Genomic DNA, 112,219 nt, shown 5'->3' on the forward strand with positions numbered 1-112,219 from the left:
CGTCGCCTGAAGCGCTGGACCGGGGACCGTCGCCTGAAGCGCTGGACCGGGGACCGTCGCCTGAAGAGCTGGACCGGGGACCGTCGCCTGAAGAGCTGGACCGGGGACCGTCAGCTGAAGAGCTGGACCGGGGACCGTCCCCTGAAGCGCTGGACCGGGGACCGTCGCCTGAAGCTCTGGACCGGGACAGTCGCCTGAAGCTCTGGACCGTGGACCGTCGGCTGAAATGCTGGACCTGGGACCGTCGCCTGAAGCGCTGGACCGGGGACCTTCGCCTGAAGCGCTGGACCGGGGACCGTTTGCTGAATGAAATAACGGACCAAGGCGCAGCGTACGTAGAGTTCCACATGTTTAATCAAATTAAACTCACAAAAACAATAAACAGCAAACGAAACGTGAAGCTCAAGCAGTGCTCACAGGCAACTACACAGAAACAAGATCCCACAAAACACAGCGGGGAAATGGCTGCCTTAATATTATCCCCAATCAGAGACAACGAGACAACGATAAACAGCTGCCTCTGATTGGGAACCATACCAGGCCAACATACAAATAAATGCACTAGATCACCCACCCTAGTCACACCCGACCTAATCAAAATAGAGAATAAAAAGGCTCTCTATGGTCAGGGCATGACACTGGGAGCCTCTCAGCCTATCAAACTATTCCTCATCCACATGCCCAGTGAATTAGAAAATACATCTACAATCTAAGATCCTTACCATGCCTGAATACTAAACTCAATCTTCCATGGTTGAGTCATTATGAGGTAAATACTTAAATGATTATATAACTGTTATGCAACACCATTTAAGTATCATCAAGTAACTGTGAGATTGAAAATGTAATAAGCAGCATGCATTTTCCTCCTCCATTAAAAACCATAGATATTGGATCTGATAGAATTGTGATTTACCGTGTCCTGCCAATAGCCTTCCTGCATGCCCTCTAACCAAACTCTAAGCTCAAAAGTATGAATTATCCACAAGGCTGAGATTGATGGTCACATCCCTCTGCAGCTGCCTCTGGCTCTGCTAACACAGGTTCCTTCCAAACAATGGCAGGGACAAACAGTCAGCATTTCAATGCTTTCTTCCTCCCTCACTACCACCCTCTTCCATGTCTTCACCTGCTGCAACCTTGTGCACAGAACTGTTGTTTGTGGGAGCCAACCCTTCAAAGAAGATCTATGTTTCCATGCAGCTGCACATTCAAAATTGGCCCCCTCATCCCTGCTGATAATGCATTCAAATTGGAGCATCCTTAAAAAACCTATTACTTGCTTGTGTATACCTCTCTATTTTCCTGCTAGCAGCTGACAGAATCATCCTAAATGACAGTGAGATGTAAAGGCCATGGTAATTGTCCCAAATTGAGTGACATCAATTATCTAGGCCATAGTGGGACAACCCAAACTGTGAAAATCATTCGAACAGGCCAGCTGACACAGAAATTAACCAACTATCCCTTTGTCACACACGCTCTGTTTTCCAATTTCACAACACATGAGAAACTCTATCATCTGCTTAAAGCATGTCAGGACTCCCTTCTGTACCCCTCCTCCTCCCCTGACAATGCTTTGTTAATGAAAACCAAGAGGCAGGGTCAGGGCAGAGAATTAAAGTAGCAATTAAGCCCCCCCCCCTATTCCTAAAATCAATATCAACAGACAAATCAGGTTGGAGGCAGTATGCTACAGACTGCACTCTCTCACCACCATGCCAATACCCAAGCCAGCTATAGAGGAGGGGAGACAGGATTTTTACCTCCCTGTGGTGATTTCTGACAGTGAGCAGCCCTTCAGTGTCCCTGCAACCCTGCTCAGCACCCCAGGCACAGGAAGACTTTCCTGGCTGGAGGGGAGGGGAAGATAGGGGTCTTTGACTGGGGCTGATGGAGGGAGGGGGGGGTGTTATGTTAAACCTAATACTATTGCTCAGTGTGATATATACAGAATATAAAATACTAAAGTAATTTAGAATAAAATATATTTGAAAGCATCTTATCTGAAAATCAAATTTTACAAAAGAGATTATTTTAGACGAAATAACCATAGGGTGATTTTTGTTATTTTGATCAATTTATGTTTTTTCTTCCCATAGCTGTGCGCACCATAGAGCAAATCAACTGACATGTTTGTGTACGACACTATAGATAGAAGTTGGCAGAAGAGGCTGTACCGGCTTACAGTACCAGTCAAAGGTTTGGACAAACCTACTAATTCCAGGGTTTTTCTTTATTTCTACTATTTTATACATGGTAGAATAATAGTTGAGACATCAAAACTATGAAATAACACATATGGAGTCATGTAGTAACCAAAAAAGTGTAAAACAAATCAAAATATATTTGAGATTTGAGATTCTTCAAAGTAGCCAGCCTTTGTCTTGATGAAAGCTTTGCACACTCTTCACATTCTCTCAAATATAAGTCTATGGGTATCTACTAGCATGCTAGCAGATACCCATAGACTTCCAGTCATTGTGCTAATGCTAGTTAGCAATTGCACTAGCTAGCAACTTCCTTCAAACAGTATCCACGAGTTAATCTGCGGAAGTACATAAAAGGCCCAATTGTCAAAATCCCAAAGTATCCTTTTAACGATGAAAAAAAACAGCATTCCTCCTGACTTCACAGTAGTACAGTTGTGGAAAAAGTACCTAACTGTCATACCTGAGTAAAAGTAAAGATACCTTAATAGAAAATGACTCAAGTAAAAGTAAAAGTCACCCAGTAAAATTCTACTTGAGTAAAAGTTTTAAAGTATTTGGTTTAAAATATACTTAAGTATCAAAAGTAAAAGTATAAATCGTTTCAAATTAGGCAAACCAGATGACAGAATTTTCTTGTTTTTTCAATTTACAGAAAGCCAGGGGCACATCATTTACAAACAAAGCATTTGTGTTTAGTGAGTCCGACCAGATCAGAGGCTGTAGGGATGACCAGGGATGTTCGGTTGATAAGTGCATGAATGGACCATTTTCTTGTCCTACTAAAGCATTCAAAATGTAACACGTACTTTTGGGTGTCAAGGTAAATGTATGGAGTAAAAAGTACAATATTTTATTAAGAAATGTTGTGAAGTAAAAGTAAAAGTAGTCAAAACTCTAAAACTCTAAATAGTAAAGTAAAGTACAGATACCCCCAAAAACTATTTAAGTAGTACTTTAAAGTATTTTTACTTAAGTACTTTACACCACTGCAGTAGTATCATTAAACAGAGTCCTTGGTAATCATATCACAAGTAAAAAGGAATAACCGCAAATACACACAAATCCAGTCCATTGTTGGTTCAAAGCCATGGCAAGAGATGTTTATAATGATCTATTATCAATCTGGAGGCGAAAGAAATGCACACCTGGTTAGGCGAGGTGCTGGCTAGCAGAGTAGAACACCTGGTTAGGCGAGGTGCTGGCTAGCGGAGTAGAACACCTGGTTAGGCGAGGTGCTGGCTAGCGGAGTAGAACACCTGGTTAGGCGAGGTGCTGGCTAGCGGAGTAGAACACCTGGTTAGGCGAGGTGCTGGCTAGCGGAGTAGAACACCTGGTTAGGCGAGGTGCTGGCTAGCGGAGTAGAACACCTGGTTAGGCGAGGTGCTGGCTAGCGGAGTAGACCACCTGGTTAGGCGAGGTGCTGGCTAGCGGAGTAGAACACCTGGTTAGGCGAGGTGCTGGCTAGCGGAGTAGAACACCTGGTTAGGCGAGGTGCTGGCTAGCGGAGTAGAACACCTGGTTAGGCGAGGTGCTGGCTAGCGGAGTAGAACACCTGGTTAGGCGAGGTGCTGGCTAGCGGAGTAGAACACCTGGTTAGGCGAGGTGCTGGCTAGCGGAGTAGACCACCTGGTTAGGCGAGGTGCTGGCTAGCGGAGTAGAACACCTGGTTAGGCGAGGTGCTGGCTAGCGGAGTAGAACACCTGGTTAGGCGAGGTGCTGGCTAGCAGAGTAGAACACCTGGTTAGGCGAGGTGCTGGCTAGCAGAGTAGAACACCTGGTTAGGCGAGGTGCTGGCTAGCAGAGTAGAACACCTGGTTAGGCGAGGTGCTGGCTAGCAGAGTAGAACACCTGGTTAGGCGAGGTGCTGGCTAGCAGAGTAGAACACCTGGTTAGGCGAGGTGCTGGCTAGCAGAGTAGAACACCTGGTTAGGCGAGGTGCTGGCTAGCAGAGTAGAACACCTGGTTAGGCGAGGTGCTGGCTAGCAGAGTAGACCACCTGGTTAGGCGAGGTGCTGGCTAGCAGAGTAGACCACCTGGTTAGGCGAGGTGCTGGCTAGCAGAGTAGAACACCTGGTTAGGCGAGGTGCTGGCTAGCAGAGTAGACCATCTGGTTAGGCGAGGTGCTGGCTAGCAGAGTAGAACACCTGGTTAGGCGAGGTGCTGGCTAGCAGAGTAGAACACCTGGTTAGGCGAGGTGCTGGCTAGCAGAGTAGAACACCTGGTTAGGCGAGGTGCTGGCTAGCAGAGTAGACCACCTGGTTAGGCGAGGTGCTGGCTAGCGGAGTAGAACACCTGGTTAGGCGAGGTGCTGGCTAGCAGAGTAGAACACCTGGTTAGGCGAGGTGCTGGCTAGCGGAGTAGAACACCTGGTTAGGCGAGGTGCTGGCTAGCGGAGTAGAACACCTGGTTAGGCGAGGTGCTGGCTAGCGGAGTAGAACACCTGGTTAGGCGAGGTGCTGGCTAGCGGAGTAGAACACCTGGTTAGGCGAGGTGCTGGCTAGCGGAGTAGAACACCTGGTTAGGCGAGGTGCTGGCTAGCGGAGTAGAACACCTGGTTAGGCGAGGTGCTGGCTAGCGGAGTAGAACACCTGGTTAGGCGAGGTGCTGGCTAGCGGAGTAGAACACCTGGTTAGGCGAGGTGCTGGCTAGCGGAGTAGACCACCTGGTTAGGCGAGGTGCTGGCTAGTGGAGTAGAACACCTGGTTAGGCGAGGTGCTGGCTAGCAGAGTAGAACACCTGGTTAGGCGAGGTGCTGGCTAGCAGAGTAGAACACCTGGTTAGGCGAGGTGCTGGCTAGCGGAGTAGACCACCTGGTTAGGCGAGGTGCTGGCTAGCGGAGTAGAACACCTGGTTAGGCGAGGTGCTGGCTAGCGGAGTAGAACACCTGGTTAGGCGAGGTGCTGGCTAGCGGAGTAGAACACCTGGTTAGGCGAGGTGCTGGCTAGCGGAGTAGAACACCTGGTTAGGCGAGGTGCTGGCTAGCGGAGTAGACCACCTGGTTAGGCGAGGTGCTGGCTAGCGGAGTAGAACACCTGGTTAGGCGAGGTGCTGGCTAGCGGAGTAGAACACCTGGTTAGGCGAGGTGCTGGCTAGCGGAGTAGACCACCTGGTTAGGCGAGGTGCTGGCTAGCGGAGTAGAACACCTGGTTAGGCGAGGTGCTGGCTAGCGGAGTAGACCACCTGGTTAGGCGAGGTGCTGGCTAGCGGAGTAGAACACCTGGTTAGGCGAGGTGCTGGCTAGCGGAGTAGAACACCTGGTTAGGCGAGGTGCTGGCTAGCGGAGTAGACCACCTGGTTAGGCGAGGTGCTGGCTAGCGGAGTAGAACACCTGGTTAGGCGAGGTGCTGGCTAGCGGAGTAGAACACCTGGTTAGGCGAGGTGCTGGCTAACGGAGTAGAACACCTGGTTAGGCGAGGTGCTGGCTAGCGGAGTAGAACACCTGGTTAGGCGAGGTGCTGGCTAGCGGAGTAGAACACCTGGTTAGGCGAGGTGCTGGCTAGCGGAGTAGACCACCTGGTTAGGCGAGGTGCTGGCTAGCGGAGTAGAACACCTGGTTAGGCGAGGTGCTGGCTAGCGGAGTAGAACACCTGGTTAGGCGAGGTGCTGGCTAGCGGAGTAGAACACCTGGTTAGGCGAGGTGCTGGCTAGCGGAGCAGAACACCTGGTTAGGCGAGGTGCTGGCTAGCGGAGTAGAACACCTGGTTAGGCGAGGTGCTGGCTAGCGGAGTAGAACACTTGAAAAAGAAAAGGAGAGCCGCACACTCTAGGAGCTCAGAATCAAAAATGTAATACCAACGTTTCAACAGCCAAGCTGTCTTCATCAGTATATACCCTTATGAAGGTAGCTTAGCTGTCGAAACGTTGGTTTTAAATGATTGCATCTGAGCTTCTAGAGTGTGCGGCTCTCCTTTTCTTTTATAATAATCTATTAAACACTTCAATCATTGATTTGCTTAATTCATGTTGACAAATGTTTCTCTACCCACTGTAATTGCTCATGAGAAAGAACTTATAAAAACGTTCCCTCTGTGATTTCATTGAAGATGAAAGTCACACTGCAACCATGTTCCATGGTGAAGCTAGCCTTAAATCAGTGAATAGAAGTTAGAATAAATAATAGAAAGATGTTTCACAGTCTGTCTATTTCACAGACTCATTCGTGTACAGTATATACTCTCCAGTTAGAATTAAACCCATACATCTCCTGCCACAGGTAATGGTCCTAACACGTGTTAGCTTGCTAGCTTAGAGAGGAGGCATGTTGTACTTACTCCCATTCCTTGCGCAGGGCTTGTGGGGTGCTCTGGATCTTGTGAGCCTGGTGGGCCTTAACGATGTCCCGCTGCTCGATGAGGCCCCCCCGGCGGCGCTTAATGACGATGGGACTGACGGGCCGGTCGGGGTCCATCCCCAGCACTCCCTCGACCCCGTTGTAGGAGCTGTCCACATCCAGGGATAGGCCTCGGGGGGCATGGGCATTGTGGGGGAGGTAGAGAGTGTCGATGATAGCTGTGTGGGAGAGCAGGCTGTCTGACAGGCTCTGGGGTTCCATTAGGGAGCAGGAGTGGGAGCCGGTGGCCAGGCCAAGACGGTCCTTGTGCCAGTTCTCTGACTCGGGGTGGAGAATGTAGCGGTGTGGGGTGCTGCTCCCTGACACCCCCACCCTGGCCAGCTGGGGCACCCCAAGAGCATTGTGGTCCGCCAGGGTCTGAGCGCTGACTGAACAGGAGCCAAATTCCAACATTGTGGGGCCAGGCTCTCAGCATAATGCTGTGGAGAGAGGGTGAGAAAGACAGGTAACACGTCACACTGGGGAAGATGGTGGGGTTTATACAGGAACTCCCAGTGGAAAGGCAGAGGTCTATTCTCACATACACACACTAATTGCTTGAGATCAACAGACCCCCATTCCAATTTTGTACAATTTAAAATAGTTTACGGTACACACAGTAAGTGTTGTCATTTTCAATAATAGAACTGTGTACACTGAGATATCTTGCTTCTGCAATGCATAATTGATTTACATTGAGGAATGGAGCATTCAGTCGTGGAATTTGGTGGATGAATGAATCAACAGGGCCTGTGAATGAATGCAGATTTAGAAGTGTTAATTTGTTCAGCAATGCCGCATATGCAATTTGCCAATAAAATACTCTCAACATTTTAAAATGACAATGGCGATAACAGGCTCCCCAGCTTCTTAGCGTATGAACCAATTAAACTGGCTGTAAACAAATGTGGCCATTTAATATCTCCAGTGATATGCTTCATCATAATCATAGCCTCCAAGGAGCAACAGCAGCAAGACTCATTAAACCTGCTCATCCACAAGGTCCTTTAATTCTCTCATCATCTTTGGCCTGAATTACCATCCAGATTTTTCTGTAATACTTAAAAACTTCAGCCAAATTCTGAACAAGGAGGGAAACAGTGCCATCAGATATTATTCACACCCTTTGACTTTTTCCACATTTTGTTGTGTTACAAAGTGGAATTCAAATTAATTTGTCAACAAAGGGCACAAAATACTCTGTCATGTCAAACTGGAAGAAAAATAAAACACTAATATATATATATTGATTAAATAAGTATTCAACCCCTGAGTCAATACACGGCAGTGATTACAGAGTCTTTTTGGGTAAATCTCTAAATTTTCCACACCTGGATTGTGCAATATTTGCCCATTATTCTTTTAAAAATGTATCAAGCTCTGTCAAGTTGATTGTTGATCATTGCTAGACGGCCATTTTCAAGTCTTGCCATAGATTTTCAAGCCGATTTACGTCAAAACTGTAACTAGGCCACTCAGGAACATTCAGTGTCGTCTTGGTAAGCATATATTTGGCCGTGTGTTTTAGGTTATTGTCTTGCTGAAAGGTGAATTTGTCTCCCAGTGTCTATTGGAAAGGAGACTGAACCAGGTTTTCTTCTAGGATTGTGCCTATATTCCGTTTATTTTTATCCTAAAAAAACGTCCTAGTCCTTTCCGTCCTTGCCAATAACATAATGCAGCCACCACCGTGCATGAAAATATGAAGAGTGAGGCCTCCTGAGTGGTCTAAGCCACTGCAGGGTAGTGCAAGCTGTGCCACTAGTTTCAAGCCCAGGCTCTTTCCCAGCCGGCTGTGACCGGGAGACCCATGGGGGCGGTGCACAATTTGTAGTTACAGACTCGTCCCATCACTGCCATTCCCAATTGGACTCAGAAGAGGCTAAGTTTGAGAGCCATGCATACACATGGCCAAATCTATGCTTGCCAACATGACACAACAGTAGTAGGCTTGATTACAAACAATGATTAGACAGCCTACAGGGAGGAGGTGTGGGCACTCAGCAAAACAAAGGAGATTATTGTGGACTTCAGGAAATAGCAGAGGGAGCACCTCCACATCGACGGGACAGCAGTGGAGAAGTTGGAAAGTTTTAAGTTCCTCTGCATACACATCACGGACAAACAGAAATGCGAACCACTGCTTTTAATCAGGGCAAGGTGTCTGGCAACATGACTGAATACAAACAGTGCAGCTATTCCCTCCGCAAGGCTATTAAACAAGCTAAGCGTCAGTACAGAGACAAAGTGGAATCTCAATTCAATGGCTCAGACACAAGAGGCATGTGGCAGGGTCTACAGTCAATCACGGACTACAAGATGAAATCCAGCCCAGTCACGGACCAGGATGTCTTGCTCCCAGGCAGACTAAATAACTTTTTTGCCCGCTTTGAGGACAATACAGTGCCACTGACACGGCCTGCAACGGAAACATGCGGTCTCTCCTTCACTGCAGCCGAGGTGAGTAAGACATTTAAACGTGTTAACCCTCGCAAGGCTGCAGGCCCAGACGGCATCCCCAGCCGCGCCCTCAGAGCATGCGCAGACCAGCTGGCCGGTGTGTTTACGGACATATTCAATCAATCCCTATACCAGTCTGCTGTTCCCACATGCTTCAAGAGGGCCACCATTGTTCCTGTTCCCAAGAAAGCTAAGGTAACTGAGCTAAACGACTACCGCCCCGTAGCACTCACTTCCGTCATCATGAAGTGCTTTGAGAGACTAGTCAAGGACCATATCACCTCCACCCTACCTGACACCCTAGACCCACTCCAATTTGCTTACCGCCCAAATAGGTCCACAGACGATGCAATCTCAACCACACTGCACACTGCCCTAACCCACCTGAACAAGAGGAATACCTATGTGAGAATGCTGTTCATCGACTACAGCTCGGCATTCAACACCATAGTACCCTCCAAGCTCGTCATCAAGCCTCGGGTCTCGACCCCGCCCTGTGCAACTGGGTACTGGACTTCCTGACGGGCCGCCCCCAGGTGGTGAGGGTAGGCAACAACATCTCCTCCCCGCTGATCCTCAACACGGGGGCCCCACAAGGGTGCGTTCTGAGCTCTCTCCTGTACTCCCTGTTCACCCACGACTGCGTGGCCACGCACGCCTCCAACTCAATCATCAAGTTTGCGGACGACACAACAGTGGTAGGCTTGATTACCAACAACGACGAGACGGCCTACAGGGAGGAGGTGAGGGCCCTCGGAGTGTGGTGTCAGGAAAATAACCTCACACTCAACGTCAACAAAACTAAGGAGATGATTGTGGACTTCAGGAAACAGCAGAGGGAACACCCCCTATCCACATCGATGGAACAGTAGTGGAGAGGGTAGCTAGTTTTAAGTTCCTCGGCATACACATCACAGACAAACTGAATTGGTCCACTCACACTGACAGCGTCGTGAAGAAGGCGCAGCAGCGCCTATTCAACCTCAGGAGGCTGAAGAAATTCGGCTTGTCACCAAAAGCACTCACAAACTTCTACAGATGCACAATCGAGAGCATCCTGGCGGGCTGTATCACCGCCTGGTACGGCAACTGCTCCGCCCTCAACCGTAAGGCTCTCCAGAGGGTAGTGAGGACTGCACAACGCATCACCGGGGGCAAACTACCTGCCCTCTAGGACACCTACACCACCCGTTGTTACAGGAAGGCCATAAAGATCATCAAGGACATCAACCACCCGAACCACTGCCTGTTCACCCCGCTATCATCCAGAAGGCGAGGTCAGTACAGGTGCATCAAAGCTGGGACCGAGAGACTGAAAAACAGCTTCTATCTCAAGGCCATCAGACTGTTAAACAGCCACCACTAACATTGAGTGGCTGCTGCCAACACACTGTCATTGACACTGACCCAACTCCAGCCATTTTAATAATGGGAATTGATGGGAAATGATGTAAATATATCACTAGCCACTTTAAACAATGCTACCTTATATAATGTTACTTACCCTACATTATTCATCTCATATGCATATGTATATACTGTACTCTACATCATCGACTGCATCCTTATGTAACACATGTATCACTAGCCACTTTAACTATGCCACTTTGTTTACTTTGTCTACACACTCATCTCATATGTATATACTGTACTCGATACCATCTACTGTATGCTGCTCTGTACCATCACTCATTCATATATCCTTATGTACATGTTCCTTATCCCCTTACACTGTGTATAAGACAGTAGTTTTGGAATTGTTAGTTAGATTACTTGTTGGTTATCACTGCATTGTCGGAACTAGAAGCACAAGCATTTCGCTACACTCGCATTTAACATCTGCTAACCATGTGTATGTGACAAATAAAATTGGATTTGATTTGATTTGAAACAGAAATGGTCCACCCACACAGACCTCTGGAGGCTGAAGAAATGTGGCCAGTCACCTAAAACCCTCACAAACTTTTAAAGATGTACAATTGAGAGCATCCTGTCTGGCTGTATCACCGCCTGGTATGGTAACTGCACTGCCCACAACTGCAAGGCTCTCCAGAGGGTGGTGCGGTCTGCACAATGCATGCCCTCCAGGACACCTACAGCACCCGATATCACAGGAAGGCCAAAAAGATCATTAAGGACAACAACCACCGGAACCACTGCCTGTTCACCCAGCTACTATCCAGAAGGTGAGGTCAGTACAGGTCCATCAAAGCAGGGATCGAGAGACTGAAAAACATCTTCTATCTCAAGGCCATCAGACTGTTAAACAGCCATCACTAACACAGAGAGGATGCTGCCTACATACAGACTTGAAATCATTGACCACTTTAATAAATAGATCACTAGTCATTTTAATAATGCCCCTTTAATGTTTACATAATCTTGCATTACTCATCTCATATGTACAGTGGGGCAAAAAAGTATTTAGTCAGCCACCAATTGTGCAAGTTCTCCCACTTAAAAAGAGGCCTGTAATTTTCATCATAGGTACACTTCAACTATGACAGACAAAATGAGAAGGAAAAAAATCAATGATCAATGATCAAAATCAAAAATTTTATGAATTTATTTGCACCTCTAACACTGCGATGCGCCACTCGGGAGGCTTGGAATATTTTTTAAAATGTTTATTCTGTACAGGCTTCGTTCTTTTCTGTCATTCATGTTCGTATTGTGGATTTATGTTAGTATTGTTGATCCATCCTCAATTATCTCCTATCACAGCCATTAAACTCTGTCTTTGTTTTAAAATCATCATTGGCCTCATGGTGAAATCCCTGAGTGGTTTCCTTCCTCTCCAGCAACTGATTTAGGAAGGGCGCCTGTATCTCTCTAGTGACTGGGTATATTGATACACCATCCAAAGCGTAAAATGAATAACTAAACCATGCTCAAAGAGATGTACTTTTTTTACCCACCTACCAAATGGTGCCCTTCTTTGCGAACCATAGGAAAACCTCCCTGGTCTTTGTGGTTGAATCTTTGCTTGAAATTCAGTGAGGGACATTACAGATAATTGCATGTGTGGGGTACAAGATGAGGTAGTCATTTAAAAATCATGTTAAACACTATTATTGCACACAGAGTCCATGCAACTTAGTATTTGACTTGTCAAGCTAATTTTTACTTGTCAAGCTAACTTTAATTAGACTTGCCATATCAAAAGGGTTGAATAGTTATTAACTCAAGACATTTCAGCTTTGATATTTTTACTAACTTGTAAACATAATTCCAAATTACATTATGGGGTATTGTGTGTAGATCAGTGGCACATCTCAATGTAATCCATTTTGAATTCAGGCTGTAACATAACGTTTTGAAAAAGTCAAGGGTTTGAATACTTTCTGAAGGCAGCTTACCTTCAGACATCCACAAGAGTGGAAATAATCATTACCATCTGTGCTACCTTAATGAGAATAACACAGAAACTTCCATCAACCAGGCTGGGAAAAAGCACCAGTCAATTGCTCTGACCCACTTGAACTAAGGATGGTGTCACGCCATGATTTGTTTCACCTGTTCCTGTGATTGTCTCTACCCCATCCAGGTGTCACTTATTTTCCCCAGTGAATTTATCCCCGTGTTTCCTGTCTCTCTGTGCCAGTTCGTCTTGTATGTTTAAGTCATGTCAACCAGCGTGTTTTTACTATACTCCTTTTGCTATTCTCCTTTTCTAGATCTCCCAGTTTTGACCCTTGCCTATTTTCTGGACTTTTTACCCTCCTGCCTGACCATCCACGACAATTCTCTTGCCTACCCCTTTGGATTAATACACATTTTAAGACTCAAACCATCTGCTTCCTGTGTTTGCATCTGGGTCTCGCCTTGTGTCATGATAGGATGGTATTGTCATTTTGATTTCTACACAGTAATTTGATCAACCGAAGGGACAGTTCTAATAACATAGGCTTGTCAGGAGAATACTGTTCACTTTGTCTAATTTCTCACTGTATCAGAACAATCCATGGATAACTGTGACATTTTGGACAAGTTGATTTATTTTATTCCATGAGGAGGGTTCATTTAAGTAAATGTTGTCAGTATAATTTTTTTGAAAACTGTTAACAGAATGAAGCACACACTGACACTACATAAATTATGAAGATTAAGCAAATCCATCACACTGATTCACAATGCAGCTAGCATTGCAGCTCATTAAAACAACTGAAAGTGGGACAGTGGGTGACAGTGCTAGTATGGTGTTTTGCTTCACGTTCCTATAATTACCATGGCCTAGATCTCCTAGAGTCTTTCTAGTACAAACCGAGAACAGGTAGATAGGCAAAATGCCTGAGCCCCTGTGGCAAAAAAAGTATTCTGAACAACCAACAATTCCATCCAGCTAAAAATGATGAAAACCAAATACTGTATGACATGGCATCCTATTTGGAAACCTGTCAAATGGAGAGATACACAATGTTTACCCTGTCAGTCACACATCAGCAACCATTATTTCACCTACTTGATAGCTGTATAAAGGGACTCCAAGCAGTGAAAGGAGTCCTATTCTATCTGGTCCTATTCTATCTGGTCCTACTCTATCTGGTCCTACTCTATCTGGTCCTATTCTATCTGGTCCTACTCTATCTGGTCCTACTCTATATGGTCCTATTCTATCTGGTCCTATTCTATCTGGTCCTACTCTATCTGGTCCTATTCTATCTGGTCCTGCTCTATCTGGTCCTACTCTATCTGGTCCTACTCTATCTGGTCCTATTCTATCTGGTCCTATTCTATCTGGTCCTACTCTATCTTGTCCTACTCTATCTAGTCCTACTCTATCTGGTCCTACTCTATCTGGTCCTGTTCTATCTGGTCCTATTCTATCTGGTCCTACTCTATCTGGTCCTACTCTATCTGGTCCTACTCTATCTGGTCCTACTCTATCTGGTCCTATTCTATCTGGTCCTATTCTATCTGGTTCTATTCTATCTGGTCCTACTCTATCTGGTCCTATTATATCTGGTTCTATTCTATCTGGTCCTACTCTATCTGGTCCTACTCTATCTGGTCCTATTCTATCTGGTTCTATTCTATCTGGTCCTACTCTATCTGGTCCTATTATATCTGGTTCTATTCTATCTGGTCCTATTCTATCTGGTTCTATTATATCTGGTTCTATTCTATCTGGTCCTACTCTATCTGGTCCTATTATATCTGGTTCTATTCTATCTGGTCCTATTCTATCTGGTCCTATTATATCTGGTTCTATTCTATCTGGTCCTATTCTATCTGGTTCTATTATATCTGGTTCTATTCTATCTGGTCCTACTCTATCTGGTCCTACTCTATCTGGTCCTATTATATCTGGTTCTATTCTATCTGGTCCTATTCTATCTGGTCCTATTATATCTGGTTCTATTCTATCTGGTCCTACTCTATCTGGTCCTACTCTATCTGGTCCTATTATATCTGGTTCTATTCTATCTGGTCCTATTCTATCTGGTTCTATTCTATCTGGTCCTACTCTATCTGGTCCTACTCTATCTGGTCCTATTCTATCTGGTTCTATTCTATCTGGTCCTACTCTATCTGGTCCTACTCTATATGGTCCTATTCTATCTGGTCCTACTCTATCTGGTTCTATTCTATCTGGTCCTACTCTATCTGGTCCTACTCTATCTGGTCCTATTCTATCGGGTCCTACTCTATCTGGTCCTATTCTATCTGGTCCTATTCTATCTGGTTCTATTCTATCTGGTCCTATTCTATCTGGTTCTATTCTATCTGGTTCTACTCTATCTGGTCCTACTCTATATGGTCCTATTCTATCTGGTCCTACTCTATCTGGTTCTATTCTATCTGGTCCTACTCTATCTGGTCCTACTCTATCTGGTCCTATTCTATCGGGTCCTACTCTATCTGGTCCTATTCTATCTGGTCCTATTCTATCTGGTTCTATTCTATCTGGTCCTACTCTATCTGGTCCTACTCTATCTGGTCCTATTCTATCGGGTCCTACTCTATCTGGTCCTATTCTATCTGGTTCTATTCTATCTGGTCCTACTCTATCTGGTCCTACTCTATATGGTTCTATTCTATCTGGTCCTACTCTATCTGGTCCTACTCTATATGGTCCTATTCTATCTGGTCCTATTCTATCTGGTCCTATTATATCTGGTTCTATTCTATCTGGTCCTATTCTATCGGGTCCTACTCTATCTGGTCCTATTCTATCTGGTCCTACTCTATCTGGTCCTACTCTATATTGTCCTATTCTATCTGGTCCTATTCTATCTGGTCCTACTCTATCTGGTCCTATTCTATCTGGTCCTGCTCTATCTGGTCCTACTCTATCTGGTCCTACTCTATCTGGTCCTATTCTATCTGGTCCTATTCTATCTGGTCCTACTCTATCTTGTCCTACTCTATCTAGTCCTACTCTATCTGGTCCTACTCTATCTGGTCCTGTTCTATCTGGTCCTATTCTATCTGGTCCTACTCTATCTGGTCCTACTCTATCTGGTCCTACTCTATCTGGTCCTATTCTATCGGGTCCTACTCTATCTGGTCCTATTCTATCTGGTTCTATTCTATCTGGTCCTACTCTATCTGGTCCTATTATATCTGGTTCTATTCTATCTGGTCCTACTCTATCTGGTCCTACTCTATCTGGTCCTATTCTATCTGGTTCTATTCTATCTGGTCCTACTCTATCTGGTCCTATTATATCTGGTTCTATTCTATCTGGTCCTATTCTATCTGGTTCTATTCTATCTGGTCCTACTCTATCTGGTCCTACTCTATCTGGTCCTATTATATCTGGTTCTATTCTATCTGGTCCTATTCTATCTGGTCCTATTATATCTGGTTCTATTCTATCTGGTCCTATTCTATCGGGTCCTACTCTATCTGGTCCTATTCTATCTGGTTCTATTCTATCTGGTCCTACTCTATCTGGTCCTACTCTATATGGTCCTATTCTATCTGGTCCTACTCTATCTGGTTCTATTCTATCTGGTCCTACTCTATCTGGTCCTACTCTATCTGGTCCTACTCTATCTGGTCCTATTCTATCTGGTCCTATTCTATCTGGTTCTATTCTATCTGGTCCTATTCTATCTGGTTCTATTCTATCTGGTCCTACTCTATCTGGTCCTACTCTATATGGTCCTATTCTATCTGGTCCTACTCTATCTGGTCCTACTCTATCTGGTTCTATTCTATCTGGTCCTACTCTATCTGGTCCTACTCTATCTGGTCCTATTCTATCGGGTCCTGGTCCTGGTCCTATTCTATCTGGTCCTATTCTATCTGGTTCTATTCTATCTGGTCCTACTCTATCTGGTCCTACTCTATCTGGTCCTATTCTATCGGGTCCTACTCTATCGGGTCCTATTCTATCTGGTTCTATTCTATCTGGTCCTACTCTATCTGGTCCTACTCTATATGGTTCTATTCTATCTGGTCCTACTCTATCTGGTCCTACTCTATATGGTCCTATTCTATCTGGTCCTATTCTATCTGGTCCTATTATATCTGGTTCTATTCTATCTGGTCCTATTCTATCGGGTCCTACTCTATCTGGTCCTATTCTATCTGGTTCTATTCTATCTGGTCCTACTCTATCTGGTCCTACTCTATCTGGTCCTACTCTATCTGGTCCTACTCTATCTGGTCCTACTCTATCTGGTCCTACTCTATATGGTTCTATTCTATCTGGTCCTATTCTATCTGGTCCTACTCTATCTGGTCCTATTATATCTGGTTCTATTCTATCTGGTCCTACTCTATCTGGTCCTACTCTATCTGGTCCTACTCTATCTGGTCCTATTCTATCTGGTCCTATTCTATCTGGTCCTATTATATCTGGTCCTACTCTATCTGGTCCTACTCTATCTGGTCCTATTCTATCTGGTCCTATTATATCTGGTTCTATTCTATCTGGTCCTATTCTATCTGGTTCTATTATATCTGGTTCTATTCTATCGGGTCCTATTCTATCTGGTCCTACTCTATCTGGTCCTATTCTATCTGGTCCTATTATATCTGGTTCTATTCTATCTGGTCCTACTCTATCTGGTTCTATTCTATCTGGTCCTATTCTATCGGGTCCTATTCTATCTGGTCCTACTCTATCTGGTTCTATTCTATCTGGTCCTACTCTATCTGGTCCTACTGTATTTTGCTCCCACCCACTGGGAGATATTGACAGGCCGATTGGTGACGCTAGCTCCAGATTTCAAGGGATGCGAAATCAGCCAGGTTATTTGCAGTGGCAAAGTAATGAATGGGCTTCCAACAGAGTCAGAAAACTGCACACCTGCTGCTGCCAAGTCTCCTCCCAGGGGTCTAATTAGACTCAATAGCTGCACTGGTGTTTGGCTCGAACAGAATGAAGAAAACCCTAGTAAAATAAATATGAATTTGTTCAAACAATGGAGCTATTCAGGTTTCTGGCACAGGGGCTCTGTCTAAAAGGGCAGAGTCGTACATTGATCTCAGGCGTAATGAATACATTTGCAAATTATGTTTCAAAGTGGCCTTGAGAAAGCTCGCTCAACTGGCAGAAAGAAATAGCTGTGCAAATTCAATCTCTTGACTTGATAGATCCGAGCCAATACAGTTTACTGATGATATGAACATTCCCCCCCCCCCTGAGAAACAACACAGAAAGAATTATGATAAATTGTCAGCAGAAGAAGGGAAAATGTGTGGCGATCAATACGGTGTAACAGGTCACTGCAATAACATAGTTATTACCAACAAATAACTGTATTTGAAAATAGAAATCTGACTGCGGTCCACAGGTATGTAATGCATATTATAAAGACAAGCAGGTTGAGAACACAAATCACCAGACCAGACTCAATCCATTCAAGCCTTATCTGTGAACACTGTTTGTATTTCCTTCACTCAGGGCTCTAGATCACTGGTTAACAACCACCAGATATGTTTACTGAAATATCTCACTTTATTTAGGAGGCTGTGTATATAATCCAGTCCAATTTATTTGAGTCGCTGTGTGAAACATATTATCCATGGATCATATAATCTTAGGTTTGTAAAGCTGGATGTGAATGGGTGAACGGACCATCAGACAGACAGAGGGGAAGAGGTGTGTGTGTGTGTGTGTGTGTGTGTGTGTGTGTGTGTGTGTGTGTGTGTGTGTGTGTGTGTGTGTGTGTGTGTGTGTGTGTGTGTGTGTGTGTGTGTGTGTGTGTGTGTGTGTGTGTGTGTGTGTGTGTGTGTGTGTGTGTGTGTGTGTGTGTGTGTGTGTCATAGCTTAGAAAGCTGTGTAACAACCACCTCTCACTACCCTCTGCTCATGACCATGGTCATTACTATGAAACCCCACAGCCCTTAGCCCTAGTCTCACACCAGTCACTTTGCTTTCCAAACCAACAACCCACTGACAACATCCAACTGGGTGAGATCTGAAACATTCAAAAGGAAATATTAACTCTCAGAGATAAAATCATGTTTTATGCTCATCAGAAGATTTTAAATTAAAGCCTAGAGTGACTGATTATTAGGAGTGAAAAGAAAAGATCTGAGGAGAGTAACCTCTTGAAACACCTGCTGCCTACGACAGAGCCTGATTAGCCATGGTGTCCGTCTCATCTCTTCCTCTCCACTGTTGATTCACCTCACGACGATGTGGCCAAAGGCTGTCCGGAAATGTTAGCCAAGTCAACACACTGAGAGGAAACGCTCGACGTGATCAAATACGTGAACTTCTTTTGGCATTTCAACATCAGGGAAGAAACGGAAGGAAAAGAAATGCAATGAGCAAGTCTTTGTGAATATACGTATAAACACGTATAAAATTGCAAATTCTTACTTATATTGCAATATCGCCGTGCTTCGGATATACATGTTCTCTTCTGGGTCCCTCCATTGCCACACTGACAGAATTCCTCAACATATTACAGTTGTTTACAATCGGTGACGGGGAGCTTGACCTGAGGCCAACATCTATAGTTTAAATATACAACGTTCTATTGTTTTCTCTGCATCTCAGTGGGCACCAGTGTTGTGTTAGAGACCACCTAAAGCGAGACCGATTTGAGACCAAGGCCCGGAGCAAATCGAGACCGAGTCAAGACCAAGACCGGAGGGGGGAAAGGACAGAGTCACGACTGAGACAGAGAGGGGGACAAGGGGTCCAAGATCGAGTCAAGACCGAGACCAGAAAAATTCAAGACCAATTCAAAACCATGATTGTAAATCACCACCATAATAAGAGTTCGAAATGTGCAGTATTTCAGAACAACATATGGATTCTGCCTTTTTGAAGGTCAAAAGGTCACTGCGCAAATCGAGCAGCAGTTTTCCCACGGTCTAGCTAGCTAGTTTTTGTTGTTGGCTAGTTTGCAGCAGCTGCAGCAGGTTTTATCAAAGTGGATGTTGCAAATGTGTTAGCTTCTCCCTTTTCAGGAATAAGGGAGAAGGTGAGTGGAACTGTGATTTTTATTGCAGCGCGCTTCCTGTTGTTTGCCATCTCTTTGGGGGGCAGGTAGCCAACTGCGTAGAGCATTGGGCCAGTAACCGAAAGGCTGCTAGATCAAATCCCACGAGCTGACAAGGTAAAACCTGTTTATATACACCCCCAGGAAAAATATGACACTTAAAAAAACAAAATCTCACAAGTGACTCCTTAAATATGGTCATTTTCATAAATTCTTAGAATGTTTGGGAAAATTCTATAGCAATATAGAGCAGGAAAGCGCAGGAAAGGATTTTCTGTTTGTTTCATATATGCAAAGTAGTTAAAACATTGTCAGTTCCACTTTAAACTTTACTTTGTGTGCTAAATGTAAACTGTTTTTTTTGCAATGGGAAGTAATGGGTGTTCATTTCGATTGGGAAATGCTTAACGGTTGTGTTTTTGTATTCTTATAATTGGGACCTACAGGCTTATTATGTCCGAGTTTATGGACTGCTTATCCTTTAACATCTTGCTGTGTGTGACAGCTGCTTTTTATATAGATTTGTCAGATTTTCACTCTCAAAATCCCACTTTTTCTATAGAAGAAATATAAACATGTGATGGTGTAAGTCCACAACAATGCTTAAACCACATCAATCTAACTGGGTGGGCTGTCAGGGCATGGCTCCACAGTGGGTGGGCTGTCAGGGCATGGCTCCCCAGTGGGTGGGCCTCTGACCACCCAGGCCCATCCATGTTTACGCCACTGATGCGAACAGCACATGATGACAATTGTGCCTCACAAATTGAGTACTAACCAACACTTCAGACTAAACCTTTACAATATCTGGTTTGCATAACCATTGTTACCTTAGTTAGCATTTACTGGTATATATCATACATTTAAAAGTTTATGTAATTTCCAGAAAAGGCACCCGAGGGGAAATATTTGAGTGCTATTGACATCCCCTTTTGAAGATTAAAAGCAGGTGCTGTATACAAAACATTAAGAACACCTACTCTTTCAATGACATAGACTGACCAGGTGTATCCAGGGTAAAGCTATGATCCCTTATTGATGTCACTTGATAAATCCACTTTAGTCAGTGTAGATGAAGGGGTGGAGGCAGGTTAAAGAAGTATTTTTAAGCCTTGAAATAATTAAGACATGGATTGTGTATGTGTGACAAAAATGAAAGTGCCTTTAAATAGGGTATGGTAGTAGAGGCCAGGCAGTTTCTGTCAAGAACTGCAACACCACTGGGTTTTTCATGCTCAACAGTCTCCAGCCAACTTGACACAACTCTGGGAAGCATTGTCGTCAACATGCACCAGCATCTCTGTGGAATACTTTCGACACCTTCTAGAGTCCATGCCCCCGGGTGTTCCTAATATTATTTGATTTTTGATTTCACCTTTATTTTAACCAGGTAGGCTAGTTGAGAACAAGTTCTCATTTGCAAGTGCGACCTGGCCAAGATAAAGCAAAGCAGTTCGACACATACAACAACACAGAGTTACACGTGGAATAAACAAACATACAATCAATAATACAGTAGAAAAAGTCTATGTACAGCATGTGCAAATGAGGTAGGAAAAGGGCGGTAAGGCAACAAATAGTAAATAATAAATCATGTTTGGTATACTAAGTGTACTCAGAGATTCATTGAGCTGACAATTATTATTGGTCTGCTGTGTGGGTCGTCCAACTGAACTACATTTTGTGGATGCTCTTCTTGCAAAGCACAATTTTGCACTTGGCACCCAGTCCCTGTCCTTGTGCCACCACAAATCCTCAGCATTACGTTGCAATGAACAAACAGCATGTGCAATTTGATTCAGAGTAGAATATACCTACTGAGGGACTTGCCACACACATGACTCACATCTTGTTTCAGGATGAAAACACATTAAGTAAATAGATCAAATTTTTTAAAAGTTGGTCGCATACACATATTTAGCAGATGTTATTGTGGGTGTGGCAAAATGCTTGTGTTCCAAGCTCCGACAGTGCAGTAATATCTAACAATTCACAACAATACACACATTTCAAAGTAAAATAATGGAATTAAGAAATATATCAATATTAGGACGAGCAATGTCGGAGTTCGGAGTACAAATATATATAATATATGTGAGGGGATGTATAGACATTATGGACAGTATGTGGATAGAATATTTAGTATATCTGGAGAATACGTAGGGTAGAATAGTAGCTAAATACAGCAATATTTGAATAGGATGGCATTTACTAGAATACAGTATTTACATATGAAATGAGTAAAACTGTATGTAAAAATTAAAGTGACCCGTGTTCCATTATAAAACTGACCAGTGATGTCTATGTACATAGGGCAGCAGCCTCTAAGGTGTAGGGTAGCCGGTTAGAGACAGTGATTTAACTTCAGGGCAGGGTCCTGGGTGGAGGCGAGCTAGTGATGGCTATTTAACAGTCTGATGGACATAAAAGCAGTTTTTAAGTCTCTCGGTCCCAGCTTTGATGCACCTGTACTGACCTCAACATCTGGATGATAGCGGGGTGAACAGGCCGTGGCTCGGGTGGTTGATGTCCTTGATGATTTTTTTTTTGGCCTTCCTATGACATCCGGTGCTTTAGGTGTCCTGGAGGGCAGGCAGTGTGCCACTGGTGAAGCGTTGAGCAGACCTCACCACAATCTGGAGAGCACAGTGGTTGCGGGCAGTGCAGTTGCCGTACCAGGCGGTGATACAGCCCAACACGATACTCTCAATGGTGCATCTGTAAAGGTGTGTGAGGGTCTTTGGGGACAAGCCAAATTTCTTCAGCCTCCTGAGGTTGAAGAGGCGCTGTTGCGCCTTCTTCACCACACTGTCTGTGTGGGTGGACCATTTCAGATTGTCAGTGATGTCTACGCAGAGGAACTTGAAGCTTTCCACCTTCTCCATTGCAGCCCTGTCGATGTGGATGGGGGCATACTCCCTCTGCTGTCTCCTGAAGTCCACGATCAGCTCCTTTGTTTTGTTGACGTTGAGGGAGAGGTTTTTTTCCTGGCACCACTCCACCAGGGCCCTCACCTCCCTGTGGGCTGTCTCGTCATTGTTGGTAATCAGGCCTACTACTGTTGTGTCGTCTGCAAACTTGATAATTGAGTTGGAGGCGTGCGTGGCCACACAGTCATGAGTGAACAGGGAGTACAGGAGGGGGCTGAGCATGCACCCTTGCGGGGCCCCTGTGTTGAGGATCAGCATAGTGGAGGGGATGTTTCCTATCTTCACCACCGTTAGGAAGTCCAGGACCCAGTTGCACAGGGCGGGGTTCAGACCCAGGGCCCTGAACTTAATGATGAGCTTGGAAGGTACTATGGTGTTGAAGGCTGAGCTGTAGTCAATGAACAGCATTCTTACATAGATATTCCTCTTGTCCAAATGGGATAGGGCAGTGGGCAGTGCGATGGCGATTGCATCGTCTGTGGATCTATTGGGGCAGTATGAAAATTTAAGTGGGAATAGGGGGTCTGGTAAGTTGGAGGTGATATGAACCTTATCTAGCTTCTCACTTCATGATGACAGAAGTGAGTGCTACGGGGCGATTTAGTTCAGTTACCTTTGCTTTCTTGTGGGTACAGCAGACTGGGATAGGGAGAGATTGAATATGCCCTTAAACACTCCAGCCAGCTGGACTGCGCATGCTCTGAGGATGCGGCGAGGGATGCTGTCTGGGCCGGCAGCCTTGCGAGAGTTAACACTCTTAAATGTCTTACTCACGTCAGCCACGGAGAACGAGAGCCCACAATCCTTGGGAGCGGCCTCCGTCGGTGGCACCGTGTTATCCTCAAAGCGGGCGAAGAAGGTGTTTAGCTTGTCCAGTAGCAAGATGTCAGTGTCCGCGACGTGATAAGTTTTCACTTTGTAGTCACTGATTGTCTGGATCCCTGCCACATATGTCTCGTGTCTGAGCCGTTGAATTGCGACTCCACTTCTGTACTGACGTTTTGCCTGTTTGATTGCCTTATGGAGGGCATAATTGCACTGTTTGTATTCAACCATATTCCCAGTCACCTTGCCGTGGTTAAATGCAGTGGTTCACGCTTTTAGCTTTGCGCAAATACTGCCCATCTACCCATATTTTTGGTTGGAGTAGGTTTTAATAGTCACAGTGGGAACAATACTCCCTGATGAACTCAGTCAGATTATTGCATTGCCCCTGATATACACAGTGAATTGACTGCAAATGTATCTTTCCGCTCCCTAGATGTATTGTGCTCAAAGGTGAACAAGGTTCAGCTATATCACCAATGTGGTTTAGTTACTTTACAACCAGACTCAGAAGGTTAACTCTCTTACAGTGAAAGGTCTCATTGTAAAAAAAAATAGATCATTTTTTAAATAAAATGTTTCTGTCAGTCTTTCTGCAGAGGATGAACAGAAAAGGTCTGTGCTCCCACTCGGATACTGCTGTTTGTTTGACAGCATGGCATATAACACGATGACCTGTAGACATTAAAACCCACAGAAAAACGATAATGATTAGGTCCAAATAATTATAGGAAGTGTCAAGAGCATCAGGTTAGTGAATGTACATGTTATAGCAACATTATCTACACAACATATACTGTGGATTCACAAAAAGCATCATACCACCATAACTCTCATCATAGAACACACTGGAACGTAAGGTTGTATGTGGTATTGTGAGATGCGGATACTGAACTTCTCATTGACTACCTTCAATTTTAGCTGACTTTAAAACTATCACATCCAGACACTAAGTGGACATACAGTGCATTCAGAAAGTATTCAGGCCCTTTGACTTTTTCCACATTATGTTACCTTACGCCGTATTCCAAAATGTATTAAGTTGTTTTTTTCACCATCAATCAACACACAATACCCCATAATGTCAAAGCAAAAACAGTTTTTTTAGGAGATTTATCAAATAAAAAATATCACATTTACATAAGTATTCAGAAGTATTCAGACCGAGTCAAGACCAAGACCGGAGGGGGGAAAGGACAGAGTCACGACTGAGACAGAGAGGGGGACAAGGGGTCCAAGATCGAGTCAAGACCGAGACCAGAAAAATTCAAGACCAATTCAAAACCATGATTGTAAATCACCACCATAATAAGAGTTCGAAATGTGCAGTATTTCAGAACAACATATGGATTCTGCCTTTTTGAAGGTCAAAAGGTCACTGCGCAAATCGAGCAGCAGTTTTCCCACGGTCTAGCTAGCTAGCTTTTGTTGTTGGCTAGTTTGCAGCAGCTGCAGCAGGTTTTATCAAAGTGGATGTTGCAAATTTGTTAGCTTCTCCCTTTTCAGGAATAAGGGAGAAGGTGAGTGGAACTGTGATTTTTATTGCAGCGCGCTTCCTGTTGTTTGCCATCTCTTTGGGGGGCAGGTAGCCAACTGGGTAGAGCATTGGGCCAGTAACCGAAAGGCTGCTAGATCAAATCCCCGAGCTGACAAGGTAAAACCTGTTTATATACACCCCCAGGAAAAATATGACACTTAAAAAAACAAAATCTCACAAGTGACTCCTTAAATATGGTCATTTTCATATATTCTTAGAATGTTTGGGAAAATTCTATAGCAATATAGAGCAGGAAAGCGCAGGAAAGGATTTTCTGTTTGTTTCATATATGCAAAGTAGTTAAAACATTGTCAGTTCCACTTTAAACTTTACTTTGTGTGCTAAATGTAAACTGTTTTTTTTGCAATGGGAAGTAATGGGTGTTCATTTCGATTGGGAAATGCTTAACGGTTGTGTTTTTGTATTCTTATAATTGGGACCTACAGGCTTATTATGTCCGAGTTTATGGACTGCTTATCCTTTAACATCTTGCTGTGTGTGACAGCTGCTTTTTATATAGATTTGTCAGATTTTCACTCTCAAAATCCCACTTTTTCTATAGAAGAAATATAAACATGTGATGGTGTAAGTCCACAACAATGCTTAAACCACATCAATCTAACTGGGTGGGCTGTCAGGGCATGGCTCCCCAGTGGGTGGGCTGTCAGGGCATGGCTCCCCAGTGGGTGGGCTGTCAGGGCATGGCTCCCCAGTGGGTGGGCTGTCAGGGCATGGCTCCCCAGTGGGTGGGCTGTCAGGGCATGGCTCCCCAGTGGGTGGGCCTCTGACCACCCAGGCCCACCCATGTTTACGCCACTGATGCGAACAGCACATGATGACAATTGTGCCTCACAAATTGAGTACTAACCAACACTTCAGACTAAACCTTTACAATATCTGGTTTGCATACCCATTGTTACCTTAGTTAGCATTTACTGGTATATATCATACATTTAAAAGTTTATGTAATTTCCAGAAAAGGCACCCGAGGGGAAATATTTGAGTGCTATTGACATCCCCTTTTGAAGATTAAAAGCAGGTGCTGTATACAAAACATTAAGAACACCTACTCTTTCAATGACATAGACTGACCAGGTGTATCCAGGGTAAAGCTATGATCCCTTATTGATGTCACTTGATAAATCCACTTTAGTCAGTGTAGATGAAGGGGTGGAGGCAGGTTAAAGAAGTATTTTTAAGCCTTGAAATAATTAAGACATGGATTGTGTATGTGTGACAAAAATGAAAGTGCCTTTAAATAGGGTATGGTAGTAGAGGCCAGGCAGTTTCTGTCAAGAACTGCAACACCACTGGGTTTTTCATGCTCAACAGTCTCCAGCCAACTTGACACAACTCTGGGAAGCATTGTCGTCAACATGCACCAGCATCTCTGTGGAATACTTTCGACACCTTCTAGAGTCCATGCCCCCGGGTGTTCCTAATATTATTTGATTTTTGATTTCACCTTTATTTTAACCAGGTAGGCTAGTTGAGAACAAGTTCTCATTTGCAAGCGCGGCCCACGCTTGGATTGCGTCCTACCTGACAGGTCGCTCCTACCAGGTGGCGTGGCGAGAATCTGTCTCCTCACCACGCGCTCTCACCACTGGTGTCCCCCAGGGCTCTGTTCTTGGCCCTCTCCTATTCTCGCTATACACCAAGTCACTTGGCTCTGTCATAACCTCACATGGTCTCTCTTATCATTGCTATGCAGACGACACACAATTAATCTTCTCCTTTCCCCCTTCTGATGACCAGGTGGCGAATCGCATCTCTGCATGTCTGGCAGACATATCAGTGTGGATGACGGATCACCACCTCAAGCTGAACCTCGGCAAGACGGAGCTGCTCTTCCTCCCGGGGAAGGACTGCCCGTTCCATGATCTCACCATCACGGTTGACAACTCCATTGTGTCCTCCTCCCAGAGCGCCAAGAACCTTGGCGTGATCCTGGACAACACCCTGTCGTTCTCAACCAACATCAAGGCGGTGGCCCGTTCCTGTAGGTTCATGCTCTACAACATCCGCAGAGTACGACCCTGCCTCACACAGGAAGCGGCGCAGGTCCTAATCCAGGCACTTGTCATCTCCCGTCTGGATTACTGCAACTCGCTGTTGGCTGGGCTCCCTGCCTGTGCCATTAAACCCCTTCAACTCATCCAGAACGCCGCAGCCCGTCTGGTGTTCAACCTTCCCAAGTTCTCTCACGTCACCCCGCTCCTCCGTTCTCTCCACTGGCTTCCAGTTGAAGCTCGCATCCGCTACAAGACCATGGTGCTTGCCTACGGAGCTGTGAGGGGAACGGCACCTCAGTACCTCCAGGCTCTGATCAGGCCCTACACCCAAACAAGGGCACTGCGTTCATCCACCTCTGGCCTGCTCGCCTCCCTACCACTGAGGAAGTACAGCTCCCGCTCAGCCCAGTCAAAACTGTTCGCTGCCCTGGCCCCCCAATGGTGGAACAAACTCCCTCACGACGCCAGGACAGCGGAGTCAATCACCACCTTCCGGAGACACCTGAAACCCCACCTCTTTAAGGAATACCTAGGATAGGATAAGTAATCCCTCTCACCCCCCCCCTAAGTTTTAGATGCACTATTGTTAAGTGACTGTCCCACTGGATGTCATAAGGTGAATGCACCAATTTGTAAGTCGCTCTGGATAAGAGCGTCTGCTAAATGACTTAAATGTAAATGTAATAAAGCAAAGCAGTTCGACACATACAACAACACAGAGTTACACGTGGAATAAACAAACATACAATCAATAATACAGTAGAAAAAGTCTATGTACAGCATGTGCAAATGAGGTAGGAAAAGGGCGGTAAGGCAACAAATAGTAAATAATAAATCATGTTTGGTATACTAAGTGTACTCAGAGATTCATTGAGCTGACAATTATTATTGGTCTGCTGTGTGGGTCGTCCAACTGAACTACATTTTGTGGATGCTCTTCTTGCAAAGCACAATTTTGCACTTGGCACCCAGTCCCTGTCCTTGTGCCACCACAAATCCTCAGCATTACGTTGCAATGAACAAACAGCATGTGCAATTTGATTCAGAGTAGAATATACCTACTGAGGGACTTGCCACACACATGACTCACATCTTGTTTCAGGATGAAAACACATTAAGTAAATAGATCAAAATTTTTTAAAGTTGGTCGCATACACATATTTAGCAGATGTTATTGTGGGTGTGGCAAAATGCTTGTGTTCCAAGCTCCGACAGTGCAGTAATATCTAACAATTCACAACAATACACACATTTCAAAGTAAAATAATGGAATTAAGAAATATATCAATATTAGGACGAGCAATGTCGGAGTTCGGAGTACAAATATATATAATATATGTGAGGGGATGTATAGACATTATGGACAGTATGTGGATAGAATATTTAGTATATCTGGAGAATACGTAGGGTAGAATAGTAGCTAAATACAGCAATATTTGAATAGGATGGCATTTACTAGAATACAGTATTTACATATGAAATGAGTAAAACTGTATGTAAAAATTAAAGTGACCCGTGTTCCATTATAAAACTGACCAGTGATGTCTATATACATAGGGCAGCAGCCTCTAAGGTGTAGGGTAGCCGGTTAGAGACAGTGATTTAACTTCAGGGCAGGGTCCTGGGTGGAGGCGAGCTAGTGATGGCTATTTAACAGTCTGATGGACATAAAAGCAGTTTTTAAGTCTCTCGGTCCCAGCTTTGATGCACCTGTACTGACCTCAACATCTGGATGATAGCGGGGTGAACAGGCCGTGGCTCGGGTGGTTGATGTCCTTGATGATTTTTTTTGGCCTTCCTATGACATCCGGTGCTTTAGGTGTCCTGGAGGGCAGGCAGTGTGCCACTGGTGAAGCGTTGAGCAGACCTCACCACAATCTGGAGAGCACAGTGGTTGCGGGCAGTGCAGTTGCCGTACCAGGCGGTGATACAGCCCAACACGATACTCTCAATGGTGCATCTGTAAAGGTGTGTGAGGGTCTTTGGGGACAAGCCAAATTTCTTCAGCCTCCTGAGGTTGAAGAGGCGCTGTTGCGCCTTCTTCACCACACTGTCTGTGTGGGTGGACCATTTCAGATTGTCAGTGATGTCTACGCAGAGGAACTTGAAGCTTTCCACCTTCTCCATTGCAGCCCTGTCGATGTGGATGGGGGCATACTCCCTCTGCTGTCTCCTGAAGTCCACGATCAGCTCCTTTGTTTTGTTGACGTTGAGGGAGAGGTTTTTTTCCTGGCACCACTCCACCAGGGCCCTCACCTCCCTGTGGGCTGTCTCGTCATTGTTGGTAATCAGGCCTACTACTGTTGTGTCGTCTGCAAACTTGATAATTGAGTTGGAGGCGTGCGTGGCCACACAGTCATGAGTGAACAGGGAGTACAGGAGGGGGCTGAGCATGCACCCTTGCGGGGCCCCTGTGTTGAGGATCAGCATAGTGGAGGGGATGTTTCCTATCTTCACCACCGTTAGGAAGTCCAGGACCCAGTTGCACAGGGCGGGGTTCAGACCCAGGGCCCTGAACTTAATGATGAGCTTGGAAGGTACTATGGTGTTGAAGGCTGAGCTGTAGTCAATGAACAGCATTCTTACATAGATATTCCTCTTGTCCAAATGGGATAGGGCAGTGGGCAGTGCGATGGCGATTGCATCGTCTGTGGATCTATTGGGGCAGTATGAAAATTTAAGTGGGAATAGGGGTCTGGTAAGTTGGAGGTGATATGAACCTTATCTAGCTTCTCACTTCATGATGACAGAAGTGAGTGCTACGGGGCGATTTAGTTCAGTTACCTTTGCTTTCTTGTGGGTACAGCAGACTGGGATAGGGAGAGATTGAATATGCCCTTAAACACTCCAGCCAGCTGGACTGCGCATGCTCTGAGGATGCGGCGAGGGATGCTGTCTGGGCCGGCAGCCTTGCGAGAGTTAACACTCTTAAATGTCTTACTCACGTCAGCCACGGAGAACGAGAGCCCACAATCCTTGGGAGCGGCCTCCGTCGGTGGCACCGTGTTATCCTCAAAGCGGGCGAAGAAGGTGTTTAGCTTGTCCAGTAGCAAGATGTCAGTGTCCGCGACGTGATAAGTTTTCACTTTGTAGTCACTGATTGTCTGGATCCCTGCCACATATGTCTCGTGTCTGAGCCGTTGAATTGCGACTCCACTTCTGTACTGACGTTTTGCCTGTTTGATTGCCTTATGGAGGGCATAATTGCACTGTTTGTATTCAACCATATTCCCAGTCACCTTGCCGTGGTTAAATGCAGTGGTTCACGCTTTTAGCTTTGTGCAAATACTGCCCATCTACCCATATTTTTGGTTGGAGTAGGTTTTAATAGTCACAGTGGGAACAATACTCCCTGATGAACTCAGTCAGATTATTGCATTGCCCCTGATATACACAGTGAATTGACTGCAAATGTATCTTTCAGCTCCCTAGATGTATTGTGCTCAAAGGTGAACAAGGTTCAGCTATATCACCAATGTGGTTTAGTTACTTTACAACCAGACTCAGAAGGTTAACTCTCTTACAGTGAAAGGTCTCATTGTAAAAAAAAATAGATCATTTTTTAAATAAAATGTTTCTGTCAGTCTTTCTGCAGAGGATGAACAGAAAAGGTCTGTGCTCCCACTCGGATACTGCTGTTTGTTTGACAGCATGGCACATAACACGATGACCTGTAGACATTAAAACCCACAGAAAAACGATAATGATTAGGTCCAAATAATTATAGGAAGTGTCAAGAGCATCAGGTTAGTGAATGTACATGTTATAGCAACATTATCTACACAACATATACTGTGGATTCACAAAAAGCATCATACCACCATAACTCTCATCATAGAACACACTGGAACGTAAGGTTGTATGTGGTATTGTGAGATGCGGATACTGAACTTCTCATTGACTACCTTCAATTTTAGCTGACTTTAAAACTATCACATCCAGACACTAAGTGGACATACAGTGCATTCAGAAAGTATTCAGGCCCTTTGACTTTTTCCACATTATGTTACCTTACGCCGTATTCCAAAATGTATTAAGTTGTTTTTTTCACCATCAATCAACACACAATACCCCATAATGTCAAAGCAAAAACAGTTTTTTTAGGAGATTTATCAAATAAAAAATATCACATTTACATAAGTATTCAGAACCCTTACTCAGTGCTTTGTTGAAGCATCTTTGGTAGTGATTACAGTCTTGATTCTGCTTGGGTTTGTGGCTGCAAGCTTGGCACACCTGTATCTGGGGAGTTTCTCCCATTCTTCTCTGCAGATCCTCTCAAGGTCTGTCAGGTTGAATGGGGAGCATCACTGCACAGCTATTTTCAGGTCTCTCCAGAGATGTTGGATTAGGTTCAAATCCGGGCTCTGGCTGGGCCACTCAAGGATATTCAGAGACTTGTTCCTAAGACACGCCTGCATTGTCTTGGCTGTGTGCTTAGGGTCGTTGTCTTGTTGAAAGGTAACCGTTGCCCCAGTCTGAGGTCCTGAGAGCTCTGGAACAGGTTTTCATCAAGGATCTCTCTGTACTTTGCTCTGGTCACCTTTCATTCGATCCTGAATTGTCTCCCAGTCCCTGCCGCTTAAAAACATCCCCACAGCATGATGCTGCCACCACCATACTTAACCGTAGGGATCGTACCAGGTTTCCTCCAGACGTGATGCTTGGCATTCAGGCCAAAGTGTTCAATCTTGGTTTCATCAGACCAGAGAGTCTTGTTTCTCATGGTCTGAGTCCTTTAGGTACCTTTTGGCAAACTGCAAGCGGGCGTTCATGTGCCTTTTACTGAGAATTGGCTTCCGTCTGGCCACTCTACCATAAAGGCCGTATTGGTGGAGTGCTGCAGAGATGGTTGTGATTCTGGAAGGTTCTCCCATCTTCACAGAGGAACTCTGGAGCTCTGTCAGATGGACAATCAGGTTCTTGGTCACCTCCCTGACCAAGGCCCTTCTTCCATGATTGCTCAGTTTGGCTGGCCAGTCAGCTCTAGGAAGAGTCTTGGTGGTTCTGATGGGGACCTTTAATGGTGCGCTGCAGAAATGTTTTGGGAGCCTTCCCCAGATCTGTGCCTTGACACAATCTTGTCTGGGAGCTCTACGGACAATTCCTTCAACCTCATGGCTTGGTTTTTGCTCTGACATGCACTGTCAACTGTGGGACCTTATATGGACAGGTTGTTATGCACGTGAGTGAGGACCCAAAAGCGGTTTAACAAATACAGAGTCCTTTAATGTCAAAACACAGGGAAGACATAGATCCTCTTCAGATAATGGCAAAATAGACAACCCGCAGAGAGGGCGACAAATGAATCATAAAGTCCTTCTGATATTTTCAGAAGAGTCCCCTTCTCAGCAGCAGAGGAGAATAGCTGGGTTAGCGGCGACAGACTGCTGGTCTCTCTGGGTAGGCGTGGGTCGTAGAGGACAGAGGTACCTGATCACACGTAGCATCAGATGAACAGGCAGATTCCGACAGGACGGGACAAGGAACGGGACAAGGGTGAAGCAAACGAGAAGATAGTTTGGTTCTGGCATGAGAAACTCAAACGAGAATCTGACAAAGACAGAAGCAGGAACAGAGAGAGAAATAGAGACCTAATCAGAGGGAAAAAGGGAACAGGTGGGAAAAGGGTGAACGAGGTAGTTAGAGAAGATGAGGAACAGCTGGGGGAAGGAGAGGAAGAGAAGGTAACCCAATACGACCAGCAGAGGGAGACGGAGTGAAGAGAAAGAACAGGAAAAAGACATAATATGACAATACATGCCTTTCCAAATCATGTCCATTCAATTGAATTTACCACATGTGGACTCCAATCAAGTTGTAGAAACATTGCAAGGATTATCAATGGAAACAGGATGCATCTGAACTAAATTTCAAGTTTCATAGCAAAGGGTCTGAATACTTATGTAAATAAGGTATTTCTGTTTTGAAATTTGGAAACATTTCTAAAAACCTGTTTTCACTGTGTCATTATGGGATATTGTATGTAGATTGATTAGCAAAAAATTGAATTGAATACATTTTGGAATAAGCCCGTAACATAACAAAATGTGGAAGAAGGCAATGGGTCTGAATAATTTCAGAATGCACTGTATACACACCTAGTTTCTTCTAACACCATGACAAATCACATTACAGGACCAATAGGTCCTGATGCAATCAAACCTTCAATAAAACACAAGCTCTTTCTGTCCAGGAGTTCTCACACTAAGGTCAGATGTCTTGCTTTACTGCTCTAAAGCTAAAAATAGTCAAATTAATAAGTACTCAATTGGATTTCTGACTTATGTTTTACACCCCTAATCCCACACCTGTCAGGGTTCACACATATGTATGGCGACACATCATGAACATGTCAGTTAGCTTAGCCATGGGGAGTGGTGAAGGGAGGAGGCATGGAGAGGCTCTTATATAAAAATGGCAACTGTGAACTGGCTACGCTACAGAATCAGGCAAACACGAGCCAAAAGCAGCATGCTGTGCTTGTAAAATAAGTCATTTTTCAGTATTGCTTCGGGGGTAGAAGAGAGAAGAACTGTATCAATGAAATACCGTCTGTAAACAGATCTGTTTGTCAAATGTCTTTCACTAAGAAATGCATAGGTCACATTTTGAAGAAATGGCCTATTAAAGTACTCTCTTGAATAAAATCAGTCTAATCTAATAAAGTGGAATGCTATAACTTGAATGAAAGAGGGCAACTGTTAATACATTTTGAGTCAGGACTCTGTTTTACTGGAGACTGTGCTTAGGTTTGTCCTTGGATTGAAGGGACCATGGAAATGGCCTCTGAGAAATCCATCTGTCTGATCTCACAAACTTGGTTTAGCAACATAACCGGTAGAGTGAAAACACATTGCTCAACTTCCGGATGTCTTCTCTCATCAGAAGTGACTTTCATTTGCACATTTAGAGATTCTGATTGTCACCAGGACAAACATAATAATCAAATCCAATAATCACAAAGTGCGATATTGTCATTGATGTCAATGTGAAGACATTGGTATTCTGTTCTCCTTCCTAAATGAATTAATAATTAAGTTGTGTTTACACTTGACTCTTACATGCGACTTCTGCAATCACGATACAAAGATCGCATTGAAAAGTTTCTTTCTGGTCTGATTGTGTTCAGATCTGGCTGACCAATTCAGGAGGTGGTCAGGGATGCATTGTGTGTGAGAGTATTTCTCCTCAGTCTGGACTCAATCAGGCTACCGAAAGTACATACAATGGGCAATGTCATCAGTACTCTAGAAAACTTGTGTTTTGGGACCGACATGCAACTTTTCATTAAAACGTTGGAGGAAATACGTTCCTAAGCATGTGAGGAATGTGTTTGCTGGCCTCATAAATGCTAGCCAGCTAGCTAATATTTTGAAAAACTATTATTTGTTTGGCTAGAGTTATGCTAACCAGTTTTCGATCCCTTTAGCATTGCTTGCTAGCTTGATGGCTAGCTACAGAGGTTAGCTGGCTAGTTAGCTACTGCGCTCGTTGTTGTGTTATCATATTTAGCCTATTCCACCGTTTGTAGAATGCATACTGGCATTTGAATATAGCGAGGAAAAGGGAATCAGGACACACTGTGGATATGGTAGACTCGTGACACGTTCGTCATTCCCATGATCAGAACTTGGATACTAAAGCTGCATGAACTGTCAAATCTAGACATGGCCTTAAACACCTAAGAGCAGTCTATTTTATTTAATCTTGCAACAATCAAGAGAATTGGAAGTTTTGACCCCAGGTTCAGGGCTGTGCAGTGATGTTATTGGGTTATTACTCAATAAGCACACTGAGCCTAAAGGACTGTCATCTTTCATCCAAACACAAATTATTCTAGCTGCTGCTTCGCTGTCAACCTCAGCAGACTTCAAAGTAAACATGCTATAGCTAAAATGAATGTAATTACCACATCACTACACACATATCATGAGTTGGTAAACAACTGATACTATCATGATGCTACAAATGTACTTATGCATATTTTGAAACGGATAATGCAAAGTCTGAATAATGTCTACGACAGTGACTCCAAAAAATAATAATTTGGCATGCACTATATTGGATTTTCAGTGCTTTAGATGGGACTCTATGAAGTTATTAGATTGAGTTATTAGAAGTCCTAGCTCATTTCATTGTATTGTCTTTAAATTATTTATCCTCCTCTGTCTAGCTGTGGTAATCATTGCTTTTACCCACCTCTCTTATTGTGTTGGAATGGTTCTCTTCCCATGATCTAGTCTGTGCCTCCTTCGTTATGAAGACTATTGAATTCATGTCGGTAAAGCCTGGGTTAATGCACTCATCATGAAACACTCCACTCAATGAAACACGAAGACCTTTGAAAAGCACGACCAAAACAAAGTACCTTTAAAAACACAGACAGTTACGTAAGCACTTGGCCATGTTTGGAACCTTACTAAAGTAGGCTGTACTTTCGAGAGCACCCAAGCTGGACTGGACAGTGGAGCTAGTACAAGGCCATTTCTACATAATGACTTCAGAACTTGAAGCACTGGGTGCAAAGTGAAGTGAATGGAAGCAGGTGACTCACTGCTCATTGGATTCGACAGGATTCTTAGACTACTCCACTGTCCAATCTTATCTCAACTACCGTCCATTCTCTCCCTTGCCTAAAATACAAGCAAACCGATCTGTAATGATGCGTAACTTCAAACTTTAAAAATAGGGATATAGAGTGGTTATGTTGATTTTTGTCTCCTCCTATACTGTGGTCATTCCATGTTTCATGAGCTAAAATAAAAAGATCCCAGAAATGTTCCATATATGCACAAAAAACGTTATTTAAGGTTATTTCTCTCAAATTGCCTGATCATTACACAGGTGCAACTTGTGCTGGGGACAATAAAAGACCACTTTAAAATGTGCAGTTTTGTCACACAACACAATTCTACAGATGTCTCATGTTTTGAGGGAGCGTGCAATTGGCATGCTGCTGGCAGGAATGTCCACCAGAGCTGTTGCCAGAGAGTTGAATGTTAATTTCCCAAACATAAACCATCTCCAACATAATTTTAGAGAATTTGGCAGGATGTCCAACTGGTCTCACAACCACAGACCGTGTGTATAGTGTCAAGGGGAAACGGTTTGCTGATGTCAACGTTGTGAACAGAGGGCCCTATTGTGGCGGTGGGTTATGGTATGGGCAGGAATAAGCTACGAACAACGAACACAATTGCATTTTATCGATGGCGATTTGAATGCACAGATATAACGTGACGAGATCCTGAGGCCCAATGTTGTGCATTCATCTGTCGTCATCACCTCATGTTTCAGCATGATAATGTGTCGCAAGGATCTGTACACAATTCCTGGAGGCTGAAAATGTCCCAGTTCTTCCATGGTCTACATACTCACTAGACATGTCACCCACTGAGCATGTTTGGGATGCTCTGGATCAACGTGTACGACAGCGCATTCCAGTTCCCAACAATATCCAGCAACTTCACACAGATATTGAAGAGGAGTAGGACAACATTCCACAGGACACAATCAACAACCTCCTCAACTCTATGCGAAGGAGATGTGTTGTGTTGTATGAGGCAAATGGTGGTCACACTGACACAGACTGGTTTTCTGATACACTAGACACTGACTGGTTTTCTGATCCACACCCAAATTTTTTTTTAAGGTATCTGTGACCAACAGATGCACATCTCTATTCCCAGTCATATGAAATCCATAGATTAGGGCCTACTGTGTTTATTTCAATAGACTAATTTTCTTAAATGAACTGTAACTCAGTAAAATCTTTGAAATTGTTGGGTTTATATTTTGGTTCAGTTCATGATCAGGTCATGTGCAGCTGCAATCCAAATTGATGATTACTTGTGTGCAGCCAGCTGTGGGCACACATCCTTAATTTATGTTGTGTTGCAATCACAACCACAAGTCTCACAAAATATCCTATTTACAATTTGTAGTAAATATTGACAGTATAATAAATGTTCCTGACTGATATCGATGCTGTTTTCTAAACGAGAAGATGGTTTTTAGGGGCAATTTCTGTTTAACATACCGTTTACACTTCATGTGAGGTATTAGTTGAGTTTAGTGTGGGCGGACTGTACCTCCGACTACACTTAATTGATACTTGTTATTAAAATGTCCATTCTTTAATGATTTCCTTGTACCTATGTTTGTCCTGTGTAACTGCGAGATTTTATTTAGGTGCGGTACATTCTTCTGGGCTCATCGCGCTATGACACATATGACAGGGATCTAAACTAAAGCTTGTGAGATGACGTCCATGAAGGGAATGGGAGTCAACAATGCCAAATGGGAGGGTAGGGTAGCCAACAATTTGTCAGATCCATTGAGGTATAGCCCAGATGTTTATATTGCGCTTGCCGCCAATACGTCATCAGGCGCAGTTATTTACTGGATGCATCGCATGACATGTAGTTTGTCCAATCCAAAAATGTCCCAACATTCCCCGGCATAGACTTACAATTGCAAACCTCATACAATGTTATTAGAATGTTTAGTGGCTGTCAACCAAAAGCATTACACGAATCCCTCTGGCAACACATCAAGTCCTGAAACCTCACCGAAGTCATACAGCCAGGGCTATTCAATTTTGATTGTAAACTAAGAAATTAAATATGAATCCATGAAAAACGTGCCTGGACTCATCCTTGTAGCCGACTGTCGACGCAACGCAAAAGTTGTCTGTTTAGACTCTCCATTACAAAAACGTATATATCCTATGCTTTCAAATGGGGAAAAATGCACAAAGCTAAAAATATGTTATGACTTCCGAAAACAGCTGTGAAATTGGCAGTCGATAGAGCTACAAGTACAACATTCGAACAGGTTATTTGCCTTCCCATTCATTCTAACTGAAAATACAGTTTTGAAAGAAACAATTATAATACAATTTTACCTAAAGATAATGTCTGTCTCTCCATTTTTCCTTCGATTCCTTAAAAAACAAAGTGTTCTTTGGTAACGTTCATGTTCATCGAATAATTTCCTTGTTGTGATTGAGAGGAGGTGGAAAGACAGAGCCGGGCGGATATACTGTATGAGAGATTGACTGTCTGCTGAGTTTCACGGAGTCATTCAGGTTTGTTCACCACAAGGGGACCGCGAGAGTCAGTGTATTTGGCAATTTAAGAATATGAATAATTTACTGCCAACACATTGTTCATATAACCAAAGGTAATAGGCATACAATAGTGCCCATGGACAAGTTATTAATTATTGTATTTAAACATGATTTGTAATTCAATATAATTCACTTTTTGTAATTGTCCTGTGTGCATTAGACCTTCCCTATGTAGCCTATAGAAAATGCAGGTAAAAACATAAGCTTCCCACTGGGCACAGACGTCAGTTCAACGTCTAGTTTTGATTTACATTTGGTTGCATTAACAATTAACGTGAATTCAAAGTGAAATCATAAAAAAATGTCACCATGTCATTGTATTTAGGTAAAAATAGAAATAAAACTATTAAATGCCCTTATGGCGATGGCTTTTTGCATTTCCAATCAGTGTTCCATGTTGATTCAACGTCATCATATAGATTTTTTTTTTTGTTGGTTGAAATGACGTGACCAACTGTGATTCAAACTGTTTTTGCCCAGTTGTTTCTGGTTTTAAAAGGAGCTCATAATTCTTAGTCATTAGCTAATATGTTCAATTCATGACTCCCCTGTGAGCAATCTCTCTCACGTTTTAAACAATTTCTTATATTTTCTCAGTCTGCACTCCAATGCCATAGGGACCAAATAGTGAAATTAACACATGCCACATAATACCAAACATTTAGCAGTAGGCTATACTGGTATGGAAAGACGTTTTAACATATATTCATTGAATTTGGTAAATAAATAATTGTATTTTGTATATCAATTATAGAAACATGTATATCAATCATTTGAATTGCTGATATACATTTTTATTATCGATATCAATATTTAGAATTTTGATATGATCATTTAATTTTTGATATAAAAAAATGTATGATAATGACCTTCATGGGGACGGGATTGCATTTGCATGCTCCTTCATACAGTTACTAGCGAAAGTTCAAACACCCTTTTAATTACAGTCTTCGCATTTTGCTGTCTTAAAATTATTTAAAAAAGGAACAAAATAAGTTTTTTTCCTATAGATCTACACAACTTCCTCCTCTTTTTTAAAAAGAAAGAAAAATTATAGAAATGTGTTTAAATTAATAAGAAATGTAAATGTATTCATTGCTTATGTCTTCACACCCCAGAGTTAATACTTGGTGGAAGCACCTCTGGCAGCCATTACAGCTGTAAATCATTTTGAATAAGAATATATTAACCTTGCACAACTCTTAGGGCAACATATCCATTGTTTTGTCAAAATTACTCAAGCTCAATAATTTTGTTTGGGAGTCATTGATGGACTACAGGATTCAATGCTTGTCACTGATTTTCAAGCAGATTTAGGTCAGGACTGAGACTATTAGACCATTCAGGAACACTCAAAAGCTCTTGGAAAGCCACTTTGGCTTTACAATTTGTGTAATTGTTCCATTGAAAAATAAAACTATTGCAGAGCTAGGTTTTCAGAATACTTTTAACTTGACCTTTGCTCCTTTCATATTTAGTTTGATCCTATAACATTTTCCCCAGTCCCTGCCGGTAACAGTCATATCTATAACATGAGGCTGCCACCACAATACTCATCTTATTCAAAATTCACACCTGTAATGGCTGCCAATGCTGCTTCCACCTAGTTCCCCTATCCTCCTCATGTTGTATACAAATGACTGCATCGGCAGGCACCCCAACAACTACGTGATTAGGTTCTCGGACAACATCGCTGTCCTCTGGCTCTTAAACAAAGGCTCTGACACTAACAGTTACAAGGCAGAGATTGAAGGATTCGTCAGATGGTGTGATGAACTGTATAAACTGTATAAACATTAACATTTACCCCTGTCAATAAAACTGCTTAACATCAGGGCAGACATAGCGACGGCAATAATGGACTGGAGCCTGGCCTGTGGGGGTTCATCATGTGGAACTGCCACCTAGTCACAGCCTTGCCTGAAATGTTTACATTTTAGGAGACACTTTTATCTAGAGAGACTTACAGGAGCAATTAGGGTTAAGTGCCTTGCTCAAGGCCTTGCTCAAGTGTCCCGTTGGAAGGTGAACCTTCGACTCAGTCTGAGGTCCTAAGTGCTCTGGAGCAGGTTTTCATCAAAGATCTCTCTGTACTTTTCTCCGTTCATCTTTCCCTCGATCCTGACTAGTCTCCCAGTCTCTGGTGCTGATGCTGCCACCACCATGCTTCACAGTAGGGATGGTGCCAGGTTTCCTCCAGACGTGACGCTTGGCATTCAGGCCAAAGAGTTCAATCTTGGTTTCATCAGACCAGAGAATCTTTTTTCTCATGGTCTGAGAGTCCTTTAATTGCCTTTTGGCAAACTCCAAGCGGACTATCATGTGTCTTTTACTGAGGTGGTGCTTCCGTCTGACCACTCTACCATAAAGACCTAATTGGTGAAGTGCTGCAGAGATGGTTCTCTGTCTGGAAGGTTCTCCCATCTCCACATCGGGTTCTTGGTCACCTCCCTGACCAAGGCCCTTCCCCGATTGCTCAGTTTGGCCAGGTGGCCAGCTCTAGGAGGAGTCTTGCAGGTTCCAAACTTCTTACATTTAAGAATGATGGAGGCCACTGTGTTCTTGGGGTCCTTCAATGCTGCAGAAATGTTTTGGGAGTCTTCCCCAGATCTGTGCCTCGACACAATCCTGTCTCGGAGCTCTAAGTACAATTCATTCAATTGTGCCTCGACACAATCCTGTCTCGGGGCTCTACGTACAATTCATTCAACCTCATTGCTTGGTTTTTGCTCTGACATGCACTGTCAACTATGGGACCTTATATGGACAGGTGTGTGCTTTTCATGTCCAATCAATTGAATTTACCACAGGTGGACTCCAATGAAGTTGTAGAAACTTCAAGGATGATCAATGTAAAAAGGATGCACCTGAGTTCAATTCCAAGTCTCATAGCTAAATACTTATGTAAATAAGGTATCTGTCAACTGTGGGACCTTATATAGACAGGTGTCTATATAAGGACTTGGCCACTCAGGAAAATGTTTGGTAAGCAACTCCAGTGTAGATTTGGCCTTGTTTAAGTCCATTGTCCTGCTGAAAGGTGAATTCATCTCCCAGAGTATGGTGGAAAGCAGACTGAACCAGGTTTTCATCTAGAATTTTGCCTGTGCTTAGCTCCATTCCGTTTCCTTTTTATCCTGAAAAACTCCCCAGTCCTTAACAATTACAAGCATACCCATGACATGATGCAGCCACCACTATGCTTGAAGATATGGAGAGTGTTACTCAGTAATGTGTTGCATTGGATTTGCCCCAAACATAACATTTTGTATTCAGGACATTTACTGAATTGCTTTGTCACATTTTTTGCAGTATTACTTTAGTGCCTTGTTGTAAACAGGATGCATGTTTTGGAATATTTGTAATCTGTACAGGCTTCCTTCTTTTCCCTCTGTCAATTAGGTTAGTATTATGGAGTAACTACAATGTTTTTATCCATCCTCAGTTTTCTCCTATCGCAGCCATTAAACTCTGTAAAAGTTTTAAAGTCACCATTGGCATCATGGTGAAACCCCTGAGCGGTTTCCTTCCTCTCTGGCAAAAGAGTTGGTAACAATGCCTGTATCTTTGTTGTGACTGGGTGTATTTATACACCATCCAAAGTGTAATTAATAACTTCCCCATGCTCAAAGGGATATTCAATGTCTGTTTATTTTTAAAAAATCATCTACCAATAGGAGCCCTGCTTTGTGAGGCATTGGAAAACCTCCCTGGTCTTTGTGGTTGAATACAATTTTCTTTCTGAGGTCTTGCTGATTTCTTTTGATTTTCCCATGATGTCAAGCAAAGAGGCACTGGGTTTGAAGGTAGGCCTTGAATTACATCCACAGGTACACCTCCAATTGTCTCAAATGATGTCAATTAGCGTATCAGAAGCTTCTAAAGCCATGACATCATTTTCTGGAATTTTCCAAGCTGTTTAATGACACAGTCAACTTAGTGTATGTAAACTTCTGACCCACTGGAATTGTGACACAGTGAATTATAAGTGAAATAATCTGTCTGTAAACAATTGTTGGAACAATTACTTGTGTCATGCACAAAGTAGATGTCCCAACCGACTTGTCAAAACTATAGTTTGTTTACAAGAAATTTGTGGTGGTTGAAAAACGAGTTTCAATGACTCCAACCTAAGCGTATGTAAACTTCCGACTTCAACTGTACATATCAGTCATTGCATGCACTAATTTCAATCTGATTTGGTTCTTTTTAAATGACATTGGTCTAGACTCACCCAACAATATGTTAACATTCAATCAGGAGATTAAGAGTTGAATCCCTTGGAGAGTTGCGCTCAGCTCTCTCTCTTTCTTTTCCCTGTATCAACACACAGTTTAGTTTTTCAAGACCAATTAATCCGGGTCACGGCACCAAGTGTTAGCAGTTGATGTTACTCTTAAATAACACAGACCCCAGGGCAAATAAGGGGGAGGTAAATAGGTGTATTCAAAGAGGACAAATCATGGATGTAATGCTGAAAGGTAGATGGTCCATCTCCCCTGTCTTCAGTGATTCTCTCCTCGGTGATTCTCTCCACAGAACAAAGAACAGGATGTAGTTTTATAACCCAACCCTAGCCTGTGGTTGACCAATTACTTCCGACTTCAACTGTAGCTATGAGTCCCGGACTGAACACCTGCAGTGGACTGAACACCTGCAGTGGACTGAACACCTGAAGTTGACTGAACACCTGCAGTGGACTGAACATCTGCAGTGGACTGAACACCTGCAGTGGACTGAACACCTGCACTGACTCTCCGGACCTTAGCGCACATGCACTCACTCACTCGCACACCCACACAGACATTCACTCATCCACACACACACACACATCACAACTGCTGCTACCAGACTCTTATTATTATTGCTAAATACTGCAATTTTTTTTGCTGATCTGGCATAAGGTTCTACCTATACAACATGAATCATTTCCTTGTTGGAAGAAAGGAAAGGTGGGTGGGATGATGGATGTTCGAGGAGACCATCCAGCAGAGGGTACTAAAACTCTTTCTTTAAAATTGGCGAGCTATTATAGTTGGACATTTTTCAAATGAAATCTTAGTATATACAAAGATGATCTAAATATAGATAATATTTAGCCTTTTCCTCTCTGATATATGTCAGTACCTAACCACTGTATCTAACCATTCTGCCGTTTGTGTGTCTGTTCTAAATGTGTGCTGTTTCCCTTATTTTCTCAGAGTGACCGGAGATTGGAGATTGCAGAGGCACAGCCTTGTAGATATGTCTCCGGGCCAGAGCCCTCATCTATGTACTTAGTTTGAGGAGTTAGCAAGGTAACTTTGGTTGGCTCTGAGATAGTGGCATTGGCGGAAATCTTTTGATGGCAGGGCCAGCTAAAATGTAGGTGGGCCAAAATTGTTCTATCTGTGATACTACTCTAGAAATGAGAAAATTCATAACACTCTGCGCTTGGGATTCTTGACCAATCATGTTCACATTGTCATGCTGCATCACACAGTTGGTATGGTGGCTGTTTGCAATATCACACACACATCAAACCACACCCCCAAAACAGCTCTCAGTCATTGCTTCTTTGCATTTCTTAATGAGCAAGCTATAAAGCCAGTCCAAATCAGTGAGTTCTTTAAAGTAGTCAACTGGGTGGGGATTTCTATAAGTTGGGGGCGATCAGCCAATAATCAGAGCATTGTCTTCTTCTTCAAGCATTTCACTGAACTTGAGCATGTGACAAATAAAACTTGAAATAGGGTGCTATGGTTTGTAAATGGCTATAAGCTATATCACCACTGTCTTGTGGCTACAATAAATTAATGACACACAATATTTGGTTCAGGATTCCAGCACTGCAGGTGGTATAGAGGTCCTGGATGGTATGAAGCTCAGCCCAGTACATACGCACTATATTCTGTAGCGCCTTGTAGTTGGATGCCAAGCAGTTCCATACCAAACGGGGATGCAGCCAGTCAAGATGCTTTTGATGGTGCAGCTGAATAACGTTTTTAGGATCTGATGGCCCATGCCAAATCTTTTCAGCCTCCAAGGTTGGCAGGGCGTCCAACCGGCCTCACAAGCGCAGACCACGTGTAACCACGCCAGCCCAGGGCTTCCACATCCGGGACAGCTGAGGAAACGAAGGAGTATTTCTGTCTGTAATAAAGCCCATTTATGGGGAAACATTTGTTCTGATTTGCTAGGCCTCCTCCCTAGTGGGTGGGAATGGCTCACCAAATGGGTGGGTCTATGCCGTTCCATGTTCACAGGCCCACCTATGGCTGCGCCCCTTCCCAGTCATGTGAAATCCATAGATTAGGGCCTTCATTAGGACCTAATGAATTCATTTTAATTGACTGATTTCCTGATATGAATTGTAACTCAGTAAAATGTTAGAAGTTGTTGTGTTTACATTTTTGCTAAGTATAAATTAAACCACTGATGGAAGTGATCACCTCCTGCACTGTAATTGTTCTCCACCGCCTAGCTCATGCAGCAGCACTGCTCAATGAACAAAGGAATGTTTGTTGAGGGAAAGAGGGTCCAAGCACCGAGAGTTATGCTAATTATCACCATCTACATGGGAGCTGTGAATTGCAGGTTATTATCATGTGTTCAGGTAGAAGCCATTAGCCTAGCCATTAACCCAAACAAAGTAAACCATGTTGCAAAGTTGATGCCGCATTTATGTCATGTAGGAGTGATTGGAGGAATTGCTTGTCTACATCGGACGAAAGACTTGGAGTGTTCACATGCTCGGGGCTCGGAAGAAATGCAAGAATCATTCTCACCATTAACAGCCGAAATCGCAGCATTGTTTTTTGCCCTTTACAGTGATGCGTGACGCCAGAGTTCCGCATGTGGGAAAGATCGGGGTCCAGAGATCATACCCGAGTTTCCTAGTTGTATTTACGAGTTGGAGGGGCATTCACATGCATTTTTCCCAATAGGAAGGTCATACTTGATGTGAACATGGTCTGAACTTGGACGATGCCTGTGCATTTTGTATACTTATGTGGATGAGTCAACTTATTTGAATTACATTTTCATATGATTTAATACATGTTTTTGTGCGCTCCATTTGAGGTAGAAATCGAAAGTAAGCGTTATTACAAGGAAAAAAACTTTCAGGCCTAATCATTTTGAGACTACAGGAAAAAGGTTGACTGTTATGTTAATTAAAAAACTGCAGTCATGGCTGCTTGGATTGTCAACAGCCTTGTGGCTATTGTAGTCTTTTGACTGTGGGCCGGTTAAGGAGTTTTAGTGTCTCTGATGGGTCTTTGGCCTGGTTTGCTAACTACCTCTCTCAAAGAGTGCAGTGTATAAAGTCAGAACATCTGCTGTCAAAGCCACTGCCTGTCACCAAGGATGTACACCAAGGCTCGATGCTAGGCCCCACGCTCTTCTCAATTTACATAAACAACATAGCCCAGGCAATTGGAAGCTCTCTCTTCCATTTATATGCAGATGATACAGTCTTATACTCAGCTGGCCCCTCCCTGGATTTTGTGTTAAACACTCTACAACGAAGCTTTCTTAGTGTCCAACAAGCTTTCTCTACCCTTAACCTGGTTCTGAACACCTCCAAAACAAAGGTCATGTGGTAAGAAGAATGCCCCTCTCCACACAGTTGTGATTACTACCTCTGAGGGTTTAGAGCTTGAGGTAGTCAAGTACTTTGGTGTATGGCTAGACGGTACACTGTCCTTCTCACAGCACATATCAAAGCTACAGGCTAAAGTTAAATATAGACTTGGTTTCCTCTATCATAATCATTCCTCTTTCACCCCAGCTGCCAAACTATACCCTGATTCAGATGACCATCCTACCCATGCTAGATTATGGAGACATAATTTATAGATCAGCAGGTAAGAGTGCTCTCGAGTGGCTAGATGTTCTTTACCATTCAGCCATCAGATTTGACACCAATGCTCCTTATAGAACACATCACTGCACTCTATACTCCTCGGTAAACTGGTCATCTCTGTATACCCGTCTCAAGACCCACTAGTTGATGCTTATTCATAAAAACCCTCTTAGGCCTCACTCCCCCCTATCTGAGATATCTACTGCAGCCCTCATCCTCCACACACAACACCTGTTCTGCCAGTCACATTCTGTTAAAAGTCCCCAAAGCACACACATCCCTGGGTCACTCGTCTTTTCAGTTCGCTGCAGCTAGAGACCGGAACGAGCTGCAACAAACACTCAAACTGGACAGTTTTATCTCAATCTCTTAATTCAAATACTTGATCATGGACACTCTTACTGACAGTTGTGGCTGCTTTGCGTGATGTATTGTTGTCTCTACCTTCTTTCCCTCTGTGCTGTTGTCTGTGACCAACAATGTTTGTACCATGTTTTTTTCTGCTACCATGTTGTGTTGCTGCCATGTTATTGTCATGTTGTGTTGCTGCCATGCTATGTTGTCCTCTCAGGTCTCTCTTTATGTAGTGTTGTGCTGTCTCTCTTGTCATAATGTGTGTTTTGTCCTATATTTTTATTAAATGTATTTTTTAATCCCAGCCCTCATCCTCGCAGGAGTTATTTTGCCTTTTGGTGGGCCGTCATTGTAAATAATAATTGGTTCTTAAACTGACTTGCCTAGTTAAATAAAGGTTGAATAAAAACAATACAAAATAAAACAATAAAAACGGGGACCATTTCTGAAGTTTCCAGACTGGGAATGCAAAGGAACTCGGCCATTAATCGTCACTAGTTATCACAGCCACACGTTCATAAATGGTTCAACTCTGTAACACCTAAAGATTTTGCAATTGTTTTAGATGCTATTCCCTCAGGTGTTGCTAAGTTATTCAGGAACGTGTCAAGACCTGACCCTCAGAGCCTACCTTCTATTGACCCTGTTGACTCATCAGTAGGAAAGATTTGTTTCTCTTTTGGTCCATTCAAAAACAGAGTGATACGATCCTTGTTTCAGCAGGATGTTGTATCTATACCTTATGTCATGCCTTATTGGAATGGATTTATTGATAATATCTGTTGGGAAAAAGTTTGGATGTTGCCACACACATACCTACTTGTAAACAAAATTAAGGAAGTTTCCTTTAAAATTATTCATAAATATTATCCTGCCAACCACTATATGAAGAAGTGTAAGGAAAACATCAACTCAAATGGCTCCTTTTGTAATGACCACCCAGAAACAGTTTTGCATCTTTTTTTTGCATTGTATGCATGTAAGAAAACTGTGGCAAGACATCAGTAGGTTTATAATTGAACACATTTATGAAGATTTTACACAATTGTGGAGAGATGTACTGTTTGGATTCTTTACATACAATAGAAATAAGCGGAAACATTTTTATGTAATTAATTTCATTATTCTTTTGGCCAAATTTCATATACACAAATGTAAATTTACAAACAGAAAACCACATTTTCGTACCCTACAAAAAGAAATTGAACTGTATTTTAAGACGGTTAAGTGCTCTACTAACAAAAAAGCTGTTAGAATTGTAAGTATATGCATGTCCCTTAAGGTCCTTGTAAATAATAAAATAAATAAATAATATGCCATTTTAGCAGACGCTTTTATCCAAAGCGACTTACAGTCATGTGTGCATACATTCTACGTATGGGTGGTCCCGGGAATCGAACCCACTACCCTGGCGTTACAAGCGCCATGCTCTACCAACTGAGCTACAGAAGGACCTTGTGTAATTGTAATGTGATATTGTACCCCCTAGCTCGATTGTCCATTGTTTGTAATCTATGTATGCTTGTGTTCCCTCATGTGCTTTATGTATTGATTTGTTGTTAATAAAAAAATAAAAAATAAAAATAAATTTTAAAAAAGACGGCTCCAGCAAGGATTTGAATTACTTAACCTGTGGCTCCAGTCTTGTTTTGTGAAGTCACGTTTCCACCTCCCGCGAGTTTACACGTCACCAGTTTCCTGTTGTTATTTTGTCAATGGTGGACAGTCTAACTCATAAATGTCGGGGAATATCAACACTGTAACCAGGAAAAGACGGGAAGGTGGTTAGCTATTTATTGATAGAAGCTAAAACCAAACTCTCCAAGCCTGTGGCATTAACAAGAGGCGGCAGCTAATTAGTTTAATAGCTGGCAAAAATCTGACAGTAGGCTAGCTACTGTAGCAGTAGCAGCGGCCTTGGTCGGTTTTGGAAAAGTTGCCTGATTTTATGTCCATCATCAAGAAATTACCATCATCACGAGCTATGGACATCTAGTTTGGAGCGTCACCCGGACCGGTATGTAGCCACGATTGGCATATTTTAGAAGTTGTGCAAAATTATATCTAAACGAAGCCCCAAACTATCGTTAGCGTTCTAACTACAAAGTTAACTAATATTACGCCACTTGTTAGCGAACATTGCGTTAGTAAAGTTTCATAGCTAGCTAACTGTGGTAGCCTGCTGTCACTTTCAGCTAGAAACAGGGGATGTTTGCTTGCTAATGTTATCAAGCCCACAGCACAAGCATCCCCATAGTTACCGAAGAGTTATGATTAAATATAAAATGTGCTATACTATATGTCATGTAAGTCCCCGATTGGCAAATAATTAGTTAGGTAACGTTAACTTACGTTAACAATTAGTAAACTAGCTAGGCTAACTAACTATACACTTAGATGACTAATAATGTGATGTAGTTGTTCAGCGGCTTCACTGCAAGTATATTGTATGTTTTTAATATTCAATAAAAAACTGGATAGTAAGTTTTTCTAGATTGGTTACAAATGATCACCTCTCCTTTGCAGTGACAATGAGAACTACTTGCAGCCGACCGATGTTGTGCTTCAAACTGTAATACGCGACAGTTTCTGTGAATAATTATTCACCAAATGTATCGTGGAGTTGGGTTTAATCGCATACTAGCTAACTAACCAAGTTGATTTAACTGGGTTGGGAGCCACACCTCAGCTGTTCTGCTTGTGTTGAAAATTATTTGGCAGATTTATAGTAGTAACTGTTTATGACAAAAATTATTTAAAAATGTAACGTTAATAACACTGAAACTGTAGCTTGTAGCTGTCATTTTACACTTAGTTTGTGGCTGTCACTGGGTTTTCAGCCAGACTGTCAAAAGTGGTTGCTGCGAGTAGATGGGCTGTAGGCTGGATCTTGAATATTAAAACACCATTTGAAGTAGTCATCCATGCCAGCCTGAGCTGTTGTTTATTACATAGAGAACCTATTAAACCTAATTATGTCGTTTATTATGAGTAAACTGCAGTGACATGAGAGGAATGCATGGAGTGTGAAATGTGAGATTCCAGAAGGCCCTGGTTTTTTTCCATTTTTTTTTCAAAGAATACATGGACCTTATCAGAATTCCCGATATGCCCTCAGATGAACCATCACAGGCAAAGCGTCAATACAGGACTAAGATTGAATCCTAGAACACCGGCTCTGACACTTGTCGGATGTGACAGGGCTTGCAAACTATTACGGACTACAAAGGGAAAACCTGCCTCAAACTGCCCAGTGACGCGATACTACCAGACGAGCTAAATGCCTTTTATGCTTGCTTCGTGGCAAGCAACACTGCAGCATGCAAAAGAGCACCAGCTGTTCCGGACTACTGTGTGATCATGCTCTCCGTAGCCGATGTAAGACCTTTAAACAGGTTCAACATTCACAAAGTTGCAGGGCCAGACAGATTACCAGGTCGTGTACTCAAATAATGCGCGGAAGTGTTTTCACTGACATTTTCAACCTCTCCCAAATCGAGTCTGTAATACCTATATGTTTCAAGCAGACCACCATAGTCCCTGTGCCCAAGAAAGCGAAGGTAACCTGCCTCAATAACTACCGCCCTGTAGCATTCACATCGGTAGCCGTGAAGTGCTTCGAGGCTGGTTGTGGCTCACATCAACACCATCCCGGAAACCCTGGACCCACTCCAATTCGCATACCATCCCAACAGAACCACAGTTGACATAATCTCAATCTCATTCCACACTGCCCATTTCCACCTGGACAAAAGGAACCCCTATGTGAGAATGCTGTTCATTGACTACAGCTCAGCGTTCAACACCATTGTGCCCACAAAGCTTATCACTAAGCTAAGGGCCCTGGGACTAAACACCACCCTCTGCAACTGGATCCTGGACTTCCTGACAGGCCGACCCCAGGTGGTAACGGTACGCAACATCTGCCATGCTGATCCTCAACACTGGGGCCCCTCAGTTGTGCGTGCTTAGTCCCCTCCTGTACTCCCTGTTCACCCACGACTGCGTGGCCAAGCACGACTCCAACATCATCATTAAGTTTGTTAGGCTTAATCACTGACAACGATGAGACAGCCTTCAGGGAGGAGGTCAGATATGGACAATGACCTCTCCCTCAACGTGAGCAAGTCAAAGGAGAGGGGGTTGAACAGGCCCCCATTAACATTGACGTGGCTGTAGTGGAGCGGGTCGAGAGCTTCAAGTTCCTTGGTGTCCACATCACCAACAAACTAACATGGTCCAAGCACACCAAGACAGTTGTGAGGAGGGCACAACAACACCTTTTCCCCTTCAGGAGACTGAAAAGTTTTAGCATGAGTCCCCTGATCCTCAAAAAGTTCTGCAGCTGCACCATCGAGAGCATCCTGACCGGTTACATCACCGCCTGGTATGGTAACTGTTCGGATTTCGATTGTAGGGTGCTACAGAGGGTAGTGCGTACGACCCAGTACTTCACTGGGGCCAAGCTTCCTGCCATCCAGGACCTATATACTATACGGTGTCAGAAGAAGGCTCAAAAAATTCAGACTTGTCACCCAAGTCATAGACTGTTCTCTCTGCTACCACATGGCAAGCAGTACTGGAGCGCCAAGTCTAGGTCCAAAAAGCTCCTTAACAGCTTCTACCCCCAAGCCATAAAACTGCTGAACAATTAATCAAATGGCCGGCCACCTGTACTATTTACATTGACACCCCCTCCTTTATTTTAACTCTGCTGCTACTTGCGGTTTATCTGTGCGTAGTCACTTTATCCCTACCTAGATGTACTAATGACCTCAACTAACCTGTACCACCGCACATTAACTCGTTACTGGTCCTCCCTGTATATAGCCTTGTTATTTGTTACTTTTCTATTTTTTACTTTATTTCTTGAACTGCGTTGTTGGTTAAGGACTTGTAAGTAAGCATTTCACAGCAAGGGCTACACCTGTTGTATTCGGCGCATGTGACATACAATTTTGATTTTGATTAATTTAAGCAATTTCAACATTGGAGGGAAATGCATTGCTTCTACTGTCACCCTACGTGAAGACTTTGTGTGATAAATAATACACCCAAAGTCATGTATTTTTCTTTCCTATGTTCCTGTCCCGTCATAAGGAAACCTTGTTAGGTATTTGCTGTAGAACCGGTTGGAATGGAAATAGAACAGCTCTTTAAATGGAAGTGCAACAGCTCTTGAGTCAGCAGTCTGTCATTAATGATACATTGGTTATTTATTTCCTTCATACATCCATACGTATGTATAATCAATCCTGTTTTGAACCTCTGCAGATGCTGGGTAAAAGGTGCTGGTCCCAGTCACTTAGATTCTTTGCCTGCCTGCAAGTAGCATTAATGCAGTGTTTGGCTTCAATGTGTGTCTGCTCAGATGGTTTGAACTCTGTTTTCCTGGATAGATGGCAGCATAAACGTACATTGCTACTGACATTAGGTTCCTGTTTCTCACATAGTGCCTTCGGAAAGTATTCAGACCTCTTGACTTTTTACACATTTAGTTAGGTTACAGCCTTATTCTAAAATTGATTAAATTGTTTTTCCCCCTCATCAATTTACACCCAATACCCAAAGCAAAAAAACATTATTTTTTTATGTGAAATTATCACATTTACATAAGTATTCAGACCCTTTACTCAGTACTTTTTTGAAGTACCTTTGGCAGCGATTACAGCCTTGAGTCTTGGATATGACACTACAAGCTTGGCACACCTGTACTTGGGGAGTTTCTCCCATTGTTCTCTGCAGATCCTCAAGCTCTGTCAGGTTGGATGGGGAGTGTTGCTGGATGGCTATTTTCAGGTTTCTCCAGAGATATACGATTGGGTTCAAGTTTGGGATCTGGCTGGGCCACTCGAGGACATTGAGACTTGTCCCAAAGCCACTGCTAAATCAAATCAAATCAAATTTTATTTGTCACATACACATGGTTAGCAGATGTTTATGCGAGTGTAGCGAAATGCTTGTGCTTCTAGTTCCGACAATGCAGTAATAACCAACGAGTTATCTAGCTAACAATTCCAAAACCACTACCTTATACACACAAGTGTAAAGGGATAAAGAATATGTACATAAAGATATATGAATGAGTGATGGTACAGAGCGACAGGCAAGATGCAGTAGATGGTATCGAGTACAGTATATACATAGGAGATGAGTATGTAAACAAAGTGGCATAATTTAAAGTGGCTAGTGATGCATGTATTACATAAAGATGCAGTAGATGATATAGAGTACAGTATATACATATGAGATAAATAATATAGGGTATGTAAACACTATATTCATATTATATATGCTTTGTCTTGGCTGTTGTGCTTAGGGTTGTTGTCCTGTTGGAAAGTGAACCTTCTCCCCAGTCTGTGGTCCTGAGCACTCTGGAGCATGTTTTCATCAAGGATCTTTCTGTACTTTTCTCCATTCGTCTTTCCCCTCAATCCTGAGTAGTCTCCCATTCCCTGCCACTGAAAAACATCCCCCACAGCATGATCCTGCCACCACCATGCTTCACCATAGGTATGGTGCCAAGTTTCCTCCAGATGTGATGCTTGGCGCTCAGGCCAGAGTTCAATATTGGTTTCATCAGACCAGAGACTCTTTTCTTTTCTCATGGTCCGAGAGTCTTTAGGTGCCTTTTGGCAAACTCCAAACAGGCTGTTGTGCTTTTTACTGAGGAGTGGTTTCAGTCTGGCCACTCCACCATAAAGGCCTGATTGGTGGAGTGCTGCAGAGATGGTTGTCCTTCTGGAAGATTCTCCCATCTCCACAGAGGAGCTCTGTCAGAGTGACCATCGGGTTCTTGGTTACCCCTGAGCAAAACCCTTGCTCAGTTTGGCCGGGCGGCCAGCTCTAGGAAGAATCTTGGTGGTTCCAAACATCTTCCATTTAAGAATGATGGTGGCCACTGTGTTCTTGGGGACCTTCATTGCTGCAGACATTTTTTTGGTCCCCTTCTCCAGATCTGTGCCTCGACACAATCCTGTCTCGGAGCTCTACGGACAATTCCTTCGACCTCATGGCTTGATTTTGCCTCTGACATGCACTGTCAACTCTACAACGTTTATATAGTCAGGTGTGTGCCTTTCCAAATAATGTCCAATCAATTGAATTTACCACAGGTGGCCTCCAAGTTTTAGTTGCATCTCAAGGATGATCAATGGGAACAGGATGCACCTGAGCTCAATTTTGAGTCTCATAGCAAAGGGTCTGAATACTTATGTAAATTGCTGATTTTTATTTAATTTAGTCAATTTTAGGATAAGGCTATAATGTGGTCTGAATACTTTCCCAAAGGCACTGTACAGCCACACTGAATTTTAGCAATTTTAATGAAAGAAACTTTTCTAATTGAAGGTGAACAGGAGTGATGTGGAGCTCCAAGCGGAATGAACCACCACTGACTGTCCCGGCGCAGACTACTGGGCAGGACAGCTTCTTAATGTCTGATGCAATTTTTTTGATTGAGCCTTTATTTAACTAGGCAAGTAAAGTTAAGAACAAAATCTTATTTACAATGATTGACCTACACCGGCCAAACCCGGATGACGCTGGGCCAATTGTGCGCTGCTCTATGGGACTCCCAATCACGGCCGGTTGTAGTACAGCCTGGATTTGAACCAGGGTGTCTGTAGTGACACCTCAAGCCCTGAGGTGCAGTGCCTTACCCGACTGCGCCACTCGGGAGCCCATACTTCTATTACCATTCTTCTATTAGTGCAACATTCTGTCTGTCACACTGAAGAAATAAGGATGTGGGATACATCTTCAAGTTACCTTGAGCGTCTGTATGGGGCTGCAAAGGCTTTGTTTGCCTTTTTGTGTTGCTGATTTTAAATTAAAACATTTTTTTAATGCCTTTCTCTCCTCAGAGCTGTCAGCTGCATGGAAAAGTCTGAATCAGACCAAAGCTGCTGTAAGTAAACCCATATTAACAATGTTGTTTCACAGTTTTTCTATTTTTGTAGACTCACCACTTAATGCAATGATACATGGGCTGTGGTATTTGAGTTTTTGTTCTGCATTCTTTGTCTGAGTCAGGCGCTTTTGTTTTCCTTGCAGTTGCAGCACATTGAGAACCACCTGGAGGCTTTTCCTGGCTCTGGAGTTCTGCTGGATTCCGTCATGGATACAAAGAAAAGCTCTGGGGGCGCCACCAGGAAAGTGAGCCGCAGAGGTGAGGTACACAATGATATATCTCATCCTTGTAAGACATGGTTACTATTTACAGAACAAGGTTCTCAAACTGGACTTAGCAGCAGGCATCGTCATTACTTTGCGTTGTTTTGCATTGCAAGGTTACTTTGCAGGAATTCTAACCCTATCTCTCCTGACTCAGATGGGCGGCGCACAGACGACTGCTCCCAGGCAGGCGGAACCTCCAAGTCCAGAAGGAGGAGTCATTGGAGCCCAGACAAGAGCTCCCGCAGCCCCTTGAGGAACACCACACAGGACAGCAACGTCCACAGGAACAACTGTGTTGAGTTTAAAGAGCCTCTGACCTCTTATAGGTATGCACTGTTAATGAGATGTAAAAACATTTTAAGTGTATTTCTGCCATGTTTACTAATGTATGCTGAGGTTGTGCGACGATACAGTGCAAAAGGTTGTTTTTAGTTCCTGACCTACCCTATAAGTCCTGCAGTCAGAGATGGTCGTTAAGTCGCTACTTTTACAGCCACATGTACATGTGTAGGTCTTTGCACATAAGGCTGCCATTCAAAGCCATGTGATCTTGACACATCCCATTCAAATAGCCTGAATGCTTAAGTGACCCCCCCCCCCCCCCCCCCAGGGAAGCAACTCCAACACCCCCCTGACCACCTCCCAGCTGGAGGCCCAGAGTGTGCATTCGGAGGATGCCACCCCCCCTCCCCCGGACTCCTGTCTCAGCCAGCTGGTCTACCAGAGCGACACGCGAGACCTGCAGACTCGCAGAGACCTGGACAGCACACACTCGTCTGCTCTGGACAGCACTGTGGTGCGCTACCTCAACCACTGTCCCACGCTGGAAGCCCTGCGCCCGCCAGGCCACGCTGCTACAGCCAGAGATGCTAACAAGGAGGGGTGCCCGGAGCACAGGCCCAAAGCACACACCCTGGAGGGCCCGGCCCCACCCCTAGCAGAGACTGTTTCCTCAAGCCCTGGTTCGGCCTCCCAGAGGCTGGAGAACCTGAGGCGGAGGAAGCCTGACGACAAGCTGGAGAAGCTGAAGGAGACGATCCGCAGACAGAGAGAGCACCTGGAGGCTGCTGACAGAGACAGGCTGCTGGAGCAGCCTGTGGGCATCAGTGGAGCTGTGGAGACCACCACCGTACCCACGGCTAAGATGCGCAAAGTGGCAGCCGCACCTCCGGCACCTATATACAAAGGTAAAGCCCATTGGATAGAGAAAGTTGGTCTCCAATTGCACTGGATGTAAAAATCTGATTACATCATTCCTTCAAACCAAACAGTCATTTGTTCTTATCAGGTTTCAACAGGAGTGAGACCAAGATCTGCACTCCTGATGGTAAAGTGTGGCGAGAGATCTACAGAGACCTGTCTCGCCAGCTGTCAGGTGAGCACTGAGTGGTAGATGACCAATCAAAGGACACACCCTATGCTATTAGCTATGCTTACATAATGACCCCTGCAGTTAACAGGGGTTATTGACAGAAGTGGGGAGTGACTGCCAGCTCATCACCGCTCAATAGAATCAATGGGTTGTGACGTCATAGTGGATTTACAATGGAAAAAGACATCCGATTGACAGCATAGTCCAGGGGTGCTCAAGTACTATTTGAGAATATCTGATCACACAAATTTAATGGTGGCACAGGTCTGAATGGATATTGTCGTTTACTGGCATAATAACAAACCCCCACCTCGCAACCCATGCGATCCCTTGTTCACACCTTTTGTTGGCGGATCATTTTTAGCAGTTTTAATGCTCATTTCCTGCAATTGTACACATTTGTTTCCCCCAAAATAACTTGGTCGCTGTGTTAGAACATTTATTTTGATTGGCGATTTTGTGCATTTATCAAAAGGATTTGCCCACGTGAACGTGAACATTTTGTCTGATACGGCAAAATCGTGGCAAAAGACGGCTAAAATCGTAGTCTGCAAAGTCTAAGTGTTTTTCTTTTCGAGCCACATAATCTTTGGGATGGAAGAATGCTTTGTTTTACTTGAACTACTAAAACCGGATATAAAGTATGTAGAAAAGATGATGGACCTATATAATCTTTGAGAACTAACAATTCTGAGAACTGAATTCGAGACCATTTATTTTATGTTTGAGCATAAGAACACTGCATTAGCCATGGCAAAATGCATAGAATTGCAGGAAATTAACTTTAAAACTGCAAAATCTTCTCCGCTCCATGCAGAATAAGTGGAATCGCATGAAATTTGCTTTAAAATTGCAACATTTTCTCTCCGCTCCATGGAGAAATCTGTAGAATTGCAAGAAATTGGCAAAAAAAAGTCAAACAAATTTCTCTACAATGCCAAGATGGGGGCCAAATATTATTGTCCAGGGCCATTCAGATTAGCTGACCAGACCTATTGCCACTCCCAATACCTAAACTCCCAGTTTGATCTGGGAAAAAACTATAATACTAGGCTATAAATATAGTTGTTCCGATTTCAAGCTCCTGTGCTTAAATAAAGCTCTGCCGTTCAAACTGCCCTGGAAATGAGATGGCATAAAATACACTCCAGTATTTTCAGAAAGACTAAGAGCTATTTTACCTATCCCAGTCAACTGTTTCCTTCAATAAATAAAGCAACTGTCCTATTTCGGACAAGAATGATTTTGAGAGAACATTTCCACCAAAGAAATGAGTGTCCTCTAAATTTAGGATAACTTGATGAATGTGGTGAGGTTTTTGCTGCAGCAGATTTTCCAGGCATTTTGCCACAACCGCAGCACTGCTCGCTACCCTACCATTTTGTATGACTGAAGAAACATTTTTGTATTTTCTTTGTCCTCCCTGGCTCTCTGCTGATTCCTGTGCTTCCTCACAGGTTTTCATGCCAAAGTTCTCTGCTTCGTCCTCTGATACTGTAGCAGTCCACCAGCTTCATATTTAATTACTTTGTTTTGCATTCAGATGTCTTTCAGGAAGGTAGCAACTTTTTAGAAATTTGATAGTTCTGTTATTTTTCCCTCTTTTGTGTTCAAACTGTCATGTCATATCCTTTCTCCCCGTCTTAGAGAGCACCAAGGCCAAGCAGCGACCCACAGAGAAGGCTAAGGAAAGGAAGCCGTCCAAGCCTGTGAGGAAAATCCATAAATCAGCTTCTGTTCCCGACCCGGAAACCAAGCCAGGTTGGATCTCTTTTCATTTATCCCCGTCTCTCTCTATCTCACTTTTTATTTGTCTCTCGTGCTTACTCATCCTGGGTCTATGCGTTCAATAGAAGATGTGGATGCTCCTCCCAATATTGTGTGTGTAGGTGATAATTCATTACAAAGCCCAGGGGTCTTTCACAAACAGGGGGAATCTCCTCATTTGTTTTGGTTCATTAGTTACTGTGCAGCACGCACACTCAACCTGAGCAGGCGTATCACAGTGAATACATCTGGAAGGCGTGTACCACATAAGGCCTGAACTGTGTGCTCTCAAACAGGCCTCTGTTTGTCAGTGGCACCATTTAAGTCACTTATCCACAAAGAAATGTCCAGAATGTATCGCATGCTGATTGCAAGCAAGCCGCAGTGTAGATGCACACTGTAGTTGGAATGCAGATGCGGCACAGTTCTGCTGGGCTGGGCATACCAGCTCTCTGACAGCCACCCTGTACTGGGCCCACACCAGCCTCCCTCTCTCTTTCTTTGCCTCTCTCTCTCTCTCTCTCTCTCTGTCTCTGTCTCTGTGTGTGTGTGTTCTTCACAGTGCAGTGGAAAGTGAGATGAGTGTGGTATAGTGTAGTCTTACCCTGTGTTCCTGCTGCTGGACATCTGCTCCCAGCCCGCTCACCAGAAATAGCCCCCTGAAATCTAGGATCAAGTTCAGCTCCTTTACCAAACAGGAACAGCTGCTGGCCTAACGTCAGCCCCTGCTTTGTAGAGCAAATCGGTAGGCTATATTATTCAAAGTAATGGAAGAATTGAAAAATGGTAATGTTCCATTTGTTGAAAATGAATCCAGCAACACTGCTTTGTGCTAGATCCCTTGAGTTCACTGCAGTGCTGACACCTTTTTATGAAGACATTTAAAAAAATATTTTCAAAGTTGGTTATGCAGATGGTGCATAATTGACCTATACTCATTAAATTTGCATAATGCAGCTCAAATAATTTCTCTCCAAAGACTTCATATTAGAGCGAGACGACATCATTATGTCTCTTTTGTGCAAGTGAGTATCACTTCAGTAAAACAGCATTAGGGTTTTTTGGGCACATTTACAAGGGGCAATGAGCTGTTGAAACATCCATTTCTGGACATAGAAATGAATTATATGTACCAATTAAATCTTGAAGGATATAACTTATAAATACCTCATGAGTTCAACTGTTGTACCCCATAACCCAATTAAAAGCTAGTTTTACTCCAATGTTTGTAACTATGTAAATGTAAGCAAACACTGTATAGCCTCAAAGCATAGTTAACTGTCATTTTGATATCATGGATGGCCAGTCCTTGCATCCATAGCCCTGTCCATTACTGAGTGGCAAAAATTTCAGGTATATCCCTCAGCTTTTTACCAAAACAGAGCAGGGTTGACCACTTTGTTTCAATTAAGGATTCTATGTTGAAAGTCTTTGCTTTCTGATAAACCGTCCTGCCATAAGTCATTACTGCTGAACTCTACAGCGACCATGACCTTTCTGTGTGTTTTCATGGTGTGCCCCCTGTTGCTGCAGTGATCAGCACCACGTCATGGCGGGAGGGCCAGAAGCTGGTGAAGATGGTACTGGGCCCCGCTCCACGTCTGCCTCAAGAGCAAAGGCCAGAGCCCACAGACAGACTGGCCAGGACAGGTGGGTTGGGAGACATACAGTGCATTTGGAAAGTATTCAGACCCCTTGACTTTTTCTTCATTTTGTTACATTACAGCTTTATTCAGAATAAATAAAAAAGAATCCTCAGCAATCTACACATTATCCCATAACGACAAAGCAAAAACAGGTTTTTAGAAATGATTGCATATTTATTAAACATAAACAGATAGCTTATTTACGTAAGTATTCAGACCCTTTGCTATGAGATTCAAAATTAAGCTCCGGTGCATCCTGTTTCCATTGATCATCCGTGAGACGTTTCTACAAAGTACTGAGTAATGGGTCTAAATACTTAGGTATATGTGATAATTCAGTTTATTTTTAAATGTGCGAAATTTTCTAAACCTGTTTTTGCTTTGTCATTATGGGGTATTGTGTGTAGATTGATGGGAAAACCCCCTTAATTGAATCCATTTTAGAATAAGGCTGTAACGTAACAAAGTGGAAAAGGTCAAGGGGTCTGAATACTTTCTTTAGGCACTATCCACTACCCTCACCCATCTCTGCTCTGCTTGGCCTTCTCTCCTCTATCCCTCTCACCCCCTCCACTCCCCCTCCACTTAATCACACAATCATGTGTACGGCTGCATGCACACAATAATGAGATTGTTGTGGATAGTCAGATTCATATAATAGTTTGATTAAAATGTTTACATGCTATGCAAGAAGAACGATTCCCCTAATAATCATGTTTACATGGACACCTAATGGTACTCTCATAAATGCAGAAAATTGCATTTGTGTCACTGTATATGTGGCGTTCATGTTTTTGTTTATTGCATGTTAAAAGGCGTACAGTGCACGGCAAAAGGAATATCAATAAATAAAGAGTTTGTCGTCTCTTCTAGCGCAGGCAGTCTTCCTACATTAGCCAACTTTGGCTGTCAGTGACCGGAATTAATTAAGATTGACTTGCCGTTTCTGACTGACTGCGCAATTCAGCATGGTCTGGTTTCCATGGGTTGTGCTGGTGGTAGACTCATATCTGGGGGTTGGGGGAGAAGCATGAGGCTGCTTAAAGGGTTGTACTGCCAGTCTTTTTTTTTTTTTTACTGCTATATTAATTTCTGCATTGTTGGGGTTAGACTTTGCAAGAAAGGTATTTCACTGTACTTCTGCAAGTGACATTAACTTGAACTCCACACAGAACATTGTCTGGATATAGCTACTAGGGCTGTCAAACCATTACAAACATTTATCAAGTTAATCGCATGGTTTTCTGTAGTTGACTGCGATTAATCTCACATTTATTGAAGATGTTTCAAATAAAACACATCACATTGGGTTGTAGGAATAATTTAATTTGCCTATAGGGGAAGAAAACACAAAATAGACAATTGAATAATAACAGATCAGTCAAGTCTTGAGTTCATGTAAAATATCATACAGCTATTAGATCGAGCCTAGACTACTTCTTAGCCATGTTCTTCAACATGAACTAGTTACAAGCTGTTACTACAAGAATTGGGATAATTTGATCATTTCTTTTGACCTGAGGACTATTAACAAAAACATAGCTAAATTGAATGGCTGTTCTGTTTTTAAAATCTGAGTTTAATCTAGAGGCATTCTGCCATTACATTCTAAACATTCTCGTTTGGCTAGCTAGCTAACGTTAGCATAACAAGCTAGCTACTTCTGTGCAAATGAAGTGTCTGCTGTTATTTATAGAAACGCCTGAGAAAGTGAATGGTTGAACTTTCTGTAAGTTTTCTTTCAGAATTGTTGCTCAAAGCTGCATGTATAATTGTTTTAGCACTACAAGAGAGGCAGAACGCTCTGCTGCTGCTGTTGGTAGCAGCTGTTCGTACACCAACAGAACAGTGTTGTGAGGAAAGGAACTTGGCTGACAAAAATTAAATGCGTAGCAAAGATTGCCATTTAATTGTAACGCTTTAACTCTGACAGCCCTAATAGCTACCACAATTTTCCCCCTAATAATGCACACAAAACACATGTTCCTTTCAATTCACAGTAACATTTAGTCACAAATCAATACAATACCCCTTGTGGTTTGCAAATTTTTTCCAGCATCCCATCCTCGGTCAAATTCGGACCCCTGTCCGGAGCTGAATCGTCGGTCCAGACCCAGCAGCTCAGAGAGACCCTGCAGCCGGGACAGGACCACCCAGCCCACCCCAGACCCTTTCTCTGCAGGCCCAGCCGAGGACAGGGCCCTCAACACAGATCTCCTGTCTGTAGACATCCGGGGCATCCTGGACGACCTGCAACTGGAGCACAGAGCAGAGGAGCAAGCTCCAGTGGAGCCCAGGATGGGTTCAGTTTCCGGGGCCAGAACCACAGTATGGACGGCTGGTTGCTCATCCTTACGGGGCTCCCGCAGTGCCAGCCCCACCAAGCGCAACAAGCCAGGGCCATCAGAACCAGGGCCCAAGAAGAGGCACTACGACGCCGACTCGGTGCGCCAGTACATCACCCGGCAACAAGAGGAGCGTAAAAGACGTCTAGTGGAGGAGCGAAGGGCCCAGAGGGAGGAGGCGGAGAGCAGGAGCCAACGTCTTCAGGAGCTATATAGGAAGCAGAGAGCGGGGGTAGCCAATAAGGGCCCTGCGGTACTGGAGAGTTCAGTACAGAAACGCCTGCAGGAGACCTACACCAAACTACTACTGGAACAGGCTGAGTTAGAAGAGGAGCCTCTGCCTTACCAGACTCAGCCAGCCTCTACCACAGTCATCCACCAGGTAAAGGCATAGTTGAAGCACTCACTGTCCCCTTACTCACATGGCAAGCTTTAGCGAAAATGTGGGTATAGAGCATGGTATTATGGCGTGTCAAATGCATTTTTATATATTATTATATTATATATGTCCTTGTTATATTAAGAGCCAATATGTGAAATGGTGACTTGTCGAATTACCCTCAGTATAACTTTTGACATATAATGCTATTGCTTGTATTTCATGTAGTCAAGTGGCTTGTAGGAAATGACTCATCCTGTGGTGAGTTAAACTAGCTGTGACTTATTTGTGGTGTGTGTTCTCCATTAGCAGAGGCCCCTGTACCAGCCATCCGGGGAGTCGGACAAGGAGAACAAGAGGCAGGAGAGACCCCAGAGTGCCTCCTCTAGCAGTGACCTGTCTCTATCTGAGATAGAACCTCATTCACTCTCCAGGTCAGCACACACCTCACTAAAACACCACTTACAGCTTATACAGTGCCTTTCGGAAAGTATTCAGACCCCTTGACTTTTTCCACATTTTGTTAGTTTACAGCCTTATTCTAAAATGTATTTAAATTGTTTTTCCCTCATCAATCTACACACAATACCTCATGACAAAGCAAAAACAGGTTTAGCAAATTTATTATAAGTATAAAACTGAAATCACATTTCTATAAGTATTCAGACCCTTTACTCAGTACTTTGTTGAAGTACCTTTTGGCAAACTCCAAGTGGGCTGTCATGTGCCTTTTACTGAGGAGGAGCATCCGTTTAGCCACTCGACCATAAAGGCCTGATTGGTGGAGTGCTGCAGAGATGGCTGTCCTTCTGGAAGGTTCTCCCATCTCCACAGAGGAACTCTGGTGCTCTGTCAGTGACCATGGGGTTATTGGTCACCTCCCTGACCAAGGCCCTTCTTCCCCGATTGCTCAGTTTGCCCGGGCGACCAGCTCTAGGAAGAGTGTTGGTGGTTCCAAACCTCTTCCATAAGTTCCTCAATCAGCTTTCTGAATTACCCTCGAGGCACCAGAACATCAAATTTTAAGAACATTTTGAAGATCGTTCCACAAATAAGGTGCAAGAGAACTAATTTACCTAGTATGCTCGGTTAACCATAAAATAGGGTACTTCTAGTGATCGTTTAGATGCAACAGAAACTTCAGATACTGTAAATATCTGTCTGGTCCTCACATAGGGTAAACAATATGGATGTAACTGTCATCTGCATATGTTCATAAACTCATGAGTTGCTATGTAGTTCTTGGAATCTTGAGTTGATCCTCGACCCTGAACAATTTTTGCTTATATAACGAACACAAAGGTGGTTCTCAGAAAGTCCTATTTAGACTGTACGAGTCACATATTTGAATGGCTTCATGCATATTTAGATGTCTTAAACCTTTGGCATAGTATCCTATGGACAATGTTGCTCTGTACTAAAAGTATTTAATGGGTCCATATACTAAAGGACTTTAAATCCCCGAAACAATATTTTGAGTGTTTCTGAGCCCTTTGTTTAAAAAATTGTATATTTGAATACTAATCCTCCACTCTTTCTCCTTTAGGAATGAGATGGGACTGGAAGTTCCATCGTGGCTGCAGCCTGGCCATCTTAGTTCTGCAGTCAGACCCTCCAGTGCTCTGGCTCCCCCCACAGACAAGCTTTTCTCCCTGGGCCTGGAAACGGGAGCGGGCTCTGGAATGAGGGGAACCAGCCCTCCAGCCAGGCCTCAGCACTCTACTCTCACAGGAGCGGCCAACAAGACCAAGATGAACCGCATTGAGGCCCTGAAAGCCACAGCCGCATCCTTGTCTACCCGCATAGAGAGTGAAGCACGGAAACTGGCCGACACAGGGATCAACTATGGCTGTGCGAGGGACATGGATCTTACCGGTCTGACCCATCTTCAGCCTCAAGACGACGGCTGCTGGGCCAAGCCTGTGAGCCCATCGGTCAGAGAGCGCACTGATGCTGCTGACGAGTTGTCCCTGAGGATCCAGAGGCTCCTGAGTGCTGGCCAGAGCACATACAACGAAGCTCTCCCAGGGGTGGGCGACCTGCACAGCTTCAGAGAACAGAGAGGCGGGGCCTCTGCTTCAGGCAGCAGGCCACAGACATCCCCAGGCCTCAGCTCCCATAAGAGGCCGGAGGAGCACCCTGAGGTACCAGGGAAGACCAAGCTCCATGACTCCAGCGGTGACTCCATCAGTGAGGGCCCACTGCTGAGCGAGGGCAGCCTGTCGGAGGGCAACGAGAGCCCCCGCATGCACATAAAGAGGGACCCCAAACCAGCAGAGCGTCTCAGGTCACTGGACTTCTGTGCAGGCCAGAGGGAGGGCGTCCAACCCATCTCTCACTTCCAGAGAGCGGCAGATAAGTACCCAGCCCTCAGCACCCTCCCCTTCTCTCAGCCACGGGACCGCAGCCGAGGCCCATGGGAGGAACTGACCAAGGGAAGTCCTCATAGCGTCATCAACATCTTCACGAAGAACCACCTGCACAACCACACCAAGGGTTAGCCAACACATTTACACACCCACCCTATCCATAGAAGTGTTTTGAATGAAGAACAAATGTTTAACCCATCGTCTGTTCCTCTGGCTTCTCCCTGCAGTTGGAGGAGAGGAGCAAGCAGACAGCAGCTCCCCTGCGGTGCATTGTGGCCTGTCTGCAGCCAGCTCGGTAGATGTGGCACCAGCGTATGAGGATGACTTTGTGTCGTCCCGTAGCAGCAGCGGCAGGAGCAGCCAGTCTAAGAAAGGATACAACGGATGCAGGTAAAGTGGTTTATACCACAGTCACTTGACTGGGTGTTGCTATCTGAATACCTCTCATGCAATTAAAACATAATTTGAAAATCCTGTAAAAATTATGGGAACCCGACCACAAGGTGGCACTAATGTCACATGGCTGGCTAGGAGTTCAACTCGACAGATGTGAGTTGTTGTTTTAGTAGTCTGTGGTGGTTTGATGCACATGATGTGGGTCTTGAAATATGGCTTATCTCGACGTCTCCTTGCAGCATCACCAGCGGGAACAGTCACTATGGCGAGTTGATGAGTCGCAGGTCCCCTTATGACACCCGGACTATAGACCTGCCATCCCATCACTCCTCAGGCTCCACTCCAGTATCTTCACCTCACTCAAAGGGCTCAGTGAAAAGGGGTGAGACTTACGCCACAAAATAAAATAACCACTTCCCTGAAATCAGACAGCCAAGTGACAATTTCTTACTAGTGTAAGTGTCTCCCATCTCTTTAGGCACTGCTTCAGACAAGAGTGATGCCACTCTGGTGGAGGAGCAGAGGAGCCCCTGCTCTCCGGGGTGGGAGAGCCTGTCTAGAGACTCAAGACGAGGAGGCTCAGCCTCTGAGAGAAGCTCCATCCACAGCCTGGTGAAGAGTGTGTACACTGACAGTACACTAGGGGGCGCACCAGGCCACTTACACTGCAGGTAAGGCGTTCCAGCCCAGACCACTTCTGAGGGGCTCAGGGGAATTCCCAGGAGCTTGAATATCCTCCTTGACCTTCAGTGATTACTGGTATTTCCTTCCTTCCTGAGCTTCTTGGTTGTCTTATAATCTCTGAGCACATTTGTGTGGGGATATTATTGCTGGCATATGGGCACAATGCCTCTTTCAATTACATGAGTTTCTGGTCTATTTGTTTCACTGTGCAGTTTCACTTCAGGTATGCAACACAATTTCCTTGTTAGCCAGCAGCCTACTACCCTGCATCCACTGCTGGCTTGCCTCTAAAGCTAAGCAGGGGTGGACCTCGTCGGTCCCTGGGTGGAAGACCAGATGCTGCTGGAGCGGTGTTCGAGGGCCAGTAGGAGGGCCTCTGGACAAAAAACAAATATCCCAATGCCCCAGAGCAGTGATTGGGGTCATTGCCCTGTGTAGGGTGCTCTCTTTCGGTTGGGACGTTAAACGGGTGTCCTGATTCTCTGTGGTCACTAAAGATCCCATGGCACTTATCGTAAGAGTTGTGGTGTTAACCCCGGCGTCCTGGCTAAATTCCAAATCTGACCCCACCATCATAGCCACCTAATTATCCCCAGCCTCCAATTGGTTCCTTCATCCCCCCCTCTCCCCTGTAAATATTCCCCAGGTCGTTGCTGTTCTCAGTCAACTTGCCTGGTAAAATAAGGGTGAATTAAATAAATTAAGTGGTCCTTGGCTTCCAAAGACCACCACTTATAATATTTACACATTTCAAGTGACTGGAGAGAATATTGGAGTAAACGTGGACACCACATCAGCTACAGTGTTCTTTCTACAGGGTCTCTTTGCCAACAGAAAGATGCATCTCACTCTGTCAGGCTTGAGCAGCGAATGAATGTGGTCTTTTCAGTTCAGTTCCCAATATTATGGGGTGGCCCATTTATATACACTGAGTGTACAAAATATTATGAACACTTTCCATGACAGACTGACCAGGTGAAGGCAGTGATCCCTTATTGATGTCACTTGTTAAATCCACTTTAATCAGTGTAGATAAAGAGGAGGAGACAGGTTAAATAGTTATTATTTTAGCCTTGAGACATGGATGTTATGTCTGCCACTCAGTGTTAATGGCCAAGACAAAAAAATCCAACTGCCTTTGAACGGGTTATGGTAGTAGGTGCCAGAGTCACTGGTTTGTCAAGGACTGCAACGCTTCTGGGTTTTTCTTGCTCGACAGTTCCCCGCGCGTATCAAGAAGGGCCCACCACCCAAAGGACATCAAGCCAACTTGACACAACTGTGGGAAGTATTGGAGTCAACATGAGCCAGCATCCCTGTGGAACACTTTCAACACCTTGTAGAGTCTGTCTCCACAACTTGAGTCTGTTTTGAGGGCAAAAGTGGGTGCAACTCAATATTAGGAAGGTGTTCCTCATATTTTGTACACAATTATATTTATTTTTGGGAATAGATTTAGTCATACCCAATGCATTTGATCAAAATTCACTACATCACCAAAAGTATATGGACACACCCCTTCAAATTAGTGGATTCGGCTATTTCAGCCACACCCATTGCTGACAAGGGTGTAAAATCGAGCACACAGCCATGCAATCGCAATAGACAAACGTTGGCAGTAGAATGTCCTTACTGAAGAGCTCAGTGACTTTCAACGTGGCACCGTCATAGGATGCCACCTTTCCAACAAATCCTTTCGGTGAATTACTGCCCTGCTAGAGCTGCCCCGGTCAGGTTTTTGGCTTCATGCTTCTTCTTTGCCATCAAATACACAAAAAAAATACAATATAATATGGCTGTGGTTTTCATGACTGATAATGCAAATTTGAGGCTCATTCTTAGCCTACATAACAAGGAATACTGAAGTAAAATTGACGTGCCACTTGCACATCGTATGGCTTTATCTAACTCAACACTCTAGAATGCTTATTTTGCTGTGGCTATAGATCTGGGCATTGAGGCTAAGAACTAATGATTCAAATGTGTTTAGGAAGTCTAGTGCAGAGTGCCAGGGAAAAATAGTATTTTGGCTGTTGCTCTGGTTGCGGCTGAAGGGTCTACAGCAGCCTGCCTCATGGCAGCCTAACACTGACTCTTTTGTTTGGGCAGCGAGGTTGTTAAATCTCCTCACTGCAAAATGGGCATGTTGCCAGGGAGTTTTTTTCTTCTCCTGGGACATTTGAGCCTCCCCAATGGTGTTTATTGTTTTTTATTTGCCCAGGTGGTAGATTCCCTCCATACCTTTGTCTGCTTGATGTGATAGCGATTACATTCAGGATCAAGTCCTTAATGCTGCAGTTGTTCTCTGGTAAGGTAAAGCACTGAGTACAATGGCGGTTGGAGCAGGAGAGATGCACCGCTGTCTACCATTCTGTTTCTAGCTAGGAAGCAGAAGCACATTATACTGTATCATCATGATTAGACGTCTTTGGGCATTTTTGTTTGGCTCAAAGCAGCACAATATGTTAATTGAAAGTTATTTTCTTCACTTACTGTATGTCTTAGGATGGCTTTCCTGGGGCCCCCTTAATTCTGTTAGTTCCTGGTTCTCCATTTCACCTTGTTAATTTAGTGTTCTGGCAGTATAGCACACATACCTGAACTGAATCAGTTGTTAATGTTCCATCTGTTATGTTTTACGTGTACTGTACGGGCCGATGCTCAAAAAAATAAAGGGAACTCTTAAACAACACAATGTAACTCCAAGTCAATCACACTTCTGTGAAATCAAACTGTCCACTTAGGAAGCAACACCGATTGACAATACATTTAACATGCTGTTGTGCAAATGGAATAGACAACAGGTGGAAATTATAGGCAATTAGCAAGACACCTTAAAGGAGTGGTTCTGCAGGTGGCGACCACAGACCACTTCTCAGTTCCTATGCTTCCTGGCTGATGTTTTGGTCATTTTTGAATGTTGGTGGTGCTTTCACTCTAGTGGTAGCATGAGACGGAGTCTACAACCCACACAAGTGGCTCAGGTAGTGCAGCTCATCCAGGATGGCACATGCGAGCTGTGGCAAGAAGGTTTGCTGTGTCTGTCAGCGTAGTGTCCAGTGCATGGATGCACTACCAGGAAACAGGCCAGTACACCAGGAGACGTGGATGGAGGCCGTAGGACGGCAACAACCCAGCAGCAGTACCGCTACCTCCGCCTTTGTGCAATGAGGAGCAGGAGGAGCACTGCCAGAGCCCTGCAAAATGACCTCCAGCAGGCCACAAATGTGCATGTGTCTGCTCAAACGGTCAGAAAAAGACTCCATGAGGGTGGTATAAGGGCCCGACGTCCACAGGTGGGGATTGTGCTTACAGCCCAACACTGTGCAGGACGTTTGGCATTTGCCAGAGAACACCAAGATTGGCAAATTCGCCACTGGCGTCCTGTGCTCTTCACAGATGAAAGCAGGTTCACATTGAGCACACGTGACAGACACTGTGGAGAACGTTCTGCTGCCTGCAACATCCTCCAGCATGACTGGTTTTGCGGTGGGTCAGTCATGGTGTGGGGTGGCATTTCTTTGGGGGGGCCGCACAGCTTTCCATGTGCTCGCCAGAGGTAGCCTGACTGCCATTAGGTACCGAGATGAGATCCTCAGACCCCTTGTGAGACCATATGCTGGTGCGGTTGGCCCTGGATTCCTCCTAATGCAAGACAATGCTAGACTTCATGTGGCTGGAGTGTGTCAGCAGTTCCTGCAAGAGGAAGGCATTGATGCTATATGGACTGGCCCGCCCGTTCCCCAGACCCGAATCCAATTGAGCACATCTGGAACATCATGTCTCGCTCCATCCACCAATGCCACGTTGCACCACAGACTGTCCAGGAGTTGGCGGATGCTTTAGTCCAGGTCTGGGAGGAGATCCCTCAGGAGACCATCCGCCACCTTATCAGGAGCATGCCTAGGCATTGTAGGGAGGTCATACAGGTAGGTGGAGGCCACACACGCTACTGAACCTCATTTTGACTTGTTTTAAGGACATTACATCAAAGTTGGATCAGCCTGTAGTGTGGTTTTCCAATTTAATTTTGAGTGTGACTCCAAATCCAGACCTCCATGGGTTGATACATTTGATTTCCTTTGATAATTTTTGTGTGATTTTGTTGTTAGCACATTCAACTGTAAAGAAAAAACTATTTAATAAGAATATTTAATTCATTCAGATCTAGGATGTGTTATTTTAGTGTTCCCTTTATTTTTTTGAGCAGTGTATAAAACACTTTCCATGACAGACAGACCAGGTGAATCCAGGCGAAAGCTATGATCCCTTATTGATGTCACTTGTTTAAAAATGATGTCAATTGACATTGAAATGACCAAAACCTAATCAAAACTGTGTAGGAATGATAATGAACTTGTATTTTATAGTCTCATCACTCTATCCAGCTTGTTAAGTCTTCGAATACTCGACAGTCAGGGAGCATCAGAAATTCTAAAAGCAATGGATGTGGGACTATATTTTGCAAATTTGACAGTGACTAAATAATATAAGAAATTTTAAGCGCGGCCCTCCGGACCTTGGTTAAGACTGAATGTAACCCGCGGGGCAAAATATGTTTGACACCCTTGGTTTAAAGCATAATCCACCACTTTTTCAAACGATAATCCAGCCTTCTTTAAGTTGACAGTTACAAATGGGAGTTTGTACGTTTTCAGAAAGCATGCATATGAATCAATTGTTTATTTTTCCTTCTCTTGGTTCCAGTGTGGGCTTGGACAGTAAGAAGTCCCCCAGAAGCCCTAGCCCGTCTCCAGCTGGCTCTCCGACAGACTCTAGTTCCCGTCGTGTGTCTCCAGGCAGCGCCTCCCTAGCCGGGGCAGACATCCTTAGTCTTGGGTCCGGCTGCCCTCACTCCTCAGCCCGCCCCAGCTCGTCCTCATCCCGGTCCGCTACACTGGGGGGCAGAGCAGAGCCCACGGCTGCAGGTATACCACCTAGAAACACCCGCTCAGCCGTTTTTGATAAATACTCTATTGCCGATCTACAACTTCCTTTGTTTCTATCCATCTCTCTGTTGTCCAGGTGAGCTCCACTACACCCCAGGGGTGTTGCAGCAGCGTATGTCTGCAGAGCTCCACTACCTGGAGTCTATAGAGGAGTCTGTGCGTCAGCTGGGCGACATGGAGCAGTTAAGGGGTGTGTCTCTGGCGCAGCAGGAAAGTGTCTCGCTTGCCCAGATACTCAAGGTGAGGGAGGCCCAACCCAACCAATCAGAGCACCTGAAGAGTGCTCACTTGTATGTATATGACTGCTTAGTATAGGCACTACTCCACTCTTGAAATGTTAGCTATTGGCATGTAGTCATGTTCTGGTGGTTTTCATTAACCTTTTTCCATAGGTCCTGACCTTTGACCTCTAACCTTTTCAGGCGCAGCAGCAGCGGCACGAGCGTGACCTTCATGAGTTGAAGGTGAAAGCAGAGCAGGAGGCGCTGGAGACCCAATGGCAGCTGGAGGAGACACGGCAGAAAGCAGCCAGGGTACTGCACACAGCACTGGCATTTAGAATGGGCAACTGCAGAATCCACGTACTTCTCACCTAGAGTTAGATCCATGCAGCAACTTGGTAGATTGTTGATCCTCTCGAGGGTGGCTTCATATTTGCCAACACCTTGAATATTTATGGAACTCAATCTACCTTCACTGCATGTAGTGTGAGAAAGGAGCTATTTTACTAGACGTGTGTAGGCTGTAGTGTCGTTCAGTAACAGAACTGTGTGTGTCGTTGCAGGCTCACGTGGAGCTGCAGGAGAACATGGCTCAGACCCAGCAGCAGTCTCTGGGAGGCATGCAGGAGGCCAACGCTAAGATGATCAGCCAACAGGCCGAGTCTGTACGCTATACGGCCGTAGCTGCCCACCAGATCAAAGAGGTCCGAACACTCTCGCTCTCCCCCTCCACTCTTGTCCCTACAGCCCGTCACTGGGCTTGGTTTGTTTCCTCACTGTTGCATGTATTTGCAAATGTCTGACTCTTGCTTCTCGACACAGTTTCTTTCAGTTGATATATTGCTCACTTAGTTGCTCTCTCCTCAGATGACGGAGCTGGCCTGTTCTCAGATCGGTGACCCTGTTGCTGCTCCCATCAGCACCCTGTTTGACCAGCAGAGGCAGCATCACCAGAGCTTCATGGGTGAGATGTCTTCTGCCAAGAACAAGACCGAAGAGCCCTTCTCCCTGGACAGCTGCTCTGACTCCACCCCCTCCAGGAGACCCAACATTAGGTACTGGAATTCACACTCTGGTGTTCCTCACAGACAGACACCGGGAGATGTTTCTCCTTGTCAGCATACTTTGCTTGGTCAGGTTAAACTTTATAGGCATGGCTAGATAAGCAATTGGTTTTCTCCCTCGCATGTCCTCTCTGCGTTGTACCCCCCAGTGGTGGAGAAAGCAGCCACTGGAGTCCCTCCCTGGCCTCCTATGAGAAGAGACAGAGGAGGAAGGTGGAGACGGGTAACAGCTCACTGGTGGAGGCTGTGACCCATACAGCAGCTGAAGACTCCATCCCCAGTGACCGTGTTCAGTCCCTACTGGGTGAGAAAGGTGAGGCCAGGGGTTCATAGCACTCATTGTGGGGATTGGAAGGGAGACATTATCACAAACAGGCAATGCATAATAATCGTTTGATGCATAAATAGCCTGAAGTCTCTTAGAAAGAGAAAACAATGTTCCTCTCCCCAACAATCTGTCCCCATAAAGACAGCGCCTCAGTGGGTACAGAGTCTCTGAAGTTTGACGAGTCCATGACGGAGGATGAAATTGAGGAGCGTTCGTTCCGCTCGCTGCTGCCCTCCGAGTCTCACCGGCGTGGAGTGTTGGAGAAGAATAGAGTTCCTCACGAGGAGTCAGATGATGTTCCCAGTCAGGAGAACCCCGCAGCACAGGACAGCTCCAAGGTTAGTTTGCCACCTCATTTCAATAACTGTAATGCTGGCAAGGTAGCAAGACTACTCAAATACATAATGATTGGCTGAAATCTTAGCACTTATCTAAAAGCTTAAATGTACTAGTTTACTTTGGGAGGTTTCTCCTTAAAGTCACCAGCGTATAATGCTTATCCACATTTAGCCCGATTTGACCGCAGTAATGATGAAATTATAGCTTCTGTCTAATATGTTGGCAGCAGCATTTGTCTTCGCTCTTAATGTCAAGCCACAGTGATAGCTCCCTGCCTCTCTGAAGGGTTCAGTATGCAGGATTGTGCCTAGCCATACTGACGCCTGGAAAGAGCTGCCTGCCTTTTAGGGCTCCACTGGCCATTGCATCAGAAAGCCTGCTCAACTCATTACTACCCTGGGCACAATCAACCCCGCTTAACTGGGTTCTGGGAGATTCCCTGCCTGGCTGTATCGTTCCCTCCCTGACCCATACCTGGTCCCCTCAAACACCGCAGGTGGAGGAGAGGTTGTGGTGCGGCTCGGAGAGGTTGTGGTGCGGCTCGGAGAGGTTGTGGTGCGGCTCGGAGAGGTTGTGGTGCGGCTCGGAGAGGTTGTGGTGCGGCTCGGAGAGGTTGTGGTGCGGCTCGGAGAGGTTGTGGTGCGGCTCGGAGAGGTTGTGGTGCGGCTCGGAGAGGTTGCGGTCACACCTGGATGCCACATGTAGGGATGATCTTGTACATACCTTGGCCTTCCTTGGCCTCAGGTGTTTTGACAGCGCTCTGGATACACTTTGGCGTTTACAACACTGATTCTATATCGCAACCACCAAGGCCAGCAGCCTCTCCCTCGCCTCAATTTGTTTGCCAGCTGGAGGGAGCATGTAACCAGTGGCCAGAATGATCTTCCATCTACCACTGTTTGCTCTCTGTGTATGCCTGGTTTCCTGACTGATAAGGCTTTGTGATGTGTTAGTGACTCATTGTTCCCGCTCCCGGCAGCAGGACGGCAGCATGCCCTTCTCCAGCGGACAGGACAGCTTCTCCAGGTTCACCATGGACATGGTGCGTCAGTACATGAAGGAGGAGGAGGTGCGCGCCCACCACCAGAGCTCCCTGCTGCGCCTGCGACAGAAGGCCCTTAAGGAGAAGACCAAGGCCGAGCTCGCCTGGCTGGAGCATCAGAAAAGGCACTGGTTTACTTTTATTAGGATCCATGTTTTCTGAATAAATATTGTCTCATTTTTTGTTTTGTTTTCCATCATACGAAAATGTGCGACTGAAATTCAGTAGAACACATTGACCAAAACTATTAGTCGAGTTTTGGTCATTGTGTTCTGTTGAAATTCTTTCGCATGAGGCACTTCTGTCCTCATTTTACATTCATGTTCTCACTGTTTCTCCTTTCTGACCTCATAGGCGCCTCAGAGACAAGGGTGAAGATGACAAGATGCCACCCATCAGAAAGAAGCAGAGAGGCCTACTGATGAAACTTCAACAGGAACAGGTAACGAACCAACAAAATCTCTGCCCATCTCACCTGCTCCCATCACTGCCCATCTGTAATGCTGAGTGACCATGACCTTTGACCCTGTCTGTGTGTGTTTCCAGGCGGAGATCAAGCGTCTGCAGGAGGCCAACAGGGCAGCCAGGAAGGAGAGGCAGCTGCTTCTCAAACAGCAGGAGGAGATAGCGAGAATGAGATACACCACCCTCAAGCTGAAGGAGCGCCTTAAGTGTGTCGGCCCCGGGGACACCCCACCGGTCAATACTACCACCTTCTTACATCATATTCATATCTGGGAATGTGTTATTTATGGAGATATTGAGCTAATCCTCAGAAAGAGATGCTTTGTGTTATATGCATTTGTCTAAAATAATACTGCATGGTTCCATTTATAATTTGAAAGGGTCTTGCGCTCTTCTTCATTTCTGGTGTGTGAGTGTGTAACCATCTATGTCCTCCAGGAGACTCCAGTGTCGGAGCACGTCGAAGGGACAACCTCCCCCAGTGCTGCGAAGACTGACGGGGACGTGCGCAGCGCCTCTCCTCTCTCAGTGTCTGGCAGTGAGACCAGCAGCATCATGCAGAAGCTCAAGAAGATGCGCTCTCACATGGATAAGAAGTAATTTAAACGTCTATTAACCTATTGACCTTAATGTCTTATTGGAAGTCTTTGTCATGGGCTCTTTTTTTTCTACTTCAGGGCTTATAATAAGATGGACACAATTTATACCAACTTTTAAACAGCTGAAATTACCATATTTGATAGCTTTATCTTTATGGGTGTTGTTGTTAACTTGTCTTAGACTGACGATCTAACAAAACCATATTGGGCATATCAATCACTAAAGATGGTTTCCTTTGTTAATCACAAGGAATTATGTACCAGCTTCAGAGCTTCTGTTATTGAGAATTATTTGATGGAAGTTGCTGTTGCCTTGTGAAAGTGAGGGATTGGCTTGACTAGAAACCTTAATTCTTCTGTGGTGTGGATATGAATATAAGCATGCTCCATGTCCTCTCTAGATCAGGGATCATCAACTAGATTCAGCCGCGGGCAGATTGTTTTTGTTTGCACAGAAAACCTGGGGGGGGGGGGGGGCATTTAAAACCACCTTGCGAACAGCCAGTTGGGGATCCCTGCTAAACATACATGTTAGTTATTCAGACTGCATCTTCTCCAAGCTCTGTACTTATTCCAAAATGTACCATATGTAGTGTAAAATGTCTGTCCGGTGTCTCATACAAGCAGCGAGGGCAGGTTTTTAGTCTTTTAACAATGTGTTCATGTGACTCTCGCGATGGTTAAACAGCCAGACCTGCACTCCGACTGACCTCATTCTTATGCTTTTGCATTCTGCAGTACAGGTCCTAACAAACGTTCAGTTGTTGTGGTGTTTAAGGATTTGTAACTTTCGTTCAATAGCAACGTGATCAGTACAAATTGTAGGCTGAGAGCAGAATGATTCCTTGAATTGAATAATCTACCAAAAAACATGAAGCTGAATGTACCCAATATCACAGCTAAAAGTGGGAGGTCACTGTCAATTTGAGCCTAGACTTTATTTTCTATAGGGAACTAACAAGCTGCTTGTAGTCACGCCTCTGTCTGCTTGCATTGGTCGTCTAACAACCTGCCATTTCGATATGTTAACACTCTCTTTTAATAACGCTCTAGTGTTGTTGTGGATCATAGTGAAGGTTAATGTGTGATTTAGCCAGTGTTTTAGTCTAATAAAGCCTAACTCAGGTTTTAGTTACCAGTACTTAAAAACAATTATCACCCACCACTACATTTGCAACTTTTTGCTAAAATAATCTAATCTCGCAAATTCCTCCACCCAGTGCATTTAATTAAGGAGAAGCACTATGTCCTCTGAGGTGCAACATGAGACAAAGGCCTTTTTAGGATTATAATTTATCAGTCTCTGGCACTGCCGCACGCTTTCACACATGGCTGCACATTCCTACACACCTGCTCTTTATTGGAGACCAGCTCCAAAGACACACATGCACATCTTGCCATGTCCTGGCCAACTCCTGATGAAAAGGACTGAGTTTTAATACCCCTCTAAGCTCTGCCACCAACACAAAACCCTGGCAGATTAACTACATTACTTCTCTTTGAATGAAACCATGAAACATTCAGTACAATTAAGCACATGCTTAACCACCACTGTATTCTCTCTCTAATTAGCCGTTTTCTCATTCTCCAACTCATATTTTGTGGGGTTTGTCCTGTGTCACGTGTCCTTGCTTTGTTTGGTTGTAGACACTGCTCTCCTGTTCACTACTACTTCTCTCCGTTTACGGCCCACCACTGGGCATCTCGCAGTGTCTGTTTCCCCTACCTCCAGCTGTTTATCTACATCCAGTTGGTCAGGTACAGTGCTGCTCTCGCCTCTCACTGCTGCCTCTCCTTCTCTGCCCCCTGTCCCAAGGACCATGCTTGTGTTCAGCTCCCGCCTCCCAATTTCCTTTTTTTTCCAGGAAGTGTGAAGTGAAAGCTTGAATAACACCCAATAGCATCCTGTTGGCAACACAAACCAGGCATTGCATGTACGTTCACAACCATATGCATGAAGGGGCACAGAAATTAAACAAGAAGTGAAAAAAACTAAAGGCATTTTTGCCAGTAATGAAATGACCTCACTCTGGTCTGCTAAGGTCAAAGGTCATATTCCTTTTAATACAGTTGGCCTGATTTGAACGAGACTCCCATTGAGCAGCGAGAGCTCTCCAATCTCTGTGGTGTTGCTTTGAGGGGCTCATTTAACTCATTCAGAGTGAATGAATCAGGATCTGCATGACTTTCTCATATTCATGTCACTCACTACGTTTGTTGAAGAAATGTCCAATGTCCAGAGTAAATTATAAGATATTAGGCTACACACCGTCCATGCAAAAGAAGCAGTGCCTTTGGCCGGGTGCTTTAGCATTGATAGAGGGGTTTAATCTGTTCAATGAGCCCAGTAAATCTTCACCGACGTTCCTGATTAGGTAACTGTTGCTTGTGATGGGCTAATGAGTATGTATTGCAAGTGGGCTTAATAGAATTGGGAGCACAGTCTAACCCAAAGCTGTACTAGTACGCGAAAGAGAGACAAGCGAACACAGTACTGTCTGGCACTTCTACTAATTATAGTCAACATGCAAAATAGCTGATTAACTTGCAGTGCATAATGAACCAGTTCTTTTCAATGTACATTATAAATCAAAGCAATGGAGAAACCATTTTGAAAGTATTTTCTTTCCGCAGTATACATGGGAAATGCATTTTGACTCTTGTGTTGTGTAGAGTTCATGTCGACGTTACTCCCATAGACATTTTGACTTACAATCTGCAATGTGTTTTCTTAACCATTGGTGCTCTTTGACTGATGTTTTGTGGGATGTCCTACAGTGATGTTAAGCCCTGGGGTCAAACCAACTGATTGAACCTAACTACTACTCTCTGTGCCTGTTTTATCCATTTTGATCAAATGTTTGTACTCTGTTGTTGGGGGAAGAGTTTGGATGACTTGTGCACTATGGTGTCAAAATTAAACCATGTCTGAGGTGTGTGGATCGTCCCGGAGGTTTTCAGTTTGCAGTGAAGATGGGCAGGGGGGTGTTTGGGTTGACTGGTTGGACTGCTGATGACTCCACTAGCTTCTGCGACGTTGCAATCATTTCACTGCTCCTCACACCAATTGCACCTACCATTCTTTGTGCTTTCTCTCCCTTCCTCCTGTCCTCCCCACCACCAGGTTCCTGACCAAGCGGGAGCAGGGTCTGATGCATCGGCGGAGGCACGCGGAGGAGCTGCTGGAGTGGAAGCAGAGGCTGGATGCTGAGGAGGCTGAGGTGAGGCAGATGGAGAAGCAGGCCCTGGCTGCCTGGGACAGAGAGCGTCCTAGAGACGGAGACCAGAGGTCAGATCACAGAGACTGCTCCAACGCCAGCCCCAATGCCAGCTCTGGCCAGCACGATCCTGAGGGAAAGACTGACAGAGGTGAGAGACCACTGTTGACAGACACTGAGCTATAGGCCTATTGTATGAGATGAAATTAGCACATGCTGTAGTATGCAGTAGTTTCTGTTTATTGCCTGTTATCCGGTATGAGTTTGCTTGCCTTGTGTCGTATACTTTTATGAAGGCAAGAACATCATACAGCAAGCTGCATATCCATATTTGAGGCTGCAGGTGTATTCATCTGCTCTTGACCTTTGTGTCTCTCCTCAGACTCTGTGAGTGAGGGTGACTACTCCCCAGTAGTGACTGGCTCCAGCGTGCACACAGAGCTCTCTGGGTCCCAGCAGCCAGACATCCCCTCCACTGATCAGCCTGGCTCTGTCTCTGAGCTGCCCTCCACCCAGCACAGCCCCTCCATCTACACCCAGGACTTAGACTCTCCCCCTGCGAGCAAGAGAGTAAGGCCCTGTGCTTGTTGTGGTGTCATGTTATCTATTACTACAGTAGAAATACGTTGATTACATTTGTTTATGAACCCTTCCATAAGATTAGATTGTTTTATTGTCCCACTCCCACACAAGAAAGCAACATGCACAGGGCCTTACTCTCTTGCTCACAGAGGGGGAGTGTAAGTCCTGGGTGTAGATGGAGGAGCTGTGCAAGGAATTGTATGAGTTACCAGAATCTGTCAACGCTCATGCTCCAAGTATTATCCCTCCTGAGAGAAAAGTGAGACTTTGTTAGCGCTCTTCCCATCAAATTTAATTTGTGACGTGCGCCGAATACAACAAGTGTACACTTTACCGTGAAATGCTTACTTACGAGTCCTTTCCCAACAATGCAGTAAGAAAATTAACAAATAGATACAAATAAAATATGAACACAATGAAATGTATGTCGTATCGGTAATAAATCAGTGTGCTGGAGTATGAGGTAATTGATAGATTGAGGGGGAATTGTAGGTTTGGTTAGGTGATTGAAGTACTATGTACATCTGGATAGGGGGTGAAAAGGAAAAAATCCCTGTAGCCATTTAATGAACTGTTGCGCAGTCTTATGGCTTGGGGGTAGAATCTGTTCAGGAGCCTTTTGGTCCCAGACTTGGCTCTCCGGTAACGCTTGCCGTGTGGTAGCAGAGAGAACCGACTATGACTTGGTTGGCTGGAGTCTTTGATTATTTTTAGGGCTTTCACCTGACCGCCTGGTTAGAAGGTCCTGAATGACAGAGAGCTCGGCTTCAGTGATGTACTGGGCCGCACGTACTACCCTCTGTAGCGCAATACGGTCGGATGCTAAGCAGTTGCCATACCAAGCGGTGATGCAGCCAGTCAAGATGCTCTCAATAGTGCAGCTGTAGAACTGTTTGAGGATCTGGGGGCCCGTGCCAAATCTTTTCAGCCTCCTGAGGGGGAAGAGGCTTTAGGCAGCTCAGTGAATGTCGGCCTTTGTCCAGGGTCCAGACTCAGTTGCTTCTTTCTCACTTTCCTTGTGCACAGTTAATGTGTTACTTGATTGTTATTTGAGTGTGACATTAATAATACTCGATTAACTTCCCTATTGGGTAAAGAGGAAAACACTTAAAAAATCACTTCTTTCATTCACTCCTGTGGGCTCATCTTATGGAGCTAGATGTCACTATAGTTATTTGGGGTTATTTAAATCATCTCAGGAATTTAGAAGCCACATGCAAATGAGATGTAAGCAGAAACACTCAAGTCTAAATGTCACAGAAAGGCATCTGTGCATGTACCGTTAGAGACACAGCCTTTTGAGTGTGTTTGTTTTTGTGTATGTGTGTGAGTTTTGGTGTGTCTTGGTTAGTTAGTCTGGGGCATGCTGTTGTGGTGAATGTGAGACTGTCCTGAATTCCCCTTGGGCCCTATCCTTTCCCTCTGTTGTACAGTCTCCTTCACCAAAAGCCAGCCTCAGCACTAACACACACCCAGAGGGCGGCAGCAGCAAGATGCAGCTCCGCTCCTCCTCCAGGACCTCCAGCCACGACCCCAAGGCCGCTGACACTCCCTCTGGCACACGCACAGGTGAGTTGGTCCCCTCTCTGGAGCAGTAGGGCCTCCAAAACGGGACAGCATTTTTATTTTCTGTTAGAGCTGTTGAAAAGCAGAGTCGAAAGAGGACTGACTGCAGGCATAATGTGATGCCGTAAGAAAAGGATTATGCGTGCAGTTCCCTGACACTCAACCTGCTTAGTTGTGTTATGGGAGTATGGAAGCTTCCCAGCCGTCACTGAGCTACCGTCATAGTCCTTTAAACTGTCGTTGCTGGTTCTGTTGTGCTATTATAGCGGACATCTCAATCATCAGATTTGTATCACTAACGTAACATGTGCAGGCATTTTTGGAGTAGCCTATGAATGTCCGGATGGACAAACCGCAAATAAATAAATATTTACTCCCCCTTCTGAGAATTTGAGTTCAGTAGTTCTAAGTTGGATTACTTTATACTAATCAGTCTGGCATGGATTTAGCATTCTAACTGTACTTATTGTGTCACACAGAGCCTATGTCAGATCAGAGCGACATTGAGAGCCGTATCCGTGCCCTCAAAGAGGAGCTGCGCAAACGCAAGTCTGTGGTGTACCAGCTGAAGAAGGAGCAGAAGAAGAGGCACAAAGAGCGTCTGAAAGCCCAGGAGGCCAGCCTACTGAAGCAGCTAGAGGTCCGTGTATATCAGAGAATCCTAGCCTGCCCTGCTCCATTCAATGAGCAATAACAAGAACAGTGACCTACTTTGGGCTTTGTTTGTTTCCTTATGTCTAGTCCTACAATTATTTCATTGAGAAGACGGAGACTGAGTTGAGTAAGGAACCGGACTCGACACCTGCTGCCAAGCCTCAGATCCTGGCCCCCACCTCAGCCACAGAGAAGCCCAAGATTAAACCACCACCTCCTGACAGGTACACCAACGTACTAACTATGTGTATGTTGCACAAACTGATGAATTGGTCCATCTTCATCTAAACATGTTTTTTTTCCTCTCCAGACCTGAAACCGACTGGAAGGTTGTCTCTGACTCAGAGAAAGCTGAGAAGACACTTCCACATTCTCCAGTTGAACAAGGTGGGTTGTGCATTGTCAAGAAGTGTATTTCTTCACGTTGACATCTGTGCCCATACTGTGATAACACAAGTTGTTCCATGTTTTGTTGTCAGATGACCTCACAACATCCGGGCTCAGTAAATATTCAGCATGGCATGAGGAGTCCTCAGACAAGGACCCCCCTACTGTCACCCCTACTCCAGTGTATGGGAGTCCAGAGCACACCAACACTCTGAGGGGCCTGCTGTCCCCAGAGCCTCTCCCCAGGCAGCCCTCTGAGGGGGCACTCCCCCTGAAGGAGCCAGCCAGGCCACAGGCTACCGACTCTGGGGATGAGCGTGTCGTCTCTAGCCACCAGTCAGAGGTCATGGAGGAGCTGGACTCTGTGAAGTCTGAAGGAACTGAGCACACTCAGTCACGCTCTGAAGACCATCACTTTGACCATCTACTCAAACTTGACCTAGAGCTCAGCCCAAGTTCCCAGCAGCACCATTCTCTGTCAGAACATGTTTCCTCAGAGAAAGGAGAACAAGGGATTTCCCTGATAAGCAGTCTTGATGTTGATGAGATATCTGCTAAGTCACCATCCCCCATCAAAGAGCGAGCCTACACCCCTGAGTCTGATGTCTTGTCATCAAAGGGTGACTTTTCAACTAAGGGTAAGGATGCCTCTCCTCCTTCAGCTGATGGTTATCATGAAGACTTTGAAATCTCAGTGGAGTCGTCACTCAGGGAGGAAAACCAAGGCTCCAAACCTACCTCACCATCCCGCCAAGAGACCAGAGAAGCTTCCCACAGCAGGTCCCCCTTCTACAGTAGTGAGGAGGAGATTGGTGAGGAGCCAAGTGGAAGATCTGGAGCTCCTGGTGGCAGTCCTCACTCTGAAAGACTTCTTGACCTGCAGAGCCAAACCAAGGATTCCCAGGTCATTAGTTCAAACTGCTCCCCAACTATCTCCCCTTCCCAGGCCCCACTTTCACCAGCACTGGATGAAATGCCTAACTTCGTCATTGGAGACAGGGTTTTAGTGAGCAACGTCCAGCCTGGTACGCTTAGATTCAAGGGCCACACCAGCTTTGCCAATGGCTTCTGGGCTGGAGTGGAGCTGGACAAGTCTGAAGGAAGCAACAATGGCACCTACGATGGGGTGGTGTACTTTGAGTGTGAGGAGGATCATGGCATCTTCGCTCCTCCGGACAAGATCTTCTGTATGCCAGAGAAGTTTGAGATCTATGTGGACACCACAGAGGGCGAGGACTCGTTCCTTGACCACCAATCTGAAAACGAGCCAAAGAAATGGAACTTTGAGGAGGAAATGCACGAAAGCAATCTGCAAAATAAAAGAGGGAGTGTATCTCAGCGTAATCGTTCTGAAGACAACGGACCTACTGATGTGAATGATGATTCAGCTGAACACCAGAAAAACTTGATCAACTTACATGAGTTCAAAGAGGGAGAATATTCAATGTCCAATAAAAGAACCAAGACCATCATTCTGGACCTTGAAGATGTACCTACCAGTCTCTTCATCACTGACATAGACCGTAAGATATCTCTTGATGAGACCTCTACCATCATTGAGAGGAATGGCCTAGATGCCCATCAGAAATCTACTCCAGAGCAGACCGTGGGGAAAGACACCCTCGGTGCTTTTGCAGATAAGCTTCTCAACAACTTCATGAAAGACGCTGTGAAGCAATTCGCACAGATCAGAAAGGCCAAAGAAGAGAAGATATCAGCTGTTAATCAAATGAAAGATGACCTTTTTAATGAAGAGGGTAGGGAAACGGTCTCCCAAGCTCACGTTGTGGCACAGAGAGATGGTCTGCCCTTCTTCCTAGATGAGGAGCAAGTGTCGTCTCCAGAACTCTGTAACCGGCCGGTGAGTTTTGATCCCATTTTGAGACGGTTAGAGTAAATGTTCGAAGTGTTAAAATATACAGTATTTTCTTCAGATAATGTGATAACCTGCAATCACATCATGTGTAATGCATTTCATTTATGATATTTTCAGCTAAAGTACTTCAAAGAGCTGATTTGTCTTAGTAAATGATTAAACAGAACTGATTACATTGCTGTAGGGGAATGGATCAATAATTGAGCTTAGCAGCACTGTTGATGAACATCCAGAGTTGATTTGACCTCAAAATACCCTTTTTGTGGATTTGTTTGAGTCCAAAGGTCAAACAACAACTTTGACCAATGTGCTTATCTATGCTGAATGTATAAAACATTATGAAAACCTGCACTTTCCATGACAGACTGACCAGGTGAATCCCAGTGAAGTCTATAATCCCTTATTGATGTCACTTCTTCAATGCAGATGAAGGGGAGGATATGGGTTAAAGAAGTATTTTTAAGCCTTTAGACAATTGAGACATGGATTGTGTATGTGTGCCATGGGGTGTACTCCCATAACACAGGGTGTATGGGAAAGACAAAATATTTAAGTGCCTTTTGAAGGGTTGTGGTAGTAGGTGCCAGGCGCACTGGTTTGTATCAAGAAGTGCAACGCTACTGGATTTTCCACGCTCAACAGTTTCCCGTGTGTATCAAGAATGGTCCACCACCCAAGGGACATCCAGCCAACTTGACACAACTGTGGGAAGCATTGGAGTCGACATGGGCCAAAATCCCTGTGGAACACTTTCGACACATTGTTGAGTCTAAGCCCTGACGAATTGAGGCTGTTCTGAGGGCAAAAGGTTGTGCAACTCAATATTAGGAAGGTGTTCTTAATGTTTTGTACACTCCGTGTATATCCATTTCAATTTGGTGCTCTGTTTTCTTTTGTTATGTAAATATTTATGCCAGTAGAAGTAAAAAATTCATCTTAGATTTTCTTAGGGTTTTCACTTAGTGACTCTTGTCCTTACTCTGTATCCATAGGAGAGTCCAGTGTTGGGGGCTAGTGGTCAGGAAGAGTTGACCAAGCGTCTGGCAGAGCTGGAGTTGAACCGGGAGCTGCTGGATGAACTGGGGGACGAGCAGGACTGGTTCGATGAGGATTATGGCCTCAGCTCTCGTAGAGAGCAGCAAAAACGGAAACAACAGCTGGAGGAGGGGGGACTGTCAGTAAACCTGGCTGACCAGGTGAAGACCCCACCCAGACCAGAGCTGCCCCGGCAGCCCAAGCTCCCTGAGCAGCCTGCCATGGTGGTGCCCCACTCCGCCCCGAAGGTGGAGAAGCTGGTCGACGCTGCCACCCAGGAGATCTGGAACCAATCTAAACTGGGCCAGGGCACACAGACTCTCACTGGGCTCCCAGTCCCTAAGCCTTCAGAGGAGTTCCTGGGATGCGATGGCAAGGATCAAGAAAGTCAATGTGTTCGCAGCTACAGACAGGTAAGGACACATTGAAAAGAGATGACCCATGTCATGTATTGAAATGTATCCACTGACATTTGCTTATTATCTGCAGGCTGTATATGACTTAACGTGGGAGATCATCCAGGAGATCTTTGCAGAGGATCCTAACGCCCATCAGCCTCAGTGGGTCAAGCCTCGACGCATGAACTCCTCGTACTTCCATAGAGTAAAGAGCCCTGGCGACATCACCAGAGTTCAGGTGTGTATGTGAAACCGACGTCAGTGTGCTGCTAACAGTATAGCTTCCTCCACTGTCCCTGTTCCATACCAGGCTCAAACTAGTGGTGTTCTGCTCGCAAACACATGTGACTGCCCTCCTTGACAACGTACCAAGCAATTGAGCTATAGAAAAAGCTCTGTATCGATGGCTCCATTGGCAACATTTCAAGCTAGCTGTGGAGTGATCTTACGCCACGTTCATAACTCTTGTTACATATGCCACGCTTATGGTGCCCATCTAAAGTAAAATCTCGTCTTCCAGGCGTTCATCACCACAGAGGTGTTGAAACTGTATAGCCTGAAGAAAGACCTCAACCAGAAAACAGATTGGCAGAAGATGCTGAAATTCGGAAGGAAAAAACGGGATCGAGTAGATCATATTCTGGTAAGAGCATTAAACAGTGAAGCTTTAGGGGTGACTCGTTCTGAATTCAAGAAGTCCTTTATTTTATGAATTACCCGACTAATGTCAAGTGTATTTTCTGGTAGTGAGATGTCTTGTATGCATTTTCAGGTCCAGGAGCTTCATGAGGAAGAGTCTCTGTGGGTGAACTATGATGAGGATGAGCTCTATGTCAAGATGCAGTTGGCTGACGGTATCTTTGATTCGTTGATAAAAGACACAGCAGAAGTTCTCACACAAATTCAGGAGAAGAGATTGAAAAGAGCCCTTTCCTGAGCTTTTAAGCCCCCATTGTAAACCCATCTTCCACCAGACAGTCCCTCCCACAGCCAATGTGCCAATGATCTCCAGATGCCTTCAGTTCAGTCAAACTGGTACCCCTCTGCAACACAGCTTTGGACTAGCTAATTTTGGATCTACCACATGTCTTACACCAAACATCTTTGATCCAGCCTTCAACCAACATGTAAAGCCTCCCATGCTGGTTGCCCTGTTCATGTCCAGTCAAAGATGGAGTGGATCTTGTTTCCCATTAAATTCATCAATGCTGCTAAATTGACTGTTCCATGGCTCATGAACTCAAGACCGTATTGAGGAGCAGTCTGGGTCATCTAATAATAGGTGATGAGAAGATTTCTATGTCAAGTGTGGAAGTCATTGGGGTTATCAGGTTGTATAAAAATGAAATATTTTGCCTTTTGTATTGTGCTATTTATTGTATGGAAAATATTTCGATTATGGTTTTGTTGTTGAAAGCAAACTTGCTGTTAACAGGTTTTCGAAACAAATTACTTCAGCATTTTGTAAAATAATGATGAAATAACAAAGCACAAAAAGAAATGTGAATGTAGAAATGGCAATACATTGTATAGGGAGAGAGTGAAAAATAAATTAAAATCTACCTTTTTGTATTTAATATTTAAGAATCCAAATATTAGTAATTGATGGGTTTAAACACTGTCCTTTTTCTAACATGTTTTTTGCCTCGTAACTAGTGTATTGGCAAGGAGAACAGATGCCTAGAGGTTCTACCTGGTTAGATTGGAAACCAGCCTGTCACGCTGGATTCAAGCCTTAAAATTGGCCTTTTACCTGATTCAGTTAGTGTCTCCTTTTTTTGTTCTGTATGATTATGGATTGCCACACTCAAAAGCAACAACACAATTTACAGTTCTTAGTTGATGTCTCTACTCTTATGTACCTCCTTTATTTGAATGATATTTACATATACAGTACATACCTTTTCATAAATACCTAAAGGAAAAGTATTTTTCCAACTGGGTTAAACTTCAGCCTCTGCCTTGTTCAGTGTTTACCTAAGCATAGTTCTAACCAGAGAACACCCTTTGAAATCCCCCCTTTTGCTCACAGACTCGGTATTGCATTTCTAATGGTTCTAAGGTAGCATGACTCAAATGCCATTTATGGTAGGGTAAATGTATTATGCCTTTGGGTGTCACTGATGATGCACTTCTGACTTACTGCAATGGAACCTAATGTTCTCTCCATTCGTCACGTACACAATGGCTTTAGCAGCATGGTAGCAAGTGTGAGTCATTGATTCATTTGTGTGGGTCCTAGCATTCAACAACAATGTTCAAGGGCTTATTCTGTCCTCTCATCAGATACTTTAGTCCAAGAATGCTGTGATGTACAAATGAATTTAGCATGCACGGTGATGCTTGTCAATTGTCATTTTGTTTAGACAAGTGACCTTAATGGTGGGAATGAAAAGTAGTTTCCATGCCAATTTGCATTTTTACAACCACTGTTATTTTACCAGAAGGAGTAGATTAACTGTCTATTGTGAATTTGCATTTTACCTCTGCTGTTATTTTACCAGAAGGAGTAGATAAACTGTTAACTGTCTATTGTGAGATGTTGAACTGTACATTTCCCTTTAATACCCATTTCTCCATGATCTGCCCCATGTTGTGTGGTATGACAAAATAGTGATGTGATTTAATACATAGTAAATTAATTTCCACAGGGCTGAATTGCAGCCCCCCTGTAGAATGGTGAGAATAATCTGAATTGATTGTAGCTGGTGGATGTAATGTCCCATTTATAACTATGCAGTATTTGTTGGTTGGGTACATTGTTTTATGTTTGGATCATACAAGTCAGCTTTGTAGTCTTGTGGAAAAATTGCAATGTAACCAATACGCCTCCAGACAGTTTTCAAACTGCTGTCTGTAGTAGGTTTGTGTTGGCCCTTGCTGTGAAGATGGGTAATTCTAACTCCAAAGCAAAAATGTATATTAGGCTAAAATGATTTGATTATGAAATTGAGTACACTAGAGATCTTTTTGCATCTTTTAAAGTGTATGAATATTTAGAATGTACTACTGTCCGAGACGCAGCTACACTAGACTTGTGAATTGTTTTATGGGGTGTAAATATACTAGAACAGTTCCCTATTGGATCTGACTCACTATTGAACCTGGAAGATTTTTGTCAAATAAACATTGTTCACATTGCAGATATGTATATAGTATACATATATTTTAACTAAATTGAATGTTGGAGTTGTAAATAAAGCTTTATTTCCAAATATTAAATGCCTGCTATAACTTGCAAAAATCATCCCTAGCACAGTGCCTCAAGTACGTTTGGCCAAATGTGGTTTTCCTTTAAAAAAATTTGCCTTATTATTTTTCCCAATTTGAGTGATTTTCATAAGTGTATTATTATAAACAAAGCTGCAGGACTTCCTCACTGTGTCCTGTTGCACCCTGAGTTATACCCCACACGTTATCACAATGCAGACTCATCACCTCAGCCTTTGATTGTCATTAGCTTGTGGAAGTAGAATATGACAAGCATTATTAAAGTACAGTAAAGCTCATACATTGAAAATGTAACCCATACAATTTACTTTTATAACTATACAGAGCAAAAATATAACTCGATATTACTGAGTTACTGTGTATAAGGAGATCAGTCAACTGAAATAAATTCATGTTAAATCTAATCTATAGATTTAACATGATTGGGCATGGTGTGGGCCTGGGAGGGCTTTTGGGCCCACCCACGGGGGAGCCAGGCTCAGCCAATTAGAATGAGTTTTTACCCACAAATGGGCTTTGTTACAGACAGAAATACTCCTCAGCAGCCCCTCCCTCCAGATGATCCCGCAGGTGAAGAACCCGGATGTGGAAGTCCTGGGTTGGTGTGGTTACACGTGGTCTGCCGTTGTTCGGCCGGTTGGACATACTACAAAATTATCTAAAATACCGTTGGAGGTGGCTTATGGTAGAGAAATTAACATTACATTCTCTGGCAACTGCTATGGTGGACATTCCTGCAGTCAACATGCCAATTGCACGCTCTCTCAATCTGTGGCATTGTGTTGTGTAACAAAACAGTACATTTAAGTGGCCTTTTATTGTCCCTAGCACAAGGTGCAGCTGTGTAATGATCATGCTGTTTAATCAGCTTCTTGATATGCCAAACCTGTCCGGTAGAAATTGGCAAAGGAGAAATGCTCACTAACAGGGATGTAAACAAATTTGTGCACAACATTTGAGAGAAATAAGCTTTTTGTGGGAATCGAACATTTCTGTGATCTGGGGTTACAAATTGGATGTTCAAATCCTGGATTGGAAAAAACACTTTCTGATAAGTCAAGTGATAAAGACAGATGCAGCTGGTAATGGTTGATTGGCCAGACAGTATGGAATAGCCACAAAGTAAATATTTAACAAGAGGGTGATTCTTGATAGAAAACAGAACTAGCAAGTCAGGCTGTATCAGCTGAACATGATGTGGGAGGTTACAAATGAATACATTGTATCAAATATAGGCCAACGGATAGACTTTGGACACCACAATTCTTGGGGATGTTACCATGTATATCTACTGTTTGTGGGCAAAAATTGCTTGTTTGCATCCTCCAAAATCAGGATGCTGATTAAACTAAATTGCGTTCCATAATCGAGGTTCAAGTACAACTATAGTCAATGGAATTAATCTTGTCTTACTTTATGAATTTAGCCAAATGACTATGATTAAGCCCTGCTTCGGCTGGCGGTGAGCGGTTGGGGGAGGGAGTTGGACGAGTGACAAACGTGAAAAAGTTTATCACTTTCTTTTACAGTGGTTGCCTTTCTGAGTTGCTGGCTGTCAGAAAGAAAACACTCGAAGATGGCGCGGCGCTGCTGCCGTGCCACGTCTCGGTTTACAGGGGAAATACATACAAATTTCAGAGAGTCATTCATATCTACGATTGTCCTATTTGTGTGTTTAACTTTTCCTTTTACCACCGAAGCTGGCTTGTACACCGCTTCTGATCAGATAGTAATCTTAACCCCGGATAATGTGGACAGCGTTTTGGTCAATTCCACCGCCGCACTGGTGGTTGAGTTTTACGCCTCTTGGTGCGGGCATTGTATTGCATTTTCTCCCGAATGGAAACGTCTCGCAAGAGATATTAAAGGTTGGTATACATTTTAACGTAATAAACATTTTCAATGTAAATTGAACGGGTTGTTAGTAAACCAATCACAATTAACGGGTCGTGGTATGCATAAGTGCATGGGTTAAAACAATACATATGTTCTTGCCATGGGGATCCCTAAATTTGTCTTCATTTTGCAGAGTAGGCCTATGCATGTTTTCTTGTATGCCCATCGAACTTCAGTGCAAATTAAGGCAGTGTGTAGTAACCAGTTCAATTGAGTATGTAGACTTAAAATGTATTATAGACTTTTTTAATAAAATAATTATTTTAATTTATTCCTGTATTCCACTTTAACATGTAAAAAAAAAAGCTGTGTGATTCTGACTGGGGAATTGAAAACACACCTTGTTGTTTCCCATAGTACAGCACAGACAGTTTCTCAGCCCTCCCTTCCCCCTTCCAGAAAGCAACCTCTACATGTGATTATTGGAGCATATGATGTGATTTAGGAGTTCACATTCTGTCCATGTCTCATTGCTACTCTTGTTCAAACACCATCCTTTGGAATCTCAAATGAGAATACTATCTGACATTGCAGGCCTCAGTCTATAAGCAGGATCCAGTTAACTATAACAGGAAAAGAATTCCATACAATTAGTTTGAAATTGACATCGTTTCCTATTGGCAGCAGGCCTGAACACAGAAAGGTTTTAAGGCCTCGGATCTAGAGAGCGCATGACCCACCAGCCTCTGGCCTGCTTTCAAGCTGACCATACAGAATACTTATAAATGCTTAGGAGCGGTAATAATAGGAGGAATATTTTTTTACACAGATCAAAAGCTGTTTTGCCTTCTGCATTCCTGCAGATAACCCTTATTACTGTGTAGAGTAATGCACTTTTGGAGCATTGACTTTGACACTACTTATCTCTCTCCCCAGAGTGGAAACCTGCCGTGGATTTAGCTGCCATAGACTGTGCTAATGGAGATAATGGGCCGATTTGTTCCCGTTTTGGTGTCAAGGGGTATCCCACACTGAAGGTACTTCAACTGTTATATTCCACAAGCCTTGTGGATTTTCAGTCTTACCTCACCGAAACATGTATCCAATGTTTAAAAATGAACCGTATCTCACAATGATCGTGAGTCATTATCAGCCATTTTTACTCTGAAACGTTTCCATATATAAACTCCTAACCTCTAACAGTGTTACATTTCAGTCAGCAATGCACTCACTTTAGATTAGTCAGCAATACATCTGTTATTTTTCTTCCTTTCTGTCATCCGGTGAAAGTCAAATGAAAGAGATCATTTGTCTGAATGAATGAGGGAGCTGAAACATCTGCAGTTGATTTCAAGTATGAAGGGGTTGTGGGGGAAGGGGTGTCCCCAGTTCCTCCCAGTGGTCAACATGCGGTCACCTGTCATCTGATCCTCTCTTTCTCTCCCTCTGACAGTTCTTCCACGCTTACTCCAAACCTGAATCCAAGGGACAAGGTTTCAGAGGTAATGCAAATGTTCCGATAATTCATAGGGCAGATGGTAATGATATGAATGGTTAGTATGAGAAGTTAAAACACACAAAACATGACCCATATCCTCTTATTAATCCTGTGTACCTGAATCCTCCCAGAGGGTCCTCGTGATGTGAGGGGCTTACGCCATAAGATCATCGAGAAGATGGAGACCCATGAGGAGCCTTGGCCCCCTGCCTGCCCCCCCTCTGGAGACCGCTAGGTGAGGCAGCCTCTTCTGATCATTTCAAACACCCCGGAGCTCACACGTACAGACAGTACCGGTCTCCAGCAGCTCAATCGTGAGATCCAAGTAGCTAGCAGACCCCCTATGAGTAGCTCGCCAAACAATTCTAAAAGTAGATGCACATGTTCCACTGCACACTGTCATAAATATATCTCACAAGTATCAGACACAGTAAACTCCCAGCTACTACCTAATCTCCACGCAACACTGGCATTCTATGCCACCGCTGGTTAGACACTATTGGCTTGAAAAGCCAAATCTAACACAATAACTGGCAATGCATTTCCAGCAATATTGCCCCCTTTGTGCTGTGTGATGTGGGCGTTTGTCTATCACTTTGTGTGTAGCCAGTAGTCATTGCTTGACTTAGGTGCCGATTGAAATAAGTGTCGGTACTCATTTTGGGTGCCGGTACTGTTTATATTCAGGTGCTGGAGCTCCACAATACTTCTTAGCTAATATTCTATAAGAGGAACAGGAGCTCAAGCGGTGGAACATTTGAGGCGCTGGTACTCTGCTCCCAGGAGCTCCTGCCCAAGTCGAGCACTTATCGTGAAATGTGAGTTCAGGTGATGGTTTGGAGCAGATCTGTGCCATAAATCCTAAAAGGTTAGCGTTTGAAACAATGGCCAGGTAAACAAAATCAAAGCATAGATACCTTGTCCATAGACTGCGTACAGGGTAAGGAAACCAACATGTCATTTTGTAATTTGGGAGAACTATCCCTTTAAGGCCCTACCCCATGTGTCCTTTGTGTTGTGTCAATGCCCAGATTGTGCTGCTGTTCACTTCATAGTCTTAATAGAAATGGATTTGATGTTTCAAACGTCAGCTTTTATGGAAATGTTGTAGTCACTCTGTAGAATGTATTATTCTCTTCTCTCCACAGCAAAGCAGAGATTGACAACTTCTTTGAGACTAACGGTGTGGAACACCTGGCCTTGATCTTTGAGACCTCTAACTCATATGTGGGCAGAGAGGTCAGACTTTATTATCATCAGTCAAGCTACATGCTCCTCGGAGGGAAATGGAGGAGAAAAAATCCTGGGTGTGATCAAATAGAAAGTGTTTTTAATGGACATGTTTACTGTGTATAAAGCTACACAGTGGAAGAGTCATAATACCCATAAAGCCTAGTGGTCAAACAGGGAAATGTTTCAATCATTTTTCCACAAATTCATTTTTCCCATTGGGGATTTTAAACACTTAAAATAAGGGCTGTGCTTGGTAACACTTTACTTGACAGCCAGTGTCATGGACATAATCATGTCATAATGTCATAATAGCTGACATAACTTGTTATAATATGATCATAACACTGTCATGACATATCTTTAGATCTGTTGTGACATATGTTACCTTGTTTTATGACTGGTTATGACACCTACATAATGGTCAAATCCCACAAAACCTACCACACAAGGCAAAACATTCCATTAGCCCCATAGCCTACGTGTCAACAGTATGTTTGTGATATTATTTTTTGATTGACCATGTTATCATTGTAACATGAAATGGTTAATCCAGAGATTTTTGCCTTTGCCTCGATTCGGCAGGCCCGTCCAGATCATGGCATTTCTTGTTCCTTATAATAGCCACATTAGCAGCTAATTAGCATTTCATTTTTGTTGGGTAAATACAGGCAAATATATTGATAAAAGTCACCTAGTCCTAGAGAGATTTACATGGTTATCAAAACCTCACTCCAGGGTAAACCTACGCAAAGCACATCCTTAATTTTAAGTGCTTCTAAAATCCCCAATGGGATAAATTAATGGTGGAAAAACAATTGGAACCATTTCCCTGTTTGACCACTAGGTGTTATGTGTGTTATGACTCATACTGTGGTGCTCTATAGTACCATGCAGAAAATATGTTGACTGTGGGACTGTATCAACAAGAGTGTGTCACTATGCCAACAGTGTACTTGCATGCTTAGTACAACCCATTAAAACAACATACAGACAGTGGATCATTACTGTGTTGGTTTGTTCTTCCTCAACAGGTGACTCTGGACCTACTGCAGTATGAGAACATAGCTGTGCGGAGGGTCCTGAGGACTGAGGAAGCCCTGGTGGCTAAACTGGGTGTGACTGACTTCCCATCCTGTTACCTGTACTATCCTAGTGGGAACTTCACCAGGCTCCATGTGTGAGTGGCTGTTTGAATACCATCACAATATATGACAGAACTGCGGGTCACTTTAGCCATCTTCAGTCTGGATCCTAATGTACCAACTCGTCAAGTGTTTTTCTTCTTCTTCAGTATTCACGGTTCAATGCACAACAATCTTTTTGTGAAAGGCTTTATTTCAGTTGTGTTATCCACAGCTAGGATAGGATGCCTTTTAACATCTGGCCTCTTAATGGGATCATGGAATTAAAATAAGTCATTATTCAATATCATAGTACTTTGTATGATGAATCCTCACCCCGTGAATTAATCTGCGTTTTCTTTCGCTTTGTTTTGCTTATTTCAATAACTTGGCACGCAAGAGGAGTCTTTTTAGTTGACAAATGCAAAAAGGAAATTATTTATTACTAATTTATTTATTCCCCCCCCCCTCTTCCCGAGCATACAGAGGGGTTTTTAATTTCTTGCATGAAAACAATGGCGTTCCTTTCCTGCGGTTCACCTGCCAAGCCACCCCAGCCTCGCCTCGCGCTGCGACAGATGGTCGCCCATCACAGCTGAATGCGCGATTGATCCAGGAGGGGTGGGGAAATGCAGTCGCACATCCGTCATGCGTGTGCCTCTCCCAGGTGAACGCTGCCCCTCCTCTCTTCGATGCGTGCCTCTGTGCTCTGGGGAACCCACTCTGTGCTCTGGGGTGGGCTGGATGAGCTCAGGCCTGGAGCAGCATCCTCCTCCTGCTCTCATGGGGGGGTTGGCTGGCTGATGGGGACAGTGGGAGGGGTAGCAGTGTTTTTGTTCCATTGCCAGGGTTAGTGGAGAGGGAAATGATCAGCTATGGTATCTCAGCACCATCTGTTCAGCAGAGGAGAGAGGAGGCCATAAGGGCGTAGTGAGGGGACCAGGGGCCCACCCGTGGCTCAGTTCCACACACTACTGTGGTCTGATGAGGGCAGGCCCTGGCAAAGGCAACCACTTGTATCCTATTCCTAGACAGTTAAGCTAAAAATGCTTATTCTTCCACTGTAGCTAGAATATAATGTGAGGTTTGTGTTCCAGTGGGAAGGATTCTTCACCTGTTTCCATGGTTAAAATCATCCAGTTGCTGGATGCCAGTTCAATGGAAATGCATCAGTCCTACCTGTGAAACTGTCTGGGAAATGCATCAGTCCGACCTGTGAAACTGTCTGCTTGGCTGTCTTCCAGACAAAATGAGGCCCGGACCTTCTACACCTACGCCCTGCAGAGGCTTCCTGGGGTACTGCGGGCCGGAAATACACCACCAGTGACCTCTGACCTCTTGAAAAACACAACAGAGGACCAATGGAGACCATTCAATGGGTAAACCATTTAACTTGACAAAGCAGTAAAACAAGTTCCTTTTTTTGGGGGGGGGTGTATAAGCCTTACAAATGTAACCCCAGTGATTCCATGACAAAAATGTTAAATTCTGTGTGTCAGGTCTCGTGTGTATATGGCAGACCTGGAGTCTACTCTGCATTACTCTCTGCGCTTGGAGCTGGCAGCTCACCCTGTCATCAAAGGAGAGGCTCTGATCACTCTACAGCGTTACATCTCAGTACTTGCCAAGGTGATTGGGCAGGTCTACTCATCCCCTGAGACAAACCCTACCTATACTGAACACTAACCTCACATACATTCACCCTCTGTTCATATCGAACACCCTGAGGAAAGGGCTGTGTAGTTAGGGTGACACGCCACTAGAGGGAGAGTGAGACAGTGCTTTGGAGTTGTCAGATATCAGTTGGGAAACGCACATTTTTCTGCATGATTTAGCTGTACAGTTTGTTCTAAAATGTAACTTCGCTTTGAAAAATATAGCTGAAAATATGGTCCCTATAATGTATCATAATAATTTACAATTGCTCTCTTAGTAGGTACATGTATACAATATTCATAATGGTACAACTATGTAGTAACTACAATGTTACATATTTATTACAGAAGAAGACATTCACAATTATTTGGGCACAGTATCACAGTAGGAATGACACCCTCAATGTCAATACAAAAATGGAGGCCATAAACCTGACAGGACACAAAAGGCTGTCTTGGGTATCATTTAAATACTTAATTTGCTTCCCTGGTGAATAGAGCGTGCCAATACCCCCCTGCTCATTTCTTTGTACGCAGACATCCCATGATTAAGATTTCTTTGGACTGGGTCCCATCTTCTCTCCTCTCCTCCCTTCCCAGCGCTTAGCGTACCCAGACGTGTGCCAGGGATCCTTTTGATTAAGACCAGGACGATGGTATGTCACAACAAACTAAGATCCTTAACTTCCAGAGTGACTGTAATTGGATCATCCTGAGAATGAGTTACTGTGTACAGAACCTACAGCTGGTGTCACACCGATGACACACCTTGACACACTCCGTTGTCAATAGAATCTGTGGTGTGCTGTGCAGTGCTGCACCCACATCACAGTGCATCTCTGTCCCAGACAGGATGTAAACAAGTTATATTTTCCTGCGCCGTAATATTACTAGATTTACTGTCTTAACAACCAGAATCCGGATTTATTAATCCTTATATGTATATGAGGATTTTAAAAAGTGGATCTGGGACGCATGAGAGCATTACAAAGAGGTTCTAGGATTACCGTTTCTATCCTGCTTTCTTGAAAGAAGCCTCCAGCAGCAATGGAGGGAGGGCCAGGGAATTAGGGGGACTTGAGCCCAAATCTTGCTGTCCTTCATCCCAAATCCAGCTGTCCTCCATCGCTCTCCCGTGGTGCGTCGCTCAGTGTGCCCATGCTAGGGTTAGCAGTTAGCGGAGGTGCATGGTGGTGGAATGTGGCTGTGGCAGCTGCTTGACATCAGTGATACTGTATAGGTAGCCCACCAACTCCACAGTAGAACAAAGGTCTTTGTTTGTCAGGCTTTGGCTGGGCTGTGGGTATGACAGATACAGTGGGGCAAAAAAGTATTTAGTCAGCCACCAATTGTGCAAGTTCTCCCACTTAAAAAGATGAGAGAGGTATGTAAAAAAAAATCCAGAAAATCACATTGTAGGATATTTAATGAATTTATTTGCAAATTATGGTGGAAAATAAGTATTTGGTCACCTACAAACAAGCAAGATTTCTGGCTCTCACAGACCTGTAACTTCTTCTTTAAGAGGCTCCTCTGCCCTCCATAAGTTACCTGTATTAATGGCACCTGTTTGAACTTATCAGTATAAAAGACACCTGTCCACAACCTCAAACAGTCACACTCCAAACTCCACTATGGCCAAGACCAAAGAGCTGTCAAAGGACACCAGAAACAAAATTGTAGACCTGCACCAGGCTGGGAAGACTGAATCTGCAATAGGTAAGCAGCTTGGTTTGAAGAAATCAACTGTGGGAGCAATTATTAGGAAATGGAAGACATACAAGACCACTGATAATATCCCTCGATCTGGGGCTCCACGCAAGATCTCATCCCGTGGGGTCAAAATTAATCACAAGAACGGTGAGCAAAAATCCCAGAATCACACGGGGGGACCTAGTGAATGACCTGCAGAGAGCTGGGACCAAAGTAACAAAGCCTACCATCAGTAACACACTACGCCGCCAGGGACTCAAATCCTGCAGTGCCAAACGTGTCTCCCTGCTTAAGCCAGTACATGTCCAGGCCCGTCTGAAGTTTGCTAGAGAGCATTTGGATGATCCAGAAGAAGATTGGGAGAATGTCATATGGTCATATGAAACCAAAATATAAATTGTTGGTAAAAACTCAACTCGTCGTGTTTAGAGGACAAAGAATGCTGAGTTGCATCCAAAGAACACCATACCTACTGTGAAGCATGGGGGTGGAAACATCATGCTTTGGGGCTGTTTTTCTGCAAAGGGACCAGGACGACTGATCCGTGTAAAGGAAATAATGAATGGGGCCATGTATCGTGAGATTTTGAGTGAAAACCTCCTTCCATCCACAAGGGCATTGAAGATGAAACGTGGCTGGGTCTTTCAGCATGACAATGATCCCAAACACACCGCCCGGGCAACGAAGGAGTGGCTTCATAAGAAGCATTTCAAGGTCCTGGAGTGGCCTAGCCAGTCTCCAGATCTCAACCCCATAGAAAATCTTTGTAGGGAGTTGAAAGTCCGTGTTGCCCAGCAACAGCCCCAAAACCTCACTGCTCTAGAGGAGATCTGCCAAAATACCAGCAACAGTGTGTGAAAATCTTGTGAAGACTTACAGAAAAGGTTTGGCCTCTGTCATTGCCAACAAAGGGTATATAACAAAGTATTGAGATCAACTTTTGTTATTGACCAAATACTTATTTTCCACCATAATTTGCAAATAAATTCATTAAAAATCATTTTTTGCCCCACTGTAGGTCCACTTGTCTGATGCCACAGTGGGAGCAGGGGAGCAGTTAGGCAGATTTTACTCAGTGGCATGTATATTGGTCCCGGAGGTCGAATGGGGCAGGATTAAAAGGGCTTCCCCGGGCCAGGCCGACAGATGCATTCTCTTTTAAACGTCTCTCAGTGGAGACTGCGGTTTCTCAAGTGCTGATACTAATCGGATTTAAGATGACATATTGCCGTGGTGAAGTGAATTGTCATGGTCCTCCGAGAGATGGGGGAAGGGGGAGTGTAAGGTGGGGGCTCTGATAGTGGTTGGAGGTACACTACCAGAGAAGAGGTCACTTAGAGAGATCCTTCATAATGGTGATACTGTAGCGTTGGTTCATCTCACTTGATATGTTCATGAAACTTCTGCCCATCAGTGACCTCTGCCAATACTTCAGACAATGTACTACTGATTTTCCAAGCCAAATATGTTGGCCTTTGCTTATGATTTGGGAAATAGACACACAGGTGGAAAGCAGAACATGCTAAACGTTTGGCTCTGGTGAGCAAAGCGCATTAGTATCTCCATCCCCAATTGCATCCCTCTTAGATTCAAATGTGTGTTAATGAGCTTTTCACCCTGGTTAATGCCCAGTTGTCCCCAGACCTGAGCGTCTGGGCCGGATGGTCGCTAAACCAATTGTCCTCCTCCTCAGTAGCAGCAGCAGCCGGGGGACCTCCTTTTGAATCTTGTTAAAACCCCACCTGTAGTACGTGATTGGGTATCTGTGTCTGTGAATACCCAAACGCCATATTTTTGGCTGAATGTCTAAGATTAAGGGGAGCAAATCAAAGCCTGTGTGGGGCGCAGGGGTTAAGTACATCTCCAGGAGCCTTTTTAAGTGGGCCTGGTGTAATGGAGATCCAGTTAGAGTGATGAATAGAATCCTGCGCCAGGCACCCAAACGCTGCTGAACAGATGGCCGGGGCAAATTGAAAAGACTCTGCAGCACAAATCAAAAAAGGTGCACTTCTGGGATGCTGGCGCCCCGGCCGGGCTGAGCCAGGCCCCTGCCTCTGTGTCTCACTGATGGGTTTGTGCCCCTGTGCCGCCCAAGGAATCAAAAGGTCAGCACTGGCCCACTTTCAGGTTCACACTGCTGGATGTTACTACACTGACTGTTTCTTTCCTCGTGTGCTCTATGCAACTGTGGGCGTGTGTGTGCATGTGATTTCAATGTTATACATTGTCTCCTCGTAAGTAGTCACTTTTTCATGACTCAATGCCAGAAAATGCTCATGAACTTAAATGGTCCTTCGTGACTGAGACATCTTACCTCTGTTTTGAATGGGATGAGGTTGCCATGACCACCTGCTGTTTATTTGGTCGTCTCTCAGACGTTAGGGTTGAAATCCAGGCCGACCTGTAGGATCTAGTCTTCATAGTATAATAGTGTGTCCTCCAGGGTGGCCGTTTTACGGAGTTCTTTAAGGATAGGAAGTGACTTTACACCTCCATTCAGCTGACACTCTTCTGTCACCACCGTCTGAAACACAAGGCACTGGGATTTCCTCCCTGCCTTCCATAGTGGCCCACTGTTGGTTGCAGTGTCATTTCTACACACGCCATGTTGTCTTGACAACTACAGAGGTTGGAGAATGGAAACAAACAGTACGAGAGACAATCCTGAAACATCCAACAGTGACTTTATTACACGTTAAGAACTGCAAAAGCAGTTTTAGGTTAAACTTCGACCCTCCGACAGATGACATAACAGATGGATTTGGAACTCCTAGTGATTATAACCTATTACCACACGGTCAAAAATATTCTGTTGAAGAGTCTATTGTATTAAATGTGAGGAGAGTTAATGATGATGCTTAACTGTAATGTTGTCTTGGGCAGTACTTCCCTGGCCGACCTGTGGTGAGGAACCTGCTGAAGTCAGTGGACACGTGGCTGAAGGGTCAGAACGACACAGAGCTCTCTTACAGCTCTCTGAGGGACGCCCTGGACAACACAGCAGAGGTGAGGGGTCAACCCAAAGCCACCAGCCAATCAGACAAGCCTGAGGCAGAACCACCCACCATATTGTCTGAGCCAGAGTTTTTATAATAATGACTGAAATATTACAGGCATACTGCACACAGGGAAGTAGGTTTATGTAATGCTGTGTATTCAGATATATCTCGCTATGAATCTTTGCTCACTGTCTTGTGCAGGCATGTGTATAACTGGAAAATGTATGTGAAGTTGTCTTTGGATGGAAGCTTGCATGCCTATAGGTTCACAAATTGGACCAGTCACTTAGTGGCATCATTAGCTTTTAGCAGCCAAATCAATGAATCAATGAGGAGGTATGAACCAGCTCCCCTAAGGAAATGGACTGATGTCTAACAGTAATATACACACTGAATCTTTACTATTGACTTCAGAGTAATTCTGTCAATCATAGACTCAGCAATCCTGGCCAGTGGCAGGGAGGGAACGACTATATGTCAGGAGAAATATGCTGTTGGATCAAACCACGTTTAACCAGCGTTTCCTCCTTCTGACCTGAATACACTCTCCCATTGAGGCGATCCATTACCTGGAATTGACATGATATGGAATGAGAATAGTATGGCCCAGAATGCTCTACCACTTAACATGAAATGTTGCATTAAAGTAGATTGCAGATGAATTCTCCTCCATGTACATGCTGATCTTGTTGTTTACATGCATGTAACCAACCTCTAAGAATCCTCAGATACATCTGTTTTCCGTGTAACCTGCTCTTGTGAGAAGAGTGATCAATGTGGCCATATCTTGGGCAGTGTTTAAGTGTCAATACATGTATGTGTTTGTGTGTGATCAGGTACCTAATGCTGCGCTGCCTGAGGGGGTGAGGTGGGTGGGCTGCCAGGGCTCCAAGCCCCACTTCAGAAGGTACCCCTGTGGCATGTGGACCCTTTTCCATGTCCTCACTGTACAGGCCGAGGAAGCTGCTGGCAAAGGTAAAAAATCTAAAAAATCACTAAGCAACGGCTGTTTATGTCTTTATCATATCACGATCACTAAACTGTTCATTCAGTATGAATGTTCCTGGGACAATGGTAATACGTGAGAAAGTGTTGCTAGATTCTAAAACAAAACCCTCCTGCCTTGTTAGCCTGTTGCTGTGGCCTGTAGAGCCCATCGTCTGGTAGGAAATTGGCCAGAAGTCAGCAGCCATCCAGTCTTGGAGGAGTGAGTGCGCCCAGGCGATGAACCATGACACAAGTGTTTCCAGTCTGTTAGAACTCCTATGGCTCCCTGGGGACAAATCCTCGTAGTGCATTGAGCCAGTCAGAAGCGTGTGCAGCATTAATACAGGGGCTGCGGCTTTCAATGCAGGGATATGGGGCAGCTAGGGAATGGCAGCAGGGGGGGGGGGCAACTGGGGACAAGTGCTTTGTAAACAAATTTGCCTGGAATGTTTTGCATTCACCTGATGTGACTGCACATACTTGCACAAGCACAACCTTTAGACACACACACAAGTACGTTCAGTGTTATATTCCATTAGTAGCCTGTACAAAGCACTGTTCTTTTTCTGGTTTGTTAGTTTTGTTTTCTTGACACACCGCCAGCTGAAACAGTCCCTACTTGTGGGCAAAAAGGGATTTCTTTAGATTAGTGGTTAGAAAAAGAGGCAGCTGACCAGCACTCCTCTCCTGGAGGGGTTAATCCCAGGGCTTATGGGTTGGGGAGGAGGGTTCACATAACCTGCAGATGGGCCACCAGGGGACCAGGGGTGTTCATCTGGATTAGAGCTCCACCCCTCCACCACGGCTCATCTTTGAGCAAAATAAGGTTTTACTTTAGCAGGGCATGAAACACAACTCCACCTGCATCAACAATATCTGCACTGGTACGATGCTGTTACTGACAGTGACATCTGCAGACTCGGTTGTTCTCACAGCGCGTTGCCTAAATCCTGTTATTCATGGTACGTACACATCACAGCACCGTAAGAATGCAAAGGAGACTCTGTTTGTGGCCTTATTTCCCTGTTATTAACCACCCATGGTTTAATATTGGAAAAGCCCTCCACTGCACCTTTTAATACAACGGGCAACAAAATGTAAGGGACATTTTTTCGTGTGCCAAACCAATATGGCCATAGCCCATACTAAATGTATATTTTAAAAAACTATATACAGACATTGCTTGTTGCGATTTTATAATGTACAATATCAGACTACTTTTCAATAGTAGACATCACTCTGAAGTGCATAACAAGTATGGTTAATCTTGTTGTTGACTTCCTCCTCCTGTGCGTTCTTCTCACCAGACCCCCAGGAGGTGCTACAGGCAATGAGGTCCTACGTCCACAGTTTTTTTGGCTGTCGGGCGTGTGCCACCCACTTTGAGAACATGGCCAAGGATAGCATGTCCCATGTGGGGACGCTGTCCACCGCCATGCTGTGGCTCTGGTCCCGCCATAACCACGTCAACAACAGACTGGGAGGTAAGGACACATGACAAATGTTACTGTTACTTCCATAGAGGATGATTGATCAGCTGTTTATAAGACTGAACCTCCAACACATACGTCATAATATGCTAATTATATCAGTATAGAATATGCATATAATACCATTTTATTATATGAAATAGCTAGAATAAAAATAGAAACGTCTCCCTTAGTGGTCACCATTGTCCATACAGGAGATAAATGTGGCCCTCACAGGCCACTACTTTTCCTTCTCCCACCTTCCCCCCTAGAGGATCTCTTTCAGCCTCTCACTCCTTTACACAGGTCTCATAAGGACCACACCTTACTTTTTTGGTGGATTCCTCCCCCAAGTGTCCCGACCCTGCTCCTCGCCCCTAAATCCCTATAATAGACCCGGAGATCCTCTGAGCAGACACCAGCTGTCCCCCCTCGCTTCTCTCCCCTGTCTCTTCCTCCACTGAGATTAGCCCTCCTTCCAGGAGACTGAGATTCCCTGCCCCAGCCGGTCTACGGCTCATTACAGGTCAGCAGTAAATACTGCTTAACAGTAGTGCTAAAGACAACGAAACAGCAAAGACGACAGTCTTGTTTATTCAATTTTGGCAATTATTTGTTTATATCCTTTTGTCAATGTTTTAATGTCAAATATTTTCCATTCATATTTTGTGAAGATGGTCAAGCCCATCTGTGGTACTTAACGTTTTGACGTGTGTGTCATTTTAATGAGAGCTATATGGCTGCTGCGTTGGCCTCCCTCTGGTAGGGCCATGATTTGAGTTTATTAGGCACAAGCCTGTCATTACCACATCACTTTGTTTAGTCGCTTTGTTGTCTTTTCTCTATGGTGGTGGTGGTGGGAGTGGCTCCCCCATCTTCAATCTCCTGGAGAGCCTGTGTCCTGAATAACAGGGTGCGTCCCCTTCTGGGCCTGTCCCTGGTCCTCAGACACTCCTCCCTATTAGGACTGACTGTCTGTCCCTCCCCAGAGAGTCATATCCTCCGCTTGATAACTGATATGGCAACAATCTCCCAGAACGGGGACCACCAGCCCAGGAGGAGCCCAGAGGCCCCGCCTCAATTCCCAAGATGCTTGTGACAGCTGGTGGCACACGCCATGTCACCGGCATCACGCCTCCCTCTGTTTTGTAATCCCTCACCAGGGTGGTTCAATTTGTGGGGTTTTGGGGGCAAGTACCTAAGGGGGGTGGGCTGAGCTGTGCGGGGAGAGGAGGGGAGGGTGCAGAAGGGTTGGTAGCAATGCGTAGCAGTACCTCCTCTGTCGGCCCACCCCCCTCACTGACCCCTCACGCCTCTGCTTCGCATCCCAGTCTTCCCCAGGGGGGAACATCCTCTCCTTCCCCTCCCTAAAGTGGGGCTCTTTAGCAGCTCCCCCCACCGTCCTTTCAGAGGCAGCCATGCATGAAGTAGGCCCAATTTGTAAAGCAGCAACACAATTCATTTAGCTGGCACAAAAGGTCCCCGAGCCAAGCCCAGCGCAACAGCAGACCTGTCCTGTTGTCAACAGGGTGAGATAGAGACTCATGTCTAAAGACTGCAGAGCCACGGGCCTGCCAGGGCTTGGAGATGCTGTATGGAGGATCTCACAGTAGTGCTGCTGGAGACTGGAGCAGCTCATAATGTACTATAGGGCGGCAGGTAGCCTAGCGGTTAAGAACGTTGGGCCGCTAACCAAACGATTGCTGGTCGAATCCCAGAGCCGACTAGGTGAAAAGTCCTCTTAGTCACTCTGGATAAGAGCATGTGCTAAATGACTGATGTGTGTCTGATGGCAGTGTATTCCACACATGGGAAGTTCTCAGAGAAAGCATATTTACTAAAGGTGCTTTTCCTTAAGGGATCTATACAGTCACCTCTCATGGCAGACCTTGTGGCTCTGTAAGTTACTCTGGATAAGAGTGTGGGCTGAATGCTTGAAATGTACTGTGTGCTTCAGAGCATCACGATGCTGATCTACCAGTCCATCTACACTGCCACTGCTCCTTCATGTCCTGTAGTGTAGATCTCCACATTCACAATTAGTGGTGAAGAAGCTAGTTTAAACTGTATTTATTTATACTCTTGAGTACTTATGCAGCGCTATGAATGACATTGAATGACAAGCCTTTGTTTCAGTAACGGTACTATTGCTAAAGTCACCTCTGAAAATGAAAGGCAAGGTGATGAGAGTAGACACATCAGAGGCATGTCATCACAAGGGGATGGGAAATGAAAGCTGTCACGCTGGTAGAATGCATACAAAAGGTCCCAATCCCAGCAGGACAGGATAAAATTGATGTATCTTTTATGTAAAGTGTTTTGTATGCAGATTACATGCACACATGCATATGACTGAGATGAATCTGGGTGGGGAGACGGTGGATGTAAATTGACACAGAACAAAACTGCTGCAGCTTTGACTTTCCTCCCGCATGGGCGTCGCCAAGCAATTTATTAGCAGATGCCTCCATTTGGGGGGCTAAAGGAAACATGTAAAGCAAAACAATTGTAATCCGTTAAAAGGAGAGCTCCCCTCTGGAGGTGCCTGCTTTCATATTCAATTTAGCGATTGGGCCATCTTCAAAGGGGTGTGGAGGGTAAGGGATTGGGGGGGTCTGGGAGAGGTTCGGGGGGAGGGGGAGCTGTCCGCATGGACCACATCTATTATCTGGCCTCTGGGACATCCCAGAAGCCCATTGATCATTGTTAGACCCTGTCACACTGTCACATACTCACACATCTAGACATCACACACACACACACACTGCACTTACTGCTTATTATGAGCCATGTGGGGGGAATGGATCTAATGTATTCAAGCAGCAACACAGATTCTGCATATAAAAATATGTATTGGTATCAGTTTGGTTTCATTGTGGGCGATCCAGTATGTCATCATTATGTCCTTATATGGAACCAATCTGTTTTACCTAATACATTTCAATTTTCACCAAAACAGTTTGTCCTCTCAACATGACTGGGTTATCTGTAATATTATATCATATGAGTAATCACACACGCCCATCCTAACTGTCATATTCCTTCTGACCAGGTGCTCCGAGTGAGGATCCCCACTTCCCTAAGATCCAGTGGCCATCCCCAGAGCTGTGTCCCAGCTGCCATGGGGTTAAGAAGAGTGGAGAACACACCTGGAACCAGGAAGAGCTGCTCACCTTTCTCCGATCCCACTTCTCCTCTGAACACCTCCTCTCTGACTACCTGGAGAAGGAGGCCCAGCTCCTCAGCAGGCAGAAGGAGAGCCTGGTCGCCAGGCAGCAGGAGAAGGAGCAGGAGACCAAGAGAGGAGCGGAGAGGAGGGCCAGGGAGGCCTTGGCCGAACCACCTCCAGGCCAGGAAGAGGAGGAGGAGGAGGAAGATGAGGAAGAGGCTCAAGAAGAGCCAGTAGCAGAAGAGGAGTGGATCAGAGGGCAAGAGGAGAGCATCTGGGGGGTAAGACCTTTGAACCCCCCACCTGGGTAAAGCCAGAGGCAGACGTGTCCCGCCAGTCCCAGCGCAGGCCCAGCATTGTGGGGCTGAAGCTCAGGCCACCCCAGGAGGAGATTGTGGACCTGGACTCCTTCGTCAACCAGCACTACAAAGCCAAGGCCCTCCGCGCTGCAGCCGCAGGGTCCTCCCGCGTCAAACGCAGGACCCTGCAGAGGCAGGAGGAGCCGCAGCCTGGAGCCAGTCTGGAAAAGGGGCCGGGGCTGGGGCTGGGGGTGCAGCCCGTGGAGCCGGAGGACTTGTTGGGGCAGCGCAACACTCTGCAGAAAAGGATTCTGACGGGCCAGTACACTGGGTCAGAGGAGGAGGGGGCTCTGGAGATGTACCCCCACCCTAACAAGAGGCGCTGGATGTCTTTCCTGAGTGTGGGCTTCTCCAGACTGGACATCAGCCTGTGTGTGCTCCTCTACTTCCTGTCCTCCATGTGTCTGCTGGCCATGTACCTCTTCTTCAAGAACCGCCTGCGGCTGCGCCGGGCCAAGGTGGCTCTGCCCTGAGTCAACTCTGCCTTGCTGTGCTACTGTAGATTTACCCATACATGTGACAGTGATGCTGTGGTCAGTTTTTAAACCATCCAAATGAAGGATCCGTAATGTTCCGCATTAATGGATTGCTTTGTGGTGCATGCTTCCGGGATAATAATTTATGACGATTTATGCATTTTATTTGTGCCTTTTTTGACCACTTGTGAAGGATTAATTAAAACTCGAGGAAATTAATGTGATTTTGGTGATTTTTTTTTTTGTGTGAATACAACACAAGGGTTGTTGTTGATATTTATTGTAATTTTTAGGCTAAATATGTATAAAGCCATATTATAAATGAATTCATGTGAAAAGGAATCACTACATAGTTTTATGGATAGTAATTCAATATAAAAGACAAAGCTCTTTCTCTTACTGTTACTTCCACCTCTTCCAAAGAGTTCAATAAGCTATGTACTCTCTCAACTGTAGAGAACCATTTCATATTCTTAGAACGAAATCAATCTTCTATTCGAAAATGTGATTTTTACAATGAGAAATGTGCCTCGAATGAAATGTTGGATTAACAGTGCCTGAAAGATGATTATCCATATTAATTTTAGCATTAAGCAAGTGAATGTTTCCAAATAAACAAAGAGGCCATATGACAACAGACAGTCTGTGGTCAGAATTGTAGTGCTCAGTGTTCACACTATAGAATTAGCTCTAATTCTATGGTTCACACACATTCCGTTCCACAGTGGTCTGTGTTGACTGACCATGCTATGCTATTGGCTAGGACATCTTACATGTCCCAATTCGCTTTTTTAAATTAAATGTTTTGGAGCAGCACTAGTTAACAGGATACAAAATAAGGAGGATTGGGGTTTTGGCTTGTGCCCATTACATAAAACTTACTGGTCTCAATCAACTTGAGACACTGTGTTTTGCTTTGCTTATCTCAATCAATAAAATTATTTTTGCTAAAATTGTGCATTGTTGTCACGATTGGTCACTTGTTGACTTTGACAATTCTCTCTAGGGCAAGGGACACTGTTGCAGTGTATATTCTAACTGCTGTTCTGGGGTTCTACATCTATAGATGAATGGAAACATTTACATTTATCATCAATATCCAAAGTACCTGAGATGTCAGATAATGCTTTCTCTGTCCCTCTACATTTTACCACTTGATGTTTTGCATCAGCTCAGATGAATAACATTCAGATGTTTTGTTTTTCGTAAGGTGGCGGGGTAAGGAGTGGTGGTTGTGGGGGTGGCTGTAGGTTAAAGGAAAAAGCCTGTTGCCATCTGGTCTGTTGCTCTAGCTAAATCCTAACAATTTCATTGGGATTATAGCAAGTGAGTAATCCAGCTTTCCTTTGGACTGTAGGAGATTACCGTGAGGATTAGCTCCCACCCGATAATAAACTTTATTAAAACGCAATCGGCTTTCAGGGTCTCTTCCTTCACACTTGGAAGTGAGCTCCGTTGGGGGTGTTTTTTCAACCGTGTGTGTGTGGGGGGGGTACCTTGGGGGATAGGACAGTTTTAATGTGGTCCAGGTTAAGGACACTAACTCTTGAGCTTTGTGTTTTCCTGGAACATTGAACTCAATCGATCCCATGTCGCTGCCCCCTCTGCACCAAGACCCTCCCTGTCTCCTGACTTTCACATTGGCTGAGCAGAGCAGGGCATGGTGGCAGCAGTAACAGTAGCCAGCAGTGTGGTGGTGGAGCTCTCAATTCTCCACAAAAACACAACATGATTAATGGCCCTACATTAAAGGAGTGAAGCACCAAGCCTGAGCAGCTGTGATCTCGGACTAAATCAAACCTTTCAGAAATGTGAATTAAGCCAAATGACAGTTTATGATCTGTAGAATGGACTGAGAAAAGCATAGTTTGTCATGGTGAAATTACTGCAAGGCTTAGACATTTTACTGATTGCCTCCGATGTATCATCTATAAAACTCATTTCGGAGAGGTGTATCTCTCTGATCGAGGGCTCTTTCTTTGGCTCGTCAAACTGTAATAACAATGATGACATACAGTACTTATTTACTTGCTTCATCACTTGCTTTGATCCAACTTACCTACTTATCCTTCTCAATTGGCTAGTTTATTTGTTTACATGCATTGCTATTGGATTGTGAGCAGTAAAGGTGCTTTTTGACCGCTTCCCTGCTGCTCATGGCAACCCTCCGGTGCTCTGAGCCCTGAAGCCCAGGGTATTATGTGGGTTGAGACTAATGCAAGTTAATGAGGAAGTTGGCTGCAGTGCAATATACGTATTTGGCTTTGCCAATATGGGAGGTGAAAAGTGCGCACTGAGGACAAGGGTTTCTAATCCAATCGTAGACTCGCAGTCATTCACTTGATGTCCCTGCTCATGAATTGAGATCACACAGGGACACTCTTCTACTACTTCAACATCTTTTAGAAACTGAGAAATCCTTGCTCCTTGCACTGATCCTAAAATGTGAAGAGACTCAGGCAGGGAGGTCTGGGTCTGTAGTTACCTGGCTATCCAAACTTGGTCCGGCCAAATGCTACGCCACTCCCACGGACGTTAGATTTCTTCTCTGCAATTTAGCCTCTGCCGAGTCCCCAACTACCGGATGTTCCAGTTTTCAGGGGAAATGGAAAAAGAATGACTTCTGCTGAACTCCATCTTAATGCCTCCTCCACATTTACTGGATTGGTTGAACAGTGCAGATGAGAACCTCCCCTTGATTTTTTTAAAATTCTCATGAAGACCAATATTTATTTTACGCCCTCTGCGATAGGTAACCACAATAAGTCTGAATCTGAGTGCCTCCCTGACAATTTCTAGAACTCAAACACATTCTAACCGTTCTGATTGACCCCAGAGACAGATGGGTTGGGCCAGAGCCAGTACACACTTGGTGGGTAAAGCGGCTTTACATGTTTTGGTTGCATTGGCTTTGATACTCTGATTGGTTAGAGATTATCCAATCGCCGATGACTTTGCTTTGTACAACACCCCTCATTATGACGTCACCACAAACGACTTCAATGATGGCAGTTCCAGACTGAAGTATGTAGTGAACGATAGAGCAGTGGAAGAACTCCGTTTGAGTCGTCAGGCAATGACTATAGCGCTATACCAGAATGTAACATGTAATGTTATGGAAGCTGGAAACTCAAGGGCAGAAAAATCACCTTGCTGCTCTGTATGGTGTTGTCTTCCATAAATTAGACAATGCACCGTTTTATTGTCAGCCTCTCCTGTATTTACAGCCTGCATGTTTACTACCAATGTGTTGATGTGTTAAAATGAAGGACAGGTCTGATACATTTTCTGTCATCTCTATCTGACCTTAACAATACTATGAAGCTTTCCCCCTATAGAGCTCCAGCAGGTGACAGTGAAGAATTTAAAATGGAGAGAAAAAAAAGGAGATTCGTACAGTTGAAGTCGGAAGTTTACATACACTTAGGTTGGAGTCATTAAAACTCATTTTTCAATTTGTGTATGACAAGTCATTTTTCCAACAATTGTTTACAGACAGATTGTTTCACTGTATCAAAATTCCAGTGGGTCAGAAATTTACATACACTAAGTTGACGGTGCCTTTAAACAGCTTGGAAATTTCCAGAAAATGATGTCATGGCTTTAGAAGCTTCTGATATGCTAATTGACATCATTTGAGTCATTTGGAGGTGTACCTGACCTACCTTCAAACTCAGTGTCTCTTTGCATGACATCATGGGAAAATCAGCCAAGACCTCCACAAGTCTGGTTCATCCTTGGGAGCAATTTCCAAACGCCTGAAGGTACCACGTTCATCTGTACAAACAATAGTACACAAGTACAGACACCATGGGACCTCGCAGCCTTCATTCCGCTCGGGAAGGAGATGCGTTCTGTCTCCTAGAGATGAACATACTTTGGTGCGAAAAGTGCAAATCAATCCCAGAACAACAGCAAAGGACCTTGTGAAGATGCTGGAGGAAACAGGCACAAAAGTATCTATATCCACAGTAAAACGAGTCCTATATCAACATAACCTGAAATGCCGCTCAGCAAGGAAGAAGCCACTGCTCCAAAACCGCCAAAAAAAGCCAGACTACGGTTTACAACTGCACATGGTGACAAAGATCGTACTTTTTGGAGAAATGTCCTCTGGTCTGATGAAACAAAAATATGACATTTTGGCCATAATTACCATATTTATGTTTGGAGGGAAAAGGGGGAGGCTTGCAAGACAAAGAACACCATCCCAACCGTGAAGTACGGGTGTGGCAGCATCATGTGGGGGTGCTTCACAAAATAGATGGCATCATGAGGTAGGAAAATTATGTGGATATATTGAAGCAACATCTCAAGACATCAGTCAGGAAGTTAAAACCTGGTCACAAATGGGGTCTTCCAAATGGACAATGACCCCAAGCATACTTCCAAATGGACAATGACCCCAAGCATACTTCCAACGTTGTGGCAAAATGGCTTAAGGACAACAAAGTCAAGGTATTGGAGTGGCCATCACAAAGCCCTGACCTCAATCCGATAGAACATTTGTGGGCAGAACTGAAAAAGTGTGTGCGAGCAAGGAGGCTTGCAAACCCGAGTCAGTTACACCAGCTCTGTCAGGAGAAATGGGCCAAAATTCACCCAACTTATTGTGGGAAGCTTGTGGAAGGCTACCTGAAACGTTTGACCCAAGTTTTTAAAAAAGTTTTTAAAATTTATTTCACCTTTATTTAACCAGGTAGGCTAGTTGAGAACAAGTTCTCATTTGCAACTGCGACCTGACCAAGATAAAGCAAAGCAGTGTGACACAGACAACAACACAGGGTTACACATGGAGTAAACAATAAACAAGCCAATAACACAAACAAATAAATGACACAGTAGAGAAAAGAAAGTCTATATAAAGTGTGTGGAAAAGGCATGAGGAGGTAGGCAATAAATAGGCCATAGGAGCGAATAATTTCAATTTAGAAGATTAACATTGGAGTGATAAATGAGCAGATGATGATGTGCAAGTAGAGATACTGGTGTGCAAAATAGCAGAAAAGTAAATAAAATAAAAAACAGTATGGGGATGACGTAGGTAGATTGGGTGGGCTATTTACAGATGGACTATGTACAGCTGCAGTGATCGGTTAGCTGCTCAGATAGTTGATGTTTAAAGTTGGTGAGGGAAATAAAAGTCTCCAACTTCAGCGAATTTTGCAATTCGTTCCAGTCACTGGTAGCAGAGAACTGGAAAGAAAGGCGGCCAAATGAGGTGTTGGCTTTGGGGATGATCAGTGAGATATACCTGCTGGAATGTGTGCTTCGGGTGGGTGTTGTTATCCTGACCAGTGAACTAAGATAAGGTGGAGCTTTACCTAGCATAGACTTATAGATGACCTGGAGCCAGTGGGTCTGGCGACGAATATGTAGCGACGGCCAGCCGACTAGAGCATACAGGTCGCAGGGGTGGGTGGTATAAGGTGATTTGGTAACAAAACGGATGGCACTGTGATAGACTCCATCCAGTTTGCTCAGTAGAGTGTTGGAAGCTATTTTGTAGAATATAAATTATTCTCTCTACTATTATCCTGACAATTCACATTCTTAAAATAAAGTGGTGATCCTAACTGACCTTAGACAGGGAATTTTTACTAGGATTAAATGTCAGGAATTGTGAAAAACTGAGTTTAAATGTATTTGGCTAAGGTGTATGAACTATCTTCAATTGTATATGATACCCTTATCACATCTCATTCACCCATTTACTCCTTTTTTACATTTGCCCCGAAAATAGCAGGGTCAGATTCATCTCCTTTTACTGCTGTGACTCCACCCCCTCCTCTTGGACCCATCTCTGACTCATCTTCACCATCCCATCCCCACCATAGCCACCGGATCATCCCAGGAGCAGGCATAGCAGAAGACACATACCTCCATGAGAGTACAGAAGATATCACAGATTGAGCTATAGCAGTCAAAATAGTGTACCCATGCACACTTGGGAGGGAGGACTATACACACACAGCAGAATCCATTTTACAATAATTCCACTTGTTCCTCACGTGAATATTATGGAGTGTAATTATTCAGTATTGCATGATAAAGAGTTGCTTGAAGATGTGTAGATAGATACTTTATACCTGCATGCATATATCTCAGTCCACAGCCCTCAGACTGGTGTTCTACTGTTTGCACTCAGACTCTCCTGTGACTGTTATTTATGGGGCTGCTAGTCGGTGTGTGGGTTTTTCTTAACCCAGGGGAGCAGGTTGATTGACAGAATAGAAGCAGGGAATAAGGGCTTTTTTCTTTTGCTGTACAGCTCTACTTGTGTTTTAGCCAGAGAAGACTACGTCAGGAGCATTTACATTACATTTACATTTACATTTAAGTCATTTAGCAGACGCTCTTATCCAGAGCGACTTACAAATTGGGCAGTTGCTTTATATTTCTCAGTCCATCTCCAGTGTACCTTAGTGGGCTGCTGTTTGATAAAGGAGTGGGCTGGGTTGGGGTGAGTGGAGTGGAGGAACAATTGATCAATACATTTCAGAATCTAATCAGGCCCTGATACTGTTCTCTACGTTTTGGAGTTTAAATAGGGACCAT

General features: G+C 44.3%; 2 protein-coding genes across 2 annotated transcripts; both read left to right on the plus strand.

Annotated features, from left to right (window-relative positions):
* Positions 1-25,348: 25,348 nt before the first annotated feature.
* LOC124038656 (centrosome-associated protein 350-like) lies at positions 25,349-87,219 on the plus strand. The gene is made up of 35 exons (XM_046354760.1): positions 25,349-25,483; positions 54,112-54,226; positions 54,389-54,528; positions 54,845-55,421; positions 55,523-55,609; positions 57,254-57,367; positions 58,907-59,023; positions 61,076-61,746; positions 62,053-62,177; positions 63,290-64,239; positions 64,340-64,502; positions 64,748-64,890; positions 64,987-65,179; positions 69,900-70,120; positions 70,218-70,381; positions 70,564-70,674; positions 70,926-71,066; positions 71,230-71,417; positions 71,576-71,739; positions 71,896-72,092; positions 73,073-73,260; positions 73,490-73,577; positions 73,682-73,834; positions 74,039-74,196; positions 77,324-77,568; positions 77,800-77,987; positions 79,433-79,568; positions 80,045-80,205; positions 80,307-80,443; positions 80,530-80,606; positions 80,699-82,467; positions 83,475-83,930; positions 84,007-84,153; positions 84,436-84,558; positions 84,688-87,219. Exons 1-35 carry the CDS (start codon positions 25,349-25,351, stop codon positions 84,850-84,852), a joined length of 8,907 nt encoding a protein of 2,968 aa, XP_046210716.1. The 3' UTR covers positions 84,853-87,219.
* A 1,186-nt stretch (positions 87,220-88,405) lies between these two features.
* LOC124037781 (sulfhydryl oxidase 1-like) lies at positions 88,406-106,619 on the plus strand. Its single transcript, XM_046352827.1, is given in 14 exon segments — positions 88,406-89,014; positions 89,919-90,019; positions 90,436-90,484; positions 90,612-90,694; positions 90,696-90,715; positions 91,629-91,719; positions 92,745-92,890; positions 94,079-94,213; positions 94,334-94,463; positions 99,086-99,208; positions 100,038-100,176; positions 101,496-101,672; positions 104,710-105,107; positions 105,146-106,619. Coding segments are annotated over 14 exon segments (2,397 nt in total). The 5' UTR covers positions 88,406-88,722; the 3' UTR covers positions 105,659-106,619.
* The last annotated feature ends 5,600 nt before the right edge of the window (positions 106,620-112,219 follow it).

This window comes from Oncorhynchus gorbuscha, linkage group LG06 (genome assembly GCF_021184085.1).
Source record: "Oncorhynchus gorbuscha isolate QuinsamMale2020 ecotype Even-year linkage group LG06, OgorEven_v1.0, whole genome shotgun sequence".
NCBI classification, from domain to species: Eukaryota; Metazoa; Chordata; class Actinopteri; order Salmoniformes; family Salmonidae; genus Oncorhynchus; species Oncorhynchus gorbuscha.

Bases quoted from the DNA above. Each gene is read 5' to 3' on its own strand.
- LOC124038656 (XM_046354760.1), top strand. From the start codon at position 25,349: ATGGCTCCCCAGTGGGTGGGCTGTCAGGGCATGGCTCCCCAGTGGGTG. The intron at 70,121-70,217 runs GTATACCACCTA...TCTGTTGTCCAG, and splicing joins AGCAGAGCCCACGGCTGCAG to GTGAGCTCCACTACACCCCA. The intron at 70,382-70,563 runs GTGAGGGAGGCC...TAACCTTTTCAG, and splicing joins CGCTTGCCCAGATACTCAAG to GCGCAGCAGCAGCGGCACGA.